Consider the following 142,958-nt stretch of genomic DNA (forward strand, 5'->3'; position numbering starts at 1 on the left):
CAGTGGAAATGCTCACTGTTGGGACTAGGAAGCTTTTTCACTTCAAAGTATTAGGAGAGTTGTTTTCAAAGGTCTGGCTCTGAGCCCAGTTACCAGAGAACCAACAGGAATCATAAAATTGTTTAGAAATCTCTCTCCATTCTCCATTGCTATAGGAAACATAAAGTATTGATGTCTCATTGCCAAGAACTCTTAAAGAAATAAAGAGCTGGACTTGTTTGCTATTGAACTGTCATGATCCAGCCACACAAGGCCTTGTATCCATCCTGTATTCTTGTATTTTGGGATGGCTGAGTTAACTGTATTCTCCCATACTCAAAGTATTCATATTATTTGTCGTATTCTGTGCTGGGAGAAGCCTGAGATTTTAGGTCAGAAAATAAGCAATGAGATCTGTGAGGATCTAGTCACTTCTGCTACTGCCCTCTAGCACTTTTAGAGAACTAAGTGCAATTCCAGGAGAAATAGCTATGTGGCAAATTAATATTTTATAAGCTCAAATAGGCAGACCAAATTTAAGGCCTGCCTGCTGATCAGATGGTGAAGATTGGAGGAATATGGAATTAAGCCAACGCATCCACTGTGCTAGAGGAAAAGCAGCATTAAGTCCTCTGCTGCCTTTGTGCAGGTTCACATGGTGACTGCTTCTGCTGGCTTCTGGTTCATGAGATGATATTTCATGCCTGGAAAATCGGTGTAAGGATAGGGTCTGGTGGAAAGGTGAAGCAGAATGCTGTCCTGTGAGGTCTGGTCAGCAGACAACAGATGGTGGCAGCATCGAGGCGGAAAATTGTGCATCTGTCTCAGAAGTTGTACAGCTTGGTCCTCCCTTACCCCCTGAAAATCCTGCTTGGGGCTCTGGGATCCCCAGCAGTGGTTCCTGAGCTGGTTTTATTTATTTATTTTTTTATTTATATTTTTATATATTTTATATTTTATTATTATTTTTTATTTTTATTTTTTCAGCTTGTGTTCATGGCGAAATGGGGTTTCTGGACAAGACAGTTTTCCTCCCCTCTCTCCCTTCCTCTGCCCTGTCTTCCCTCCTCCGGGCTTTTACAGCTTGTTGTTGCTGTTTTAATTCAGCTGAAACTGGCCAAGGTTCAAGGAGATGCTGAATTTCAATGTATTGCATTTTCAAGTGTGCTATTGGGTAAAATGTTATGTTGGTTATAGTTCCCAAGAAGGGAGGAAGGAAGGGATGGGGGCAGAGCTGTTACCCCTGTCCAAGCCCCAGGGACCTTTGGTTTGAACCCACATCTTGCCAGACACTAGGAAATGCAACCAGGGGGCACAAATCCATGGCACACCATGCTGCCAGCTCTGCTGCATGTGGGACTGCTTCCCTTTAGAAAAAAATGGTCTAAAAAAAAAATAATGAAGAGGAGTCTGGGAATGCAGCTGCTGGGCTCTGGGTCAAACACAGTACAATCCTCTGAAGCCTCTGGGGTGCTGTTTCCAGGCTCTAGATTATTATCAGTGCCTTGCCCATGGGCTGGGAGTTCAACACTGCACCTACCCTTTTATTCGTAGGTTGTCAAGAAGTGTAGGGCTTTTATTATTATTATTATTTTATTTTTTTTATAAAAAAAGTACCAAGAGCTGTGCGAAAATAGAACAAAAAAAATCATGTTTTTCCAGACTTCATATTTCTTATTCTATATATGGATCACTGAATTTGAATGCCTCCTTTAGTTTTCAGGAAGAAAAAAAAAAAAGGCAGATTTTTGCAGACTCCAAACCTGTCAGCGCTTTATAACTTTGTTTCAACTTTTTTTCTTTGGGATAATTTGAAAACACCTTGAACAGGTCAGAGCAGAATCTTCCACTGGGATTTTAAATGATAAGATTTCATATTGATCTATCTCTTTGAATTTATTATTTTTTTACTTTAATTTTTAATTTTTATCTTCATTCATGATAGGGAAGGCAAGGAAACTCCTATGCAAGCATTTACTTTCAGTTTGGTGACCTAATCCCTCAATGATGTTTTGTAGAGAGAAAAAGTGTTGCAAAACTTCTGAATTTAGCAACAGTGAGGAAGTGGGCTTTGCAGAGATGGCAAATAGCTGCCTTTTCCCATGTATATCTTTACCAGCAGTGACCCCTCACTGGATAAGGTTAATCAGAGCCCAGACTACACGTGCTCTTATGTGCTCACCAATTGCTGGATGACCACCAGTCTCCTTGCAAAACCGCAGGTGCTGTTAAACTCATCAGCTTCCTATTTATAGCCTGTCTTCTGTATCCTCCTGGGAAATAAATGAGACGTGGATCTTGTTAGACGTGCCAGCTTGCCAGTTGCTGGGACGCTGGTGGTGGTGCACAAAGGTGTTTTGGAGAATATATCAGCCCTGAATTGTATGTGTTTGCTCAGCTTTTGTAGCCAAAACCCTGAGGGTCAAAGCACTGAAAGGGGATGGAGATGTGGTTCCTGCCTGCCTCATCTTCTCCTTTATCCCCTGGGGCTTATCCCACTGGCTGCCCACGTTTGGGCTGATGGACAAGTGGATGAAGAGCCACAGGAGACTTGAGGTCTGGAAATGCTCCAAACCTGACAGCAGGGAGCAGGGCAGTAAATCCCCTTCCTTCTCTTTGGCTTTATCAGTATAGATCTTGGCCACATACCTGGGATTTCTTAAAAGAGCTTTCTAACACGAGCGTGCTTTGTGAGAAGGTCTGGCAGAGTGCTCACGCTCACGTACGCGCTGTGATGTTGTTCACAGGCACTGCTGATGGAAATCTGATGGATTGTCCAGTGGGAAACATGCACAGAGAATATCCCTGAATAAGCGGGAGGAAGGGATTTGGGGGAAGGTGGAGGGTCTCCTTTCCTGTCCAACCACCCCCAGAGCCGCTGTGCCCCCAAGCAATCACTCCCAAGCTTTATCTGCTCTCCTTGCAATGAGGTTTCATGTTCTCCATGCTCTGTGTCCGGAGACTTCCAGGGAGAACAGACCAGGCTCCCAGCTCCCCATCACTCTCCAACCCAACCCTAAACAAAGAAGAGGCAGCCCTGGGGCAGGGGAGGAATAGATCTTCTTAAATACTTTTTGCTGCCACTTAATCCCCAGAGCACAGGAAGATGTTTTCATCCTTGCAGCCTCCCTTTAGGTATATGAGGATCATCCTGTGTCCCTGCAGGCTGCATCTAGGGAACCTCTCTTGTAGGAGAAACGAGGAGGCTGTATTCATTTTCACCCAGCTCTGCCACAACTTGCCTGCCCTGTGTACGGCAGAAACGTGACAAACTTCCCCACGGAGCCGAAGGCAAACAGAGGAGCAGCCCCAGCGCCTGCCAACGGGGAGCAGCAATCGTGTTGCCCGCCCCTGGCTGCCATTTCCCTTTAAATGCCCTAAAAAGCCACCCCAGTGTTGAGTTGCTTGCTGAAATGTTAATGTGGAGGCTTGCCAAGGGCTGGCAGCCCTCCAGGGGTTTCCATGTCTACCAAGAATGTTTTGCGGTGCACCTTGGGAGAGGAACATTACTTCCTTGATTTTTTTTTTTTTTTTCCTTTCCTCTTAAAATGAGTAAATAAAGCAGCTGAAAAGTTAGAGCAGGCAGTTTTCATCACCCGGATCGGCTTTCCACCCACATGGCTGTGTGTCCCGGCTGACGGCTCAACCCATGGTAAGCCGGTGGGGCTTTTTGCTCAGGTGACGCTTGGAGGTGGGAGATGCTGCCGAGGTGGTCTTGTGGGATGCTGTGGTCCTGTTGTTAAATATTTGGCTCTGTGCTGTGATGAAGGTCAGGTGATTACAGCTTTGGAAGCAGGTTGATGTTCAGTGTCTCTCTTCAGAGTTTGGTGTTAGAGTATTTCATAGGGTTGGGAGAAGATGCATCCACATTTAAGACAGGACTGTTTAAGGAAGCTGAATTCAGAAAATCCTGCCATTTCTGCCTCTGTAAAACAGGAACATTACTAATTTTGTTGCTGCACAGAGACAAATATTCACAAAGTCATCCGGGCGTGTACGGCAGGATCAGGGCTTACTGGTGCGATTCACCACCATGCTGTTAGACAAGGTGCCTTTGTTTCCTCAGCACTGTGTATCTGCCTGTTGGACTTCTGTGGGTGATGTGCCATGAAGTTGTAGGTGGTTTCCAGCCCAGTGAGACAGGACTGTGCTATCCCCATTGAGGCACTGAAGGGAGAAGACAAATGTGGCCATCTTAGTGGTATGGAAAGGTTGCTCCAAGGCAAGGAGAAGGCCACAGAAGAAAGGCCACCTGCTCCTGGTCTGCTCTGCCTCTTGGGGTGGTTTTGTAGTGAGTCATTGCTTTTACTGCAAAGGTGGGTTGCTGATGGGTCTGGTCTGTGCTGCTGTCCCATGAGGGTTTGGGGAACCGGGAGGGATAGGAGTGGGGGAATGAGTGGGCCAAGTCTTGCTTTGCTCTTCTGATTTGCTCTTGTGCTGGCTACCCCTTGTCATCTGCTCTTATGCTGCCTGTGTCTGCAGGCAGGATAAGCCCTTCCTAACCCTCCCAAATGAGAGGGTGGCTTTGTCAGGTGGTACAGATAAAACCCAGCAGGGTGATAAGCGTGGGTCTTGGCCACGAGTCAGAAACGTCTTGTGCATTGGGAAAGAAAATGTAATTGATTTCTGCTCTACACCCTCCTTCAGTGAGGCTCTCGTGTACCCGTGTACCCTTGCTTCTCTTTCGTGTCCCCACGTGCCAGCCGCCTCTGGATATTGGGTTCCTCTGATCCACCGATGGCCTGCATGTGACAGAGCTTGCCCAGGAGTGGGAGGAAGGTCCCAGCATTGCAACTGGGCTTGTGACACTGAGCTGAGAGCATTTGGAGGAGCCCTGGTAAAAGTCACCATCCTCCTCTAAGGCCAAGCAATGGAGTCCCCAAAAGGGCTGCAGCCCCAAAGAACTCATGAAATGTGCTTGCTTACCTCACTGGCGCCACTTCTCTGCTCCAATTCAGACAAATTCCATCTTATTTTAAAAACCTGAAGGGTTATAGTCATTCTGCTACCATGGAAGAGCAATGCAACACTTTTTTAGTGCTGTACAGTTTTCTGAAAGCTCACCATCCAGCCACTGAAAGGCTCCCAGTTTCAGCTACCTTTGCCCAAAAGTAGCAGTTTAGAGCTGAAAGATGACAGCTTGGTGGTGATGCCATAGGAATGTAGGCCTCTTTTGGCCAGTTTTCCTGTTTTCTGGCTTCCTGCATGTATGTCAGCTCCTATGTAACAGGCTGACTGCCAGAGGCCAGTGTTTGTTTTCCTCTGTAGCAAAGCCTTTGGCTGGACAAGCTACTACAGAGCAACAAATAGTTTTGAATTGCAAGTCACATTTTATTCCTGTAAGTAAGTGGGCATCATGGGTTTGTTTAAGTAAGTCTTCATTGTTTCTGTGTTTGCTTTTATAGAAAAGTAACCATCAAATAGAGTTCTCGTGCCTCTCAGCCTGGCCAGCTGGCACTTTAGAAGGTAGCTGCTCTATGGACAGGAATTTCTGATCTCTTTTGTTCTGTGGAGTGAGAATTAGAATTGCTTTAATGACCGGTAAGCACATTAGTCACATAACTTCATGTGGTATGGTGTCTCAAGTGCACTTGAGCTTGTCTTGGATATGATGAGGAGCTTGGTGCAACTGCTGAGGTGCCCCTGGTCTTCCCAAAGTGTCTGCAAACCATCTGGGCATCCCAAGGTCCTGAGAGAAATGCAGCAGCCTGACTTTTTGGCCAGATACGGGCATCCTGATGGGCCCCAATGAGGCAGGTACCACAGGTCTCATGGAGGGAGGTGCGCCTTGACGTGGTAACCATCGCCACCAAGGCCATCTGGTTGTCCTGCCTTCGCAGGCTCATCTTCTACCCCGTGTGGGATGGAGGGAAATGGGATCAGTTGGTGCAGCTCGGGACCAGCTGCTGAACAGTTCCAGCACCACCTTGCTGCAGGTGGAGTTTGTCCAATGGGGTAAGGAACTGGTACAGCTTGACTAACAGGCACAAGGAGGCTAATGCATGTTATTCTTGGACACTTTTTGGTCCTTCAATCAAGATCAACGTTTATTCCATTATGCTGATTATGCTCCTTTTATTTTTTCCCCCCTTCCAGCTCTTTCTTACCCTAAAAAGAACCAAGTTGGTGAAGGCAGTTCAACTTAAACTGAAATGCGTAGATCAGGTATACTTCCAGGGATCAATTCTCTTGACTCTCCAAGCTGAGAGCCTGAGTGGGACCAACACCGTCACATTTAGTCTGAACCTGAGTCCCATCCAGCAAACAATGAGACTGGAAGTTGTAGAAAGAGTTAGCCCCATAACTCTTCATGGGGCTTTTCTACCCGAGGAAAGATCTCAGTGTGGAATATATGATTATTATTTTTTTAATGTTTGTGTCTTTTCTTCTTATGCTTGTTCTGTGCTGGTCGTGCTCCTGGCCGGTCTTGTCTTCGAGTACGTCCGTGGTCTCCTCTGATGGTCGGCTCCATCTCGAGTAAACATGAATACAGATGCCCACATGTGACTGCGTGTTACCTGAATTCCCACGCGCAAGCAAAGCACTCCTTGTGCAAGCTAGAAAACTTCTAAAAGTGTTTGATTGTTGTACTGGGTTGCTAGTGAATCGTTGCTCAGATGTAGAAAACATGTCTGTACTCATTGTCGATCCCAGTTCTGTACCTTGTTTTCTAACCACTCCTGCCTTGCATACCTCTCTCACCCTTTAGGGGAAAAAAAACTTGTGTTGACTCAGTGAAAAGAACCAGGACAAGTTTGATAATCAAGAAGGTTGTGAAAGTCCTTTTGCATGAGATATAAATAATTACACACATCTAGCTACTGTTTCCACGTGTAGTTTCTCAACAGCGTGCACAAATACCATGTTTCTGGGCTTGCAAGGCACAGGAGTGAGAGTACGTGTGTGTGTCTGAAATCCACCTCTACATCAGTCTCCTGGGTGAGTGAATTAGCAAAATGCAGCTCGTTGCTCCTTGTTGGGGTGGGTGTTGTGTCAGATCTGACTAAGGTAGAGAAGATCCAATGCGGTCCCAGCAGCTACGACTGCCCTTGTCCCTGCCAAAGCCTCAGACGGTCCCAGGGCATGCCTGCAGCAAGGCGACAGACACATCGAGTTGGTGCTGGCTGGGAATACAGGCCTGGTGCCATCTGAGGCTTGTATTACATTTTTAATCTCTCAACTCTTCTTGCTTTGATGTTGATGTTCATCTACAACTCTTAGGATGCATTGGGAAGTGGTCAAAACTGCTGATTTTTTTCTAAAAGAGCTTTTTGGAAGGAGAGGTAAACTGCTTGATGCTGAGACTTATACTAGGGGAATCTATCTTTCATTTGGGGGGAAAAATGTTTTTTCACATCTTAAAGCAGCCTTTGCCCAAGGGTAAGCAGGAGCTGAGTGCCACTGTGAGAACTGGAGGCTGCGAACTCCTTGCTGCTGCTCTGGGGCATGCTTCAGTAACCCTGTATCGGAGCTGGCAGAGTCAAGGATATTCTTGTTAACAGGGTGAGTCATAAGGCAGCTATTTCTAGCATGGTTGGTTCTTGTAACATGGGCTGGTATTGCCGTGGTGATAGAAAGATGTGCTGGCCAGCAGCGCTGACTCAGCATCGCAGCCCCAGAACTCGGGAATGTGCCCAGTTTCTGTAGAGGAACAGGGGCTATAAATAGGCTTTGCTTAAAACCAAACCAAAACGACAGTGACAACAAACCCCCTCCTCGATGGAAAATGCCACTCGTTTCAAGGAGGCATTATTTGAAGGACAGGAGAGGTTTTTTCTCAGCAGTTGTAAGCTGGGGGGAGATTTGTTGAAAAAGCCCATTTCCACGGTTAAAAACCCAAACACAAGGCACAAGGTGAACTTCTCTTAGTTTTATTGATCAAAGCCAGTTCTGTATTTTAATTGCCACAAGTGCAATTAATTATCTGTGCAAATTGCCACAGATAGCTGAATGCCAGCTTAGATAATCTTAGAGGTCTTTTCCAACCTAAATGATTCTGTAACCCTATGATCTATTTAAGGGTAGACCTGGATCTCTCGGAGATGGCACACTTGGTGCTACTGCACTGCAGCTCTCTCCCCTGATCCCTTGAGTGATGTTTGGTCTCATTCCTAGAGATGGTTTTAAGCCTGGCTTTAATCAGCACTCCCCAGAGTGATGCCTGTGAGTGCAAGAAACAAAGATTTAGAACTGTGGTCAAGCAGAGGAGCAAAATATAACGCCTGAAGCAGCTGTCGCTGCTGGCTGGAGACAAAGGAATGCTGGTGGCATCCCCAACGCTCCCACTGGAAATGATAGCACGCTCTTTGTATTTGAGGTCTGCGGCTGCTGATAGCCAGAGACAATTTCATTAATAACAATCTGGTCAGATAATGGAACTAGACCTGACGGGGAAGATTTTTAAAGGCTTCTGTGGAAAGCCACTGGTTTTATTTAATAAAAGTTGTTGGTAGAAGAGGCTGCACGGAACTCCAGGTGTGTACTCCTTTTGTCAAAATGAGAAAGCTCTGGCTTTCTATGTGTCCCTGATTTTTATTTTTATTTTTCCCCAAGCAAAAGTCTCTTAAGTCTACCTTTTATTTTTTAAAAAGGTAAAAACAGGTCTGTGGACTGTACAGATGACAGCTTGCCTTGTCCACACCCAGGAAGGATGTCTCAGAGCTGAAGCGGAGAGAGGCAAATGTCAGAGCTTGGGGCCTCTGCTGCAGTCCTATGGGGTTACGGCTGAGAACCAGCCTGCAGGTCTCAGACTGAATGTGACATTTTTGCCAGCTCTGTGCATTTCAGGGAAACTAGTTGAATGGCTAGAAACAGGATCCTCATAGGAAATGTGAGCAAAAGAAAGAGATGTCCAAAAGCAAATTGTCATACCCTTCTGTCAGCAGTTTCTAGCGTTACCAAGCTAGAGTCAAAAGCACCGAGAAAAACATGAATTCAAGATACACCTGACCAAGTTGTGAAGCTCAGCTTGACAGGTCTAAATGAACTCAATGGGTTGAACCTGAAGGTCTTAGCCATAAGGTGGGCTCTCCATCGTCCTGGCATGGAGCAGAGCTCCTGGGCTTTTCACACAGTGTTGCTGGGGTTCTGGGGGTCTCCAGTCTGTGTGCTTGGTGAGGAAAGTGCTCAGCAATGCCGTCTCTGAAACCCTCTTTGGAGGGCAGTCATGATCATAAGCACCATCAGGGAGAAATCTTCATTCATACAGGATCTGGAGGCTGGAAAATCCTCCTGGCCTCAAGCACCTGTGGAAAGACCTTGGAAAGACTTGGGGCTCAAGTGGTCTTGAATGGTGAGGTGCCCACCTGGTGGGTGAGCACTTCCTCAGGATGTGGGAAATCTGATTTCATTCCCAACCTTGGACTGGCAGAGAAAGGTCTGTCATGGTGCTGGAGCCTTGGTCACCAGCTCTCTGCTGTCTCAGCTCGTAGAGCAGGTAGGAGCCTGGTGCTGAGCTCATTGCTCACTCATCCTTTCCATTCCCTTGGCCGCATCCTTCCCTGGTATGTATCATTCCCTGCTCCATATGGGGCTTATTGCTCTGCCTGCCCCTGTTGTGCAGTCTAATTTAGACGGTGAGTTATGGGCACATCCCATCCAAAAAAGACCTGGGAGTCTGGGAAAGCAGGAAGGAAGCCAACACCATAGAAGAACCTCTCTGAACAAAAGGTGATCGAGGCACCTCTTGTCCCCTGCTCCACCCTGCGCATTCTCACACTATGAAGCCGACTTGTCCTCATCCCTCTGCCCCCAGTGAGTGCCACAAGCTTGGAGAAGTCCTTGAGGTCATGTAGCCAGGGAGGAGGCGAGCCGCTGAGTCGGAAGATGTCTGAGGGCCTGGGGAAGAATGGGGCTTTGTTCGTGCGCTGAAGCAGAAGGGGAGGGCGCAGGGCTGCGGACTTAATTTTTCCTGGTGCACAGAGTGAGTATGTGGCGGGGGCTGCAGCTTTGCCAAAACGTCTTTGACAAAACATTTGTGGGGATTTGCTAATTGTGGATCGATTGGAAAAACATAGGGGGAGTGTGCTGTAGGAGAGCTCCTATAGGTGGGCTAGTCAGGACACTCAGTTATTTTATTTATTTATTTATTTATTTATTTTTGTATATTTATTTTTTGCTTAATAAATGAAGGGGGAAATTATTGCTGCTGGCTGAGGGGTAGCAGAGGACAGGCTGCATGCACCACATGCATCACATGCAGCCTGTCACACGCTCTCAGCAGCAGGCTCTGAATGGCAGGAAACGTCCCGTTTCCCAGGGCTTCCGCCTGCCTTCTGTGGGCTCCAGCAAGTGCAGAAGTTGTGAGAGGAGAGAGACCGGCAGAACGAGGAGAAACGCAGAGAAGCTTCACTCTGCAAACAGCTATGGAAATGCATTGTAGGTGAAAAGGGATCAAAGCCGAGCACTGCCACTCCACACAGAAAATAATATATATATATACATATATATATATATATATATACACTGTTGTTTTCAATTGCAATTTCCTGTGTTTTTAACTTTTCTTTCAACACGTGCCGCAAGAGCATATCTCTCAATCTTTTTTTTTTTTTTTTTCTTCTTTAAGAAAAAGAGTGAATAACAAGTAATTGCTGTAGAAACCCCATTTACGCGGGTTTCGTAACTGTCTCTCCGGGCCCTGTGGGTGTCTCAGTTAATGAACAGGCCCAGATTTGTGTTTCGGCAGAGGAGGCGGCTGGACGTGGGAGGGAGCGGTGGGAGGGGAGAGCGGCAGCTCCGGGAGCTGTGGGTATTTCAGGACTCGAGAGCTTGGAGGAGCTGCTGCTGTAGCACTTAGCACAGGGGAGTTGTAATTGGCCGCCTTATGTGAGGTACGTTGCTCTACGCGCTGGTTATTTTTGGGTTTCGCGACCCGTGTTCGTTGGTCGGTTGTGTTCCCATTAATCCCAAGGCTCAGTTTCGCGTGTAGCATAGGAAGGGTGTGAGATCAGCTGTAGCAGGCTGAAGGGGACTGCTGACAGTGATGTCTTGTGGATAAAACTCCTGAAGCAGCGTAAAGCTTGGGAGTGTTTTCTGAAAGCAGAAATCATACCTGTGCAGGTCAACACAGGTGTGGAGTGCATTTTCCTGGAGTGCAAAATGCACGTGCATGCACACCGTGCTTCATCTGTCCACATTGGCTTAAAGGAGGTGCAACATCTTTAAGTATTTAATTCCTAGGATGATCCTGCACCATAAAATCCTCTTATTGCTCTCATCTTGCATCCTCAAGAAAGAGATGCTGGAATAGCACATGCATGTGGGGTCCCTGTCCTGCAGGCAGCTGTCCTGTCCCCTGTGTTGGGGCTCCCTCCTGATTTTAGGGAGGGATTTTCCACCTGTGTCAGGTGAGCAGGCAGCCTCCGCTGGCAATGTGAGCCTGATGAAGCAAGGCTGGAAGTAGAGCGTTCACGCTGGGTTTGCACAGCTTGCCTGGCAGAGTAAAGAAACCAATACCCAGCTAATTAGTCACGGCGAGAGAGGCTGATAAGCTCGCCTGGGTTTCTGCAAGGGAGGGAAACAGTCGAAAGCTTGCAGGTGGTTTAGGTGTTAAGTGAAAAGTCTGGGTCAAAGGCCCAATTATAGGGGAATGGTAACACACTTCAGGTTTTTTAAAAGGACCAAACAACTAGGTGTTTAGAGCCAGAAGAGGAGGAGCTGCAGTTCATGGGAGGGATTGTTGTTTTTAAGCTATAACTTGGTTTAATTTGGACCTGAACCAAAGCTGTGTCTCTTTGTCCGTGGAAATTTCCTATGGCCTGGAAGCTTCCTCAACCTTGCAGCTGCTTCCTCGACTTCATTTTTGTCATTACTGCAATGACTTCAACTCCCAATGAGCTGCAAGACAAGATTTTTGAGGATTTGTGAGGAAAATAGGCAGAATTGTCTGTCAAGACCTTGCTTTCAATTTAGTAGGGCCTTTTGGAGGCAAAATATGTAAGCACATTCTAGAGGGATAAGATCAATTTGGTTCCATAAGCAGATACTAGGGACCAGTAGGGTTTGCACCCTTTGAAGATCCTTAATTCAACAGCTGGTTGTTTGGGGAATACAAGGGGAATGGACCTCAGAAAAAGGCCAAGCTCACATTTGTTGCTCTTGCTGCCAGACGAGCTGGGCCCCTGTCCTGACCTGGCCGGGCATTGTTTACATTCTTGTTGAATTGGAAGAGGCTCATGCAAAGCACTCGGGGCTCAACAAACAGGAATTTTATTGTGAAACAGTTTTGCCAGGACTTCTGACCAGCTCTTCAGGTCATCAAAAGACCTGGGCTTTGGCACTCAAAGTGCCTCAGTGAGCTGTGGCGTCTTGGAATGATGATCAGAGGTTAGGGAGTGCTGGTGACTCTGTGCAGGTCTGTCCTGCCTTCGCTGGCTTGTAATTTGTCCTCCAAGAGCACCTGAAGGCTTTGATTAAACACTGGGAACTTCCTACTGCACTGACTCTTTGGTAAAGGCCTTGAGCTCTAGAGACAGGAGGAGGAAAAATTTGGCAGCTGCTCAGTCGGGCTTGGTGTAAATGTTCCTGGCCGGGAGACAGCTTAAGGAATCCAGAGAACAGAGAACGACTGAGTGCAGGGATGACACTAATCCAGGCAAGTCTTTTTTTTCCTCTTCCTTTGTACGGGCTTCAGCCCTGCCCTGTTTCTGGCATGTATCGGGGATGCCGTGCTAAAGGCTTTGTGTCTTCAGGCTTTCCTTGGGCTACTTGGTAGGGCAGATCTGGGAGGCCCTGAAAGTGGCATTTAATTGCGACACCTCGATACATTTTGAGTATTATGCCTCGAGCATAAGCAAATGGACTCGATGATCCTTATGGGTCCCTTCCAGCTCGGATATTCTATGAAACGTGTTTGAGATGGGAGGACAGGGCAGCCCTAGCATGAATCTGGAGCCTCCCTTGTGAATATCTGGTGAAGTCAGCCATCTCACAGGTGACTGCTGTAACAATTTTATGATGGTCCCATCTTTTAGCACAGAGGAAATGAAAGCTTCTCTCGTCCTACTTAATTTCTGGAGGTCCTGAGTGGAGGGGATGGAGCAGGGTGGTGGTGTTACTGTACATTGAGCTCCATCTCATCCATGAAGCAATTGTCCCGTCAGCTCTCCCATTGTCCCAAGGGACACTGCTGTGATATCCTTTGTGCCTCTGGGTTGTTTTAAGGGCTGTAATTCCAGCTCATGCTCTGAGTCTGACTCAGAACTGCTTTGATATAGATGCTAACATATTCTGAAAGTCAGATGTGTAGCACCTGTGTCATTTTTCTTGCTTTTTGAGGCCCATTTGCTTTGGAAAAGTAGAGTTGGCATATGGGGAGTACAAGGCCAAGTAAAAAGGAGCTCCTGTTCACAAAGCTGTGACACAAAATTGTACAAAATTTCCTATAATGTTCTTGTTCCAATGGTCAATTATTGAGTTCACTCTTTTCATGATCTCCTTTCCTTAGATGCCCCTAGACAACCTGCAGCTACGTCACATCTGGCTTGGAGTTTCATTTAGCACCTCCAAGTCATTTTGTGTTGCATATCAGTTGCAGGGTCAGAATAGCTCTGCTTCCACTTGCGAATGCTGCTTGCAGACGATAATGATAACGGGAGGTACAGGATCATAAGGGATTAAACCACTAAATAAACATCTCACCTGTATGCCTTATCATACTTGCCTCACTATTTACAGCGGTTAAGTGATATCCTCTAATTGTGGTGAGAGTGATCTAGCCTTAGCTGCCAACAAGTAAAATGTCCTGATGGAACTAACTGTTTAATTCTGTAGCTAGTGAACAGACCAGGCATGCCCACACGTCCCTTCATCTCACTTAGGCTGAATAAAATTGAACTTCTTGTGTGACTCCTATCTATGTTGATTACAGAGGGGGTCTGAGGTGGGTAGCTCAGCCCTTGGATAGCCAGCAAGGGCAGATGGGTTTTGTCTTTTTGAGGTCAACTATAGTTTTCTGTTTGTTTTTATTGGTATGGGGAGTGAGCTCTCTAAGGGAGAGACATGAACTCCCAGTTCGGGTTTGGGGAAGAAAGGGAAAAAATAAAGTTGGGTATGTTAATTTTTTATTTTATTTTATTTTATTTTTAAGGGGGTTTTGCGTTCCCTGTTTTTGGGGAAAAAAAAAAAAAAAAAAAAGAGAGAGAGAGAAGCACGCTCACTCATGGCTTCCTCTTTTTCCTGTTTTGAAGATGGGCAAAGACAAAAGTCCAGAGAGGAGAAGAAAAAACAAAACAAACAGAAAACCCTTCTGCTTGGGCTGAAAAATGAATTACTAACATTTCTGCAGAGAGTACTGATACATTGTTTGACTTAAGCTCCTGGCTGCACACTGTTATCCTAAATCTGCTGAAATTTTAACTTGGTCTGTGTTTTTACTACCTTGCATTGTTTCATCTCTTATTCCCTGAGGTCCTACCATGTAGTGGACCAACAAATGGTTTTATGGCTGGTGCATAAAATCAGCAGTATCAAGTCAGGCTACCTCACCCCGATAGAGCAGAACATCGTGTCTGGAGAAGAACAACACAAAAAACTGGAAAGGGCTGTGGTAATACTTCCTCCGTATGTGCTTACCTCCTCAGGGACTTCCTGGGCTGGAGCTGATGTCTTTGTTTTTATTAGCTTTTAATTGATTTTTCCTCCATGGACTTGTCCAGCTGCTTTTGAATGCACGTATAAGACACTCGTAGCAACAACAGACTCTTGTGGCAGTGAGTTCCACAGTTTAATTAGAGGTGGTGAGCGAGGTTGGACATCCTGCTGGTTATCCTGAGCTGGCCCCATCGCTTGAGGGCAGAGGAGGTTGTGCTGTGGTCCTAACGTATCTTGTGTGGTCTAGCTCTGTGGCAACCTGGACCACTAACTTGAGGGTCTCGTCCTTGGGGAGAGCCTTGATGGGTCTGTTCCTTTTCTTGTGTTTTCAAATGATGTCATGAACCATGCCTACCTTTTCTTATGGCTATTCTGCTCAACAGTTTTGCCTGGTTAAGAAAAGTTTGAACCAGACCCTCTAGTTCCTTCGCACTCAAGCTTCTGCTGGCATCTGCACATTCCCTGTATTCTGAGCTAAAGTCTAATCTAAATAACTACTACCTCTTTTGTTCTCCCCCCTCCTTTCAATGCTAAGGGCTGTCCTGGGACTTGGGGCTGTATTGTCTTTCTGCCCTATTTATTCCCAATTATTTCTTGTACATTGTCTGGTTTTGGTGGCTATGAGGTGGCTCCAGTAAGTTGGTTGCTAATTCATCCTGGGGCTTGACAAGACAGTCTGAACGGGAGCATTCACTCCAGAGTGTTGGTGTTGGTTAAACAAAGCTTGGAACTGTTTTTCCACACGACAAAATGGTCTTTGTGCTGGCCTGAATGCAGACTCAGCTGGAGCGTGACACGTGAGGGGAGATGTCGTTTGGAAATATAATTAGCTGCATGAGGAACTTGGTCCTTAGAGAAAAGTAGCAAAGGTTAGGATTGAAAGAGGAGCAATGTCTCAGCACGGGACACCAGAGTTTCCTCCCATGGCCCAAGGAGCTCCTGAATTTATGGACTCTGAGCTGGCGCTGCTAATGAAAGAGGATATCCCATTCTGCTTGTGGGCATGTTTATATGCTGTTACATTAAATAAAGCTGGGAAACTGATTTAGGCTAAAAACTAATCTGGCAAATAAGGATAGGTCCAAGTTCAAACAAAGTTTTCCTTCATTCTCCTTACATTAAGATGAACCCTTATGATAATCCATTTTTTCCCCTTCAAAAATATATTTTTTTTCTGCTCATGGTGACACAGGCATTGAGCTGAATGAAAGGAGGAAACATACATAGGTCTATGTTCATTTCAGTTTAAGGTCCCTGTACTTATCGCAAAGCATCACTGTGATGTGACAGAAAGCGTTGATCTGTAATAACTCAATGTGACAAACTCACTGGCAGATTTTGTGCAGAACTGTATGGTATTCTACTCTGTGATGTGCATCCTGTAGAGCTATACACTGAAAAAAAAAGTACTCTGGAAAAGTATAATGGTCATGCAAAGGAAAAGTGAGTTGTTAACAATGGGAAAGGAATTGTGTGTCCTGGGCTCCTAGAAGACAGGGTGGTTTGAAAGTCCCAGCAAGCTTTTTGCTTTCAGGTGCTTCAGGCTGCAATCTGCTGCTAAATGGAAGGGCATTTACCAGTCTAAGTTTAAGTGCTCATTGCATCCTCAGAGGGATTTAGTAGCTTTACAGACAAGTAACACCATTACCAGCATGAGAGAAAGTACAGACTGAAAGGTGATATCTGGAGAAGAGTATAGGGTTTACTCTGATGGAGAAATATCTTTAGTACCTGTTGTCTTCACTTTAGGTTGCTTTTATATGCTTCTAGACTACAGCTTGAATTACTGCAGCTTTATCCCTGGACGTGCTCTGTAGCATGATGGTACATCTTGAGCTACATGGCCATAACTTGACTGCCTCTCAAAGGACAAGAAAGGGAAAACTTGTCCTGTTTGAGGAGTGGATGTGACAAAGCATGAGACAGGCCTTATTTCTGAGGCTGTTGGTAGTAGAAAGATCAGGAACTGCAAAGACAGAGGAGATTGAAAGGGCTTCAGTGGTGCAATGTCCCTTAGGAAGGCCGATGCAGGGAAAGAGAAGAGTTCATTGGGAGGGACTACAGCAAATGTGGTCATGGCTTTTACATCCCAGGCAGGTCAGTATTACAGTGCCCTGAGTGCTCCCTAAATCTGGCATTGCTCTTGCCATGTTTCTCCTGAGAAGCCTTTGTTTTTATGGACTGTTTTTATAGACTGATAAGATTAATTTTAATGTAGAAGGGGATTCACAAGAGGAAGATGGAAAATGAACAGTCCCTGTATGAAGATCCATTTTTTTTCCTTACTGAGGAGGAGATGATTGGATTGTCTGGCTGGACGTGTTTCCAGGACACACTTTGTGCCATGTCTCACATTAAGGGGCTTTCCAGGCTTTTTTCATGGTGGAACAGCTGCTTCAGAGCAACAGACCCCACAAAGCTGAAAACGAAGCTCAGCAGTTCACCAAAATGTCTTTTTGCTTGGTTTCCTAACCGTTCCACCAATTTCCTCCAACTGGGTGTAACTTCCTGTTGTGGCTCCTCAAGAGATGTGCTTTGCTGTTGCAATGTACAGTTTTGGACAGACACTGTTGAGGACAAATGCTCTTCCAGATGATCCAGGCTGCTCAGTCTGTTGGATACTTGGGAACTGCTTATGCTCCCATTAGCTTCTCCATCGCCCTTTGTTCTGCCCCCGTCATCATGCATGGCAGACAGGCCAAGAACATGACAGGCCTCAGAGGTCCAGCGACTCCCACAGATGATGTTTCTCAAGGCCTTTCTTGTTTCTGAGTGAATACTGCTGCTTGTGTTCCTTCTCTGACTGCAGACATGACTTTCCTGTACCTTCATTTAGGCAGAGGGAACAGAAACTTTTTCTATTCTGGAAAATGTTTTCCTAGAGATCTCACCATTCCTCGTGGGAGCCTGAAGCAGGCGGGTGGCTGAGTTTTGCCTAGCAGGCCCTACAGAGACTTTTGGGGATCTCTATCCTATCTGGAGACTTTCTGACTTCTTCATGTAAAACCAGGAGCTCTCATGCTGTGCACAGCAGGCAGACCCTTCCTTAGGGACACATATCCTGCAGTTCTGGCTGAGGGGTGCACTGACTGTGTAGACCTGGAGACCCCACCAACAGCAGAGCCATGCATGAAGATCAGAATAAAACCTCCTGAATGAGCTTCACCGAAGCTCTGCTCAAGCTTGCCCTGCCCCTCCTCGAACACAGAATTACAAAAACCCAGGCAGGGGGAAGGAAGACAGTGTGATAGCCGGGTCCCAACACCCAGCACCGCTGCACTTGTTCAGTTTTCAGGCGTGCAGACATGCAGTGTGACCTCTGAATACCCCAGACCGTCCTGATTGTTTCCTTTGCACCCTGTGGCTGAGTCAACGTTGGTTTTGTTCACAAGGTGACGAGCTTAAAATCCCCTCTGTCTGACTGAGCTGGAATATGTGTGCAAGTGCTGTTTTACAGAGCTCATGGGGAAAGCCTGGAAGTGATGTCTGAGACTCGTGCTTACCTTATTGGGTGAGGGGATGTGGCAACTTAGGTCTTTTTGTGGTGCCAGAAGGGCTGTTTTGAAACCTGACTGGTGCCAGTACAGTCAGGTACACTGGGTGTCTGTACAGTGCTGCTGTTGTTGGGGTTTCTCAGCCCATGTACTGCATCACAGGGATGCTTTGGGGATGTCCCAATAAAGTCTGAGCTCAGGACTTCATGGGTGATCGGCCGTGGGATTTGCAGGTAGGCTGGGAGGAGCAGCTCATGGTTGGAAGGAGCAATGCTGCATCCAGACCAGTAGGTGTCCCAGACACCTGCTAGGACTTCCCCGGTCCTTTCAGTACAGAAATAACCAGATTAGCCTTAGGTTGGGGCAGTGACGTTCCTTTGGTGTTGCACCTGTGCTCCTCAGCCCCCTGGCCATGGGCTATCCTGGCTGGTGGAGCAAAGACGTGGGTACCTGCACCCTTGCTTTGAGACATGCAGCTTGCATTAAGCCACCTGTATGTGGTGGTTGTTTTTTTTTCTTTGCCCATTTTGATACGAGAAGAGTTTGGGAAAGTCTTTCTGAGGCTGTCATCTACCACCCATTCTTTTTGTTCAGCCCAGATTAAAATCTTTTCTTGCAGAACTAAAGGACCAGATAGAGAACAAGCTCCTCCTACAACAGTTATCTTCCCTCCCTCTCCCCCTCTTCCCCACACCAAAAAAAAAAAAAAAAAAAAAAAAGAGAGAGAGAGAAAGCAGTCAGGCATAAAAAATATGAAAACCCACCAGACAGTTACTCAGTGATCCTAATAAGTGATCCTACCACCCCCACTGCCTGCCTACTGTTCTGCTGAAGCATTTGAAAGCGCAGTGCTGTCACTTATCCAACCTGATTCTTTTTCCCTGATTAAGCAAGCTACTCACACTTAGAAATTCACAACAAGCTTGAATGCTCTCGAGTACCTTTGAGAAACAACTTTATCTTTGTGTCTACAAGACAGGGTGATTAGCGGTGGTGGAAAATAAACTTTACTATCTGCCCTGTCCTCCTGGTGCTGTGGGGTGAGGGCTGTCTGGCTGCTGCTTTGTTTTGCTTTTTTTCCTGGTTCAGTTGCTCTCTCTGGGAGGGGCGAGGAGGAGCCTGGATTCCAGCGTTTTGACCTGGTTGCATGCACAGAGCTTTCCTCTGGGACGATTCAGCAATGTTGCTGCAAAAAATAGCCTTATGGTCACGCGGAGCTTGATATATGAAAACTTGCACGCTAATAAGATTATGGAATTTTTTAATGCTTCCCATTTTTCAGACAAACAAAATTTAAGAGGCAGTATTTACGAAGGAGAAAATACTGTTGTTCATCTATGTAGTATGTAGCTGTGTTTGGACCTGAGCAACCACTTAAAACCAGGCCACTTAACTATCCAAATTGCAAAATGTCCCCTATTCTGTGGTGCTGTATCACCTCCAGCTCTGGGATGACAAGGAAAGGGAGCTCCTGAACAGGGTTTGGTGAGTTTAGAGAGCTCAAATGCTTGTGTAGCAATGAACCCAGCCTCCAAGAAGCTTAGAAAACGAGACACTCCCACCTAACTTAGTCACCCGGGGAAATTTTTATAGCCCGTGATGAGATATTCAAGGTATTTCTTCCCATGAAGTGTAAATAGTAGGCTTAGGCTTAGACGTCTGACTTCTGGACATCTCAACACGAGGAGAATGAGTCTTGTCTGCTATCTACAGGAATCAGGGTAGAGGCTTAGGATGCCTTAGAGTATCCTGCCAGCAGACAGCCTGAGTTTAACTCTTGCTGGGGACAGTGCAAATATGCTAGTTACATGTCTATTAGTAAATAAATTAGGTCTGGCTCCATAGCCAAGTGGTTACAGCATTACCTATGAGTAGCTGAGCTCTCCTCACCTCCCCAACCTGCGTGGCTACGTGCAAGCTGCCTGTTTCAAATGGTCCCTTGGCCACGTCTGAGCATTGTCTGGGACTGTGCTAGTTGGCACACCTCAGAACTGTGCCAAAGTCTGCCACCAATTTAGCAATCTTCGCAGCGTGATGCCAACACTCATTCGCTTGCTGTTTTGGGTCTAGCCTTTGAGCCTGCACTCCAGCCAGGCCAAGGATAAAAGTGGACAGACCATACGCAGTCCCTTCATTTTGCTGTTTTGCTTCACAAAGCTGAATGAGTCTGAGTTGTGTGTTATTTCTCTCGGTTAGTATCAGCTGGCTCCGCCCATAGTATTTTCACCACCTGGGCTTTTTCCAGATTAGTCTCTCATGACGTGCTATTAGCTGGCTGGTACGCACTTCCTCTGATACATTTCTTTTGGGAGGTGAGGCTAGGAAGGAGGAAGCTGCCGAAGCTACTGGAGTGTACTCACATGGGTTTGTTGATTTTTTTTTTCTTTTTTTTTCTTTTTTTTCTCAGCACTTCAGTTGAAGTGCTGCCCACTTCCACTTTAGGCAAGCTGTCCCTGTTGACACTGGAGTTGTGACATACGACCAGCAGTGCAGTGTCCTGCTCAGGAAGGAGTAACACCAGACTTCTGTTCCTCCAGAGGGCTGGATGCTTTGCAATGGCTGGCAGGGCTTTGCAGCTCCGTATGATAGCTTACGATGCCAAAAGGTGCAAGCTGAGGCATGCAGGCAGAAAACTGGTGAGAGACGGGAAGAGATGCTCTGCTTCATCTTTTGTGCGACCTCAGGGATTTCCCTTTGGGAGACTGAATCTGGCACTAAGCAAGATTAACACACACCAAGAAGTTTAGGGCCATCTCAGCCACATGGAGAAGTATCGTGGCTGATGTGAGAAGTTCTTCAGCTGGGACATCAGGGAAATGGGCTGTAGTCTCAGTGGTCTTCTGTGACACCACCTTATCTCTCTTGAGCTGTCAGGTTTCTGTTTCCTCTTCTAATATTTGTAAATGCTTTTTGAGGACAGCAATTACATCTGTGTGTGAATGCTGCTGAGAGCAGGGAAGGCTGAATGTTTGCAATGAGCACCGAAGCCATCAGTAGATGGATAGCCTTGCAGGGACTTCACGTGTGCCTTTTGTGTTGTGTCCAGGACATGTGTGCAGCTGAAGCTACTGCATCGTTGCTCCATGCGGAAGAAAACTTCTCGGCGTGCCTGGCACGGATAGATGCCCTCATCTTCAAGCCTCTGCTCCAGGCAGGTAGGTTGGAGAAGATTAGTTCTTTGCCTCTAGATCTTCCCTTGGGTCACTGGCACACCTATGAAGGGAGTTATACCTGAAACCTGATGGCTGAGGGCTTGCTGGGGGCAACCTTTCATGCAAGGCGAGGACTGTGATTCCTGTTGGTTTTAGAGGTTAATCCAATTTCTGAGCAGTATAATTTCCAAGGCTTTTTTTCCAGCATGACACACGGAAATCCAGAATGCTTCTTGCATATGTATGACCCCTGAACTGTGCCCGTTCTGCCTCTCTGCTCTTGGTCTCTGCTCATGCCCATCTTTGAAGGTGAAACTTGCGGGTGCAGGTTCTAAGCTGGCAATAAATCAGAGCAGCTTCACTGAAATAACAAATACATAAATATTCACAAGCTTGTCTGGCCAAAAGTGGTGAGACTGGATTAGGCCCCTAGGCTGTTTCCCTCCTATGCCATCTTTCCTTTTTGGTCTGTCCTCCGAGGAGACTGGGAGCAGACCTTTGGGCCAGGGGCAAAAACTCCCCCAATTTTCCTCTGATGCTCGTGTCTGAGCCCTGCAGGCTGTCGTGACCACATGCCCCACAAGAATGGAGAGGAGACGGCCTCAGAATGGATAACCCGTGCAATTACTGACAAGGGCCCAACCCTAAATAATCATCATCACCTTCCTCATTGGAATTATTTTCCTATACGAATATATGTACTTCACACTGACAAATTGGGCTGATTACTTGGTGTGGGCAATGTGGGCACAAGATTCCCTGGATTTAAGGCTTTTTGATGGCCTTTTTTTCCCTCTTTCTGCCTTAAAGAGCCTAGTGACCAGAAAGGAAAGGAGAACTTTAAGCTCTTCCTGCTCCTGAATGATCGGTTTCAAGCTCTCTGGAACCTCACAGAGGAGAATTACCGGATAGTGAAGCAAAAATGCAGCACTTCTGAGTCATTCTGCATCCAGGATATTTACATTGTCTGGAAAGGAGACCTGTTTCTAAGCCTCTACATCCAGTAAGTACAGAAGTATTCTGGAGTAAGAATAAGGTACTGAATTTATCAACTACCTCTGCCAGCCATGGTAAGTTAGTGCAAAAGGGATGCATTTAATATGCTCGGTTGTGTTCATTAGTGTTCAGTCATCAGGTCAGAGAAGGGACTGTATTCAGTATCTTTGCAGAACATCTAATAAGTAGTCTTTTTTATATTGGCTTGTATTTGATTTGGCTTTTAAGAGGTAGGATTTGTCTTGCGAGTACATATATTGTATTATTTTTTTTTAAATTCATGTTACAAATGGGAAGAAGACCAATAGGAAAACCTGTGCCTGGGGGACTTCTGAGAGCAAAGGCTGAGTTGTCACAGGAATAGGAAGGTTTACATGAGAAGGTTTAAAGGACTGATGGGGGGATGAGGAAAGAGAGATGTCACCAGACACAGTTCATATTACCTGTTTGTGACATGTTTATTTGGTTTTGGCAAGGGATATGATAGCAAATGATGGATGTAGCATGATATGAAAAACATACTGCCCCATAGCTGTTCCTACAATTAATTACATGTCTGCTCCCCATCTGTCTGCAATGCAAAGTAAATGTTTGCCAAAGCCACTGGAGTGTGTGTAACCTGTATGTTGATGTCCTACCACGACAAACAGGCTATGGGCACCTGAGGTGACGTAAAGATCAGATGATGTTTGGTCCTTCGTTCATCTCAAATACTGCCAAGCTCTGCTTAGATGGGCTGGTACCATCTGGGTAGTTTGGCACCCACACAGGACTGGGAGATGGCCATTCTGGCTCTTGGAGATAGTTGTTCATCTAGTAGTCTTGGTTTTGTATATGGGTACGCAGATGGAGGGAGGAGGAAGGACTATTTTTTGTTTTGTTTTCACTTTGACAGCATCGTTTTGGGAAGTGATGCACTACAAACTTTGCCTTTATGTGAACAGGCTTTGGCGCTGAGTATGTTCGTTTGGAGCCTGATTCAGTGAATTAGAATTGGTTTGTCTTAAAAATGCACAAAAGAGATGAAAACTTGTGTTGAGGTTTCAGCCGGTGAAAAGGAGGAGCTTATCTGAAGATCTCTTTTCCTCTCATTTTGAAATTAACTGTTTTTGTTGGATGTCCTAAAAAAAAAAAAAAAAATGCTGGTTCCTACCCATCACTGCTGACTCACTCTGTGCAAACTTAATGTCTCATCCTTCCTGCAGTGATATAGGAGTAAACAAAGCCCCTGCTTAGGGTTCTGAAAATCAGTAGTAAATACTGAAAATGTAATCAATGATAATTAGACTGAACAGAATATCTGATTTATCTGAAACCACTACTGGAAGTAAACATGGTATTTGCTGACAAAATACAGCTCGATCTCCCTCTAGTGTGAGTTCAGATACATTGACATGGACGCTTTGACTTGAATTTGCCACCGGTAATGTAGGCCTGATAGATTTACTTCGAGCAGCAGAAATTCATACATCTGAAGTTGATCTCTTACAGTCAGCCTTTGTAGATTGGCTTTCCAGGGCTTTTTGCACAACTTATGCTTGTGCTAAAAGCTGGGAAGACTTAAAGCTCCTAAGATACTGCTAGTGCAAAGTCAATGAGAAATTTAAGCCACTGAGGACAAAAAGGATGCAAGCCGAAGGTGGGAGGTGCAGTAGCTGTGTCTTTGCCTCCCTTGAAAATGTGGACCTGACACATTTTCAAATGATCTTATTCCTTCTGTCATTTAAACCTCATAGCTAACATGCATCTTTAACTCAACTCATGCTCGTGTGTGTGTGTTTTTTTTTGTCAACAGATATTTTGTCACTTTTGCCAACTATGTTGTAGTCCATGGCTTCGAACACGCCACAAAGAGCAAAAGGTCAGTGAAAAATGCGTATTTAAAAGGCTGATAGGAACACAGTGATACTGTATGGGTTAAGACACTAAACAAGCATGAGCAGCACTGCACCTTGTGATGATCTCCGTGTTGTGGTGTAGCTGACTCTCCTCTGAACTGACCAGAGCAGCTGCTGAAAGGTTTCCCCTGCTGATCTCCCTCCATCTCCTTTGTAGTAGGCACAACTCAGACATTTGGGAAAGAGGAATCCAATAAATTTGGGCGTTCAGGAAAGGAGTGGGACCTGAGAAAGGATTTTGTGGGAACCTGGCAGGGAATTTCCACTGCTGGTTCTGGATACTGTCAGAGTCTCATGGAAAACAGCAAATGAAAGCATGAGATCAGGGCATGAGAGGATTTATAATCACTATATCTGAGTCATTCAGTGCACAAACCATCGTGGAAGTTATGCCATATTCCATGCATTTGTGGGTGTGATTCGTATTTGCAAGAGCAGCTGGGCCAGAGACGGAACAAATGAAGCTTTTTTCCTTATTGTCCTATTTTGGTGTGTTTGGTGTGCAAACATTTGCACTATGTTATCTCCTGCTCTTTGAAATCTTTTAATATCTTTTCTGGGAGTGAGGTAGCTTGTAGTGCTTGGAAAGCAGAGTAGCAGCAGTTTGTAGAAGGACTGGTTGCTGAGCCTTTGTCTTAATTTGTCACCTTGCAGCGAAGCCTGGAAGCACCACAAGACAGTGCTGAAACAATTCCTCACGGACTTCACCTCTGAGACCTCCATGTCACTGGCCTTATACACTGTCCTTCACAAACCGATCCGGGACCACATCGAGCAATATATAATGCTCCTCACCAAGCTGAACGAGGTTCTCAAAGAGGTAGGGGCCTTTGTGTGATGTTACTTATCTGGCTCATGTTAACATCTTATGGAAAACTTGAGGGGCTTTGTGGTGGTGGGAGGGAATTCAAAGCAGGCTGGAAGGAAAATGTTTTCCAGTGGACAGCCAAAGTGGTGCTAACCAGCACTGGTGGAGCACAGTCCACCTGAAGGTTCCAAAGCAATGAAGAGAGGATCCTCTAGCATAGTCCGAACTACTCGTCATAGAGAGGAGCTGCAAGGGTCAACTAACTGACCTAAGGCTGCACACTTCTGCTGGCGGCAGGGATAATGTTAGAGCTGGGAGGGTTTGGAGGATTAACCTTCATTAGTCCTTCGAATTCAGAGCTGCTGAGGGTTTTGGGTAGCTGTAGCCCTGAGAGTAGATGCCCTGCATACCCATGCCTGAAGCATTGATCGAGTCCTGCCTTCCTTTATCAGGGCTCTGAAAAGGACGTAGTTACCAGCGCTGTCAAGGAATATGTGAAGCTGGAGTCCTTCATCAGCCAAGTCCTGGATGAAGCTTGTTTTACCAAGACCTTGTGGAAATCCTTGGGCTACAAATTCACAGTGAGTCACAGATACATTGTGTATATTGGCAAGGGGCTCCTTGGGAGGTCTGCTTATCCATGGAGAAAATTTCATATGGATCAGGCATCTGGGGCTTCACTTGGAAACCAGCAGGGCAATGTGGAAACCTTGAAGAAACATTATGACCGCTCACTGCTTTAGAAGTTGAACACTGTGTCCAGTTCTGCTGTCACTGCCAGCTTGTGCCAAGAGGTATCTGGCCTCTGCAGGAACTGTTGGCTTGAGTTGGATGTCCTCTTCTAACTTTGGTGTTTCCTGATGCTCTTGTTCCACAACCTTGACCTTTGTGGTGCTTTTTGCAGGATATGCTGTGTGTTCCTGAAAGGAGGCTGCTGGAGGATAGCAGAAATCTTCCCATCTCTGCCAGCACAAATCGATCAGACAGGATCTTGCTCTTTGATGATGTCCTTGTCTTAATTCAGGTGAATTTTCCAGCCTTTCAGGGGGATTGGAAGGGCAGCAGAGATAAATGACACTAAAATCAATGTTCTTGTAATGTTGAAAGTGCAGCAGGGCTTGGCTATGTTGAAAACTTTATCTTGGATCCATGCACCTGTGGTTTGCAGTGGAGAATAAGAGAAGAAAGCTTAGTGGTGTAGGAATAAAGGAATATCCACATATCTATTTTTACAGTAATTGTGTACTATCTAACCACCACAGACACCTTTTTAATAACCCAAGCCCATGCCTGTGTGTAGGTCTGTTGATTTTTGTCCTTGCTCATTCAAAGGAGTCCTGATGGGTCAAAACTCTCACACTTCAAATACTTGAGCATAGGACTAAATACCAAGTTCTGTGGCTGACTCTGCTAGTGGCGTATGTGCAGAAGCTATAGGTATTCTTGGGGCTTTTTCAGGGATTTGGGGCCAGGGTGTGGAGCAGTCAGGGAGCGTCTACAGCCACGGATGAGCACACAGCACTTGTTCAAAGTTGTTCTGCGGTATGTTAACGAAGTCCAGCTTGGCTTGATCTTACTGACTGCACCTGTAATCTAGTCTGGCTCTCCTCACACGCACCTCACTCTGCTTTCCCTTTAGTGATGTGCCAGTGCCCCAGGTGCCTAAACACATGACTGCCGTGTGAGCTGATACATCCCACAGCCTCCTTCAAACACGGGCCCTTGTGATAATGCCGGGCAGCTTGGCTGCCAGGGCCTAGGCCTCAGGAAATGGAGTAGTGATTATCTTGTTCAGCTCTACGTAGCAGGTTTCTTAGCTCTGCAGTGATCTTGCTGTGAGCAAATCCCCCCAGGCTCCCTTTGCAGTCAGGGGAGAGGAGCACGCGCTGCCTGGGTGCGGTTCTTCTGGCCTGTTTTAGGTGCCAAAACTGGGATGAGTTGAATCATGCCCTCAACTCCATTGGCCCCTGGGATGAGAGCCCAGGGTAACCGTCTGACGGGGAGATATCTACATTGTAGACATCTCTGTTCAGCCAACGGTTTCCACCCACTGCGTCTCATCTGCTGCTGTGACTGTTACTGGGGCATGTGGAGACATAACTGAACTGGGATTGAACTGGTTATCTTGGGATGCTGATGAGAGCTCTGGTGTTGGGAATCCCATCCTTCATTTTTTCCCCAAATCTGGTAGATACATCAGTGATTAGCTCATGGTGAACTCCATGGTGTCAGTACCCAACCTGGTTCAACTACATCCTTACAGACCAAGGCTGTAATGTAGGTACCCAGACTTTAGACAGTGAAGGGGCATGTAATATTTAAACACAGTCTTTAGCTATTTTTTCAACTATTTCTTATTTTTGTTGCATTCTTGATTAAAGTGGTAACTCTTTAAATGTCCTCATAGGCCACTCTGTGGCTGTGTCATTGAGTCCAGATCCTAGATAAGCAGAATTAGAGCATGCCTTGTGTCAGGGATGACTTGGGAGCATTTCCATTCAATAGAGAAGAAACTCTACTAGAGATGAATACATTCTAAAAGGTGTCTTGAAACAAAAGGTCTGTTTCTGTCAGTGGTAGAGCTGTGGATTTATGGACCGCTACTTTAAAGTGATAAACTGAGAATGTTTTTCCTTCTCCTACATTTTTTCAGTCTCTGAGATCCATCATCATAGTATGAGATAGATAGATGAACTATGAAAGAGGGAATTTACTGTGCTGCCTATCTTGCTCTGCTGTTCAATGGATTAACATAGCAAGGGCAAAGTGTAGGGGTTTACATCAACATAACATCTTCTCCCTTTTATTCCAGGGAAACAGCTTTCAGAGCTTTGATCTGAAGCTTGTGTGGGTAGATGAAAACTGCAGGGAGAAATCAACTCCAGGACTGTAAGTAAAAAATCTCCTCTTGGAGGTGTGGGGGGAAGTTTTCAACTTAATTACTTGATTGTGGAACTGAGATAATGGTTCAAAACTCTGTCTCAGTTCCTTTCTCCCTAGTGGTGTTGGTTCTGGGCTACGGGCAAATGATTGCAGCACTTCTCAGTTGGGATCACAGCAGCTTGGGCTTGCATTGCTTGTGTTTGATGACATCTTGAAATCAGTAAGAAAATGATTTGGGTAGCAGACCTAGAGAACAAAGATGACTTGACAGTTGAGTACTTCTCTAGAAGGAAAAAATTGGCTGTCAAAGTGACATTAGCTTCTGGAGAAAAAAAAAGAGAAAAAAAAAAAAAAAGAGAAAAAAAAAAAGAGTTGACTGAGAAACATTTTTTTCAGAGTCTCTGAAATGTCTTTTGTTTTGCAGGTATGGACTCCGCATTATAACCCCAGAAGAAACATTCTTTCTCTCTGCCAAAGACCCACAGATGAAGGTTAGCAGCGGTCAGGGCCTTTCTGTTTCACCTGAAAATATTGTGTGAGCAGCCTTGAAATAGGGAAATGGCATAGAAGGGATGACAGCTCCATAGTGGGAGCGAAATGTTTGATACTGAGCGGAAGCTGACATATCAGTAAGCATCAGGATTTATGCCTCCTGATCAGAAGACAGATTAGTGGGCTCTGCAGCTGCTTAAATGCAGCCAAAACCCTTTGTGTGATTTCTCCTCTCTCTCTCTCATCTTTTTTTTTGATTAGTTTCAACATAATAATAAGTAGCATAAATTTCTCTTCATGGAACCAATATCTTCCTGAGGTGGCTCAGATACTCAGCAGCAGATATTAGAGGTCAGGGTGCTGGAAGTGGAGCTGGGAACAGAACAGGTGGGCCATAACTCACCAGCTCAGAACATCACAGAATTTTTGGGAACCCCATGGCTTTTTCCTGCTTATCCTGGAGTATCTCTTGCTGTGGACAATTTGGCTTTCTCCGCTTGTACCGCTTGTACCTTCAGCTCTCCTCTTCCTCTCTTCCCAGGCTGTTTGGCAGTGGAAGCTGAACCAAGCCATCCGCCAGGCTTTGAACGGGAAGCGAGATTTCCCCTTGTGGGGTAAGACTGGAGAAGGCACCGAGCCCCCGTCCTGCCGCTTCTTCACCTACGTCTTCAGGCTGGAGAGCAAGTTCAAAAGCGCATCCTATGAGGGCGAGTGGCACTGGGGAAAGCCTCATGGCAAGTAAGGAGCCTTTTCTGCCCTCTTCCTGAGCAGAAATATGCAAGGATGGCCTGATGTCTTGACATAGTGCTGCCTGGATCCAGTGGATGCACTGGAGGATGTATAGATGGCTGTGGATATGAAGTTGTGCATCCCATGCCAAAGGTCTGGACCACAGATTGGGGGCTGGTGATCTCCTGGGATGTGCTGGCTTCTCTGGCTCCTGCCTCACTTGTTTCCATAGGGAAACCTGGTGTTGAGGACAGATTTGGGGGCAGTTGTGATATAGTTGCTTGCTTTCAGGGCTTGGTCAAAGTATGAATCCTGCCACATGATATATTGCAGATATCTTGCTAATGATAGTGGTTTATGCAGTAAATTTTAGAGGCTGTCCTTAATGTGGCAGTGATCACGTTGGAGGCACTGCACTGAATTATGCCAGTAATTAGGGCTCAGAGTTGAGCCAGTGCTTATTATCAGGATCTCTGCCTGAGGCATAAAATCTCACCGTTGTGATAAGGAAAATAAAATAAAACAAAAAACTTTGCATGTGAGAAGCGAGGCATTTTCTCCCATGCTATCAAAATGTATTTTAACAACTGAACAATTATCAGAGACTTTTTTTTTTTTTTAATTCATTAAATACAAAAGATGCTTAAATGCATTTCTTGGGTACATGAGAACTGTTCACTAAACCCAACCCAAATTTAAGAATTAGCTATGCCAAAAGGGAACAATTTATAAAAGAAAAGTTAAACAGTCCCAATCAAAATCTATTTGATAAAGGATAGAGCACAGACTATGTTTTTGTGAAGAAAATTCAAACACGACCAACTTTGTCAGACACAAAAAAAGTTGTTATGGGATTTTTATACGTCCTGAGTTTTATACAACTTTTATATGTGGTTTGTTTCTATTGAAGCAAAAAGGGTGCCAAGACTTGGTTTGAAAGAACCTTAAAATAATCACAATACCCAGAAACAAAAGCTTGACACTGAATTTTCTGTGGAAGAGCTTGTGCCTTGCTTCGGAACATCGTTAAATAGGCGTTTGGAGTAAGGTTGTGTTTGAGGCAGTCCTTCACATCATCGCCACCTTCCCCAGCAGTTATCCCAATGAAATTAGAAAATGAGATTAGAAAACCACTCTGTGCGGACACAGAGGGACAAGCACTGCTTGTTACTCTTTGACTTCTCCTATCTTCAGGTTGGAAGAAATGTGATGAAGAAGTTACCTCCGTTGCTTCAGATTAAGTGACTTGATTGAGGCATCCCAAAAAACTCATGGCAGAACTAAGTGACTTCTGGCGCTTATAATACTTGGGCTTTCAGTTGCTTGCTGTCACTCCCACCTCTAAAACTGGTCTCCTATATTACTTGATGCTAATACAGGGTTACAGAAGAGCAAATCTGGCTGTGATGGCTTGTCCAGCTCTTTGCCTTTTTGTCCCAGTACTCCTGATGCGTTGAAGTGGAGGAAAGAAACAGTCCTGCTTGAACCATTCCCATGACTGGAGCTGGTGTCCTGTTTGTTTTGCTCTACTTTGCTTCCATTCAAATTAGCAAAGCAAAAGGAAATGTATTTTAAATCCACTTAATTGGATCTGACCACTTCCCTGTATCTTAAAACCCAAAAAAGAGTCTGTCACGTGTAGGTGTTGAAAACAACCTTGGTGAAAGTCAAGACAACACGTCAGGGTTTTGGTACTGCACCAACTTGCACTGTCTTTGGTTGGGGACATGTAGCGAACTGGCTGTGTCTGGGCTGTTGCAAGAGTTAAAACAGTGAGTGGGTGTGGGTGGAGTGGGAGAGGAAGAGGGAGGAAATTCATTCACAGCTGGGAAAGGTTGTGCAATAATTTGACCAGTATAATAATAACTGTGACAGTTCCAGTCTCATCGTTGCATTGTTACCTTGTGTAATCATTTCTACAACCCCAGCACAAAACAGATGGAAAGATACAATCCCTTTAGGCCAGTACTCATCTCTTTTGTTTTCATTGTGCCTGGTAGAATGAATTAATTTCTGGGCTGTGGTGTCATTAACTTGTCTACAGGGATATGCCCTGCTGGAGCTTCAGCTGGCTTAATCATGTGCTCTGCTTCAATTAAAAAAAGAATCATGTGCACTGTCATAAATGAATGACCCAGCAACTCTACAAAATGATTTTGAGATAAAAGAATTTGGAAAAAAGATTCTTCCAGCTCATTCCAGAACATGAAAACCTTACGGTATCAAACCCTTCGATGCAATCCAAGATCCCAGAGGTGCCCAGAGAACTCTCCCTCTCCTTGTCCCCTGAGGAAACATTCTGATGTTAGCAGTCTCTAGGCTATTGATAACTTCTGTTGCAACTGTGTACATCGCTGGTGATCTTAGTTGTGTAACACTGCCTTCAAATTGCAGGGGGACAGTTAAGTGGCGTGATGGACGGAACCACGTTGGAGATTTCAAAGAAGGCTTGGAGCATGGGTAAGCCTTAAACAAAAATCCTAAGATCTTTTTTGCTTTCAAACTAAGCTAAGGAATAGTTCCTCTTAGAGGTATGGAGATGTTGGTTATCTTGCCTAGGGGCTCTATTCACTGTTAGAGCCCAATTTATTTGACCTATTCTGGTCCCTTGTATTAGGCTCAGTGAGTTGTAACTTAGTGAGTGGATTGCCAGTGACTACAAAAAAGGGAGTGTGTGCAGATGACCTGTTCAGATGCAGACATGTCCATTTGATTGGATGAATCTCACCTTTGATCTCCAAATCTAGGTGAATTCTTTCATATAAAATACCTTGGAAAATCTGTTTTGGATATCTTTTAAAAATCTCTCTTAAATCAGATTTTTTCAGAGGGAAAGAAAACATAGTATGAAATTCAAACATTATTTTCAACAAATTTGAGAAAAATCAGACTTTTAGATTTCATATTTCTAAACGATTTTCAGAATAGGTTATATTTTAAAATGTCTCAAATACTTAGTGTTGGGTTAAGAAAACATTTCATTAATGTCAGAAGTAAAACTGGCCCCAGACATTTTAATCACTTCGGCAGGCCCTTAGTTTTTAAATCTTATCCAATACAACTGAGTCTTGTTGTCGTGCTGACCTCCACCATATGCACCCTGTAGGTTTGGAATATGCCTTGTCCCTCGCCGATCTGAAGACCGGTATGACTGCTACAAATGCCACTGGTATGAGGGCAAGATGAGAGGCTATGGAATCTGTGAGTAAGTAAAACCTAAAGATGGACTCTGGTTAAAGATGGTTATAGATTCCCAACAAGCTATAACCATTGTAACTACTCTGTGTCCTTTTTGTAAGGATGTTGTTGGATATTTGTGCTTGTGGTTGAGAGTAGAAAGTGCATGGTGTGCCATCAGCCCTGGACAGGCTTGGAGAAGCACACAGCACTCTCTTAGCTGGCCATGCTGTCTGAACTAAACCTTATGTAGAGTAGTTTCCTTAATGGTGGATGGGATCATTGGTCTGGGAGTCATAACCGTTATCCTGAAGCAGACTGCTTCCCCCAGTTTGCTTCTCTTGCTCACTCAAATTCTGAGCTTAAACCCAGAGCTTAATTTAGGAAGTGGAGTGCCAGATGCTTCTGGGAACAATCATTTGCACAACTGTGTCTCAAAGTGTTGCTCTAGGAATTTAGCTGGATGGACTCTGGCCTGTAAAGCACCCTATTGTGGGCATACGGCAGTGTCTCAGCCTTACCTTCCATCCCCATTCAATTTAGAAGGCCAGAAACAGCAGCAGAAGGGGTGGGCAAAGAAAGGTGAAGGCAGATCTGTCTTCCTGCTTGATCTGACCTACTCCCACCCTGGATTAACCTGTTGTCACTGGGATCTGGTTGGCAAGAGGTCAAGCGCTGAGTAGCCTCTCAGAGGACAACTGCAAACCCTAAGTGTTGTGTGCTCAAATTATGTTGAAAGCTATCTGTTAAGTGATTAGCTTGCATCATGGATGCTCCTAATAGTGAACAACTAGACGTTCCAGAGTTATCTGTCAAATATGTGCAATATTTAGCAGGCAGAAGTGCCCAATGTACTCACTTTTCTGTCTTGCTGCTCCAATAGGAGCTATCAAATAGGCACAGAATATACAGATTTTCTCTGTATCCCTCCGTACAGATATGGGAACGATATGGTCTACAAAGGCTACTTCAAAGACAATGTGCGTCAAGGGTTTGGGATACTGGAGAACCACTCAGCTGAGCATCCATTTAAATACACGGGACAGTGGGAAAATGACAAGAAGAATGGATACGGAGTCTGGGAAGACAAAGACAGGTAAAGGTGGTGTATAGATCAGCAATGGCTGTAGGTGCCTGAGAGTTTTCCCCCTCTATTGGCACGGGGAAAGCCTCATGTTCTGACAGGGGGAATTGGGAAGGAGTAATGTGTTCAGCCTCTACTCTAAGGCCTGAACTCCTAGAGAATTGCAGAGTTGGGTTTGTGCAGTAAGTCTGGCTTTTATGCTATGTGGAGCACTATATCAGGTAAACATAGCCTCAGTAGGTGATATATCAGATTGACTAAAATGTAGTGAAATAGAAGAAAAAAAAATGTTTTCTATTGCATTCTAGAGGGGAGAGATACATAGGGACATGGCTCGATGATCACAAACATGGACAAGGCATTGTAGTCACCCAGTCGGGTGTCTGCTATCAAAGGACATTTCATGCTGACAAAATGGTGGTAAGTATCCATTTTCAGTGGACTATAGGTGTTGGTGGGACATGGAATTCCCCCACTGAGGACAAGATTAAGATTTCCCTTCATAATTAATCTCTGAGGGAAAATAGAAGGCAAGAAAACTTAAGCCTTAATATTTTACCACAATAACATTTTTGAAGAACAAAGCCTAGATGAAATCTTCCACTTCTTACCACCTTCACAAGGTACAGGTAGGAACTATGTGGGAGGCTCTTTTCTCCTTGCTAATGCTAAGACACTTTGTAAGCTTTGCTGTTCGGTTGATCATCAGGTCACAAGTATAGAACAGAACTCACGTGAAGTGCTGTGCTAGTATATGCAATGCTATGCCTGTCTTGGATATCATCAAGTCTTTACCTTGCCAATGTGAGCTTACCTATGCTCAGCTGTCTTTCCAGTTCATTGAAAATTTAGGTGTTGCTGTAGAAAGCAAAAGGGACTGGCATAGGAGAGCTGGCTGGGAAATAAAAGCATTTCTTCTCATGAAAAATACGCACTTAAAAAAACAAACAACCCCCTCCCCTCACACCGAATTAGGACAAAATGTTTAGCATGGAAACTCTGTTGGAAGGGCTTTCCATAACAGTTCCATCTGCAGGGAACCAAAATAAAGCTGTCTTTTGGTCTGCCAGCTGCCAAAGGCTCCTTTAACTTCAGAAGGCTTCCGGGTGGGAGCAATCACTTCAGTTTTCCTAGTGGAAAATTGGTATGGCCAAGAAGCTTCCCGTGGAAACCTTTTATTTTTGCCAAAAAAGGGCACTTTCCATCAAGAAAACCGTTCCAGTGGAAAATGTGTTACAACTCTAAAAGTGACCACATTTTCTGGCTGGTATGGGTATGTATAAACCTTTGGGCTCAAACCTTGGGCCAAGCCCCAGTGAGAAGAATCTTACCCCACTGGCATAAATTATTCTGTATCTGTTCTGCATTTTGGTGCTCTTCCTCTGAAATGCGTGCTACTGTAAGCAGTCTTGGGAGTTGGGAAGTAATGGAAAGAGTCATTTCATAAGTGCTTAGGAACAGCTCATTAAAGCCCCATTGACTGCAAAGCAAGGGACAAATCTAATTCTCCACGGCAGCTGTCTTCCTCTTTTCTCTTACAAAGAATGACACAATTGGCTACAGTCACCAGGAGGTCATAGGATCAGGAGGGTCATGAATTTGATCCATATCACAGCTCTAGGTGACCACTCATAGAGTAGGAAGCTGCTATTTCTTCCTTGTTCTAAGGAAATAAATGTAATATTACTGTCAGTTAAAACCACCTGACTACTGTGTATGTCTCCTCCATGCTGGGATGCCTAATGGGCTGTCTCTAAAACACCTCCTTGCTTTCCTCTTGAGTATTTCAGATGATATGTTGGGCTTTCATAAAGGTATTTGGAACCTGCAGTCCATAAATAGTCTGAGCCAGTGGCTGTTTCTAGATGAACTGGAGTAGGGAGGGGAGTTAGTGTCATGAATTCATTGCTTGTGCTTTTCAAATGAAGGGTTCTGGGATTCTGCTCTTGGAAGATGACTCGGTCTATGAAGGAAACTTCACAGAAGACCTAACCTTTGTTGGAAAGGTGAGCATGTACTTCATCTCTCCCTTCCCATATGGTTGCTTGCTTTCTAAAAGGCCAATAGATTCTTCAAAGTCCCATACCCCATCCCTCCAAAAAATAACATTTTCCTGTTATTCCCTGCCTCCTCTTGTTATCTTTTTCATTCACAGAAGGGAGGCTGCAGCTAAGAGATTTCAAGAGGCAGGAGGATGAAGGCTTTAGTTGTTTTGTTCTTTCTTTTTACACAAGGCTTTGTTGTGTTTTTTAATTTATTTTTTTTGTTGTTGTTGCTGTTGTTTGTGGGAGATATTTGGCTGCACTTCACAGCTGCAGCTAGGATGTTCCTGTATTCTTAGAACAAATGTTTTTGCCTTTGTAGTGGCTTGGGAGCACAGGAAATGATGCATGAAGAAAACAGAGCTGCAGTACCAGTGCTCTGCTAGCACAACCCACATGTTAACATAGCTGAAGGATCTTGGAAGCTTAATTTTACAATCTGGCTAGTGCACTGACATGTTCGGCATTTTTCAGTTAATCTTTAACTGAAATATCTGGTTAAAGTGCTCATCAAGTGCCCTGTTGCAGGGAAAACTAGTCCTCTGGCTTGTTACAGAAACACGTGGCAAGTTTGACGGGATGTGTGTGGTCAAATCAGACTGAGCTGATGTCAAAATAGATACTCGGTGAGGGTAGCAATTGCAAATTAGCCCTGTCATTTACTGACTTGTCATGAGAGGAAGTGCTTGTGTCATAATCTTCTTCAGCCAGAGGTGTTGGGGTGAATTTGCAGAAGCAGCTCCTAGTTTTTAGATGCAGCTCCCTCCAAAATTAATGTTTAGTTTGGTGGTTAGTTTAGAAAAATGTGCTCATTATCTCAAGACAGAATGCTTCCTGCTATGAGCAGTAAGGATTTGTCTTGCATTGGAAGCCAGACTAATTACGATATTGTTTAACTTTGGATTTGGTTTAATTAAAACCTTTTAAGTTTGAATAAAGCTACTGCCTGTCTTCTCCTGTATTTGCCCCAGAGAATTTAATGTTTTTCTTGGTAGCAGAGAGCGTTTTGAAAGCTTTTGTGGTGAATATCATATGTTTCCCTCTACCCATGAGGCCAAACTTGTTTGTGGTTTTAATAACTAGAGGAAAAATAGAGGAGAAATTACAGTTTCATGTGTTTTAATTTTATAATGTAAAAAAAAGATATTGGCTACTTGTTGTAAAATACAATGCAAGAGTCTTACTCAGTGATGTCTTCACCCTCCAAGATTCTACATGTCACTCGACAGCAGAGATGTATTGTCTCCAATGATCACTACCTTAATGATGCTATTGTTTTGGATGCTGCAAATGTGCACTTCAGTGCTGAAAGTTGTTCTTAGTCACCATTTCAGGAGCTGGCTCTGCTGAAAAGAGAATTTGAGATCTCGGTCCAGCTTGTTTCCTCTCGCTAATGAGATCTTGGCAGAATAACCCTGTATTTCTCTGTTGCAGGGAAAGCTGTCATTTGCCAATGGTTTCATCCTGGAGGGAACCTTTACTAACAAATCAGGGCAAGGTCTGCAGACACAAGGCATCCTGAATACATCGAACGAACAGCCGGATGAGAGGATAACCAAAACGTGAGCAAAACCAGCCTACTTCTTGGGTTGTGATTTGTGTTTTGACAATACCTGGAAGAGTACTGGACCAGTCCCTTCAGAGATGAAGGCAATCCTTGCCTAAAAGAGCTGGTCTGAAAACTAGTGTTTATACAAGGGGAGAAGGAAGAAAGGAGAGCCAAGCTTGTCCTTTAATCTTAATTAAAGGGAAGCAGAAACCAGATGTTCTTCTCCTGTCCTGCCACTGGCCACCCAGAGGTGCTCCCATCCTCAAGCTGGAGAGAGTTTTGGAAGCTGAATGTTTTGAGTAATTTTTTCATGTGTGTGTGCATGCCTTTCTGTGTATACACACGGGTCTGAAGCTACACAGACAAGGCTGGGTTGCTGAAATATATCACTTGCTCCTTTCTTGACCCTCTGTGCTGCTATCCAAATATTACTAATTGATATTTTAGAGAGAGGAAAGCTACCAAAAATCAAGGAATGAAGCATAGCACGTGAAGCTCAGAAGGGCTCAGGTTGGGTTGTGCTCTATGGGGAGGAAGGTGTGGAGCCAGGATCAGAGCATGCAGGCAGTGGTGCCAGTGCAGGACAGGAGCAATTGAGCTGAAGCTATCAGGCCACATCCTTCAGAACAGACTCTTATTCTTGGGCCTGAGCCCCACAGAGGGATGCTCTGGCTGCCAGCCTGGCTTTTAACCTAAATGAGGGAGTCCCTGTGGAAAAAGAGCTACCTGTCCTCTGAGGCAAATTCTTCTTGCAAAATCCAGTTCAAATTGTTCATCTGTTCTCCTCAAAGCACTTGCAGTCCAGCAGAGCTTTTATATTGCAGAAACACCTCCTATTTCTTGTGCTTTTCAGACATCAATAACTGCTGGTGGTGGTTGCTCAACTGTCTCCTTGCTATCTGTCTTTTCTGCAGGCTTTCAGTTGAATGAAATAGTCTTTCTATCTTCAGAAATATCCATAAGTGGAACAGAAAACCTGTGATCAATTCATCAGCAAAGTCTAAGACTATTGGCATTCCATGCACGGGGAATTAGTTTTTCTTGACCCAAAGTATCTCATTGCCAGGCAAATAGACTTGAGTTGCTTTTTCTGACTCACCAGCTAGGCACTACTGACTTCTCTGCTTCCATACTTCTTATGTTGATATCTGATTATGGAGAACTTCCCGTGTTTGAAAGTGAAGTCTGAAATATATATACGGAGGGGTGTATAGAAGCCTAATGCCATTCTTGTTGTGCAGTCAGCTGGGCCTCAAGGAATTCCCAGTAGAGAAGAGGTGGAAGGGAATCTACGACCAGTTCCTGGAGTTCATCCATTCCGGCTGCAAAGAAGAAACAGAAGAGTCTTTTACAGGGTTCCACATACAAACAAGCAAAGAGCTGCGGAAATCTCAGGAGTACCTCTTCTGCCACAGGTAGGAATATTGTGTGTCCTTGTGGCAACTGAGGAGCCCATCTGTGTAGAGAGGAGAGTGGTTTATGTTTGAGTAAACCATTCAACTTACATTGAGTCTGCCTTGCGTTGAAGCTATAAACCCAAGAATTATCCCATTTTTCCTGTCCATGACGCTATCTCTTTCTTGGAGGAGGATGACTTTTAAGTCTGTATGTATTATTGTGCTCTTGAGGCTGATTCCCCTGTATGAAAATTCGGGTGGGTTTCATGTGATTAAATGTAGACATCTGCATATGGGCCAGTCATTGCTGGCTCCTCTGCTAGTTAAAGCAGACCTACCTGACATTGTCAGCAGATTCAGGCTGAACTCATTTTCCCTGAAGAAAATGTCTCAAAAAGATCAGATGAGCGTGTGGAGGATGCAACTCAGGCTGGCGGTGAGGGGACCTGAGGGTGATGAGTTTTAGGTGACTGCAGCTACTATAAGGTGGTGCATTTCCATATAAAAGGGTAGAGCAGAATTCCTTTGTTCTAATAGTTTTACTGCCTCCTTGGTATCCACCTGCAAGACCAGCTGGGATTTATCCCAAAGCTTTCCTATGTGGCTTTTCATTCTCACCTCTTAATTTTCTAGGGGGACTGAGGATGTCTCCTGGAAAATAGAAGATATTCTTGAAGAGCTTGTCCACCACCAGGAACTGGAGTCACTACAGCGTTATTTAGAGAAGGTAAGGTTTAAAATCCCAGTGAGCTATGTCTGTCCATCAGACATGAACAAAGGTCACAGAAACTTGCTTTCTGTTAGCACATACAATACAGCCAATGACTTCAAAAGTCTTGTCTAAAATGTGTGAATATCTTTGTGAAGAGGAAGGCTTTCTTGCATGCCTTTTTGATATATTGTGTACAGCTATACAGGCCAGGAAAGTGCTGATAATGCTTTACTCTCGGTTCTCAAGCTGTGTCAGGGAATAACCAGCTGCTGGAAATGATTAATCAACTTCCATGCACTCAAAGTTGTTTTGCACTCAGCCTTACCCTGGAGCATCCTTTGCTCTCTCTTGCTTATCACAGCAAAGATCATCAGAGCAGCAAGTTCTACTAAGCACATTTCTTTCTGACAATGGGAGGAGAACGGGCTCTTGGCAGTTAAAATAGACCAAAATTATAGGTGATTACCTCTAGGCTTGTTCTCCTCTGCTGACAAGAGAAGGTTGGATTGCCTTTAAGTGTTCTCCTCTGCTTATGGCAAAGGCGGACTTGTAAAACTTAATTTTCCTTTATCATGCAGGCGTTGAAGTCTTCTCTGCATCCACTGGGAAAGCTGCTGAAGGCCTTGACAATAGCTTTTCAGGCAACATATTCTGGGATTGGTGCCAACAGACACTTGCTGACTATGGCACAAGAGGAAGTCAAGTACTATGCGAAAAAAATATGGGAGTTTTACCAGTAAGTAAAGAAATCTGAGGCCTTTCCAATGGGTCTGTTAAGAAGACTGTTGGGATAATTCTTTCATGTCAATGCTGCTTTATTTCACACTTTTTTTTTTTTTTTTTTTTTTGGGGGGGGGTAGACTTGATTCAAAACAGTGTTGGATAGAGGTATTTGTAGTAACTAAGTTCTTATGGACCTAGGAAGTATGTCATGTCCATTGTTCAGGAAAGTATATCAAAGCATGCAACAATGGTGATCAATATCGATAACTGAATGAAAAAGAATTTAAGCTTAGCATGCCTCAACTCACCTGGAGGCAGTGTGCAGCCTGAGTGCATTGCTGAGGCTGGGCTGGAGCGGGTAGAAACTCCAAACTGAGGTTGTTCAGCCAGGTGGTTGTGCCCATGGGTACATAAGGATGGGATCAAAGGCATGATTGGGGTCCTGTTGCTGCTTGAATATCTGTTTAGCAGGAGATATAAGAATTGCCACAGTAGGCAAAGGTGGGGAGCTCTGCCTCTAACTGCACTTGGGGAAGATATTGCCTTAAAATGAGGAGGCTGGATAAAAGCTTTTTTGTTATCAGCCTTGTGTACTTGAGGAAGGCTGCCAGCCCTGCCATGAAGAGTTCTCCCTCCTGGGGCAGTCTGAAAACACCAGCACAGCTGATGGGAATGAGTCAGACTTGATTCACTTCATCTGCTGTGTGTCTGTGTTGTGAAAGAGGGTGAAGTGTAGGGATCTGAGCTGTGTTTGTGAGCAGCACAACAGGGCTGCCAACCTAAGCATTGGTTCGTGTGAAGCTTCACATGAGCTTCTGAGCTCGGTGCTTGGAAAGCTTGCTTTGTATCTCAAGACCTTTCTGGTGTAGTGTGGGGAGCTTAGCCAGTGTCCCTCTAGCTATGTCTCCTAGACTGATGCTTCTGTGCCAAAAACAAGCAACCTCTCTTTAGCCCTTTTCAGCATTGGCTTGGAAATATCAAGACAAACCCAAGCTACTTTTTCAGAGTAGAGCATCCTCGAACGTTCATAGATAGATTAAAGAATTGGCTGGTGTGGCAGGTCCTGAAACCTCATGTTTCTTAAGTGAGAATACAAGGAGCTGGTGCTCAATGAAGACCACAGTTAGAATCTTTGGATTGATTGCCCTAATTTTCAGAAGGCATACAGATATTGTGAAGCACTCGTTCATTTCTGGCATCTGCTGCTAGTAATGGAGAATGCCCTCAAACTGTGAGGCTTGGTTTGTTGATAGAGAACAGCTCCTGGAGCCAGAGATCATTCTATGAAGCTCTATTAATCAGGGTTTCAACGTAGAACAAACTAGGATGCCTACAATACAAAACATGCCTTCAGAGAAATAAAACTTAGCTCTGCTTCTCTTCTAGGGGTTTGCTCCATCTGGCACTGGAACAGAAAGGCCAAATGCCTGCTAAGTGTGTGGATGGAGAGACAAGGTAGGTGTCACCACTGGCTGTTTAACTTCAGGCTGCTTAAACCTAGAGGTGTTTTCTAAAATGCATTAAATGCTAAAGTGATTGCATTTGTCCATTTGACACAGGTTTACATCTCACATGTTTTTTTTAAGAGTTCAGAGTTTTCAGTATTTTTGCTTGTAGCAGAGCAGCAGCTTCTTCTAATCATGTTCTGTAGCAGAATAAAGGTGTGGGGAGTTGGAGGCAGGTGGGATGCAGCCCTGTAAGATAACCCACACCAGCTGTTGGGCTGATTGTGTGCAGGACAGCAGTCCCAGCACCACCACATGCTTCACGTTAGCTGCAGGAGCCTTCCATACCATCACTGGGGAAAAAGGCGGGCTTGGAAACAGGGAGTGTGCTGCAGGAAACATGGCAGAGAAGGCAGAAGACATAATGTTCCTAGAATAGGATGTTAGGAATATTTTGGGGGGACCTAAGTCCCAACAGGACTCAGCTGTGCTTGTCTCTGCTGTAGTGACCAGAAGGCTTGCAGTGTGGTCCTGCCATTGATCTTGCCCTGCTTCTACCCTGAGCTTTTCATGCTCTACATGCTCTACCATGAAAGAGAAGATGACCTCTACTGTCAAGGGATTGTGGACCTAAGTCTGTTTCCTGACATCAAGCTGCTAGAGTTTCTGGATGTACAGAAGTAAGTGGCTTTTTTTCATCTCAGGATACACTCTGATATCAGCTGGGAAGCTGGCAGCCAGGGAAGGTTTGATGGCATTGGGGGGGAAGGAATTAGACCATGTTGGTCCCTTGTTCCATCATTAGCTGTAGCATTGAAGTCTTCCCTAGCCTGCTGGAGGAAGTCCCGTCATGGAGTGCCTGCACTGCTGTCTGGAAGGACAATGTTGACTAGTGGAAAGCTGCTATTAGCTGTGATAATTTTACTTTAGCAAAACTCTTCATTTCTAACTCACCAAATAAATGTTTTCCTCCAACTTGGAAACAATAGGATATAATTTACAGATGTGTCTCAGAAAGGAGTGTAGACCACCAAATGGTACCTGCTGCATGGGCACACAGTCTCGAGACAGGGGAAAGGCTGTGGAGAGAGACATATCTTCACCCATTCCTTCAGTGAAATCCATCTTTGGAAACGTTATGTGAAGACTAATGACTTAATGACTCAGACTCAAGAGACATGTGAGGTTTTCTAAAACTGTGTCATCTGCTGCTCAATGGTCTAAGTGGTGTAGCAAGACACCCAGTGTCCCAGTGTGATTCAGTCTAGACCCAGGGAGAAGATTTTCACCTGAAAGTGCCAAATCTCTCCATGGATTATTACAGGAGCATCTGTTGGTGAAACAAACCCTAATTTCAGGTCAATGACCGACCTATTCTTTCTCCCATAGCCATGTAATAAGAGTAGAGAACTCAGCCTCGTGCACCACCGTGACTTTTGCATCACCTTGAGCGAAGAGATATGAACAGTCAAGACTGACTTAGGGTGGAGTTAAGACATGGACATCTGCCTTCTAAACCTTTTTTTTCTGTCATCTCCTTTCAGACACCTTTGGCCTCTGAAAGATCTCACCTTGACCACGAACCAGGTAAGAGCTGGCCCTAAGAGCTACCTTTGGTGTGTTATTGGGGTGGCAAAGGGCCAACATGTTGGCCAACGATTGAGCTTCACCTGAGTGAGCCCAGAGACCCTGCACTGCACTCAGAAATCCGAAATGACATGTGATGATTAGTTATGGCCTGTAACTACTGCATATCAGTATTTCTGGGTGGGAATATTTGCTCTGCTCAGTGTCTTTTCAAAAACATCTAAGTTTGAACACACTTGGATGTCTACAGTTCCAATCTAAACAGTGCAGCACTGTCTACAAGAGCTTTATTTTGCCCTCAGTGGGCAAAAAATACACTAGTTTTATGCCCAGCACTGAGGAGCCATGGGGTGGCTCTTGAGGAGATGTTCACCCAGAGGCACAACTCTTTGTCTCCTTTTCAGAGGCGGTCCCTCATCAAAGACAAGTGTTTCCTGTCTGCCACGGAGTGCTTGCAGAAGCTGATGTAAGTCACCAGCCTTAACCTACTGACAGTCAGAGCTGATGGGGATTTTCCTTATTCTGGGAGGTGCCATAACAACACACCTGCTTACAACAGTATATGTGGTTCAGCCTGCAAGGTTGTTGAAAGAAAAACTATTTGTGACATTCATTCAGATGATACTAAAATGTATCTTTTGTAGGAATTTTCTTTCCCCACAGAAGTGTCAAGACAATATCTAAAGTGTTTAAATGCAATCCTCGCCTGGAAAATATCTCCATATAATTTTGCTGAGAAAAAAATTCCTCTGTAAAATCTGGCTTTGAAATTGAGTTTGCTCATGTGAATATGCTTCGCAAATTGGGCCTGTCTGTGACTGCCAGGTCATGATATAACCCATTGCTCTGGACACACAGATGGAGCTAGATGAGGGATATCCAGGCAGTGTGGTGTCCCAAGATATTAATGTTAGCAAAGTCAAGTTCAATTTTAGAAGCTCTGCTCGATTTTTTGGCTTAGAGGATGTGGGAAGGGAGATAAAACAGTGCAGAGAAGTGTTGAGAGCTGTATCAGGTGGAGTCCTTGGGTAGCTGTGTGTGCTAGTCCTGGTGAGAGACCCCTTGGGAAGCCACTGTGACCCCTGTCTGGGGAAGGCAGTGCAGGTGAGTGCCTTTGTAGGATGTGATGGGCATGAAAACCAATTTTATAGATATGACAACTGTATTATTCCCCTATGAGAACACTTCCTTGGTAGAGCTGCCCAAAGTGATTTGTTCCATGCTGCTTAAATTTTATTTGAGGGACTGTGACTCAGGTTAGTCCTACCTAAAATGAGAGGTTGCCATTGTGGTGCTCAGGACCTGGGGAGGCTCAAGGTCCACCTGGAGCTCATTACACCGTGGTGATACCTTCTGGCACTGCCTTGTTGACTCCCTTTTGGTGTCACCATTTAAGACAATTGACAGACTTTTTTTGTAGTGTGAAGGTCTGCTCTGAGTCTTTTATTTTTTTAAGTGCCACTGCTTTATCCCTTGACCCGTGTAGAGGTAGCATCTTTGACCCAGCTGTTTTCACACTGACAGCACCACAGTGGATCCCCGTGAAAAGCTTCTGATCCTCCAGAAGACGTACGAGGAGATTGAGAGCACCGTGTCCCGGGTGGTGGAGACAGACTACAAGCTCCCCATGGACGACCTCTTGCCCCTGCTGATGTACGTTGTGTCGCGAGCTAAGTAAGTGGCACCTTTTCACTTCCCAGTCCCATGGTTGTGTGCTACCTCAGTCAGGCACATTTCCAGGTCCAATAGTTTTAATTAGAAAAACGAGTTGTGTATTAATGTGTTTTTTTCCTGAGCTGTATGTGGGTTTCTGCATGCTATGGTCTTCCAACTGTGGCCTGATGGTGTTGGCCATGACCTAACATGGTTGGGGACTGGCTGTCTCTTATCCAAGAGGGTGGTTCAGGGTTGTCATGAGAAATGCAGTCTGACTGGCATCCCAGATTATCATAGAAAACAGGAATATGTGGTCTTTGAAGGCCAATTGTTGATGCATTCATGGATTGAGAGAGATGTGGAGGAAAAATCAGAAGACAACAGGCTTTAAATCAACTCCAGTGCAGTGCAGATGTGCAATAAAGATGTTGTGTTCACCTTGCTGCCCTTCCAGCAGACACTAGTCCTATCTGGATCTTTTTCAAGAGGTTTGCAAGAGCTGCTGAAAGGCTGGTGGATTACTTTGTGTTCTGTTTTGAGGGTGAAAAGCTTAGGGTTGATTCCTGGTTGGTGTCTCGCTTGCTCTGCCCTCATAACCTGTTGAGAAATCTCTTCAATTTTCTGTTCTCGATGAGGCACTGTGGTTCAATTTGGAGACTAGGAAGGTCTTGAATACTGACCACCTGGTAACTGGACTTCTCCTGTATGGGAATGATTGTAAATTTAAAAAAAAAAAAAAAAAAAAAAAAAGTGAAATGTTTAAACTTGGGGCTGAGTCTTGAAATCCAGAAGGGTTTTTTTTTGTTTGGTTGTTTTTTTTTTTTTTTTAATGTTATTGTTATTTATTTTTGCTACTATTGTGTGATATAGATTTGTATTGCCAGGCATCTTTCTTGTCTGTAGCTGATAGAAGAGTGGAATCAGAGAGGCTGAGCATTCTCACTGACATCCTGTCACGCAGGATGCTTCAAGGACTCAGCCTCCTGAAGATTAGGGTGATGCACAGGGAATCAGCAATGGATTTCCAGACCTGTGCCTCCTTCTCTACATAATCTGATTTCAAACATGTGCCCAGAAATGCTGGTGCCCAGGGATTTGTTCCAATTGTAGCTTTCCTTTTTTCCTAGAATCCAGCACCTGGGAGCTGAGATCCATCTGATCAGAGACTTGATGGACCCCACTAATCAAGGAGGACTGTATGACTTCTTGCTAACAGCACTGGAGGTGAGGAAATGTTTTATCAGCAACTGTTTCAAGAAGCTATAGGAAATCTTTTTTTTTGGTGGAGACACTGATGCTCACAACCCTTGTACAATTTTAGAGGGCTGCTCACATGCCTAGCACAGGTTCTTCTTTTCCTTCTAGTCAAAATACTTTTATCATTAATTTACAACATGCAGATTTAATCTTTTATCTAGCTTAGGGTGGTAATCCAGCTTCACTCTGTGTACTGGAGACCAAAATTTGGCTCCAAAGCTCCTAATTTTTTCCCTAATGGGTTGCTTTGTTCTTTGCCCAGTCTTGCTACGAGCACATACAGAGGATGAGACTCCACCAGAGAGAGAACTGCCACCTGAGCCCCAGCTCCTGAGCCCCAGGACCAGAAGGGAGCCTCCTCCCTACCACATTTTGTTGACCAAGCACTGTTGGACGAAGAAGGCATCGAGTCACTGCTGCTCCAGCTGCCTGCAGGAAGGGAAGGATGGTTATTTTTCAGAGGCTTTCTTGTTGGCTTTTCTCTTAGAGTAGCTACGACAGCAAAGCGCAGACACGCAGATGGCTGTGGGCTGGAAGCCTTCGATACACAACCTCAGCTTGTGTTGGGGAATCTCTGTGGAAAGCGGTCAAGGTTTCTTTTTGCCCTATAGATTTATTTCGCTTTCCTAAAAATGGCAATCTGCCTCTTTTCCCCCAAAACCCTTTTTTAAACTGTTCTCTCAGTTGCTGTGTTTGTTTTGCACTGGTGAACTGACATAAGGGAGAAGAGGTCGTTTTATAGAAAGTGGTCAAATGAAGCCTGGAGAGACATTTTGGTGGGACTATTTCTGGGTGGTAGAAATGTGGCACAGGCAACAGAGACGTCTCTGCACTCCTAAACAACTTGTACCCGGAGTGAGGTGGCTTTTCCTGTATCCCTAAGATATTTCTGTTCCTCTTCCTCCCTAGGCCAAACTCAGTACCTCTTCATTGCACTGTAAAGCTGCTATTGACTAACTTTCTTAAGATACTTGTGTAATTTGTATTTATACTCTGCAGACTCCTATCAGATCTCAGGGATGTGACACTTGCACCTTGAACATGCTGGTGCTGCTTTGTAATTCTGCAGGGGTTTGTGTGTGCCCAATAAAAAGGTGACAGGTCTCAAATTCTGGGGCGAAAATACACAAAAACACACGGCCTTCTGCGCTGACAAAGCTGCAAAAACACTGATTTTTTTCCAAGGTGCACAGCCTTGTGCTGACGGACCACCCACTGACACCAGTGAGGGGTACAAATCAGATTAAAATGGGGCTGGTTTTTATTCTGCCTTTAAAAAAGGCAAATGGATATTTGGTATGCTGTTGCTATCAGATGAAAATACTAATGTGTGTGTATTAGAGCAAAAGCTCTTGAACTAGATTTTAACCTGCTGTTTTTTTTTTATAGTTTGACTTTTAAATTGTTCAAGTGTGTGACTTCAGGAAAACAAAACTCAGCAGACTGTTTCTTCCTGTTTGTCATATGTATTATGCTTTAATAAATAGTACACTGGTTACAATAGTTAATATATTGGCATGAGAGTATCCTAATGTATGTTTTACAGTAACTGTATTTAAATAAATAAAGCTGTTTAATTTTTAAGAGAGATTCCAGGTTTGTATATTTATTTCAACCCTGTTGCTGTTTTCAGACTCTTGTGAGAATTTCCTTTCCTTTAACTTTAGAAAATACGTGGCTTGCTTGCTGACTTCTATGGGAATGGAATAATTTGAAGTACAAAATACTTAATATAATTGTAAGAGACTGAACCAATAAAGCCAACTTTTGTGCTACTTTTCCCTGCAGAAATGTGGATGAAGTCTGCTGGACAGCAGTGCCTAAACTGATCCTGGGTAGGCGGAGATACTGGGTTCTCAGTGTAAAAGCTAGACTTGCATTGACATGAAATGAAAAGTATTGTTCACCTAAGCAAGCCCTTTAAGCACCCATGGAATTCACTGCAATTTTATAAAGTGATTGGTGCCAATACCAGTTACACAGCATGCAGTGAGACTGGGGAATACAAAACCAAACGTGCTTTCCTACCAGCACCCTGATTATCACCTTGAAAGCATTGTTTCTTGTCTCTCTGAAACCTCACCTTATTCTTGTAAGGAAGAAAACCTCCAGCTGCCTACATTTGAGAATGTAAACAAGCATAAGTGGCAGCTGTGAACTTTTAATTTCAGAGTTGCTTAGAACTGGCACTTTTTCTGTCCAAAGAAATACCCTGCCAGAAGAATGAATCACAGAGATGTAGTCACAGCTGTTTAAAAACAACAAAAAAGTATTTTCTCCATACTGTGTTCCTCCATGCTCTAGGTATTGATTTTCTTCTCAGGTACCGTTTCCTACTCAAAATGCTTGACTTCTACTACAAAATAGCACATGCAGAATGCATGCATGTACAAACTTCACAGGATTATCTAGAAAACGTTGAGATTTTTCAGCCTATTGATGACTCCTACTATTGCACTGTCTAAACATAAGCTTATTAGTTGCTCTTACTGGTCAACTCTGTTTAAAAATTCAGGAAGTTCTTGACCAGGAATTCAAGTGAGCCCTAAAGAGGCAACTAAGGTAACAGTGTGCAGCCATTTGTGCTTCTAGGCTTTCTTGCCAACCAGTAAAAGCAAGAGGGATGCTTCACTGGAAATGTTCTTTAGCCTGAGGGTAGCATTCAGGTTGCAAATTGTGCTCTGTAACCATGCAGTAGTGCTATCTGAGTGTTAAAAGCATGGCTTTTTTTTTTTTTTTTTTTTTAGGAGATAATACGAGGCTACTTGCTAGCTTCCCTGATTAATCAAGTCTCTACTTGATGAAATACTGTGCCTTGAAATAGTGTGTAGAAATGAGAGAGTACATTCAAGCTTCTTTTGAGCTTGGGTGGATCGCATGGTTAAATTATTAGTGGTAGATTTGCTAGCAGGACATCTTCCTGGTATGTTAAAATTAGTCCTGCAGGCCCTGTAGCAGAACGAAGGCTGGTTCTACCTGAGGCTTTCAGCTTCAGAGAGACATCCCTGTATAAGAAACTAGTACAGTCAGCTCTTCCACAGCCAGGCTGCAGCTGGGGAACCAGCTCTGGCTTCAAGGGGAGCTAACTAGGGTCCTCTAACATTAAAAAGCCCAAGTCACACCTGGAGGCAGGACTGGTCTTAAAATAATTTCACTGTGACCATTCAAAGCAGAGCTTAACTGCTGGAGTCTGCAGCACAGGTTAGTTCTCAGTATGCTGTGCTTTCAGAAGCAGAGGGAATATAGTGCAGACCACTGCAGCTCCAGTGTTTAGCCCTGCCAGACTGAAGCTTGCTCCACAATTTCTGTTCCTCTACCAGCAGGGCTCAATTTATCAGACTCCACAATAATAACATGATTTTTTTTCCCCACGATCTTTTTTTTTTTTTCCTAGTTATTCTAGATATTTAACTGCTGTCAGTTTAAAAAGTACTCAGTCAGCTCGTGAATGTACTCTCTTCCCCACTCTATATTAAGGCTCTTTGTACTAAAACTGCAACAGCTGTTACACAGGGAGGAGTCATTCTTCTACAAACACCCATTTCGCAAAAGGTTCATTTTACAAAGAACTGAATAAATAGGAAGTTAGAGTAGCGCTGTATCTATTGCTGCTTTCAAGTGGTGGAGCAGTGCCTCCGGAGGTGGAGAAAGTGATGTCAGGTCTAGTTTCTTGAAATCTTCATTAGCACTCAATGATGTTAACACCTTCACAGTCCTCTTTAAATCAAACACTGCATGGAGCATGCCCAAGGTGGAAATGGCAGCTTTTGGAGTGTTTTTTGCTGAAGCTTCGTCATCCAGGCCATTTTCCAAGATAGAAATCCTGTTCTCTGCAATAACTTTGAGGAAGTTGTAGAACTCCTTGTAGTCTATACCTGTACAAGATTTCATGATCAGCTACGGGGAAAAACAAAACAAAAACCAGCACTGAAATGGAAGGAACTCTTTTCTTTACAGTAAGAATTACAGGCTTATCTACCCAGAATCATGAGTAACTTTTTTTTTGTGGTTTCCTGATGGCACTAAAATTTCTTAACTGATTTGAAACTTCATTAGCCCCCCAAAAAAACAACACACAGTACTAGCTACTAAATGGCTGTGATTTTTGAAACTGTTATTGGAGGGTATCAATCGAGCAGTATTATCAACCTCCAGAAATAAACTTTACACCTGCTTCACACTTAAGATTTTGGGTACATACAAGATACAACACTGCTCACTAATTTTGCCTTCTGAAAGCATCATATCTGCAAACACAGAAGCCTCCTGCCACCTTCAGTTTAATTTTACTTGTTCTGGATTCACTGTTCGATTATGAATGATATTCAAACCAGTTTTCCTGTGTGACAGTCTCTAAGTTCTGCTGTTTAAATGAAAAAGCACTTATGTTACGAAAGAGAAAGTAAATACTACATAAAGGATTGATCCCAATGCTAACCCCATAGCTGAAGAACAGTTGAAGCATTAGTTTTTCAGACAACATCCTAACCTCCTTAACACAGCAAGTATGCACTGACACAAGCCTTTCCCTATCTTCCTAAAGTAATACTTAACTTCCTGAGAAAGGAAGTCGTCACAAGTTCCTACTTCCTTAAGAATCATGTACTAATTCCAGGTAGGAGCTTAAGGACCTGCGTGTCTTAGAGCTCTAATAAGGTAGCACCATAAAACCCCAAAATATGTGACCCTTGAGTCAGCCAGCCAGAAACGTGTTGTTATACCTGACATTGTAAGTGCCAATCACCCATAGGGTCCTTCCACTCATTGATTTCCCGCTGGACAGCTGCTAATTCATCCTGCAGGAAGCACCACATTATAGCTACGTTGCAGCCGTTCACCCAGTTGTGGTTAATGGAGATGGTATCCTCCTGAAGGAAGAGGTTAAATCGTTATTAATCTCTACCTAAACTTTTTCTAAAAAAGTTTCTCTCTCTAAACTTTTTTGTAGTCCAGTTAGACTTTTAGCATCCACAAAATGCCGTGGCAATAAAAGTTTGATCCAATTCAAGCCTACTGTTTATCTCTCTGTGTCATTAAAAGGTTGGCATCAGTTATCTTACCAGGTTGTAAACTTGATGGTGCCATCCACTGGGGATGAAGACTATCTCCCCTGCTTCCTGCACGATTTCTACAGGGGGTTGGCTTTGGTTGTAGCGAGGGTAAACACTCTTGTCCTGAAGACCAGGTGCAGTGACATCGAAGGGCAAGTTGCCGTGGCGATCTTTCAGGTAGTCCTCCTGACCTGGTGGGTAGAGCAGCCATTTCTTCCTCCCACATATATTGGCTGACCAGCTATAGGAACGGAAGACATCAGCGTGGAATGGAGTCCTGTGGGGCAAATCAGAGGCTTGAGTAAAGACAGTAACTAAAATATGTACAAGGAATTCATGTCTACATGAGTCAAGCACACAGAAGGCAACTTTTACTATGCAAACCTGATCCCAACCTGTCAGCCTCTTCATTTACTTCTATTTTAGTATTCAGAGACCATTGTATCTGCACAGTATTGCAGCATTTTATATCCTCTGTGTTTCTTTATCAGTTAATTGTTAATCTGTCCTATAAGTTCTTCAACAGCAGGAGATTGTGTGACGTGAACTGCTGAGAATACTCTAAATGCAAATTTATCACCAAGGCTCAACTTAATTTGCCACCTGCAAAATATCTGACCAACCCATCAGTGCCCCTCTGAGGCTTCTGTTGGCTCTGCAAATCACAAGAGGTTGATGGTCCCCTATGTCTTTTCTTCTCTAAAACCTTTCATAAACCTGCTGACACTCCTTACAGATTCTGTGTAAACTATTCAGGACTTTTTACAGGGCAAAAGGACCTCAGCTGACTGCATCAGGAATCTTCACATCCAGAAAAAAATCAGCTGCTCAAGAAACAAGATTGCTGGATTCACTGCTGCACTGCCTGAAAGTGCACGATATCCTGAAATACGATGTGATAATCCCTGTAAGTCTTAAAAATCCCCCATAAATCTTAAAAAAATATATGTAAAAATGACAGAAGCCAAGCTGTCTTACCATGAACCTTTAGGTCCCATGTAGACAAACCGGTAGTCATCCACAGCTATGGCATCCCAGTACTCATTCAGCCAGTCAGATGAGAAATACACGGGTGTTGTATAAACATCTTGCTCTGGGAAAGCTCTTAAAAAGATAAAGTGTGGGACATGGGTCTCAGAAAAATACAGTGTTATTCCTTCTACCTCTGTTCCCCAAGCCTAGAAGCAGAGACCAATCTAGCAGGCCATTAACACCTTGCTTCCATCTCCTTTGTACCATTTACAACTCCAAGTTGCATTCAAAATGCATGCAACTGTGTTTTTCTGTCTTACAGGAAAGCTGTGAAGCTTGACTATTATTTTGGAGACTCCTCCTCATCATGGCAAAGACGGTTCCTAATAAACACTTTCATTTTAGCTGAGATGCCATCAAAGCCAGTTATCCAAGAGGATGACAGATTGGGGGTGTAAGGGTTAGGAGGGAAGCCAGGCTGTGGGATTCGACAAATGTGTGGCCTCTTCCCACAGTATATACTGCCCCTTTCCTATCGAGGCCACAAGTGCAGACTTTCTGCAGCAAACCACAGGACTGATGTCTGTGAAAGCAAACAAAGGCAGAGGTAGAGACTGACTAATTTCCTGTGTTATAAGTCACTGGTACATTCAAAAGTGAAAACAAGAACTGAAAACAAGAAGGCTGGATTAGAAGCTGGATACATTTAAGGAAGAAGAGGTTTGGGTGAAAAGACATACAAGTCCCAGCCAGATGTGGTTGAATAGACAATTCAAGCACCTCCCAAGCAGCAGGCTGAAGAAGGAAAGCCTGCACAGGTTGAAGTCTACTTTAATGACTGGGAAAGTTAGTAAAGAAAATGGATACTAAAGGATCATAGCTCATATGAAAAAGGAGAGAATGCTCACTGAATTAAGCACCATTAGGAATGTCTCCCTTCTTTTTAGAAATAACAGTCAAATGAAAGCCAAATGTTATCGTCACCTGGTTTCCACAGTCATGCAAAACACAGATGAAAAAGCAAGTGCTCAAGACTGGAAGCCTCTTCAGGACACAGTGAGCTGTTTAAGAATCTCACTGCACGTTGTACACCATGAACAGGACTGATATTTCAGTGGGCAGGTGCTAACAAACAGCACTGGCAACATTTAAACTCTCAAGCATGAAAAGGACAAGTGTTAAGGCTTCACAGCAGCTCCCTGCTGTGCATGGCACGTAGGGGGTTGTACGGTGGTCTCTTACCTGCTCAGGTGCCAGTCCTTCAGGTAAAGGCACCCTCGGGATGAGCGGTAGTCATTTTTAATGTACTCTTTCCAGTAATTTATGTACTCCTTGAAGGGGAGCTGCTCCTTTGGGTTCGAATTGTACTCCTTGACATCACAGTTGGCAACAGGTACTATAGCGTCTCCTGAAATATAAAGTCTTTGAGCTCACGTGGGAACAGAGTAACTGGTGCTGAAACTGAACTCCTTTAACCCTATCCACTGCAGCCGCCTCTAATGTCTGGGCACTACCATGCTAAGAACAGTCCAAATCCATAAAGCAACGATCACGTGCCCAGCTCTCACTCCTGACACTGCCATTCTAGGCAAACAAACATGCTTCAAAACAGAAATTATTTACTTAATATGGCCTGCAGTTCCTTTTTAACAAACTACATTGGGAATTGATACTTATTAAATACACTATTAATTTACAGTCTAAAGTTTAGCTCTGAGATTTTTCACTGCAAATATTTTCTCCTTGCCTATCCCTACTCATTAAGTGTCAGGCTGCTCTTGTGGTTATAGTCAAGCAGGTATATAAAATGGTACGGTTAAATTATACAGCACTTTTTATTTTGCTTCATTAAGGACACAAATTCAAGATTGGAAATCTGACTGCAATGAAAAGTATGAATACGTATAGAAAACAGATGCATTAACTTAGTAAAAAGTCTGGAGAATTGCTTCAGTTTGGCTAGTGGTTCAATTTCTAGACAAATAAAACAAAGTATGGTGCCATTTAGCATATGTTTCAATTAGGTATTAAAAACACCATGACTTACCAAACTTCTGCAGCAGGTAATCAAAATCAGGCTTTCCATCCCACGTAACCCAGTTTCTCCTGCTGCCCCAGCCATCAGTGAATTTTGCTGAGAAAACACAGGGATGGTTGGGAATCAGGTAATCGCGGAAGAAGTCTGAGTACGTGAACGATTCTACTTTATCAATAAAGTCAACGTGTCCCGCGGGGAGGCAGAATGCGCTCTGAGACGAGCTGCTGTAGTCACGGAAAAAGGCGGTGGAGCAGGCAAATGTTGCCCTGTCCATGCAGGCTGGAGGCCCTTCCTGGCTTGGCCAAGGCAGCACGGACCAGATGCTCCCCCGTTACATGCCTCGATCCTCGAAGTCTGTGAAAACTCACAGGAAAATATGAACGCTGAGAGGTAAATCGGGGTGTTGTGCAAGGGCACACCAGGCTAATTAGGACCTTCCATGCTTTGTAACGTGTAACGCTGGGGGGTTCCTGATGTTATGTGGCAAAGATGCTGTTTTCCTGTCACGTTCTTGCCTGGGCAACCCCACTCTCTGGGGGCAGTCGGCGAGGGCTGGCTCCGTCCTAAAAGAGCAGAATTAATTTCAGCGGGGGTCCCTTGTACACAATTTATTGTGTGGGGGGCAGCAAACTACCCCCAAACACTCAGGACCACAGCAGACAGCTGCAGACTGTTGGAGGGGGGGGCTCCTTTGTGAAAAGGGAGGATCCGAAATGCGGCAACCCCCCCCCCACCCTCCTCAGCCCCTCCTCAGCGGGCCGGGGAGCTCCCAGAGGCGAAAGGAAGCGAAGAGACGGCGGGGAGCGGGGAATAAAAGCGGGGTGGCCGCGCCCAGGGCGGGGAGAACCGGCACGGTACGGAAAAAGGCTTCGGGAGAGAGGATACCGAGGGGACTGAGGGACAGCAGGGCGCTAAAGGGGAGCAGGGAGCCGGGGGAGAGCTGGGGGATGAGGGAGAGGCGCGGCCGCCATCTTGGCGCCGCCATTTGGAGCCCCCCCCCCAGCTCCACAGGGAGCACCCGGACGCCATAGGGCGACGCACACATCGCCCCCCTGTAAGGTTCGCGGCCCGTCCGTGAGGCGGATGGGTCCTGATGGAGCCGAGGAGACACCGGGAGGCCGCTGCTACTCACCGGTGCCTCCCTCGGGGCTTCGCGGCGGGGCTTCACGGCGGAGGGAGGCGGAACCTCCCCGCGCCGCCTCCCGGAACGCCCGCGTTCGGGCAGTGGCGCCGGGGGGGAGCGTGAGGAGGGGGCGCTGCGCTCAGCCAATGGGAGCGGGCGGAAGGCGCAGGCGCGGAGCGGCGCTGCGGGGCCGGGAGGGAGGGAGGTGGGTGCGGGGCGGGGAGGGGGTGCTGCGGGGGGCTCCCGGGGGGCTGGGGGAGATTTGGGGATATTTCGCGGAAATCTGGGGAAGGAGGCGGTTGGGAGGGGGGATGCAGGCTGGGGAGAGGGTAAAGGTTGCAGGGGGTTGGTGGTGGGGTGGAGGTGAGGGACCGGAGCTGTTCTTGGGAGGTGTTTTGGGGTGCTTGGAGGGGGCAGAGGTGGTCCTGGCGCTATGGGGGGGGGGGGCTGAGCAAGGCTGAGGTAACGGCAGGGGAGGAGGTGGGGTGCTGTGGGGTCAGGGATGGGCTGCAGGGGGGTTAGGGACAGCAGGGGGTGCTTGGGGGGGGATAGGGGTAGGAGGTGATGGCATTGGGTTTGGGGTGAGGAGGGGAAAAGGGGGATTTATGCTGGGGGTTATTTGGAAAGGGGGGGATGCCAGCATGGGGTGAGCCTTTGGGGTGGCAGTGGGGAAGGGGAAGGGACAAATTTGGGGCAGGGCAGAGGAGGGTTTGCCATGCATGGGGCGGGGACCCCAGGGGGAGCCAGGCTTGGGAAGTGGAGGTGTGGTTGTGTTTTGGGTTGGAGAGGGCAAGGGAGGGTTGGGATTGAAGGGAAAGCTGGTGGATGTTAATCTGGGGGGTGTAGGGGCTGGTGTGCATTAAAGGGAGTGAACTGAGGCCATCCTGGAGTTAAATAGATGTGGGAGGGTTTGGGGGGCGGGGGGGCTTGGGGCTTCTTCAGAGATCCCCTTTGTATTAGAAGTGGTGTGCAATCAGAATGTCTTTCTGGATGGAAGGATGGAAGTATTGATGTGGATGAGCCTCTCGGTGCAGATGCCCCTTCTCAGTAGGGGTCTGTTGGTCTCTTGAGGCAGGAGGAGATGAATCTCAGGTAGCACAGAGCTGCCACCAATCTTTGCCTGTTGCATTTCTTGGAGGGTCACTTGGAAGCACTGTGTCTTGTGGCATCACTTGGAGAATCAGTTAGGAGTCTGGTGGGTCAGGAGCCGCTGCTGGATGCATCTTATAAATGTTTTTCTTATGAGGGTTGTTGGGCTCACAGGGCTGTTAGAACTCATGGTTTGCCAGGTGGTGCCATGTGGGAATAAACCATCAAAGATGCTGACCCTATGGAAGCTTCCTCCAGGAAAGAAGACAGAGAAGAAGTGATGTGTGTTAGAAACAAGTGCAGTAATGTTCTGCAGGTAATCTGCAAGTGCAGGTGAGGGGAATCTGAGTTTTGTAGGCTCTGAGGCAGCCACCTTGTGGAGGGGTGAGTTGGCAGTGCTGTCTCACAACGTATATAGCATCTCCTCGCACCTGGGCAATTAGTAATGCTTACGTTTCATTAGGTGTTCTCAAAGCACCTCACAAGAGAGGGTGAGTCACTGTCTTTATGAAACCAGCCACTGAGACGTGTTGGTTAAAGAATGTGCCCGATGTTGTGGTGACACTGTCAGAAATATAATCCACGTTTCTTTGCTGCTAAGCCTGGTTCTCGCTGGCTGTTGTGCTGCTGCGTCAAGGAGACAAATGTTGTGTTGTCTCCTCCCAAAAAAGCTGGTTGGCAGAGTAGAGCAGAACATGAATTGTTTGTTGATGTTGGGGAGCCCAGGCTGGGTGAGACTGCTTGTGTTATCTGTATTGTGGACCAAAATGTGGGCAAAATGAAGGAATTAATTGAGAAATCACTTTAGGTGGCTCCTCCTATTCCACTGCACACACAGCAAGCAGTTCAAGCGCAATAACCCTTATGAACCTGTTCCTGAATGTATTTATGAGTAATTTAAAGCCATTTGTTTGTTTTCTGCCATCTGAGTCATTTTCATGGTAATATAAGTGACTTGCTTACCTCTGTTCATTGTTACTTTTCTGGGTGGGAACACTGGAACGTGTATTTTATTCCACCTGAGGCTTTTTTTCATTGTGTTTCCAGAACCATGAATACCATGTCTTGTCGCTAAGGAGTTTCTAGACCTATTTTAGAAAGAATAGAAATGGGGAGCAGCATAATGCTGAATTTCACATTTAGAAAATGGGGGGAAAATAAATCTTGATTTTGAAGGACAGTAGCGGAGCTATTTAGGGTTCAGCAGTGAATTCACAGTTCACATCAGAGATGAAGCTGGTGTATTTAACAGTGCTCTTCAGTGCACAGCTCAAGTATATTGAGGTGTCCTCTGTGTAGGTGCTGTACAAGCTAATCAGAGGGAAGTTAAGCTAATAAGAGGGAAGCTAAGCAGAGGACAAGTGTTCCTCATAAAAGGGAGGATGCTACTAGTAGAGACCGAAGAGAAGTTTCCCTAATATAGGTTCAGGACAGTGGAGCTACAAAAACAGTAGGATAACAATATATTTTTTCAGTCGTTCAGAAAACATGATCACAGGCTACTACCCATCAGATAAACAGAAGACACAGTGTGGATGTCACAGGTAAAGCACAGATTTGATGCCTTTTTCCAGCTAAATTCAGGTGCCCGTGACCATTTCCTTGTGTTCAACACTTGAGGGATTTTACTGGTGTTAAAAGCAGGCTCCTTGAAGCTTTGTGTTAAATTATAGTGTGCTGTTGAAAGCTCTTAAACAGTAGCTGCATTCTGTACCATTGATGTCTGTGTTTTTGTTACTGAATAAAAGCATTCTTACATTGCGTAAGTGAAGTGCATGTTTAAATGTTTTTGTCTTGGGGGTGCAGGTTGTGCAGATCCAGTGCTAGTTAAACCATTATATCAGGGGGAAAACATGCTGGAACAGTGAAGGGGCTTGATTACCAAATGGGTTCTTGCTTGGGCATTTTGCCCTCGGGCTAAGAAAGAAGCTGACTGTCAGGCCAAGCCCGTGAGCTCTCAGGTGAGTCAAAAGCCATATGACCCAGGGCATGCACACACATAACTCCACGGGTCAAGTGACTGCTTCGTTTCTTCCCCTGGGCTGAGACAGCTTTTTTACTCTTAGATCCAGGGGTAATCATACCTCCTCTGTTGATTATAGGCTGCTGGTTTTTTTGGTGTTATCTGGTAACGGGCATAGCAGGATTTTTGCTTCAGCTTCATTTTTATTTTCACCTGCTCTCCTGGACGTTGAAGAGAAATACACAGGGGGAAAAAAAATCTATGTAGGAATGGACGGTTCTGTACAGATAGCAGCTCCCGTGAAGCTGCCCGAGAGTTCTGTGTCTACAGATAGAGGTAAGGAGCCTGTGGTATGGGTAAAGAGGCTCTTAGTATGGCACGGTTGTGGGACTGCATCGGTTGCTGATATTTCTACATCTATTTCTGGTAATGAGCAGGCTCGAGAGAAATGCTGTCTGTACAGGGCGGTTTGGGAACCCTTAGCCTGTGAAAATTGGCTCTAGGCTGAGATTTTACAGAAGTTTAAGGGTTGCTTGCTTGTTTACCATCTCTCCTTGCCTCCATAGTATGTTTGTGCGTTATTTTAGGTGACTGGTACTGGTAGCAAGGTCTGGGAGTTGTTTTTCAGATGACATTTTGTTCCTCTGTGCTTGTCCCAGCATTGAGCAACCTGTGTTCGCTTCCAGGTTTCCCTTGTGATCCTCTGCAGAACTTGTAATCTTTCAGTGTCACCGTTTCAGCATTATTTATAAAATAACACCTCAGGGAAACAGCTTGTGAGCAGCATGCTGCTACTTAGGAGATTTTCCTGAAAAAAGGTGTAAGTAGCAAACAGTTGCACGCTGCTGGGGTAGGTAGGGGTGGTGTCAGGGTTGGTCCTGAACATGATGCACTCTTGATTGCTGCTGATTTTTTGTTTGTTTTCCCCTGGGTCTGATAGGAGCTCCTTCAGTACCTTTGCAGTATGTGTAGGGTATGAGGAGTTGTAATACAAGATGTTTGTTTTGATTTATTTTTTGTTTGCTATCGTGTCCCTGTTCCTGGAAGTTCTGAGAGAGAGCACTCCAATAATCTGTGTGACTATATATGCATTTCAAATACTCCGTATACACGTCTTAAAACATGCTAAATGGATGGCAATTTAAAACCTTTGAGTGTGTAATGTGAGCAAGGGAGATGATAATATCTCTGAAAGTGTTTTTGTAGAAGGAAAACATCAGTGTTGAAACCTAGGCAGCTTCAAGCAGTTAAACGCTCTAGATTTGTAGTTCCTAAATCTCTGGATTTGTAGTTCCTAATTAACAAAGCTCCATGATTTAGTTTTATCTGGTGCTGATTTCAATACTAATGTAGCTTAAGTTTTTTCCAGTTCAGTTTATGGCTGTTCTGGAGCCCTGCTCCTGATGCGTGGTTCTTTGTAGTCACGTTTGGCTGATCATTCAGGTATTTTTCTTTTCTGTTTCTTTGTGAATGACTTTAATGTTTAATGTTGTTGCTCTGTGTTGCAGAAAGAATGATCTTTAAATAGAAATTATGATCATTGGCTGCTCACAAAACCCAGTCTTGGAGGGAAAGAAAAGCTCTTTACGAGATCTGTTCAATCAAACCTCACTGCATTAGAGGAGTTACTTTCCTTTCCTAGATGGAAGGATTTAAGGGCAGAGCTTTTAGTTTTTCCTCCAAATTACAGAGTTATTCAGTAAATGATCGATATAAAACTGAATTTCCTAAAGCTTGTCACTGCTTTCTGGCTGTAGCTACTTTTCTAAATCAATTTTCTGCGGACTTGATCTCACTGTTTGGCTCACGTCACAGTGAGAAGCCTTGTAATTTGCTAGGATTGTAGCTTTATTAGTCCTGAACAGATCGAGCATTTTCGTTGTAAATTTGTCTGAATTCTGCATAGTGTTTTTTTTTCCATATGCCTTGGTGAAACTCATTGCAATGGAAATAAGGTTTGAAAAGGAAAGAGTTTGTGGAATACGGTGTGCAGTGAGTAAACCCTACCTCAGTAATAGCAAAATCTTGAACTGGGCTTAGAGTGAGGAAGCTCTCCTTAAGGGTTATTAAGGAGGCAGCAATCTGAAAATGTGAGCAGATTTCAAGTGTGTGCTGTGGGAGCTCATAGCAGTACTACCTGAGAAAAAAGTCTGTTAGTTTTTGGTTGCATTAGGATTCCTTCCCCCTTTTTAAGGGGATTAGATCATAACAAAATCAGAAGGTGTAATGAGTCTCAATATCAATTTGACAGGGCTTTTGTGGTAGAGATCTAAATTTCATTCATTGTGCCATACAGGTAGCTGAACACCTTGTGATAATGCTCCGGCACTCATCTGTAAATTATGCTGTAATACATCAAAGGTCTTGGAGATGATGAGTAAACGAGTAATTAAATCACTAATTATGTAGCGGCTGCTCACAAGGAGTTAAGTTGTGGAAGGTAATTGGTCTGTAATGCTCCTGCTGAACACTCACACTACAGAGGAGGTACTGTGGGACACAGACTGGCCCTTTGGGTGTAAGAAATGGCTTTGGGAGTGGGATTTGCCTTTGGATTTGCCTTGCTTGTTGGATTTGCCTTTCCAAACTTGAGATTGTTCTGGAGTAAGCAGGTCAGGCCTTGGGAATGTGATGGCTCCGTGTGTTTCTGCTGGAATCCCAGATGCTGGTGAGCAAACTGTGTGCTTGGATACCTTATATTCCAATACCTATGTGGCATCTTTTTCATCCCAGCTCCCCTTTGGGTCTGTCAGGGCTTTCCCAGCAGCATCACTGGGTATTTCTGCTCGTTAATGATCATGACGTCTGGTCAGTGGTGATTTGTGGTTTCACATGTGCTGTTGAATCTGCGGGATGGACATTCTGGGTGTTTTTTATATACCTGGATGTCCCTATCTTGAAGGGGAAGGAGCAGTGGTTTCATGGGTGTGTGTGGTTTGGATATGTGCTGGTGGCCTTGTGTTTTGGTACCTTCTGGACTTTCTTAACCAACGGGCAGTTGAAGTAGGTGCTGTTGTATATCGTGTACTAAACCATGATGAGAGCCTTGTAAGAAGGGGAGGCAGCGCTGCTGTGGAGGGGACAGCAGTACTGACAGCCCTGTTCAGGCAGGATGAGTTTTTCTGAGGGAAACACTCAAATGGTAACCAAATCTTGTAAAGTACCTGCAGGTGTTTTCAAATCCTTCTTGTGTGCGTATCTAGAAGGATACAGTGAAAATACTGCCTGTTGTTAAGGATTCTTGCTTATATTTATTTTTTTCTCTCTCACTCTAGTTTCTCCTGGCTTTGAAAGCGTTGCTCTTGTGGAGGAGGCTCTGAACGGCGAGCTGATGAACGAAGACATAAATATCCATAGCTGGCCTTGTTCCTACTACTTGGACACCAACAAACAATGGGTCTCTGGCAGGCTCTCGCTGACTCCTGTCGCGATCAAATTCACAGCTGACAAGACTGGGGAGCTGTTGGTCAACTTCCACCTTTCCAGCATCAGCGAGATCAAGAAGGAGTCTTCAAATTTAATCTTCAGCTCTCTGACCATCCTGGAGAAGAACACCAAGCACTGGTTCAGTTCCCTGCAGCCGAGCAGGAATGTGGTGTTCAACATCCTCGAGCACTTCTGGAGGGAGCAGTTGCTGTCCAGCCAAGGTGCTGCGGGGGCAGAAGCAGCAGCTTTGCAGACAACGAAGGGGAAGGAGCTGACGGGATTATTGACGGGGTCACAGAAACGGCTGGAGGACACTGCCAAAGTGCTGCATTACCAGGGCGAGCAGTTCGATAACATCATGAGGGGGCTCAACAAGATCGAAGGGGATATGGATGTGGCAGACAGGTACGGTACTGTGACATCTGAGCTAAGCAGTAGTTGTGGGATTGTGTGCCTAGAACTCATAAGAGATCCACAGAAAAGTCTTCAGGAAACTGAACTGTTGAATTGCAGTGAAAGTTCAAGGCCATGATGGTCGCAATGGATCTTGTTCATTCTTGTTCTTGTTGCGCAGGAGGGATAGATACAGAAACATAATTTTTTTTTCTCCCTGAGGAAATTTTTTTGTGTGTATGTGCTTGTCCTCTGTCCTTAGATAACTTTTCAAGCCCTTCTGAGTTCCACCTACAATTGACAGAAATGGTAGAGATGCCCAGAAGATGAACAACCTGGAAGTTTTGAGGAAATACACAACCAGTTAGGGGAAGGATACAAATTAATGCCTTGCTAAAAGACGTGTTATGGAATTCCCATTTTTATTAATGCCCTAAAACAACGTGCATAAATGAAAAATATTCAAAGTTTGGTTCATTTTGCCAGTCGTGGACCAGCCTGCTTCGCTGCTTCACAGCAAACACAACCACAGCTCTGCTTTTCTGTCTCTTTTCAAAGGAAATACTGAATGCAGCAGGTGAGCTGCTGACTCGGAAACAGTTTTTTAGAGTTATCAGAAGACAACCCCAAAATATTCTTTATTTTAGGTAGCTTTTTACAACTACTTCTATTCATACAAGTCAGCTTCTGAGGCTGCTTTTAACATACAAAACCGTGTGTGGTTCAGGGCTTTGTTATTTGCCCATTTCACAAGAATTTGCTGCCCAGCAGTGAGGATTGGGTCTGTGCTGCAGATATATTCAGGAAAACAGCTGGAGAAGCAGTGCCTTCTTCTGTGCATTGTAAAATTGTACTGCTTTTAACATTGTGTAGAATACTTTATTTCTTTAGGTCTAGGTGGTCAAAAATAGGTTTTTGAGGGGCCAAAGGGACTGTGCTTTGTAACACCGAATAAATTGCAGAGTGTGCTGATAAGAGACCTGGAGAGTCAGGGTGGGTAGGACAACAGCAGGCTGTTTGTGGCTATCTCAATTAGACACACAGGGACTGATTTTTGAGAGCACTGGCTTAAATGATTCATTTAGACAGCAGAAGTTGATCTGGAAAGCGTTTGAGATGTGTATCTTTAGCTGTCTCAGAACTCATTGTGGATGGTAAGTGGTTGGCATCACAATCAGGGTGTTATTTTGACTTTAATGATTCCTATTCAGAGTGAATTGCTCTCCTTTTTTTATTTTGTATGTTGCAAATTGGAGTCAATAGCAGTCCAAAAGAGCCAGGTTAAGAGCGGCAGTGTTATGTTTGAAGATAGGTAGCTACAAGTGTCTTTGTGGAAGCTCTTGACACCTGCAGAAAGAAACAAACACAATAAAGCTCAGACTAGTTCTTGTTGGAAGAAGCATCTGTTTTTAGAAGGCTATCATGTCTGAAAGAAAGTGTGGATTTCACAGTGATTGTGGTGATGCTCTCTGTGCCCTTTAATGAAAAGCCAAGATAACAGAAAGCTTCAGCAGTAGCTTTTAAAGTTCTGCAGCAATAAACAATGAGCAGGAAAATAAATACCTGCTCATTGTTCTTGGAAGAGGGTTTTGTTTGGGGTTAGGATGCACTGGGAGGTATTATTTGTCCTGGTGGATCTGAAGAGCTAGATGCTTTGATTTTTAAATGAAAAAAAATAAAGACCTTGACCAAATGTTAGCTGAGATTTTATTTTATTTGTAGTATGCAGAGTTTATTAGCCAGACTGCTCACAGACTGAAACACGTCCCAGGAGCTGCTAGGCAAACTGTTTTGCTTGCTGTCTGCTTTTCAAGGGGTTCTAGCTCCTGTTTCTAACGCAGTTTGTGCACAGTTTTTTTTCCTAATGATGTAGAAGATGGAGAGGAGCACTGACAAAGCCCGTTTAATTGTTGCATGTTGGTTAATCCAGCCTATTAACATAGTTAAATATGCTGATGTCTCATCTCCAATTCTTGCTTACTTTAGAAACTTGCTGAGAAATAATTACATGGATAATGTACTTCAGGACCGTTTGGCGTGTGCAGCAGGTCTTGTACAGGCAGACTGGTGAGCAGAGGGACCAAACTTTGGTGTGTTAATTCAGGGTTGTGAGCGACAGCAGCGTGGTGGTGGTGTCTCTTCTAAAAAGAACCAGGCTCCTCTATCTATTTTCATACGTTTAAAGGTTTTTGATTAACTTTATCTTGCCTGTACATGTGGGCTTTTTTAGATTATGAATTCTGTTCTTGTATATGCCTGGGTATATACAGCTGCTTTCAGTGGAACTATGTGCAGATAAGCAGGGCTGAGTCTGACATGCTAGCAGATGTTCGAAACCCCAAAATAAACAAAAAATCAGATTTACTGGCTCCTTTTAAATATATTGCTATCAGAGGGCAAGGTGCTCTGGTTGCAAACTTGCATTTGTGTGTGAGGACTGATGGTATAGTTTGTTGATACAGAGGGGTGACTCCTCCGTGGAAGGGCAGAGAACTTGGCTGGAGCTTTTGTTAGGGCTGCACAACCGAAAAATCTCGACTGTAAATCAGACGTTGCACAGCCAGGATGTCAGCCCCTTGGGAAAGAGGGGAGGGTGAAGGGAGAAAAGTGTTTAAAAATTAGGGCTAGAAACCTGTCAGGAATAAGCTACCACAGTGTAAACAGAGCTTTAGGTTTGTCACATTGCAGCTGCTTTTCAGTAAGTGAAGGCACATGCATTTCATGATGAAGTGAACCCGTACTGTGTTAGGGATTTAATGACTTTTCACACGTTAAGACACAGGCATGAGCTGTCGTTGCCCTGAAGTACATTGCCGTAACTCTTTTGTACTCCAAGAGGACAGAAAACCCACTTTGTGGGAGTGATACCAGGTCAGTTGTTGCTCTTTAGGTACAACAGGTGAGTTGAAGCGTGGCTCTTAATTTGGAAGATGCTGTGTGCTAGCAGAGCTTAGAGGTTTTTTCACTTCTTCTCTATGCTGAACTTCAGTTGAACCTTATAATTTCAGGATTCAGCCCTAAATCTGTGATACCGTTGTCCATTCAGAATCTGTTATTGTAGAGCTTGGTTATGTCTCGTTTGGTTTGTCTTCTTTCTTTTTTTTAAAGGAGTGTCACAGCGGTGTCAGAGGGCAGCAGAGGCTCCCAGACTCATTACTCATCTCGCTTGCTATCTCCTAAATATCTGAGGTCCGGCTGTAGCAGGGAGTGTGCTCTTGGAACAATTCATCCTGCCTCCGTTGTCTGTGAATTTGGTGGTTTATTCCCCGTGTGACTTTTTTCTGCTTTTCCCAGCAGCTGGCTTTCTTTAAGAAGGTCTGTTCTGAAGCCGGTGCGTGGCTTTGATGGCTCGTAAACAAAGCGTTCGGTTAGAGCTTCCTTTTTCAGATTAGACTGTGTTTACAGCCAAATTAAACAGGATTTTAAAATCGCAAAGTCTTCTGCAGAAATACGCTGATTCTCTCCTGGAAAATAAATCATTACAAAAAGTATCTTGAGAGCAGCCCTGCTGCGACGCATATTTTATCAGGCAGTACCTTTCTAGAGTGAACTTGAAGCAAATTAAATACAGCTGGCTCTCCAGAATAGTAGGGAAGCAAAAATACTTTGTATTTAGGTTTGATAAGGCTGGCTTTTCTAGGCTTCGTGTTGGTAAATAGTCTTCTGTAACATCAATAAGGTGAGAGTGTTTCATTCAGTGCCTTATTACACACAGTTGGCCTCATTAGAAGGTGAGGGGCAGGAGCTGAGTGTTGTAGATGCTGACTCTAACTTTTGCTGAGATGTGGAGAGGGATGCTGACAAGTAGGCAGCACAGCATGTGGGAAATCAAAGCGAATTCACCACCTTTCCACTCATTCCCAATCATTTTCAGCGGAAAGACTACGTGTGAGGCTTACACCCGGTGAGATCTGTGATGTTGGTCCTTGAGAGAGGACCCCAAAAAAGGCGAGAGGCTCTGTGGATAGAAAATACAACGGGAGGATCATATCCAGCATCTCCTTGACTCTTGCTTCTAGCTGTACACAAACCACAGGCGTTTTTCTTCTTACCTGCAGCTGTTGACCATGCTGGGCATGTCTGTGTGAACCATCCTGTTTTAACTGCAATGGGAATGAGGGCAAAGCAAAAGGTGGCCTCAGCCTGTGGGGCTGAGCTAGGGAGGAGCAGAAAAAGGCAGCAGTAGCGATGCTCAAGAGTGGAAACGCTGAGCTACAAGGCAGTGGTAGCTGAAGAACAAAGGGTGGTAAATTGGCATGAGTAAACCCCCTGAGAAGTCAGATTGCTTGCATCCGAATGGTGAGGTTCTGGGACCAACATGTTAGCAAATGAAAGAAAGATGATTTTTTAAATGGTTGGATCCTGGTGAGCTGTGTAAAGGATTGAGAAGCAGCAGGGGGCTGGAATCACTATTAAATCTTTAATCTGCTGTAACTTGCTTTGAGCTGGTGGAGCAGCACGACCTTCTGATGGGTTCTCTCCCTTCTAACTCTCTCTTCTCTCCACTAGGTTGTTGACGGAGCTCGAGTCTCCTTCTTGGTGGCCATTTAGCAGCAAGCTCTGGAAAACACCATTGGAAGCCAAGCCAAAGGAAACTGCCACAGTTTCCGATTCAAAGAACCAGGAAGGAATCATAATTAGAATTCCAGTTATTATCACCCACAGAACAGACTCGAATGTCAAGCCAGGAAAACTCACGCTCTTCACTTCTGGCCTGGAAATCAGTGACTGCAATGCTCAGGTCATTCACCGGTTTGAGTCAAAGGACGTGGACGATATCAAAGTTCACACGCCGTATGAAATCAGCGTCCGTCAGAGGTTTATTGGCAAGCCTGACACCTCATACAGGCTCCTCTCTGCAAAGATGCCAGAAGCAATCCCCGTCTTGGAGATGCAGTTCAGCAAGAAGATACAGTTTTTGGAGGATGCCCTAGGATTTGTTGGTGCCAGGAAGTCTCCTCAGGTAGATTTGGGCACCTCCATTTGGCAAGCAGGTATGTGACGCTGAAAACAAGCTATCCATAAGCAGAAATGTCTTTTCCCAAAGTTTCCAAGTGGGTTTTGACTTCAGAATAGGATATGGTGTTTGTAAGGAGAGTTTTCTCCTGTGTTTTACCCTGTGTCCTTTTTTCCAGTGGTCACCAGTACAGAACTGTACCACTCTGTGGAAGGGCCATCAGGAATTCACTCTCATCTGACTGCACGCTTCCGAGTCCTCCCTCACTGCTCTTTTTCCTTTGGCAGCTTTTAGCTGGAAGCATCTCATGTAAAACCCATCGTTCAGTTAAGCGTAGAAAGCTTAAAACAGACGTGCAGTTCAGCAAGCTTTTAAATAACGCATTGAGGTAACCGTCAGGTTAACTTTCACTTAATGAAAAATGGAATTTTTATTCGAGACCTTCAGGTGCTTGGATTTAGGAGATTTTTAGATTTCAGATGAGGTGAGTGCATAGTTTAGTGGTTTTGAAAAACACCACAGGGACTGAAAGCCCTTCACAACAATAGGAATGAAAATCCTTACAGCTCCTAATGCTTTTAAAATTCTGGGCAGGGCTGTGGTTTTTGTTCATTTTTGTAATCCAAACCTGGATTCACTTGGAGAGCTGTCTATTAGGAATTTATTTCCATTAACGTGCCTAAATCCTTTTTTTTTTCCCCTAATTGTCAGTGACCAAAGAGGAAATCAGTGGATGGATTTATTCCCAGTATGTTAAAGAGTAGAAAAATGATACAGTAAAACAATAGATGGAGCTCATTCTATGCACAAAGCTGAAACTGGATTTCAGGAGGGAGGATAATGTTTTCTTCTCGTCGAGTTTCAAGGGCCATAGCTTGGAAAAGCTTGTTAATTTTTAAGGAAGTCAGTCTCTGGGCATCTGGCACTAAAATGTCAGCACAACAACTTAGAGGAAAAACAACCTGCTGGTTTCTTCAGCACGGAGTTATTCCAGCAAATTGGTGTTCAGTTCCTGATGGTCTTAAGGCTGGTTACATAAAATAATTGGTTATACAGCCCTACTGTGCTTAATTTCCCCGCTGCTCTGCTCTGTTTGCATCTGAGTCAGTGACTCAAGGATATTGCTCTCCTACCCCCACCTGCATGTGGACTGTTTAATTTGGAAACGTCAGGAAAGAAAACTGGAGGCTATGGAAATCCTGACTTCTGCAGCTCCACCAAAACCCTTGTTTGTTCCTCCCCTGGAGACTGCTGCTGCCTGTGTGCTGTCGCAAGATGGCAGTCAAGGACTGGCTTTTACCCTCTGCTTTTTTTTTTGTTTGTTTTCTGTGGCTGCTTACAGGGTGAAAATACTGATTTTTTTTCTAACTTTTCTTTTTGCTCGAAGCTTGGGGGGAGAAAAGGCTCTGTCTTATGCATGCCTGCCTCTGTGCACACGTAAAATGTGTGTTCTCAGATAGCTCCTGTTGATTCAGAGCCTTGCAGGAGATGTGTCCTTGCAGCAGAGCTACCTCTGGCTCACCAAACTGGCTCAAAACTTTCTCTGCTCTTGGCAGCACAGAGACGTGGACATTTCCACGACTGTCGTAGTCTCATCTGGATCCTGGCTGTTTATACGAGTCCTGCCTTCAAGTTGTGTGTATTGCCCATTTATATAAAAAAAGTGCAACAAAACTCTTGTTCCCAAGAGTTCAGGCTTGATTTCACATAGAAGGGGAATTTGCAAGGCGTTTTATACACACTAGATTATCTCAGACTATTTTTAGTTGCTTTGCATGTGTTTTCTGACTTTCTTTATTTTTGGACCAAGCTGCGTGGAGTGTTTAAATGCCGAAGACAGGGCAGCAAGGTTTGTTTTTTAACAGAGGCTCTTCTGTGCTGGATTAAGTCCAGCACTTTCCTAGCCAATAACGGCTGATAACAGCTCCCCTAGATTAAAAGGTGCAAGAAATCCTACAGTGTGTTAGCAGCATAACAACCTCGGGCAGTGCTGTCTTAATCCTATAGCTGGAGATTGGTATTCGCAGCTTTTTATCCCTTCCAAGGCTGCAGATTTTGCCCTGCACTTTGTTCAGAGGTTTTGTAGTTTCTCATCCTCCCGTGGAGGCAGCGGGTCCTGCAGTCCAACTGGGCGTAACGAAGCTAAACAGAATTGTGTTTTAAATGTTTCTGCCTCTTATTAAATTCTTTTTTGCTAGAAAATTGCTGAGAAATGCCAGATCCCCTGCCCCTGTCTAGTTCTGTCTGTGTACTTGTGTTGTGTCCCCCTCCCATTCTCATCCTCAGGGAGATGAATGGGGGTGAAACGGACAGATTCCATGGTTTTAATTAAATAATTAGTGTACAATGACACTTGGCTGATAAGAAACATGAAGAATCTTGTCTGGCTGTTTGCCTTCATGGGAATGTTTGTCACCCACTCCCCATTTTCCCATTTGAGGGGTACCACGGCAGGAATTCACCCTAAGCAGCGTTTTGCAGTGCCTGGATCTCAGCCCTTTGCTGTACCACTAGTGCAGTGAATGCCTTGCTTGTCTTAAACCCCGATGGTGTCTGAGTCCAGCGACTCTCAGCCTGATAACCGAATAATTCCGGGGATTACCAGTTTGCAGTAACTACTTAAGAGGGATTTCAGGTTTGCTGCTTTGGGTTCAGCTTTGTCTCCGTTTTCACGGAGAGGCAACGCTGCCCCAAGCAGATGAGGGTTTGCTGCCAGCCAGCTGGGCACCAGCCCTTCGATGTGGCAATGAGCTCTGGCCTCTGATGTGCTTTCTGTCCCCAAGAACTGCCATCAGTGTCCTGCCCTGGCTGCTGGCAGGTGGCAGCAGTAGCATTTGCCTCCTTCCTTCTCGGTGCCTCCTGAAGTGGGAGCGCTTTGGAGAGGTTTGCAGCGCCTCGAGGAGCTGAGATGTGTGTCTTGGGTTTTTAGCACCCAGCTGCAGCAGAAATAACAACCTTGCCTTGCAGCAGGGTAGTATCAGATACTGCAATAGGAGCTGCTGCTTTAAATAAAGGGCAGGGGGCAGGTAACATATACCAGGGATTGTGCTTGGCTGGGGTCACCCTGCCGTTTTGGGGGTTCGCTGACTTGATTCTTGTGGTTTGTCTGCGATCAATCACTTTTAAGGTCTTTAATTAAAAAAGATTAAAGGGAAGAAGCAGTAAGGGGAGATTCCTCGTTTATCTGACTGGGAGGACCTTGCTGCTTGCTGTCAGTGCAGATGCAAACCCACACCCCACGTGAGCCCATTCCCCAGGTGCTGCCTTGAAAAGTTTCTCAGCAGTGTGGTCACCTCCAGTTTGGCACTGCACAAAACGGCTCAAACCCTTTCTAGCAGGATTTCAAGGCTCAACCTGGCTTTTCTGAGCGCTCTTTTTCTCTTACAAAGTGCTGTGTAGCAAAGTGTAGGTCAACCTCTTCGATCCCAGTGCTCCTCCTTGCTGCTACAGGAGATGGCAGTCTTTGACCATGGGAATTTCTCTTGCAGCCACGGGACTCTTAGGAGGAGTGGTGCAGCCCAGCTCGCCGGCGGGAGGCAGAGAAGGGACAGACAACGACCAGGTTCAGCTGCAGAAACATGAGAAGGTTTCCCAGGAAGAGGCGAAAGAGCTTAAACAGGTATAAGCTGAGAATTTCCACAAGAGTTGTTTCTCTCCATCCTTGTCCTCGCTGACATGCGTGTTCTTACTTCATCAGAAATGTAGTCACTGTCCTTAAAAACAATAAAACAAAACCAAACACCTCTGGCTAAACTTAAAAGAAAAAAGCCCGTCAAGCCTTTGCTTAAAATACACTGATAACTTTCCATTTTTTTTTTTTTTTTGAACTATTTTGGACAAATTGGGGATTATTAGCAACATATATTAAATAATAGGGCTATAATCTGGGGATATCCTAACATTTCACCTGCTTTACCTGGAGAGTAAGAAGCTTAACAATTAGATATTTTTTTTTATATATATTTTTCCGTGTTTCCCCTATTCTGTTTTCCTCCTTTTAGTAAGAAGCAGTGGTTCTGTTTCTATTTCACCCACAAGCCTGAGCAGTGTTTTATAAATGCCTGGAGAGAACCTGTAGTTAAGAAACAAGTGTGCAGTCCAGCAGAGAAGGGGAAATAAGTTGGAGCTTCTGCTAGAATCTGCTTTAAAGTAATCTAGTGTGATATTATGCCTCTAAATGGCTCTTTAAGGAATTTCTTTCGTAACTGATGTTCAGAACCTGTTTTGTGTGGAATTCCTCTTTGTAGGACATGCTTGATCTGAAACATGAACTAACTGAAAAAGCAAAGGAACGTGGTGTTAGGTTTTTGGTTTCAGCAGGTTTACTTGTGATCACAGACACATCACAAGTGGTCGAAGGTTAAACTTTATTCTTAATTATTTTTTTCCTTAACATCTAATTCTCGTTGATATTCCATCTGTAGTTTGATCATAGCATCATGTGAAGTCTCTGTGAAGTCTGTTGCCTCTTAGCCAAGCCTGCAACTTTCCAGACCCCTTCTTTTATGTTGTAGTTGGGAATTAGACCACAGCACGTTGTCAGCTGAGTGCATTTGAGAGTCACAAGCACATAGCAGTGAATTAAGTGACTCGAAAATAAAACTCCTTGCACGAAAAGTATATTTATGAACAGTAACCAAAAATATATTTGGGTAAGTGAGGGTTTAACGTCAGAAAAATGGGATTTCTGCAGAAATTCCATGCTGGATGGTGGACTAGAAGCAGTGTTAGATAGCCAGTGTTACTTAAAACAAAACACTTCAGGATTGACTAGAGCCCAAGAGACAATTCTGGTATTTATTTATACCTCACCAAGCCAAGAATTTTTTAAACCAGTTAATGATTTGGGGTAAACTTGTGGGTTGGGAAGGGTGGGGAGAGATTCTGAATGCCAAATTAACAGCCTATGAGTTGGCCTGATTTTTTTCCAGTAATTACTGAGCACCTGTTCCCTGAGAATCAGACCTTTTTAATCATCATTGCAGTCATTAATAATTTTAGAGTACATGCACTAATATGTATTAAACTGCTGTTTCTTTTCCTTACTAGAAATAACCATGTAAATGTACCATTGTAGACTGAAACTTGGTTATATTTTGGTTAAGGAAGCAAGGTCTTTTGAGTGAAACATCTAATTTGCACCTTTTCAAAATCAGAATGGGCTTTTAACACTTTAAAAGATGAGAAGGGAGAGCAGTTAAAGAGCTTATCACCATGATCTGTCATTTTATCAAAAAAAATCAGCACTTTCTGAAGCAGCGTTGACCTTTTGGAGGATCTTAGGGAGGAGTATTTTTTAATCGTAGTTGTACAAATATCATCAATCTGTCATTCATGCATACATTGCTGTGTACAGCTATTAAGTATTCAGAAGGGCTTGTTGTTCCTCTCTTAAATGTCAGCTTTTCACCACTATAAATCTTGATTTGCAGCCAGACCCAAAAAAGCTGAATGCTGCATTAAGGGTTATCGGTCGCGTAATACTTTTGAAAAGCCACAGTTTGTTATATGTTATAATAATAACAACAACAACAAAAAAAGGCTTTCTAGGAATTGCTTCCCCGGAGCCAGTTGGGAACAGCTGAACAGCAAACAGCCGTGGTCAGTTCTTGATAATATCAAAGCAGTTGGCTGCGACTAGAGAATCAGAGGAAACGTAGGACAGGGGAGCTCAGCATCCTCCAACAAGTGATGTGAACAGGGAGCGAAGCCTCTCATCCCATACAGGCTGGTGTTTTTCTCCAGCTGTTCCCAGGAGTTCTCCAAACACTGCTTTTTCTCACTGCTCTGGAGCTCAAATAACTCTGTAGGGAGGTTTAGAGGAGAAGAAAGTGGAAGGATGTGGGATCAAAGGGGTGGGTGCCTGCTGGTAAACGTGGATTTGAAAGGTGCTGAGGCTGGGAATGTGTTCTAGTGAGGTTCAGGGGCAGCATCGTGATAAATAAATACCACAAAGGCCTTCAGGTGTTGTACCACCTGCAGTCAGAGGAGCAGAGGTCTTGAAACTACATCTGAGCAACACATTTAATGGTTATCTAAGTTCATATCAAGGCTTTATTTTAAGTTAAATTTGCCACACCAAATCTAGCTGTAGCTGGAAGCAGGTGAAGTCCATCAGTAAAGCAGGGCACAGAAATGGGAACTTTGTCATGTTTCCAACTGTGTGGCCTTACAAAGTCAGTTGTGATTTAGGTTATAGGGTGCTCCTTGCTGAGGTGTAGCCTGCTGCTTAGACCCTTTTTTTTCTCCCCAAAAACATGGCTTATCAATAAACAGGATGCATCATCATCTCAGCCTGCAGCAGGGGCTTGTCTTTGTTGCAGCCGCTTCCAGCTCAGTTCCTGTGCTGAGTATGAGCAGGATGATGATTAATTACTTATGGAAAGCATTTAGAGATCAAAGGGGGGAAATATTATAAATGCAAAGCATTAATGTGCACTGAAAACCATGCCACTTGTGGCATCACTCCTTGTGAATGAACTAAGGCTGTTGGAAGTCCTTGTGTTTGACTGCAGTGTTTTTCTGAGCAGTTTCATTTCTCGAGGACTGTTTATGACCTTTTATTCCCTGATTGTCAGTAGTGTGAACATTTGTTTAAAAAAGAGAAAAACAAAACCCACCCAATGACCAAAACAAAAGCACAAAACCCCCAAAGCTCGGCTCTGTTCCCCTCATTACTACTTATAAGACAAGTAGAACTTGTAAGCTGGGGGAGTTTGTGATGAGCAGATTAAGTGTTGACTCCTCTCTTCTCCTTTAAAAGAAAAGCACTTGCTGTGATGATAATAGCTGTTTTGCAAGAGGAATTGTTGAATTATACCAAATTCCTTCTGTTAAAGCTGGATGCCCTGAACAGCCTGCAGTTGTGACTTCGTGCCTGAGTAAAAGACGTCGCCAGGACACGGTGAAGGGCTGTTTCTGTTAAAAGCAGAGCTCACGCTGCCACAAACTCCATCCCTAACTGTGCTATAAGAGGTGGAGGAAGAAGCCTATGGAGTTCCTGTGGTCTCTGGCTGAGCCTCTGCCTACCGCCTCGCTGCGGCTGACATAATGGCACTGGGTGTGGGAGGGGGTGGGATAATATTAGCTTAAGGGCTGTGGTCGAGGAGGGGGAGTAGTTCTGCTCGCTGGATTTGAAATTGTTTTGCCAAACCAGTGCTTTCTAATTTCCTCACGGGCTCCTGCCAAAGAGCCGTTGCCCTGATATTTACTGTGTCTGCACATCACACATGCCATGAAGACAGAGATAGCGTTAAAGTCGTTAATTCCACAACATCTGGGGGGAAAAAAAACACATCCCGGTGCTTCCCCCATGTCTCCTCAGGTCTAGAAGGTTCCATTTCCATCTCTTGCTACATTCAGTGTTTATTTACCCTTTTATCGTGCCATCATCTCAGGAAATCACAACCGTTAGGTCAGAGAAAAAGCGTTTTGTTGAGGAACCGTTCGCTCCAAGTGCTAAATACCAAATTTGCTCATAGCATGGCCTTGTTCCACGGCCAATAGCAAGCACCGGGCGGCTGATCTTAACAGACATGTGTAATGATTGTGCCCTGGATTTTGTTTTTTGAAGGCGCAATGTGGGGAAAGAAGTGCGGTCCTCACAGCTCATGCTCTGTATTTGCTTGTGTGTAACTTAAATGTTTTGTGATAGCAAAATAAATGGTGGTAATAAAGCCTGGGAAACTGAGTTTGTCACAGCTGCTTGGGCTTTTTTTTTTTTTTTCTAGACAAGGCTGCTGGTGTGCTAGTGCCACCAACATTTTTTCCTCTAAATTTTTAAAAAATTATGCATCAGCACAAGAAGAAATAATGGGAAAAGCAGGTAACAATAAATAAGGAAGTAGCGACCCTTTCATGCTGTAAAATAAGCATGAAAGAATAAGCATTATCTAGGAGCTGATGCTGTAAAATCTCTCTACTGTCATGCCCTTCAGAGAGAGGAGACCCCTTGTCCTGGCAGACTTACCCATTCCAGCATTTGCATCTCCCAGTTTTGTGCTACAAGAGACCACCTTTTCCTAGAGCAGCCAGAAGCACTTTTGCTGTGGCTGGTGTAGAGCTTGGTTATTCACACACCAAATGCAGCCCTCGACCAGGCAGTAAAAACATGTAAGCTTTGCAGAGCTACAGGCAAGCACTGATGACAGCAAACAGAAGCTACCCAAACAGGAGGAGTGCTAAAGCAATGTAAACCTTTACATTTTTGTTGGTGAAGTTAATGCCACAAGTGTAACTTACCCTAAACCTCCTCTAGAGGCTTATGCTGTGGTGGTGTAAGGTGGTGCTGCTCCCTGCTGGCCCACAGCCTGTCTACAGGTGGACGACCCTTTTATCGTTTCAGTGCTGATCACTCAGTCCCTAATGTGGGTTTGAGTTTATCAGGGGACTATGATTTGGGATTTCCTAGGTACTGTCCCCTTTCTCACTCTCCTGAAATATGTTCAGCACCCAGATGAAGCAACGCCTTAAATCATCCACCTCAGAGCCTGTTTGCACCACAGTTCAGAATACTGCAAAGGACAGTTTGTTGTTTCCTAAGAACAGGTAAATTTGTCCTGGAAGGCTGCATCCACGAGCCTTTTCTAGTTATATGTGCTCTGCTCTAGCATTCAGACCTCATCTCCTTTGCACAGGCCAACTGAAGGAAATTATTGGAGGATTTCAGGGAGTTCAAGCTACAATTGGCAATATTTTCTGCATTTTCACACTTTCCTTATTTTATTTTTACCACTGGATACTCGGTATATGGAGGTGCTAGATCATATTTCACAAGCTTTAGATTAAAAATTGCATTATTACAATGGCATCTCAGGACCCAAACCAAAGTCAGGTCTCCATTGTAAGACCTCTGGGGTACAATTTCTGCTTTACTGGGCTTGGTGCCTTGGGTCTAGGTCTTCAGGTGATCTGGTGAAGGGGTAAATAATAGGGTTAAGTACTGAGGAGGTTCATGGGGCTTGGGGTCCTCTGCTGTTGTTCCAGCTGTGTCTGCACTGCACTTGTTTCCAGCTGAGCTGGGCATCTCAGATCCTACTACAGCCAAAGGAGGGAGAACTGGGCATTACTCTAACCTCTCCTTAAGCAGATAGATTAATGAAACAGAGCAGAGGAGTCACAATCTCAGTTGTAATACATTACCAGGTCCCTGCAGTCTGTACAAGAATTTTGGGATTATATAGCGTGGATGGACACCTGTTGTCCCAGCGAAGCCTAAATCTGCTGTGGTTGAACATTTGACACATTTCTGTTTTACAGCCTTATTTGTTAAGGTCCTGAAGAGACAAGGAACACAAGTGCAGCACTTTAAAGGGGAAAAAGCTGGGGAATATTCAGGAACTTGCCTGAAGTTGGTCAGAAAATCTTGGGCATAGCCAGGGCACTAAATCAGACTTTCCAAATCATAATCTGGTGGCATAAATTCCAGGCTGTGTTAGCGTGAGGCTGACCAGTGCCTGGCAAAATGTGCCTTTAAAATGGGTCTTTGATGGGCTCATACCTGCTCTGTGTAACAGATAAAGGGTTTCACATGGAGATTTCGTGTCTTGGTTCATGGTCCAAAGTGTGGGCTGGCACGGAAGGTGCTGCAGCTCTGAGCAGCTGGCAGGACTGGAGCAGTGATAAATGGACATCTCACCAACATTTTGCCTTGCAAAAGCAGTGACCAGCTTTGGCCATGTTTCAGATTCCAGTAACTCTTCCCAGCAAGCTCTGTGGGCTCTGCTGGAAAAGCACCTTACCCGTTTCCTTTTCTCTTCTCAACAATTGTGTCTTTTTCTGTATTTTCAACGTGAAGTCAGCTCGAACAAATGCAAAGTTTATCAAAAGTCATCTGGTTTGCGACTAAAAAGAAACTTTTTCATGGCAAACCTGGGCCCTTTGTGGCACAATGTTGACTCAGAAATGAATGGAGTGCCTCTTAGAGAGGTGGGAAGGGGCAGCGTCCCTTCCTGCACCCTGTTGTGGCAGCCCCCCCTTGCTGTGTAGGTGTCTTGGAGGAAGCTACGTGCACTTATCTTCTGCACTTATCTTCTGCACTCAACAGATTTCACAAAATAAGGTGGTGTGGGTGAGGACGTTGCTTAGGACTGCTGAACCTGCCACTCTGCAAATGATGAAGGGTATGCTGGAGGAGCAAAATCTCTCCTTCTTAAAGCAGCACAGAGATTTAAAGTATTTTTTCGAGTGGAGATTGCAACCTGTAGTCCTTTCTGTCGGCTGAGCATCGGAGCTGGCTCTGCTCTGAGTCAGGGAAGTGGACCAGGAGGACCCCAGAGCTCTCTTCCAGTCTTTGTTATGCTGTGACACAGTGAAAGCAAGGCTGCTGTCCATGTTGCTTGGTAGGATTCATTCCTTGTAGCACTTTCTTTTATGTATTTATATATATGCTTGCAGAAGCAGCTTGAAGGGAGGACTTAGAGCTCTTCCCAATTCCAAGCAGTAAACGCACTTCCTCAGGAGAGGCAGGACCTTATCTCAGCCCTGTTTCCTGGCTCACGCACAGGATGGATCTGATCACGTCATTTTTCTTTCTGGTGCGTATCCCACACGCATCTGTTACCTCCAGTTGGGGGAATTCAGTGACAAGTAACACTTCAGCAACAAGTTTCACCGTTACAGCGAAAGAACCCGAAGTGTTTCATTTGGGACAGAAACAGTGTTTTCTTCACTTGTAGTTTTGGTAAGAACAGAAATAGGTAGATTAGGCTTGATCCATGGTTTGCTTTGTATTTCTGCTTTGGCAGCCAAATTGCAAAAGCAGTTATTCACACAGCCGTATTTCTGGCCACTTGTGATTTATGGAAGGAGCCGAGAGATATTTTACAAGATAAATCTCACTACTGTGGCTGACGTCCAGCTCCAGTCAAAGAAGTCTGTCTGCATAAAATTCCCCTGCCGTTCCCGTTAGATACAGTGCTCCTCGCTGCTTTTCTCTGACCCAGCTGCAAACGGTGGGATTGCAGTGGAGTTCAGTCCCACACGTGGAAATGGGGCTGATGATGTTTCATAGCAGCTTTCTGTGGACTGATACGTATTGTAGGAGAATAAACTGTTCTGTGATATATATTGTAGAAGAAAAACTGTTCTGTGATTCTACGAAAACCAAGAAAACCGTTTGCCTCTTGTTATGCAAAAAAAAGTAAAATGAACGGGTGCATAGAGGACAATTTCTTTTCCCTATTTTAGCAAAAAAACATGTATTTCTGTGAACTCCACAGACTCTAGTTCTGGTATCTTCAGTGTCATTATATAGATGCTTATGCATCACAGCAACTGATGGTGTAGACTGCTAGTGCTGGGAGAATTTGTTGGTCCTTGAGTGATAATTGAGATTATTACTGCAGTTGATGGGATGAACTGCTCACGTTGACTGGGCAGTGTGAAGATATCCTCATGGACCCCTGTGTGGATGCTAAAGGAAGCAGATCATGTAGGCCAGCAGAGACAGCCCCTTTATGATCTGAAGGAACTGCGAGGCTGCGTTTCCAGCTGTTATAACATGATGTAGCTCTGCTTTCCAGATCTTCCCCTGATGCATTTGAAGGAAGGCAGCGGAGACTTGCCTGCTTAGCAGGTGCTCTCAGTTCCTGCTACCAGGATTAAGGGAGTAGCCACAAGAGGGAAGAAAAGGCAGTGATATAACTCATGCCTTAGATCGCTGCAATACAAAAAAAAAACACCTTTCTCCAGCCTATTTGAAAAGTTCTGGCAGTCAGGGGAAGTCCCTAGTGACTGGGAAAAGGGAAACATCACTTCAATTTTTAAAAGGGGCAGAAAGGAGAACCTGGGGAACCACAGACCAGCGAGCCTCGTCTCTGTGCCTGGGAAGATCATGGAACAGCTCCTCCTGGAAGCAATGTTAAAGCATATGGAAGACAAGGAGGTGACTTTATACAGCCTGCAAGGCTTGACCAAGGGCAAATCCTGCCTGACCAATTCTGTGGTGGAGTGACTGCATCAGCAGACAAGGGAAAAGCAACAGATACCATCTACCTGGGCTTGTGTTAGACCTTTGACACGGTCCAAAACATCTTTATCTTGACCATGGTCTTTGTTTGGCCATTCAGTGGATAAGGATTTGGCTGGATGGACACACCTGGGTCAGGGCGATCCCAAACATCAGTACATAGGGGGATGGATGGATTGGGAGCAGCTCTGTGGAGGAGGGCTTGGAAGTGCTGGTGGATGAAAGATTGGGTATGAGCTGGCAGGGCATGTTCGCAGTCCAGAAAGCCAACAAGAAAGAAAGGCTGCATCAAAAGAAGTGCAGCTGGCAGGCTGGGGGTGGTTATTATAAGGGTGGTGGGGCCCTGGCTGTCCCCAGGAGCTGTGGGTGCCCCATCCCTGGCAGTGCCCAAGGCCAGGCTGGATGGGGCTGTGGCAGCCTGGGCTAGTGGGAGGTTGGACTTCAAAGGTCCCTGTAGTTAAACAATTTTTTTATGTTCTTTTACCTGGTTTCTGCCTAATCTTGCTACACCTTTCCCCGTGTGATTCATTTCTGGCATTGTAACAGCTGTGCTCTGTGTCCACATCATGCTCTCGGGGTGTGCAGCATCTTAGGACAAGCTCCTGCTTTAGAAGGAGACCTGCCAAGGAGATAATAACAGAACAGCCAGGAAGCTGACCTTTACACTGATTTTTGTTTCTGATTTTCCCATAAAACCCTAACTTTTCAGGTTTGGTTCTTCTGGTCTTCAGTGCATTGTTACACATCTCACTTCAGCTTAGCAGAGCAAGAACTCTATCTTTTAATCCGGGATGCCTCCAGCATGCTTCAGGGCATGACTTCAAATTATGTGGTCCTTTAGAGAAAAGAAATAACCAATTGCCTTTTGTCTATTACACTTCTCAAAAAAATGGCTGGTCGTTCGCTCAAAGCTCTCGGCCTTTTCTCCCAACAGATACTGCAGAAGCTGAAGAGCCTCGCCTTGGAGACAGAAGCAGAGCTGGAGAGGCAGGACGAAGCTCTCGATTCCATCACTACCTCTGTGGACCGAGCGACGCTGAACATCGACAAGCAGAACCGCAGGATGAAGAAACTAACGTAGCACCCCCGGGAGCTGGTGGGGACAGTACCACGAGGAAGAGGGGAGCAGGGGATTGTGTTTTTAAAGACTGTTACTTTACAGACTTTGTGTGGGAGCTGTTTGCAATACGGTCTGGAATACAGTCCTGTTGATGTTGAGTTTCAGATAGTTCTGAAAATGTTTCCAGACTTCGGATGATGTTTGAGGGCTGCTTTAGGATTAAAAAGGCCAAGCCTTTTAATTGTGGTTAAACAATTATAGTGGCTTCTTTACTACAGAAAATCTGTAAATAGAAGGGGATGCGATTTCATCAAAATGAACTTTTACGCGTTTTTTTTTTATGTTGTTGCTTTTGAAAGTTTTTTTTTATTGTAACAAAGAAGTGAAATGAGCTGCATGTGAGACTACTTTAGGTGATTACAGCCTATTAATTCTCTCTCAAGGTCTTTCTTGAAAATAGTTAATAGCTGAACTAAGGGCCAGATGTCCAACTGCAAGTCACAGAGGCTTTTTTTTTTTTTGCAAGTTAATGCTGAGGTGAGTAAATGATGGTGATAAAACCTTGTGTTCACTGAACAAGTAGTTTTAATGGGTTTCGATCACGTTTTTAGTGTACCCAGGAATTTTATAAGAATAGTGAAGGCTTAGTGGCCACAGCTGTCTGTTGTGCTGTGTCCTGGGAAGTCAGCAAAGTTTAGGTAATGTCCATATATTGGTAAAGACATCAACTTAAGGAACAGTTCTCATTTTTCCCTCCCGTTGGATAAATGTTTTCCTAATTTAAGTCACTTATAAAAAATAAGTGTCCCCAAAAAGGGATTCCTGATCTTTGATGATCATCTGCACCTTTTTATTTGTTTTTATTCTTCCCCTGTTCCCTTCCTCACACAATTAGGGAAAGAATTGATTCTGGAGTGAAGGAAGCGATTTTCTTCATGGATGAATTTATTCAGTACATCTCTTGGAGTGCACTGTGTGCACCTCTCACTTGCACACAGTGGTTTTATATTTTTGGCAATAGCATTGTCCTCAGAGCATCATGAACACGGTGTTTGTTTAGTGTGGTGCCAAACTACCTGGTGGGAGCTGGGCTGCCACATCCCTGATGGAGGGTGGTGGAAGGTCTCTTGCACCCCTGCTTCTCTGTACATTCATTTTCCAGGGATCTCCCAGATGTTTGACTCTCCAAATGGGAACTTCATGTGTTGTGGAGAGTGTCATCTGTTTTTTGTGCATCTACTCCAGGTTAATAGGTTGAGGGGCCTATGGCTGGAGCCATGTGACATTTGCAATGGTAGGACATCTGCCTGTCTTGTGGTTATTATTTCTTTGCATTAACTGGTAATGAAACATTTCAAGACTTCTTGTAGCCCTGTCTATTTAAAATAAAAGGGAATATTGCCAATTGTTCTCTAACAGGTTTTGTTTACAGTTAGCTCCGTTGAGACTACAGGACAGTGGAGACCTTTTCCCTTCCTAACTTGGCAGATACAAGGTAGGAGGGATTCTAGGTAATCCAAACAATAGAATCATAGAATCATCTAGATTGGAAGAGACCTCTAGGATCATCTAGTCCAAAAGACAGACTTGCTGTTCACTGCACATTTCATCAAGTCTTACTGTTGACCAGCTGCTTTGTTCAAAGTAGCTGTTGTAATTCATTTTTTTTATGGTTTTGTATTAAAAAAAAATCTTGTATTGCTTTCAAATACAACCCATAACCCTGTTGGTGCAATATTTTTAACTCGTAAAGCTTTGAACTATCTATTCACTGATAGCTGATGTGAAATTTTCCTGTTTAAGAGTAACACAGCCTTTTAAAGAAATATATGGTAGATTACAGTGTGTTGTTTTCAAGACCTTACTCTACCTTGCTTTATATTACTTCAAATTAGTTTGTTAGTACTTGAGGAAATTGTACTTCTGCACTGCAAGTCCTTCATTTTCAGTCCAAGTTGTTACTGGCATGCACTTTACTTATTTGCTGAATATGGTCAATATATACATACACACTATGTACTGTGAAATAAAATACTGTCTGTTCTCATTCTTGTTTGTTTCTGATACCCAAATCACTGTTGTTTTACTGTGAAAGGATCATATGTTTACACAACTATATCATGAAGTTACAAACGTACTTTTCACAAAATGTGTGTTAACTGAACCTGGTGCTGACTGGGAGTGGGTCTCTACACTGAATTAGTCCGGATCAGGACTGCCAAAAGTAAATGCTAATTACACATCGTTGAGTGTATCATTCTTTGTGCCATATTTTTATTGTTGTAGTTTCTATCTCTAACTCTTGCATCTGATTCAGTACTCTGTGTTAGTCTGTGTCCGTGCTAAAACAAAGTTGTAATGTGGTTTGTAAGAAGCGCCCCATTCTAGAGCTGTACTGCCTAGCCGAATTTCACATGCCTGGAGGACTTCCATTCTGTAGTTTCTTATTAAATACCTTGTAATAGTGGTCTTCTCTCTTGAATTCATTTGGCTGAGAAGTGATGACAAATGCTCTGTCCTCTCCTTTGTCATACCGTGAAACAGAACTCTGTAAAACTTCGCACAGGATTGTATTTTAGGACAGGATGTTTTCTTTTTATTAAAAAAAAAATAAAATAAAAAGCAAAATATTATCAATGTACTTATCAGCCATCAGCAGCTGGACAATGAATTGGGTGAACGTGAGCACAGTGCACGTGGTGGTTGGTGCTCTGTCATGGGGACTGGTGCCCAGGAGCTGCTCCAGCTCTTAGTGTCTTAGTGGGCTGGGAACTGCCTGGATACATCCCAATGTGAGGATTCCCAAATAGAGGATTTTCTCCAGTCAAAACTTCTCTTACTATGGTGATTTTGTTTGTTATAGCCAAAAGTGCTTAGAAAATCCTGAGTTCCAAACCTAAGTGATGTTTTCCAAAAAGCATCACAGATCTGGACCAGCACTATGTGGGGAAGATGCAGCAGGTAGCATGCAAAACAAGATTGTTTTCCTCAATTCCTCTTTGAGGCAACTGTTACCTACATGAGGCTTAAAAACATACTTTTCAGATAATTTAGGCCTTTTACATAAACAATTTATAAGGTCTTTGCATGTCTTTTACTATAATGTGAGAAGTGGGGGCTCTGTCATGAAGGGACATAATATAAGACCAATATAAGGGGAGATTCTAATCTTAAAGGTTTTACTTGTGAAGGCTTTTCAGCTCACACAGAGCAGAACTAGATCATGCTGTATCATAGGGTCAGGTTTTAATCTGGTGTCTGTTTGTGTCAGTGATGATTGGGCCTGAAATAACCAGAGCTTAAATGTATTTCTGCATGGGAGCTCTGCAGTAACAAGCATGGTGCCCTGCAGTCCTCAAACGGGTGCTGTAAGCAGCTTTTTCAGGCAACTAATTGAACTAAAACCTTGTAGTAGCTGTCTGTGTTTCCAAAGCCTGTGCTTTGAGACAACTGGTTTGCTCCTCATACAAGGAAATGGAGCAAAAGGGCTTGAAGGCAGCGTTTGGGAGAGAAAGGGGCTGCATTTAGCTATTAGGGTGGTGGGCAGTGGTATCTCTGCTTTGCCCACCAGCCTGTGGCAGCAGCACGACATCCTCTCGTTCATCCCAGCCCAGTGAGCCCGAGCAGTCGCCGGGTGAGCATTTTGCCTCGTCAAGGTAAATCCAGCGCCTGGGGCCAGCTGCGTGGGAGCCAGCGTGCACCGATGGCAAAACAAGCGCCCTGGCTTCAAGCTGCCTCCTGTTTGAAGTGGAACCGTGTTTGCTTAATGGTTTAAAAGTTCAGCCTGGCTTCTGTCAAGTGGTTTAATTTTAAGCCCACGGATTTTAACCCTTTTATGTTTTGGCAGCAGAGGGGTTAAAGTATTCAACACCAAAATTAAGAAGCTGGAGTTCAGGCGTGATTGTGATTTTTTTTGATCGTTTCCTAAGACTTTAATTACATCCTGGATCATTCAGGCTGAGGGGAAAAAGGGCTGAAAACAGCCAACTGGATGATGGTATCGTAAACTATCGCCTTACAGCAGGCAGCACGCTAGCTTCTCAAGAAAATCCCACAGAGCAAGAGCTGCTCTGACTTTTCTGGTGACTGAGCATCGAACCACAAGGATGCTCGTGGGGGTGAGACAGTAAGGAGCAGGGAGGGCAGTTGGGCTCTTGCCTCTGAGAAGGACGTTGTAGGTTTGGGTGTAGACTCTGCTCTCAGTGGCTGAGAATTCATCAGGAGCTGGCAGCAAAGGCTGAACGTCGGAGGACTGGGTTATGTCAGCCTGGAGAAGGGAAATGGCACTTGAGATTTCTGGAGAAGGAAATCTGTGCTGGGTGGGATGAGGCTGCTTCGGAAAGGAGGAAAATTGAGGTGGGAGATCTGCCCTCAGTCTGACGAGGTTTTGTTTTTGGCAGTGCAGTTGGCTGGCAGTAGTCTTAATTCAGATCCTGTCTTTCAGAGTTCATGCTCGCTGCTTTGGGTAAGCACCCTTTGTATCAGCTGAAAAAAGAGGGTCCTTCCCCTTGGTATTCGAGTTGCTTACCTATAACATGCCAATATCACCGTTTCTCATCTCTTTACCATCCTAAAAAAGCTAAGAATCTTAAGCCATCGACAGGTTTGTTAAGGATCAGCCTGCAAGGAAGACTAAGACACAAATTTTACTGAAGACTGAAGCACAAGGAGGATTAAAACCATCTTGTAATACATGGTGAGGCTCTTGAAGCTTCTCATCATGTAATATTTATCATAGGCTTGTAAAACACTTACTGCTTAACATTTTGCTTCTAGTTCAGACAATGAGCGTGTTTTTTTTCTGTGAGCTTCAGCGCATAACCAGGCTCTTTTCAGTCGTGCCTGTGCCAGGACAAGAAGCAGTGGGCACAACCTGGAGCAGAGGAGGTTCTGTTAAACACCAGGCAGCTCCTGACTGTGGTTTCAGAGACTTTGCAGCCAGGGTTCATGTGAAACTGCCACGGTCTGGACACTCATGGCCATACCAATATTTTCAGCTGTCATCTTCACAGGACTACAGCAAATCAATGCCAACCAGATGCCACCAGGAAGCTTCATCTTCGTCTTTAGTAATATCCCATCCAGTAGACCACAAAGAGGGCTGGTTTCATTCTGTTCCTTGGTTGTGCTAGACTGACGTGAAGTGGAATTGATCTCTGGCTACTTGGCAATGAGAGCTCTGTCAGAATGCAAAACAAAGAGTTTGTATTTATAGTCCTTGTACCTCAAAACTTTCATGGCTGCTAGAAGTGGCATTGTGATGAGAAGGTTTTTTTTTTCTTCTTTTTTTTTTCTTCTTTTTTTTTTTTCTTCTTTTTTTTTTTTTTTCTTCTTCTCCATAAAGATCAAATATTCAGCTCGACAACTGAATCCAGTTCAGTTTTTAGCTATTTTATAAATTTTTTAAATTTATAAAATTTTATAAATTTATAAATTTTATAAATTCCAGTCTTCCAGTGAACTGCTACACTGGGGGTGGAAATAAATGACAAGCAGACCCCAGGTTTGATGCCACATTTTGCTGTCCTCAGCTTCCCTTTCCTCCTGGTGGTAAAGCAAGCCAAGGACCTATCCCCTTGGTGTTACCCCATGACCTTTCAACAGGTCAGATGCTCCTATTGTCTTATTTTATTATTATTATTATTATCCTGTGATAAATGAAGACATTTATGGTTCTTGACGTCTGCTTTTGATGGGATGAACAATTACAGGCAACTACCTTGGAGCTGCAGACCTGCCCCAGCTTGTTTTCTATGGAAGTTTAGGGTAGGGTAGCGTAGGGTAAGGTAAGGTAGGGTAGGGTAGGGTAGGGTAGGGTAGGGTAGGGTAGGGTAGGGTAGGGTAGGGTAGGGTAGTTCATGCTCCTGCCATAGTCACATGCTACATGTTTGTACACTCAAACCTCCAGTACCATCTATGTTATTACCAGTTTAAACATGACAGGGGCACAAATTTATTCAAATCTTTTCTGGAGTATAGGAGTCATTGTGGATCTGGATTTTTTTTCCCTCTTTTGTTTAATATTCAAGCTCCGTTTCCCAGTCAGTGGGATATTGCACTATCCCACACCTGATTTTGTTGAGAAGTAGCTGGTCTCTTTCATACCTATAGACAGTTTACAGCAAATACAGTCTTTACTGTTCTTATTATTTTCATCTCCTTTCCTCTCCCTTATCATTCAGACAGTGGCTTCATGCAATGGGCATTTTATAGAGAGCATCTCCCATCCAGCACTTTTACTTTGTTGAGCTAATCTTCATAAACAGTGTGATGAAGAGGAAAACTGTTTGCTCCCAGGAGAGGGAGGAACTTCTGTGTGCAAATTTGATAATTAACAGAAATTTATATTCAGTCACAGTATGATCAGGAACTTGTTGTGTGATCTTTCATGTGTATTGAAATGTTCTGTGCCTTGGTTCTCATGCAGTCAACTGGGTGTTACAGTTCATACTTTGCCTGTCTGTAAGTTACTTAATGGTAAACCTTTGGGACATAAAATCACCTGCTCATTTGTAAACACCCAGCACAGTCTTTGGTTGTCACTGTCCTATGAACAGCATTAATCTCAGGTGACCTATTAAGAAGTTGTTGGAGGAAGTCATTGCCCAAGTCTCAGTGCAGCACCTTATCCACAATTCCACTTTTTTATCCTTGACAATCTTGCACCAAAAATCAAGGATTGTTATTTTCCATTGTGACTTTTTTAAGGCTTTATATACATGTGTAGCATATCCTTGAATAAGGCGGGGAAAATCAAAACAAAGTCCTTAAAAATTGCCCATTCTCTTTGCTCAGGACCCCCCAGCTCATGATGCAGCAATTTTTCTGGGCATTGCTCTGCTCCATGTAGTATTTGGTATTGAAGGAAAGATCTTATATGAAAAGATGTCTTGTGAAATGAGTATTGAAGAACAACACAATACTTATGTGACCAAGGAGTAGTGATAATATTTATCTTCAAACTACTCTCCTGTGTGAGGTAGCTTTGACCGTTCAGAGGTCCAATGATCCTGTTGGGTTTTGTGCATATGCAGTTGTGGAAAAGCTGAGATTTTATTTCACTGGACTCTCAGGAGGTATTTCATAGAGGCAGAATTTCCCCTTGGACACTAGATGTTCCCATTGCACTGGGATTCCGGCAGGAAAGGATCACTTTATGGTACTGCTCATCTGTCCTTCAAGGCTGGTAGGTAGCCAGGATTTCTCCTGTTTGGTCTTAGAAATGTAAACAAGGTGTGTGGATGGTCATCGTGTGTCCTTGCTGTAATTGCTGGGGAAAGTGTCATGGAGACTGGCACTAAAAGGCTGCCCTGCCTCACTCAGATGCCAGGACTGCTGCGCACCACTTCCACATCTGCCCCTTAAAAATCCTGTGTGGTATCCCACTCCCATTCCCATCCCACCTCAGTGTGGGGAGCCGTGATGCTCAACAGTCTCCTTGCCTTCCTTGTTCTCATCTCTCTGATTTCCCTTCAGCCTTCTCCAGATAGAACCAGAAAATAAGAGTCACAGAATTGTTTAGGTTGGAAAAGCCCTTTGAGGTCATGAAGTCCAATCATCAACCTGACCTACCAAGTCCCATCGCTAAACCATGTCCCTCTGTGTCACATCCACACATCTCTTAAATGCCTCCGGGGATGGGGGCACCACCATTTCCCTGGGCAGCCCATTCCAATGCTTGATCACCCCCTCCATGAAAAAATTCTTCCTAATATCCTATCTAAACCTCTCTGGGTGAAACTTGAGTCTGTTTCTTCATATCCTATCAGCTGTCACCTGAGAAAAGAGACCAATGCCCTCCCAGCTGGTGGTAGTAAAGAGTGATGAGGTCTCCCCACAGGCTCCTTTTCTCCAGACTAAATAACCCCAGTTCCCTCAGCTGCTCCTCACAACTCTCATTTTCCAGCCCCTTCGCCAGCTTTGTTGCCCTTCCCTGCACATGCTTGAGTAACTCAGTACCCTTCTGGTAGTGAAGGGCCCAAAACTGAACGCACCACGTGGGGTGCAGTGTGACCAGTGCCACGTACGGGGGACGATCACCTCCCTGGTCCTGCTGGCCACGCTATTCCTGATGCAGGCCAGGATGCCACTGGCCTTTTTGGCCACCTGGGCACACTGCTGGCTCACAGACAGCACCCCAGGGCCTTCCCCAAGCCTGTACTGCATGGGGTTGTTGTGTCCCAAGAGCAGGGCCCGGCCCTTGGCCTTGCTGAGTGCCATACAATGGGCCCCTGCCCAGAGCCCTCTGCAGGGCCTTCATCCCCTGGATCCTACCAGATCCCACCCAACTTGGTGTCACCTGCAAACTTTCTGAGGTTGCACTTAATCGCTTCATGCAGGTCACTGACAGAAATATTAAATAAAACAGGCCCAGCACTGAGCCCTGTGGAGCACCGCTGGCAACACCCTCAGACATCAGCAAGGATCTTTGGAGGGACACACATGTTTATAAAAGCAGGTCAATTTTCTGTGTAGAAATTCCCCATTTTCTTTCATTTCTTCAGCTATCCAAGTGGTTCTTGCTTTTTTGGTGTAAAGGTGAATTTGCACTGAAACACTTCAGTTTAACTGGTAGCATCTTTTATCATTAAAGGCCTTTTTTTTTTTTAATGCTTTGGGGTCAAATCCTGCACATGGATTTGCATGAGCAGACCCTGGTTGCCTCTCTTCCTTAGACTGTGAGGAGCTGCTCTGTGTCTCTGAAACAAATGAATCCAACCCCATGTTCAGATGAATGGATTAAAAACAAAACAAAACAAAACAAAACAAAACAAAACAAAACAAAACAAAATAAAATAAAATAAAATAAAATAAAATAAAATAAAACAAAACCAGTCTTTGACACCAGGGCCAGAGCCTGCCCTTTCCTGGACAGATAAGCTCTGGAAGGTTGTGGAGAGCTCAGGTATTTTGTTCAATGGGAGTCACATTCCTATATAAGTACACAGACCTATTACTATTATGCAGTCATAAAAATATAAATTAAAGCAGTATGCTGTTTGAATAAAGCATGAAAGAGGTCAGCTCCCAATACAGGCTGTTGCAGAAATAATCTTTAGCAAGAACAGAGATTTTTTAAAATATTATAAACCAGGGACTTCTACAACATCCAGCTGTAAAGTTTTGCAGGCTGTATGAACACTGTGTTCTCAAATCCAGCAACTTTATCTCAAATACCATGTAATTTGAATTTTTCCTTTACAGTATCACAGAATCACGCATGCAACGGCTGAGGTTGGAAGGGACCTCTGGAGATCACCGAGTCACTGGGGTCACCTCGTGCACGCAGCACTGCAACCATGTCCCAGGTCCAAATACCAGATCCTAATTTCTGATGATTAAATGAGAATCTGAATTTTTAATCCATGTACAATTACAGAGGTTGCAGAGACCCTTTGCCTTCAGAACATTACCAACTTCTTTAAGACCATAAAAGCAAGTCGGGGCATTGATACCTGTTAATTAATTAATCATTTTATTTATTTATTTTCTGCCATTTCTATATAATTCTGAGACCAGTTCAAAGTTAGGAAGCTCATGGTCCTGTGCTCCTTCTGTAATGAACAGATGGAGAGAATGTCCTTCAGAGAACCTGGAGCAAATAAGTAGCTTCTTTAAAGCTTAGAGGACTTTCTGCCAGCAAGGCTTGCCCACTCCTTGCTCTTTGGGGCCAGCCCTGACATTTGCAGCTGGAGGAGTTGTACATGCCCTGTGTTTCGGTGGTAAAACCTCCTGCTGAGGGGAACAGCAGGGACTGCAAGTCTAGGCTGCGTGTGGGCACTTCGGTGCCCAGTCCCCCCTGCAGAGCATCTCAGCAGTGAAATCTGGCTGTGTTCCAGCTTGCACTTTGTTAACCTAAAAGAATTAAGTGCAATGGGTGACCTGGGAGCATGTTACCGCTGCTCAGCAATCCCTCTCGCTTCAGCATGACACTTAATCAGGCGTTTGAGTCCCAGTGCACTTTAAGCATACCCTAAATCTTAAGCACATGTTTAAGTGTTTTGCTGACTAAGGGTGAGATTTAATAACAATGCCTGGCTTTTATATAGCATTTTCCCTAAATGTCACATCATGGGGTTTTCAGATATAATTTCATAAGTTGTAGATGGGGAAACAAAGGCACAGGATGGTACAATATCTTGTGCAGCAGTGTACAGGGGTTTAGTGGCCAAACGCAAAAATGAATTCCTTGCTTCCACCCAACTGCTTTAGTCACCATGGTAGGTGGGCTGACAAATCCTAACAACATTTAGGGCAGGGATGCAAAAACTTTTTTTCAGAAGGATCCTGGGACATTTTGCCTGCTTAATGCCAGCCACCTAATACTGCTTTGAGATGAGCTACCAGATCTGCTGAGAAAGGATGACTTTTAATTTGTGTATTTATTCTGCCAGGTCACTTTTTTAAGCCCAGCCTGATCCCAAAGGCCACCATTGATGGCGTTTTTACATTCTGGTTACGTGAGCAGGGCAACGAGTCCTTCCCAAACTCTCCCTCCCCACCACCTCCCACATCCAGGAGAAGTAGAGCTGGAAACCTGAGCTCCCCACCTGAGGTCAGGGCTCCTTTGGGTGCCATACATCTGCATAAGAGATTGCCCCAGGTTTGGAATTAAATAGGAGAAAAGAGAGAAGGGAAAAAATGACGGAGTGCGTGAAAGAAATTACCTGGCGACCCAGCACAGCGGTGTTGAAGGACTTGTCCTGCAGAGCTGTTCTCTGCATAAGTACACACTGTGTAAGACTGAGAGACCTGGACTTGCCCTTCTTTCTTGATTTCTGCATTTGGAAATGTTTCTGGAGGACTTCAGAGATTTAGGTTCTATTTGCAGCCTTTCTGGGCAATGCATGGCCATCACTGCACACCTCAGCTTCCCTGCACATCACATTTAGCTATTCTTAGTGACTTTCAGAATTGGCTTTAAGGCCCATGGTTGACATGGGACATGATAGGATCTCCGTATTATGATTTACTGTCGTATTTATATTCTTAGCTTGCTGGTGTTAACCAAAGGCTATGTTCTCTTTTGCATCAAGCTCTCTCCCTCTCATAACTGCAGTTGCCCCAGTAAGTGATTTTCTAGCCTGCATATCTACAGAAACACAAACCGCTGTGGTTTCTGCTCAGGAAATGAGAGCATTCCATCATCCTCCATGCTAGCTGGGAAATGCAGGCTGGTCAGCTGGGGCAGCATCCCCAGGCGCCTCCTCAGCCCGGGCTGATGGCAGGGCCTGAAACAGCATCCACACAGGCTGCAGTGGAAAAGCCACTTAATGAAGTTTACAGCGTCCTTTGGACGGGCAGCTCAAGCACTCTGCAGCAAATGAAGGGGTTTTGACTTTCTGCCCGTAGCAGGTGGAAAGAATTTGCACTCAGATGTTAGTAACAGATGCCATTCTCCCTTATGATTTTCTTTGCATGCTCAGGAAGGTGTTTTCGGCTAATGTTTGGTATGTTGTCCCCCCGGGAGTCCGGTTACTTTTATTATAATAGGATTTTAATTTTAGCTTCTAATATGAAATTATGCTGGTCTCCAGGTACATGAGAAAATAATTTCCATACCAGCTCTCTTCCATGGCTTCATAACCGTGGGCTGCAGCTGGGCGGGATGGGGGAGACGGGAGGCCAAGAGCAAAGAACAGGGATCCAAGGGTGACAAAGTGCAAAAGGTGAAAGGAATGGCTGATGGCACTTCAGCATCGCTTTCTGAAACCTCCATCCCCAGGGGCATTAATTCCTGCTCTTAGTAAAAATGCTCTGTCTATCCCCTGGCCAAAGGTTTGCTCTGTGCTGGGCTATGCAGTAAGGGGAAAGATCCTCAGTGTTGCAAATGGCTGGACCATGGACCTAGGGTCCTCCCACCTCGATGCAGGCACTTAATCAAGAGAGCTCTGTGGTGGCTGTGGTCACTTTAGGGTTCCTGTGTAGTCAATGGATAGAGATTAGGACCTCCAGAGGGGAATTCTGGCTGTCCTGCAGAGGGAAGGGTTGGCTTCTGAACATGACTCTCTCCCTACAAACTGCAAACAGCCTACCTAAACCTAGATCTCAGGTGGGATAATGAGATCCTTGGCATCTAAATAGTGTGGGATCAGGCTTTTGCACTAAAGCAGAGTTGCTCAGAGTCACTGATAGATGTTGCAAAGGTCTCCTAAGGGAGCCAGATCTAATCGACCTTCAGCGCAGGTGGTGTTTCAAGGACTTGGCCTTAAAGTCAAAAGGGAGCCCAGAATTCTGAAAAATTAATATTTCAGGCTGATGTAATATGCTCAGAGTAATTCCCAGCTATTATTGCAAATGCAATATACATTTACACTCACTTTTAAATTTCTCGCTCTTGTTAAAAAAATAAAAATCTATGGATTTACTGAAATATTAAAACCACATCAAATGGGTCGAAGCTCACCATTACTATTGTTTGTACTGGCCAAAAAATCACTTCTGATGCCTTGAATGAGTCCGGGAAAGCTGCAAAGGATTGTATACACTCAGCTTGATCAGAATAAACATTAAAATAGAGCAAGTCGTGGAAAGAATGACAGAGGCCTCAGCAGGACACAAAAACAGCCAATTCAGTTTCTTTAACATTACTAATACACAACTATCCCTATCATTTTATTTAGTTTTATCTTGATAGTCAGGTATGTGACCTGAAATTAAAATGTACAGCTGTGGCATCAGAACATGTCATATAAGTAAAAATAAAAATCCCTAATTTGAATGATTTTCCAAAAACGTGGTGGCATTTGAGTTTTAGTACTCTTGTCAGTGGTTTCAGGATCTCTGTCACCCAAAGCTGACATGTTCAACAGTGATGAAACACAACTCCATATTTCTTATAGTATTTTAAGAAGTACTTTCATAACACTGGTTGTTTGGGGTTTTTCTTTTAAGGAAAATAGATATATTTCAGTAACAGTTTTCAGATGGGGGGATTTGAAACAAAAAGTAGTGATTCAGAAAATGTGTCCTGTGGTCTCATACTGTAGCCTGCATACTCTGTAATTTCAAAGTTCCTAGGCCTGTAGGTCCATGTGGTTCATGGACACCTGCAGCTCTGTAGACTATTTTGCTCCTGTCTTTCAGACATTGCTGGACATTGAGGGTCTTCAGGCATCATCTTGGAGGTTGTATCCTCATCATATTTTAGCCAGGTAAACTTTGGAGCCAAATCTATATTTGCCCAGGTTCTTCCAGGTAACCTGGACTAACTCCAGATTTATTATATGTACTAAGGTCTGTCTCCTCATATCCCCTTCTATTTTATTTTATTTTATTTTATTTTATTTTATTTTATTTTATTTTATTTTATTTTATTTTATTTTATTTTATTTTAAATTCTCAAAGAAACAAGGGTTATTATCTCCCCCTGTGGCATTCTCCAGATGCCACTCCTATCAACCACAGATCTCTGTGGCTGTGTTTGACCTGCATTCTTTATGCATCCCATGAATTTTGATGTATTTAAAGTAACTTGGCTTGACGTGAGCTGGAGCATGCAGCTGAGCCAGAATGTTTCAATCATCTTTGTGGTTTGGAGCTGGCTGGTTTAATGTTATAACTGAGGGCGCAATATGGAATCCATTGAAAAGCCCATAATAATGTTGGAGCTAAACAGATGAGAATATCATTATTTTTGTCTGAATAGCCAAAAAAATAAAAATAAAATAAAAAAAATTAAAAAAAAGGCAAACTCTAACCTAACCTAGCTCAGCTTGAATCAAGGGGAGGCCACTCCCCAGGCGGTCTGGCATCCTGTTCAGCAGGGGGCAGGAGGTGCTGGAGGAGGTGGGCTGGATAAATGTTGGTACCTCTTTGGCACCTATGGTCCTGTGCTCCTGTGCATCACCTGCTGCCCCCACACAGACCTGTTGTCCCAAGCAGTTCCTGCAGAGGGAAGCTGCCTGTACACGGCAGCTGGGCTGCAAACCCACCTGCTTCCTCCCTTTGCTCCTTTCAACATCACTTTTGGCCCAGCTGAAGCCACAAAAACGCTCTGACTGTCCTTCAGCAGCTGGTTCGCTGTGCCAGTCTGCTCTGCTTCCCTAATCTGCTTATCTGCAACCCAACCAGCCTGCGTCTTGGGGGGCCATTTGATGAGAGGGTTCAAGGCACTGAATTTATGCTGCCCATAAAATAGTTGGTCTTCTTCTGCAGCTCTCAGGCACTGGGGTGGAGCCAGCTGAGGAGCTGACCTGGCTACAACCTCAGCAAGTGGAAAAAAAAATAAAAAAGAATATCTTCCTTCCCCATCAAGATCCTGCACATCCTGCGGCCACCTGAGCGTTAGTGCTAGCATGGAGAAGTTGCTAGCATTGAGAGGGAGTGAAGAAGCATCCCCATAGGCTTAGACCACTTAAACCATCATGAAACCTGAGGTTTCAGGTCACACCTCATCTGGCCATGGTGGGAACACAGGCTGCCTCCTCCCTGCATCCCCAGCCACGCGCTCCCTCTCTCCGCCTTGCGCTGGAGCTCATTGCACTGCCCCAAGGAGAATGGGATCGAAGAACTGATCCCATGTGAACCTCCTCATTTTTCTACCCCAGCCACCCATTATGCTGATTTACCATGTGGCAGCACAAGTGTTGTGAGGGTGTCAAAACCACACAGCTGGAAAACGAGAAAGGGGATTGTCGCTGCCCACAGGAGCCAGCAATTTACACCAGATTTGGAGTAACATTGACCCACACCCCACCTTGCAGGCATGTGGACTGGAAATGTGTATCAGCTGGCTTGAGCAGTGATGGAGCAAGGCAGCTTGACAGCACAGATCTCACAGTGAGCAGCAAAGTCAGGCCATGGAGCTAACACATAGAGCTAGCATGGAGCTAACAGTGGGTCCAGTTGCCATCAGCATATCCCCCGTGGCTAGCTGCTCCAGACATGCTATGCTGACCCAAGTTATGTGTTTCCTAACCTGGGTCATTGCATGCATGGCATCAGCACAAAACAAGCTGAGACCCGTGGGACAGAGCTTGGTCTTCCTCTCAGTCGCTTCTCTCCCAACTTCCAGAGGCCAGACAAGACAAGAAATGAGCCGGTGCCCAGTTAGTCCACCCAAATGTTTTCTATTTGGGCCAGTTCACTTATAATATTTCAGTGTTTAGTGCCACAGGGCTGTGGTAGTTTAGTCTCAGAGCAAAAGGTGCTGAAAGCATCGTCTTGCTCTGGTGGAGGGTGGCCTCCACGCATCAGCCCATATTTTACTGGGTGGGAGTCCTTTACGCTGCTCCTCAGTGCTGAGCTCACTGGGAATGCAGCTTGGCATCACAACCCTACTTTGGGTATCTGTTCACATCAGGTTCACATTTTATCCCCAAATGGACTGTCCATGCCCTGCAATAAGATGCTCGTCCCACAAGCTGTCTGGGGCCACCCAGGACAATTCATCCAGCTTTCACCTCAACTTCAACAACCCTATTTCTCAGGAGCATTGTAACAAACTGTGGGCTGGATGGATCCTTCTGGAGGTGGGAGCATTTTGTGTTCAGCTTGCATCGGGCTTGCTGATGCCACAGTCCCTCCTTCAGGTTTCCAGCTACGTGGACCAGCACAAGAGAATGGCCTGTGAAGCCCTTGGGAAAGTTGATGGCTGCGAGCAGCCACCACTTCACCCAACCCAGACCTGCTGCTTCCCCATTTGCCCTTGGTGAACAGAAACAGCTGAGTGAATCGTTGTGGCAGTGCCAGCTGCAGCAAAATAACCATTTCTAGAGGCCCCTTGCGATGGGTCCCCCCTTACCTGGGGACAAGTGCAATGCATTTGCATTTCTGTGCCCAACTGGCACAGAAATTGGGAAGCATTGGCTCCACCACCAAAACAAATCAAGAAAAGATACAAACCAAAGGACTCCCAGAACAGCCAGCGATGTGACTTTTAGTGGCAGAAACATTCTTTACCCTTTCACTGTTTAGCTTTCTGGGCTTTCCCAAAAGAACGAAGACAGACCCACAGGCAGGAAGACAGGAGTGAACTGGCAGCCCTCCTCAAAGCTGCAGCAAAACCAGAGCTGGAAGGGTGTGCTAAGAGATTTGCTGTGATGCAGCAGGCATCGCATACGAGACTTTCCACGTCAGCTCTGGATCCCACGAATAACAGTGCAGCTCATGGCTGGGATTCCCTATACCAGGACAAGGCTCAACAGGCCTGTGTTGTATTTCAGATTTTCCTCGTCATGGGTAATGACAGACAAATAATTTGGCTTCGCCAGAAATTGGACTGGGCTCTACATTTCTCTGTGCTTCAATTTCCTCATCTGCAAACTGGGGATAATATTACTTCATTATGGCGTGGGGATCATATAGCATTATTACATCTGTAAATCGCTCGCTGATCCATCTGTTCTCAGTACATTACAGGCAACCATATGGCTGTTGGTTGCGTTCGCCTCAGCCCCTCGTCTCCCATTCATCTCAGCCAACACTACAGAAATCATCACTCAGGGGTCCCTTTAGAGCTGATGAGGAAGAATAGGAACTTTCAGGGCATGATTCATCTGACCTTGTTTATATGGTTGCTACTGGATGAAGTGAAGTCCACAACTCATCATGTAAATCCCACCCTTGGTATTGCCATGGGACAGAGCTAGAGCAGATCACAGGCACTGATGACCTGGGTAAAGCTGGAGCAAGGAGACACACACACTTTTCTGTCTGTGTATGGAGATAGTTTTCATTTTTTCCTTAAAAACTTCTCCAGTTCAAGAAAATATATGATTTTACACATACTGACAATGCTTTTCATCAGGACAATATTGATTAGAGACATGTTTGCTCAAATTTTATCTCTGGTTGCCTCTCTTGATCGAAATTAATGTAGAACTGAGTAGGCCAAAAGTGGTATTTTTGATGAAAATTGTTGAGATAAATTAATATTCTTTTCATATTTTTATATTTTTCCCCCTCATTTTGTTGAATTTGTTTTTATATTTTCAGTAGAAATTTTAAAAATAATTTTCTTTCCAAGAAATAACTCTTTTATTATAGTGGCAGAAGTTTGATGCTGACTCTCTAGTGTTATTTCTTTCCAGACTAAAGAAGAAAAGGCAACGTTGAGTGGAAAAAGATTTATTATTTTCAATGTTTCAACAGAAAACACACACACACACACAAAATAAAATAAAATTTCATTGAAAATAGTTTTCCACAAAATTAATACTTTAGTTTCAGAAAATACTTTCTGAATGACCTGAACACGACTGAGTAGGGTGGTACTGTAAAATATGTAAAGACACACGAAGACATGTAAAGTTAGATCTGTAACTATGATCTTTCTTCTAGGTCTTAGGCTGTGACAGAGTAATTATTTCTCACCATTGACTATACATTGGCTCTTGTAACCATTTCTGCCTTCAAAGATCACTCCCACCTTCTGCCTAATTGGGGCATAACTGGCAGGACTTAAATTTTGTGTTTTGACAAAGATACATTTAATAAAACTGTGCATAAAAACATTTTCTAAATTATCAGGAAATAGTTCATTGACATGCATGGTCTCAATCCTTAATACTGACATAGAGAAAAACAGCCAAAGAAAGAGAGCTGATTGGGATGGAGACACGTACTCAGAGGAATTGTTGTGCGTACTGAGAGAATGGTGTCCTATTGATTTATCCAATATTTTGATATTGGTTCCGATCTACCTCTACGTTGGCATCTCCATAAATAAGCTGAATAGTGCCTGTGCAGCACCTTGTGTGAAAGGACAAATATCTATACCTGTGTGTCTAGCCAGCCCCTACACACAATTTTCACCAACCTTCTTCTTCTTTTAATTTTGTTGTTGTTGTTTTTTAAGTAATTTGGCCCAAGATATTTCCTTACAAGTGTGAATAGAAATATATTTTTTTCTATGATTTACATGCATTTAAAAAGAGGTGAAAACAAAACAAAACAAACAACCAAAGAGAGAGGAAAAAATCACCCCATTCTCAATGGGTGTTTATTAGCTCAGGTTGTCTCTGCCATTTGCTTTTATGACAAGGTGAAAAATGATGGATTTCAGAAGCATTGTGCTTTTCCTCCTGCCTCCCCTTCAGCCCAGTGCCCCCCTCTACTTGGACTCCTTTCCCTCATGGCTCTGAAATAATAACCCGTGGGCATTTGCTGCAATAAAGCACAAAGACCTTGTTCCAAACGAGTCCAACTGCAAGAGAGAAGCCAAAACCAACTCAAAATGAGATTTTTCTCACTCTGTGAATTTGCTATACTTGGAACTAGCAAATAATAAATTGAACAGCATGTGGAAAACATGCAGCCCTAAGGATATAGGAGAATGGCTGGCATTGGGTGGGGCCATACGACTTTTCCTCCATGGGTTTCAACATAATGCGGCTCCCAGCCCTGTCTGCTTCCTCTCCCTTTGGGTTGCATTTCACAAGCCTGACTTACCCTGAGAAGTGCTTATCCACCTTGGGAGGAGTGGAAAGGCTTTGGAGAAGTGGTGTAGGGGCTAATCAAGAGAAGATACATGTGTCTACCGAATTCAGGACTCTATAAGCCACGGTGGAAGAAAAGTTTTCCCAGAAGGCAGGTCAACTTCCCTGTGCCAGGACCTGAACTGGACTGTCCCCTGAGGAGACAATAGTTCTGAGACTAATGCTACATTTGGGACACTGAATTGTCCTTTGGTTTAGCAACAAACCCTTCAAAACAAGCAGGGCAAAGGAAATCTGGGGCTCCTTTGTGTCGTTTCAACACCTGTCAGGGCAGATCTCTCAAACTGGTGTGGGATTCACCAGCTCTGCATTGACTGTCTGCAGAATTAAATATCTGCAGCCAACGACTGGAGTGTGCTTCATTTCATCTACTGAATGCAGGTCTGAGTCCCTTCTGTGACCCACATGTAGTGGGTTTACGTGGCAAGGTTTTGGTAGCAGGGAGCCATAGGGGTGGTTTCTGTGAGAAAGATCTAGAAGCTGCCCCATGTTTGGGAAGGGCCCCATTGTTTTCCAGATCTGAGCCAATAAGCGATGTTGTTTTGCACCTCTGTGAGAGCATATTTAAGACAGGGAAAAAACGCTGCGCCACACAGCAGCCGGGAGTGAGAAACAGCCTTGCAGGTGCCAAGGTCAGTGTAGAAGGAGGGGGAGAGGTGCTCCAGGCGCCGGAGCAGAAGTCCCCTGCGGCCTGTGGTGAGGACCATGGTGAAGCAGGATGTCCCCCTGCAGCCCATGGAGTACCACGGTGGAGCAGGGTTCCACGCTGCTGCCCGTGGAGGAGACCACGGTGGAGCAGGTGGCCCTGCACCAACGGAGGCTGCCGCCTGTGGAAGACACCATCCACACAAGTGCACTGCCATGTGCAGACTTCAGCATAAGCCTTAGAGTCATCCACTGTGGGAGGATTTGCAAGATTAGAACCTTAATTTAGACTGGAAGTCTTGTTCACAGTCCATTTAGGAGGAATTCTGCTTTTAAGGATGTGCTAATCGGGTAGAGTTGGGTCAGGTGATTTTCTACCCAAGAAAAGGTGATTTTCTACCCCTCTTCTTCTTTTTTTTCCCTCTCTTTGTGTTGTACCACTACAGACCCCAGAATGGCAGGCAATTTGTGGTGGCTGCTCTCCTCATCTCTCACTTAGACCTGTGGTTGTCTCAGGGATGGACAAGTAGGATACTTGCAGAATGTTTTGGTCTCTCATTGCCCTCTGGCCAAATGCAATTCTCAGGCCTGCAGACACTCCTGGTATACTTCAGCTCTTGCCACAACTGCTTCTCTCCCTCTTACTGCTTTAAAGTGCAGCAGCAATGCAAATAACAATACTGTTCGGTAGTATGTATAGCAATGTTGTAGCAGTGATTGCCTTGAGCTGCGTATGGCTTACAAAGCAAAACAAGGAGAAAGATTCAGAAAAATCATGGCTTCTTGTTTATTCTTGCCCCTATGTTTATCCCTGAACTACATAACAACTCTTTAGGCAATGAGAAATTGCCATAACTGCATCAGATCTGTTGTAAAAAGGGGCAAGCAATGTGTTCAGAACAATCTGTTCACCTGAACACCTAAACAGTCAGTAGGATGGGCTGATGTCTATCTAAGGAAAAATGCTCCTAATTTAAAATACATTTTCATCAAAATAGCAATGCTATATAGAAAAGGACAGCTTTGGTATTTCTCTTAAATGTATTTTCTGTTGGAGAAAATTGAAAGGAATATACATTTTTAAACTTTTTTTTCTTTTTTGACTTAAAACTGCAAACTGATGATATTTTCAGTCAAAATCTTACTTAGAAGGGAAATGTTTTATTTGATTAGGTGTTTTGAAGCAATATATTTTGGTTTCAACAAACCAAAAATATTACTTTTCCATTGCTCAAAAAATTTCACTTTTTTATCAGTTTGACATTCAGGAGTTAAAGCTTTTCTCAGAGTATTTTTCTGCAGTTTTCAGTAGATGTTTTGTATTTCCTTTCTCAGATTAAGAAAAAAAGAAAAGTCAAAATGTTGGAATTTCCAAACAGCTCCTGCCACTCTGCACCCAGCGTCTTGTTGTTTGAGGACCCAATCCAGAACTGCTCTGCCCAGGCACTTCCTAGAGATTATGGATGCCTAAATCAGGGCTCTGCATCCTACCCTGAGCCAAGATGTCCAAACCTTAGGCATTATGATGCATTGACGCATGAAGGACATGCTCATGTAAATGTAGCCAGAATGGTTTGACAACCTGCCAGATAGGAAATAGACCAGCTGAGCATGCTTAAATCTGCTTCAATGCAAAGTTAGTTGACTTAGTTCGAGCTGTCAGGCATGGTGGTTTGCACCAATAACTGGACGGGTATATAATTCACAAATAGATGAAATAGCTTTTAAAACTGGTGCAGCTAGATTTGCAAGAGTTCTGTGACTATCTCCTAAATCCGTTCGCAGTTCTGAAATCCCACGTACTCTTCTGGTTGGTGAAGAACTGATTGTAGTTTTTTGGAAGCAGGTTTGTAATTGCAGATTATTGTTCCTCTTGAAATCAGAGAGGTTTTACCATAGGAAAACAGGCTTTTATTGCTCAACAAAAGTAAGTCTTCCAACTGAACACAAAACATAGACAAATGTACTGCTTGCAGACAGTGAAAATGTCCAATCCTACAAAAACAAATTGTTTCAAAAAAAGCTCCTAAGCCAAAATCATTCCAGTCATGTAACTCCATCACTCCAAAGATCTGCACCCCACAAAATTGCCCAATAAAGAAACTCAAGCAATTTGCAGAAGCAACTTGGGAGGTTTAGGCACTGATTGATTGTAAACACCTGCTAATATTTTTTAGTAGTTTTCATTCTATTAATATTCTTTTCTCTTTCTCCATCTTTACTTATTTTTTTTTCTTCCTTTCTGGCAGCCTCAAAATAGTGATTGAAAAAATAAACACTAGGAAAGTGAGAGAATCTTGAGTAGGCTGCGGAACATGTTAAAAGCTGCAAAGTAGCCATTTGCTGCATGTAAGAATTTTATTGGTCCCATATAATTCTGATACACTTTTTAAGTCTCACCCACCAGAACCCCTAGCTATTAACAGCAGCTTCCCTGCATGGACATCCAGCAACTAAGAACTTCCTGCAGATGAAGTTGTTTTGAAGAAAAGTCTGCTACAATGTTCTAAGGAGACAATCCCATCAACACCACTAATCTTTGGATCCACTTCTAAAAAGTGCTGAAATATTCATCATATCATTCCTTGGGATCACAGGCCAGAACAGTTTCCTTCATGTAGTCCAATCCCATCCTATACATGTGTTTAATAGAAACCTTTCCGTAAGTTGGTCCTATTCCAGTCCAAAAATCTTGTGTGTAAGCTTGTTTGTCATCATTCTTATTTATCATCCATATCCTTTTTGGCCCCAGAGGGCAGGGATGCATATTCTGTCAGCACTGCATGATTTCAAGTGGGCTGAGCTCCAGACCAGCCTTCCCATCCCTCTTTAGACCACCTCCACTAGGGTAGACCTCATTTCCACTCTGCTACAGATTTCATTCTGCTGGATGGTGTCCTCAGGCTTTTGATCAGCTATCTAAATTTCTTTCTGTCTCTCCTATATGAGAATTCGCTAGGTCATCAAACTCTACATAATATTATTATTTAGGTTTGGGGGTATTATGCTGTGATGTTTGAGTATTGCCAGGACAAAAGCCCTTCCTCCCTGGTACACCATTCTGTCAGTGTGTGGCTGCCCTAGTTTTATTTTGTTCCTGGCCACTTGCTGCCTTGTGAGCTCCAGGAGAAGACGTCTGCTCAAGCTCCTGTTTGGCAGCACCTTATCAAACTCTGATGTAGAGCATTGACGCTTTTTGCCTTGTACTTTATCCCTTTCAAAATCAGGCTGCAGCACCCAGAGCTTAATTCTTGCCTGATCCTTCCAAGAGAAAATAATGAATGAATTTAATGTAACCAAGAATTAAACATGACCTGGTTTGCCCTACCTAGCAAGAGTGAGGATCTCATGTAGGTTCTTCTGCAGCTGAAAGCTGTGCACATTGCATGGGGTTTCCTTCTTGGCTTCTGTCAGCTGGCCTTCATTAGTGGCTCATTCCAAGCACATCATTACTCCCAGCTATAAAGTACATATTCATTTCATGATGATAGACTTTCTACCTGCCAAACCTGTGACTCTTCCTCTAAAGATGAGATCCATTTCTGTTCACACATAGCCCTAAGTTCCCAATAACAAAAGGTAAACTCCAGTAGCACTTCCTAAATGAGAGGTATCCAGTCCTGATATACAGGAGCTGTTTAACTACCTGCTACACCTCTTCCATATTTTGTTGCATTTTCTAAAGTCTCTCAGACAGCCCGTGCCAAACGTTAGACCCAGATGTGACTTTGTGCACAAAACCATCATCTACAAGCCACACTCAAAATATTTTTCATGGTAGCAGATTGGACCATCTCCTCTCATTGTGCTGGTATGTTCAAGACAGTAACAATTTCCTAGTGATCCCGTTTTGTGGCTGGACTGCACACAATTTTAGTCTCCTTTTATCATGATTTTCTCCAAATTTCTCATTGTGGCTCTGTAATTAACTCATGGAGACTCTCCTCCCCATTTTAACCAGCTTTTGGCTAACACCTTACTTTACATCATTCACTTGTCCCAACGAGATCTGAAATCAAGACGGGATATAAGGATATATATGCAATTCCTTGGCTGGCCAAAGCCTAATTCTAATGAATTAATTCTGGATCTCTTTGGCAAACTTCACATCAGGCTGCAATGACTGTAGTTTCTTTCAAGAAATAGGATATCCAGGAGATGCTGTTGGGGAAAATGACACACGGGCTGTTCCACTGCATTGACATATCAGTAAATAGCTTTGCTGTGCATTGCTGTCTCTTTGATTCAATCACTAGAGAGTTGTGGCTGTGGTACATTTGTTTTTTTCCAGTACCCTGTACCACTGGCTATAGTCACACTGGCTTCCTCTGTACAGTAGCAGACAGAGGAGTTCACAGAATCACAGAATACCCGAAGCTGGAAGGGACCCATAAGGATCATCAAGTCCAACACCCCAAAATCAATCCTATGTCTGACAGTGTTGTCCAAATGCTTCTTGAACTCTGGTGTAGAAGTGCCCACATCCCTTGGTGCCATGACCACTTCCCTACTCAAGCAACTCGAGTTGCTTGAGTGTATTCCTGGCTTGGTTGCCACAGAGTATGATGGAAGGGCCACCATGCATCTGAATTTTATTCAAACACCATAAAATGGGTAGGACTGGAAGCTCCTATTTATCCCTTGTAAATCTTCAGCTAATTGACTGACAAAATAAAAATCTGTGTGGTCATCTAGACCTTTGATTAGCTCCTCACAGGCTCATTTTGCCCTTTCTTCTACAGTATGCTAGTCCCAACCACTCCAGGGGACTCTGGGCTAGGCAGATGGCTATTCTGACCCGAGCTGGCCAGTCCCAAGTCCATCAGGCTGTGCAATGCAGTTTGAAAAAAGTTTTAAAGGTTGAGATTCAAAGTTCAGGACCAAATCCAATATGTCACTAACATTTAGCACTGCTTAAAGGCAGAATTTTGATACTACTCCCAATCTCCCTATCTGTTAAGGTTACTAAGGAAAAGATGAAATATTTGGATTTTTTTTTTCTTTTCTTTTGGTGACCCTTATCTGCTACACTGATAACAGAGATCGGCTGTGGTTTCATATTTAACAAGGAAATTCCCTTCCATTTCATTCATCTGTGGTCTTTTGAAACTTACCACTTCATTCTACATAGCTTTAAATCTCTTTGTTTTCTGTTCTTGACCTTGAGCTGTCATTCCGCTTAACTATGTTCAGGAAAGAATAAAGAAGGTCACCATGGGATTTTTGGCAGAGCTCAGGAAGAAAAAAAATAACTGATTTTTTAAGAGTCCTTTGCATGAGTCAGAATTTCATCTTAAAGAACATAATTGCTCCATTGCTCAATTGTGGCTTGGGGTCTTATTAGCAGAGAAAAAAATGTGCTTCTTCACTAGTCAGCTCTCCTCCAGACTGCAGCGGCCGTGCCAACTTCGCGGGGATACATCTGCAAGGGGGAACGTTAATTCCATGGTGCCTGTTAGCTATTAACACCCTGCTCTGATTGTGTACCGTGCTGGATGCTGCAAAGCTGCACTTATGTCTTCATGGTGGGGGCAGGAGAGGGAAATGAGGGACAGACACGACTGAGAAGATTGCCTGGAACAAGCGGAACCAGCACACTGCTCAAACAGGAGTGCTCTCAGTGCTCAGTGGGTACCAAACAAACTGCTGGTCCAAACAAAAGCCCCTTGAATGATTAGGTTTGGTCCCACTGAGAAGCAAAACATGAAAACCAATGGTCAAATGCTGCATCCCTTCATTACTCTTCCATGGCTTATAATGCTTTCTAAGCAAATTATATGCTGTGAGAGGTATCAGTTTTGCTCTAGTTTTGGTAACTGCAGTGGTGTCTTACTGTGGCCTCAAATAATGCATGCCCACATTACTCTCTGGGGGTAATATATTTCCTGTAGGCCCTAAGCTGAGACCTGGATGGCTGGGAGCAGCACTACATGTCCAGAAGTTGTCTTGGATTTGCTTTCTTAGAGTGCTTCATTTGCCCTCCTCCTGACCCTTTCCTTTCCCAGATTACAATTTTTGTACAGCTCAGAACACATCATGACATCAGCTTGGGTCAAAACCAACAGACCTTTTTGGTGTGAAATGGAAAAAAATAACAAATGAAAGAAGAAAAAAGAGCAAGTGTTGAAAAAAAAAAAATATTTGAACATTTACAAAGTGAAATGTTTTGACTAAGAGGCTGGAGACAGGAAGAAACTTGCACGGTATATGCAAAAACAAGCCCCAAATTACCTTATCTACACCCCAAATCATCAGGTCACTCGGCTGAGATGCAGCAGCACTACATGTCAGTTTGTCCATCCTTCAGGGCAGGGGAGAGGGTATACTGGAGGCAGAGGTTCATGTCGCAGAGGATCTACCCCAGTACGTGCTTGAATTCTTCATCTTTTGACTGAGTTGAACTTTCTTTCTCTCTCCCAGTGGATATTTAAACATGACACAAAGCGTACTAGTTTTTATAAGAGAGAACCCACACTCAGGAGATAAGATGTTGTTCCTTGGTAGCAAAATAACAGGATTTTAGATTAATCAAAGGAGTTCTCCACAGCCAAAGCAAATATTTCAGCCACCCAGCTATAAGAGGCTTCATGCTGGCAATCCCTCTTCTGCTTCGTTAGGGTTGCACACCCAGGCTCTCAATTCATTTTCTTATGCTTTGGGGTCATTGCAGAAACCCTGTAGAGCTGCTGTTCCAGGAGACCACTGTACTCTCCCAAGTCATCTCTGCCTTGAGATCATCTACCTCCCAGATATCCCAGAGCATCACGAGATCCTGAGATGTGCTGTTGGTAACTGCACTTAGCCCACGGAGCCCAAGTTGTAGTTCAATGTCTAAGAAAAACCTTTTGCATCCATGGCTGCACCACTAGCTATATGAAGCAACTCAGTTCAAGGCAAATGTTTTGTTTCACTGAAATAATTTTTATTTTATTTTTCTGAAAACTAGAACAAGATCACCAGAATTAAAATGATCTTTTCAGTCAGCACACAACGGAATTGGGATATGTGGCTTATAAAGGTGTTCCCTGACCCACAGAAAAAGCAGTCTTCATAAAGAAGGTAGAACTGGTAAGCCTGTTTTATAGACGGGGCGAAGAGAATGTTTTTATCATTGTGTTTGTGGATCTTCATGATCTGGAATGAGGCAGTATAAATAGTAAGTGATATAAGTCTGATATCCAGCAAAAAAATCTGTATTAGAGCAACATTTCCTAATCTCCATATTCTCATCCCAGCACTTTGATCATAAAAGCATCTTCCCTTTTATTCATGTCTAATTCTGACAGATTTTTACTACTGTATGTTTAGTAACCTGAGTAAATCACACTTTTACAGAGGTGAAAATGCTTTTCAGTAATTCCTATGACCATAAACTCTGTCCTAGGGGAAAATACATTGTTCTGAAGTGAAGCAGCTAACGTGGTTTTATTTATGTCACCTTTGTTAACAGGACCCTCATTATTCTGTAGCATGCTACGTTAATGTGAGTGATTGATTTTAGACCTTATGGATGGAAGCTCTCCCTTCCCCTCCCCCTGTACAAACAGCTCTGTTTCCAGACATGCAAGGATGCCAAGTTCACTCCCTTCTGTAGACAGCTGGACTTGCCAATTTTGCTGTCATTGCGCTTTCTGGTCCCAAAGGTCATGGTTTTCAAACAGGGGCGGGCGAGCAGATCTGGATGATGGAAAAGCCAAGACAACTCGTCACTCCGGCCTGGAGTCAACCAGATGGAATATTTCTGGAGGTGTAGAAGTGGCTGGGTCATCTCCCTACCAATTCTTACCCACCTTTGAGGGCCGGGAAGAATGGTCAGCCTTGCAGAGAGGGGTGGGATGGGGCTGCATCACCATAGCAGCATCCACCTCTTGGTCCACATCTGCCCCAGAGACTGGTCTCACCAGATACCTCACCAAGACAGAGGGGTGAGGGGGCACATCTCTGTGTTCCTCTGAAATGAGAGCTGGAGGTCAGCTGGGTATCTAAGAGCATCTGCAGTGGCTCTGCACACTCATGATTTCCTGGCTGAGTTGTACCAGGGATGTCTACGTTGTCTTGGCTGGGAGCTCAGACACCCAGCACTCACAAATGCCTTCATGGAGGCACCTAGATTTATGCATTTTGTTGTGTGAGCTGGATCCCAGCCCTCCTGACACCATCTGCTATAACGGGGGGTGGCCAAGTCTCCCTCTGTACCTCCTGTGCTTCTTTTCCTTACAGGGTTTCTTTATTTTAAAATGAAGGAACCAGAAAAAAAAAAAAAAAAAAAAAAAAAAGCAGAAAATGGCACAGGAAGACATTTCAAGTAGGCAACGCAGTATGGATGCTGCATACTGCCGCTTGGGGCAGACTTCCAGGCTCAAAGCCCAGCTGTGTAAGCTGAGGTTAGTAGTAGGTCCTTTGCAACCCCTTGTAGCACATGCTCATCTCTTTCTAGGTGTATCCACTCACCCCTTTGCATCCTCATCCTTCAGCTCAGTAGTGGGGCCAAAGCTGATATCCAACTAATTTTTTATTTTATTTTTTTTTTCTCAGCTGGGGCAGACACAAATCTGTTCTCAATGCTCAAAATTCCCATGGCATCTCCTGTGCAAGGAGCCTACAGACCTGTGAGCCCTCAGCTTCAGCACTGGATAAGAGCATGTGTATTCAGGCTCCCAAGGCTGATGTGTTTAGGAGACATGGAAAACCTCACTTTAACAGAGATTTGTAGGAAAACTCATGCCTATCACCAACATTTGAAGTCTAGGCTGGAGAGCAGAGCACTGTGAACCCTGCTGCTCCCGGGAGGAAATGGAGAGGGAGAAAAGAGGAGGGAGGAGTGTTCAGTTCTTTTTCTTATCTCTCTAGTCTCCCACTTTCTCTTATCTCCAGGCCCTGTTTGTTTTTCCTAGGTGCATGCAGGTAGCTCCCGCAGCTTGTCATTTTTCCCACTGGGCCATGCATGGAAAATGTAAGCACTCTGCAAAAAGGAAGCAAGAGAGGAGCTTATCTCCGCCTTGTAAAAGCTTTTTTCAACAGTTCAATGTACCTGCATGGTGTGATTGATCGAGGACTCCATCCGGCTCTCAGCGATGCTTTTCCTTTGGTTTCAGAGGTCCTGAAGGAGGTCTCAGCTCCCCTGCTGAGGCAGGACCAGGGCTACAATTAAGGCAGCTCAAGGCAAGGGCAAGTTTTGACTTTTTTCCAGTTCAAAAAGTTGGATGTGATGAAAGCTCATGGTCATAGGAAGCAGATCAGCAACTGTCAGAGCTGTTTGAAGGGGCAAGTCCACACTGTAGAGGTCACTCCAACTGGAAAAATAAATTAGTAAATCCAGTGCAAGTACATTATGTGGATACTTTTAGCTTATTATTATTATTATTATTATTATTATTAGATTAATTTGGTCTCTTCAACAAATTTCCAGGAAATCACAACTAAGGTGGTCACTACTTGACTGTTTTCCCTTTTTTTTTAAAAAAAAAAAAAAAATTATTTTTTATTTTATTTTTGTAGGGACATTTTTGACCCAGATAAACCTTCTACTTGAAAAACTCCAAAGCAACTGAAGAAATGACAGTGAAACTTGATACGATTTGTTTTTCCTTCCTCCCTTCCATTCTTCCTTCATGCCACTTCCACTATTATGAAAACTATTATTATTATTATTTTTTTTTTTTCCTGTTTTTCCTTACTGAAATCTCATCAGTCCTTGTAGTATTCTAGTTTGAAATGTGCTGGCTAACCTGGGCATTGGCCTAGCTTACAGGAAGGAAGGTGTTCGTCCTGATGGAGCCAAAGGATGCATTCTGCTTCTCAAGACGTGACTGAGGCCAAACCCTGGGGATCCGAACCCCTGTCTCAGCACGGACTGGATATGCAGGGTGGGAATGAAAATCCTGAGTGGATGCAGTAAGGTGTCCTCTGGGTGGAGCAGGGACACCCTAAGCCCACCTTGCAGCTTTTGTCATGCCACATATTGCATCCATGCGGCCAGGAGGGGCCGCATCTGAGCTGAGATCAGCTACAGAGAGAAACACTATTCCCAGCAAAAGTGCAAGCGGTAGAAAGACTGAGACCCACAGAAGAGCAACATTTATCTGGCTTTTCAGGGTCATTGGATAAGCTGACAAGCTGTGTGCTTTTCTGAGTGCTTTACTCCAATTTCCCCTCTCCCTCCTCAGCCCAAGGGGCGCTTCCACGTCACTGCCTCTCCCCTGGGCCGTAATGAGTGATGATGAAAAGCCAGCAGTATCTCTGTGCCAGGGCTACCTTCCGTTTGCACACAAGCAAGGCTGCTATGAAGAGCCACATCCTCACCCCAGCAACCATTTGCTCTGTCCTCCTCACCAGATTAACCTTTCCATGCCACAGGCAAGTGCTTTCCCCTTGAGCTCTGATGTCCCTCCTTTCTCCAGATGCCAAGCTGTCACCTAGCCAGCATTACCAGTGCTGGGCAGCAGTTGTACACCATGGAAAGGAGACACAACCTTCACTGGGCTCTTCTCTAGGGCACAGACACCTCTGGGATTCCAGGTGTAGGTATTTTGCTCTGTGCTCACTCCACCCCTTTAACAGAGACAGGAAAATGCAAAGGGCTGCTGAGTGCTGCAGTTTAGGGCTGCTCAAAGTGATGCCAGGTGGGAAGGGGGTCCTAAAGCCCAGCTGGTCCCCATGTTCCTGGCTGGATGGGTTGTCAATAGCTTTAGTAGGTTCATGAAATCTCAATGCTTTAGATCAAATGGGCTGTCCTCAGGGAAAGATTCTCATCACCTGGTAATTGTTGTGCTCTGATATTGGCCTGGTAGAAATGAGCTAAAGGACTCTGTTTCAAGAACAATTTTTTCCTCTTCTTCTACATATACCCACCAGTGAAATTCTCCTAATGCAATGCACTTGTTGGCTTGTATTTACATTTATAGGAGAAAAGAAAAAGAGGAGTAGGTAGAAGGCTTGAATGGAAGAGGGTAGAAAGTAAGGTCTAGGCAGCACTGGTCCTTCTGGATGAAGTCTGCTGAGTGGGTGAGCAGGACCTGGGCAATAGGAGGCATGAGATGCAGCATCCTTGATAAAGACAAAATGCAATGGGGTCATTTGGGGCTGGTTGAAGGTAGTGAAGAGCAGGCTCCTTTAAGAGGAGGCTCTTTAGAAGGACAGGAAGATGGGTCAGGGTGAGGAACCAGAATAAAGAAAGAGGTTGGCTGAAGTAGTGAGATACTGCAGCTCACTTCCAGGCACCTGTGTGAGAGTAAATCTCGGAAAAAGACAGTGCCACGCCTCTATTTGTTCCCATATCCTACAGTCATTCTCTTTTGTCCTTTTGAAAAGACTATTGGGAGTGGGCTCTTTTATTCTCCTTTGTGGTGTCTTGAGGATGGTCATTGAGAGCACTATCTACAGGTTTCTTGGGTCTCGAAAGTCTCAATTTCTTTTGAATTTTCCTGAAATGGAAGAATCTCTTTACTTTTACTGTAAAATAACGGACTAGTGCTGTGTTAACAAAAATGGGGCCAGGGATCATCGTCTGGCTCTGAGACCCATGACACCTTTTGCATTCTCTCCCACACAGGATGGCCACATCCATGTGGATTATTAGGAATGACTCCTGGCTCAGGGTAGCATGTCTTTGGAGAATGCTGGTTGGCAGGGGCAGAAGAGAGAGCTGGGACACTGAAACACAAAGGCCAAATGCTCTCAGTCTCGTAGCTGCCAACATCATGAGGCTCAGCCCATGCTGGAGGCAAGTGCATTTAATTAAGAGACACATCAAGTGTTTTCCTGGTCGCTCTCTGAGGACAAGGACCAGGTTTCAGGTGTTCCCTAAACTCCATTTCTCTTTGGGACCCAGGAAGGAGCACACTCAAACACAGAACAGGAGGAAAAATCAGCCAGTTCTCAGCTTCCCCAGTGCCAAGCAGTTTGGCACTAAGCAGCTTTTTGCTGTGTGGTGTCTGGCAGTGCTGGGTCTTATTTTCAACAAGCCCTGTTAAAGGATTATAAGAGCCTAGTTAAAATAATGCCCTTCGAGCTTATTCATTATTGGAAAGAAAACAAGAAAAAAACAGAAAGGGTTCTATCTTCCCCGGTGTTATTGCTTGTAGTGCTTTGAAAGAAGAAAAAAAGAGCAAAACTGGCAAGTATGGGAGAAATATATAAACACACACACACTTGTCTACAAATATAAAGCAACTTTTGTTTCATTTCTGGTTTATAGCTCTCCAAAATAAATCAACAGCTTCCCCCTCTCCTCCCTTCTCCCCCCCCCCCCCATTTTTAATCTAATTACTGCTGATATTTTGCCATTGCATTAAAAGTTTTACCTTTAAGAAATAATCAATTAAAAAAGAAAAGAAAAGGAAGAAATTCCAAAAGGTGGTTGCTATATTTACCCTTTTAATAGAGTTTATTAAACCTTCATTGTAAAGCCAAGGAGTTTCACGTCAGCCGGAACAACAACAACAAAAAGTTAAATTGTAAATATTGTTTGCCACAAGTGGTCATGTTTTCCAAATAAAACAGCCTTGCGTGGAAGGCTGGATGGCTCAATGGAGAGCTAATGGGGTAGGGAACCTTTCCCCTCCACGCTGCCAAGATGAACCTCGTCCAAACTGGGACAACAGCAAACATGGAAGGTCCAAATTCAGCTGTTCACAGACCCCAGACCCTGCTGAGGTCTCCTGTACTTTGCAGGAAGGTAAGATGCACTCTGTTCCTTTTGCAGGTGGTGAAACTGAGGATCTTGAGTGAAGGGAACTTAGCAGGTTCTCCAGGAAGCCACCTCAAGGCAGCACAGATTAAAGGACCTGGGCCACATCGAGAGCTTCAGTTTTGTTCCATCACCCTTCATCTCCAGAGCAGGGTAGTGTCATGCCAGGCTTCCTATCTGCTATAAATCAGCAGCCACGTATCTGCTGTATTGGGCATCCAATGGAAAGGGTATTACGGTGTTAATGTGGTGAATGCAGGAGCAATGATGGGTTTGGAGGAGTGCTATGCTGAGCATGAAGAAGGCTCCTCTAAGCAAGGAGCCTGCTAGAGGATTTATCATCAGCATATGCGATTCCAAGATCTCCCTTCTTCCCCAGGACCCACAGTCAGGTAGCTGGCAAATGTAAATATCACACTGATCAACGGCTTCTGGTATATGGAGTCTGAGCTTGGAAGACAGGAGCAGGGAGCACAAGGGATGGCTCGGTGAGAGATTCATGCCTGGTGGGGTGGGAGGAAATAGGAGACAGAGCCAGCGACTGGCATTTCACTTATCAGCTACTGGAATAATTTATCCTCCCTCAAAGCCATGTCTGACCATAAAAATTGCCACACTGGAACAACCCCAAGACCCACCTCACCTAGGACATCAGCTGACTCCTTTAGGGAGGAATATAGTAACAGGGGAGGTATGCAGGGCCCTTTTCCAGAATAATGTCTCAGCTCCCAGTAAGTCATGGCCAGAGGTAATATCTTTAAGAGCTGTAGGTAAATCTATTTTTTGAATCATGGTGGCTATAGGCATCCATGGATTCTTGTGGCAAGGAGCTTCAAAGTTTGTTCAAGTACTGGATGTGCCACATGCTGATTTAATTTGATACTCTCTAGTTCTGGCATTGGAGGAAACTGGTAACAGTCACTTTTTGCTCCTCATAATTTTATAGCCTGCTGTCATCTCTCTTCGATCCATCCTGAATAGTCCTATTCTTTTTAATGGTTCCTCACAAGAACAACATTCCTTCCTTTTGGTTTCCCGTGCTGCTTTTATCTCAAAGTATATTTTAATCTAGTTTATTGAGTTTTTCAGATCTTGTTTAGCTTTATGACCTGCAGTGAACAGAAATACTTGGCAGAAATGTGTTGGTCTGAGGCCGATAGGGAAGGAGATGCTTCCTTCAGCACAGAGGCCTGTTCCAGTATGTGTGCATCACACAGTCACACCTGCCATGGTGTATATTCTCAACAATTTCAGCAGCTCACTGTAATCATATCAAGAGAAGAGGCACAAAAGTTCACCCTTTAATTCATTTATGGTTACTATATTATTCCCCCTTTTTGCTGTGCACAAGCCTGAATCCACTGGAGGCAGGCATTCTGCCATGACAATTGCAGTGAAGCTCCTGGCTCTGAGGACATGGTATGGAAAGAAATTTGTGCTATTAAACTCTTCTGCCTCCATAAGAGGGCAGCACCATCCCAACTGCCTTTTGGGTTCAGCCCCTGTAACATTCAAATTCCTAAAGGGCATCCAGAAATGGCTTGGGAAGATGAGAGCTGACCAAGAGTAAAACTGTGCCACGGATTGTTCTAACAGTTTGCTAATATTTACATGGAGTTGAGTGCTTGGGAACAGTTTTTGGAACAACCAATTTATGAAAATTGGTGCAACCATCCAGCCTTGCAACTGGAGAGGGAAAAGACAAGCTCTCATTTCTGCATGTCTTCAGTTCCATCAAGTTTCATTTGGTTGCTATGAGAAGCACAACTCTCCTTTTATCAGTATTCCCCAGATCAGTGAATGGGCAAAAGTCTAACTATGCCCCAAATCTCTGATATATCTCTGACATATAATCTGATGCATTCAAACAGTGAAGATTTTAATCTGCTCATCACTTATACCTCATTTATTTCTCCAACTTTGTGGCTTTATATTGGTTTTCTTTCCATGTAGAGGATAGCTTCCAACTTTTATGGGTAGGTGTACAAGTTGAATTTCCCTTGGGCTCTAGAAAATTCATTCATTTTCATTCTTATCGCGTATCTTCCTGAATTCCTGAGACCACACTTTCTGTCTCCTTACCTCATTACAATATGCTAAATCAGAGTTCCTAATCCAAAGAACATGTACTGAAGTGTGAACATCTCTGTTTCTCTTCCCTTTTGCCCAACATGGGGCAGTGGTGGGAAGATGTAGGACATAGCATGGAAAGAGATGGAGGCTCATTGTTACAAAGAATGGAGTTCACCAGGCATATGCAGACCACATCTGAAACAGCAGTTTGATCCTTTTTATTGTGCAGAGTGGAAGAAAGCAGTCCTTTTGCCAAGCAGTATACAGCACTGTTAAATTTATAATCAACAGCATATTGTTTACCAAAAGACCCTTCATTTGCTTGCAGTTAAAGGAGAAAAAAATCTGCAGGCCAAACAAACTGTTGTATAAGGGAAGGACAATATTTTTGAAATTAGAGTCTTTGGCGTAGTGTCAAATCCCTGCTTTTCACATTCAACAAATATCCAGAGTTAATCCATCCACAAGTAGGGCTGAAAAATGAGCAAGCTCCTGAGATCTTGAACTCCAAAGACATCAGGGTAGCTGTGTCCAGTAATCTTGAGTTAGCAGCTTCACTGCCTGGTAGAAACATGGTTGTCACCAGGGATTGGACCAATTCCAAACCCCTCTGCAGTCAGCTCAAAGGGGTGCATTAGGTCCATTATTTCCAGGATTTTTTTTTTTTTTTTTTTTTTTTTTTCCCATTAACATCCTTAGAGTGAAAAGCTGGGAAGGATGTTTCTGAAATCAGAAATCAGTCTGAAAAAACTCCTGAAGTCTAGCCTTGTCAAGAATAAAAATAATAAAAGTAAATAAATTTTTTTTTAAAAGCAAAGATGGGACAAAAGCAGAAGGAATTTGATTTTTGAAACGTGGCAAAGGAAAAAGCGTATAGAAAGTGGAAAATGCTTATAAAAGTCTCAGTTTCAGTGGACATGTGGGTGGTGTGACGTGGATGGCTCTGTAGTCTTTTTCAGACAGCAAAATTTATATTCAAGGTTTTCCCTTGATCCTTGTTCCAACAAAGCATTTCGAAGCATGTGCGTAGCTTTGCGAGAGCATCGACATTCCCATAGAAATCAGTGGTACCATGTGTTCCAAGATAAGCATGTGTTTAAGTACTTCAAACACTCAGGCTTCAAAGCAGATCAGAGACAACAAAGAAAGCAAGCAATAAACACAATTGCTCACTCCTGAAAAGAAATATTTTTTGTCTTTTTGTTCTTTTTTATTTTCTGAGAAAATCTCAACTCTCGGAGTCTGGCGATTTGGGGAAAACCTCAGATTTCATTGGAAGCCAAGAGCCTATTCCTAGCTCGTGTAATTGCCAAGAAAGTCTCAAAAAGGCCACCATCAAAGTCCCTAGTCTTGACTTTCTCTTGAGGAAAATGTTACAGTTTTAGAGACAATCTTGTGACTTTTTAACCTGGGAGGGGTAAACAAATGGGAGAGGTGGAAGAGAGAACAGGACCTCATTTTTTTAGCAGCATGGACCTGCCAGTCTCAGATATTTGGTCTAATAGCTAAATTATGTCAGTCGTTGTCATAATGCTTAGGATTAAAGTATTTTTTAGGGATGTATATTGATCTTTTGGGATAAATGCAAAATAAAACCATTCAATTTCTTTACAGAAGAAAGTATGTGAAGTTATGACAGCCCAAATCACAGGCTTCTTGTTAAAACAGAAATTTAACAGCCATGGTAGGGTTAAACTGCCTACAGCCATGGTAGGGTTTGTTTGGGTCTAGTATAAACGCAGAAAACAAATGGACTTGAGAAAAAATGCTATTTATTTATTTGTTTTTCTACCTAGAGACTATTTTGAACTATGAGAAAAGAACCTTTTTGTGGTTGTGTTCTGGGAAATGGCATATTAGTTGCAGTTGCTGTAAATTGAGAGATCTCATCCTTACAGTACCTGATGTTCACAGGATGCTCCAATTCCTAAATATTGAATAATTTCTCAGTACAAAAAATGCCGGTGTTGGCACTGGCAGTGGGTTCTAGTATCCAGGAAGAAAAACTGTGGCTTCTTCTTCAAGGAGGACATAATGGTGTGGCTCACGGAACGTGAAATCATCCAAAAGTTTATAAAAGACTTAAAACAGCAGGACAAAGAACCTCAAGTTTTGCAGAAAGAAAAACAATAACAACGGGAGCCAGCTAAGAACTAAGAAAAGAAAAAAATGTGTCTGTAGTCTGCAGATTAAGGGAGTTTGAAAATAATGTTAATTAAAAATAATAATAATAATAACAAAAACAAAAGCATTTCTGCTAATGTCTGGGATTATTCAGAAAACCAACCAGCAAGAGAAGACACTCTTTTTCCCCTTACAAAAGATGTAAAGTTTGCCAAGATGACCATCTGTGTCTAGTGTGTCTATGAAAAAGCATTCACCAAGTTTGGAAAGAGGCATCTATATAAACTGGAAAAAAGTTAGATGGAAAGGTTTCATCCAAAGGTTTGGAGGAACAAAGGTTAATTGCAATGTCTTATTTAGGCTTGATCATAGGAATCAGTCCTGAGGGAACACTGGCAATCCAATATTTAATAGACATGAAAGAGCAGATAAGTATCAATATTGGCTTAAATCTGGCAAATTTCGGAACAGGAAAGGAAATCATGCAGCCACAAAACTGAACCTCCTGATTTATCACTAGTTGAGATAGCCACTGGGGAACGTGTACAACTCCAAAAGTGGGAAAAACTGAGTCTGAAAGTTAGACGGCTGCAATACGAGATAGCCTGGTGAGGTGGTGAGCTCATAATCAGTCTGGGGCTGCAGATGGCTAATAACCTTGTGTTCGGTGCCCAGAAAAGCTGTGGAAATTCCTTTCAGAGATGTGGTCCATTTGAAGCCAATGATTTGTAGGCAATCACTTTGCAGTACATAAGTGTTCTTACTGCCAGAAGCAGAAACTGTTACACCAGGCCTGCGCAGGGATGGTTGTCCAGGAAAACTGGGAAATGCTGAGGTCTGCTTTGGGACCTCAGATTTTGGATTTTTAACTGTTAAAATCCTGCCTCTGACCTGGTAAATGGCACTGGTTGTGTGAGCACACCTTTAGGTTCTTCCCATAAGTGAATCAAGGCCAGTTATATGAAGGAACCTGATGTGTTTGAACTGAAACAAGTGAGGAAATTATGGTATGAGTGCCTAAACTATCAGTTTCAAGAACCAAAAGGAGTTTTTCAGCCAGGATAACTGGTGGAGGTGAACTGGAAGTGTCTGCTAACAACTCCTGTTGTGCATCCATAACCCTGAGATCCTGATTCATACCACTATTTCCTTCCTTAAAACGTTTAATTTAATATTAGGTAAATATGAATTCAATATTAGGTAAAATGAACCTAGGGCTAATTAATTTTCATAACCCACCACCTTCTGGAGAACATGAGCAGCCCCAATCTACAATGAAAGGTACTGAGGCACAAAGAAATAGTGTGACTTGATCCAGCTCATACTGGGACTTGTTGCATGTAGAGGTCATCCCAGCCTTGGGTGTCTCACCTGTGGTACCTACCATATGAACACCTGGTCTTCCCTCCTTTCTGAAACACTCAGACGTATACAGAAAGGAAAGAAAATAGCTGTGGTTGAGCTCAGGGATTTTAGATACAAAACCCCAAGTTCTGTTCCAAGAGGCGTAAATCCCAGGAAAGTTTTGCAGTTCCTTTAGGTTCATACCAAAGCTATTCAGACCAGAATTTGACTCCCCAGGGCACTTTTCAGCCTTCTTGTTACTGCTTATAATTTCCACTTGAAAATGAATAGTCTCACCCATTTCAGGAGGCTCAGGTCGCACAGGTCCTGCAGCAAGGATCCCCCTCCTCTCCTCCTGATGCCACAAAGAGATTAAAGCAAGGCTGCCGGCTGAATGCACCGGCATCACTGCTGCCCGTAATGGGGAGATTTACAGCTCTCATTACATACCAGAGGAGTTAAAGGCCATGCACCTCATCAGGACCTGTTCCCAGTTTATGGCTGCCGCCCACCAGCCCCACTAATGATCCCAGATAATCGCTCCTTGAACGTTCCCAGTCACCTTGACTTACTGCTCTCTCCCCGTGAGTCATGCTATGAGTCTACAACATGGTATGTGGAAAAAAAAAAAAGTTTTCTTGCATCTGGCTTTAATTACCTTCATTTTTAATTAAGTTCTGTGGTTTTAATATCAATAGCCCTGGCCTGGAAAGAGTTGCTTTGCTCGTATGTTTGTTCTCCAGACAGGCAAATGTTGCAGGTCACTTATCCCATCCCGTCCCCTGTAACCTCTGAGGGTTTTACCAAATACTGTCGAATTTAACCAGCCCTCCCAGAGGGCACAGATCATATGGATCAGGCTGGGCAGTTCAGCATTTTCTTATTCACCTTGAATCAACTGCAAAGTCCTCTCTTTCTCTGGCTTTTGATTTCATTGCTCCTGAAGCCAAAAATATCAATATCAAAAAAGCTAACGGTCTTGTTGGATTTGAGAGATGAGAGATGAGGGGGACTTTGGGTGTAATAAGTAAGCTCCTGAAGGCAGGACCATATTTTGACTTGTATGTATATATACATGTATATACACACCACTAGTACCTTGTCCCATGGCAAAGAATCAGTCAGCATAAATAAAAAGATGGGGAAATTAAAACCTGATAAAAGGAAATGCTTTTTCACACACTGTGAAAGCAGACCATGGAGAGCACTAAGACAGGAATGTAACAAGACTCAAAGTCTGGATTTTCACCTGGCTAGGAAAAAAAAAAAAGGCAGTTCATCACTACTATGAATGGATAAAAGGCTTTATTAAACCTTAAATTTGAGACAATCTGTATCTATGAGAGACCTGGGACAAGCCTTAGCAGGTCACAGATTTTTTTTTTTCCAGCCTTCTCTGTAAGAGCTGGCACAGCTCACAGTATGAGGGAGAGTATGCCAGCACCAGACTTGTGTCCCTGCATAGTTTGTTTTCAACAGGGACAATAAAACAGAGTAGACATGCTAAAGCTGTGCTCTTAAAGTATAAAGAATCGTCTGAGCTATGGCTGAGGATTTACACAGTACCTTGAATGTTATGGTAACATTATTTTTCATTATACTGGAGTGCAAAGATGAGGAGGTTCTGCAAGCTCAAGGGACAATCTCATTTTCAGATACCCTTCTGGTGGCCATGCCTCTTCAGAGAGGTCTGCAAAGGGACTGTATCCTAAAATGTACGTTTCAAGGCTGAGATAGATAATAATTGCCCTGACCCTCTGCACACCCTCCCTCCACCCATTAGCCCAGGATCTGGATATAAGCTCAGATTGTGGCTCCTGGTCAGCCTGATCTGTGGTGGATGTCCCAAATCAGGTTGGTGAAGGCAAATAACAGTCCTTGGTGTACCTTGACAACATTCACACAAGAAAAGCAGCATATTTCTATTGCACTGCTGCTCAGGTGGCCTGGAAGCTGGCACACGTTGGGAGGGTTGTGGTTTAACCCAGCAGGCAGCTAAACACCACACAGCTGTTCACTTCACCCTCTGCAGTGAGATGGGGGAGAGAATTGGAAAGTGCAAGACCTTGTGGGTTGAGATAAGGACAGCTTAATAAGACAGAAAGAAAGACAGAAAGACAGAAAGACAGACAGACAGACAGACAGACAGACAGAAAGAAAGAAAGAAAGAAAGAAAGAAAGAAAGAAAGAAAGAAAGAAAGAAAGAAAGAAAGAAAGAAAGAAAGAAAGAAAGAAAGAAAGAAAAACATAATAGGAACAACAACAAAAGAATAAACAAAGCAAGCGATGTACGGCGCAACTGCTCACCACTTACTGACCAATACCCAGCTAGTCCCCGAGGAACAGCAGCTCCCCCAGTCAAATTTTCTTCAGTTTTATTGTTCATCATGTTGTTATATGGTATGGGGCATCCCTTTGGCCAGTTGGGGTTACCTGCCCTGGCTGTGTCCCCTCCCAGCTTCTTGTGTACCCCCAGCCTCCCCACTGGTAGGGCAGCATGAGGAGCTGAAATGTCCTCATTATCCTCATCCTAAATCCAAAGCACAGCACTGTGCCAGCCACTAGGAGAAAAATTAACTCTATCCCAGCCAAAACCAGGACAGGGAGCTACAGAAAGCAACATGGGACACATGGCCCAGCTGGCCAGCTTGGTCCAGGCATCTTCAGCAGGACTGGCACCACTGAGGCTGACGCACAGCTCTGTAATTTGAGGGATGCCAAATGTTGGTGCTGCTGGTACCCAACTACGGCAAAGTGCTCCAACAAGACTGTGCTGAGGGAAACAAGGCACCACGCAAGGGATTGTCATTAGCTTATCATGTTTTTATTTCATTTAACAGGTTGCTTGTTGGTGCTATACCTTGAAGCTACAGTCAAGATGGGATCCTAACTGTCTAAAATCCTCTATAAATGCCTGAACAGGTTGCTGCCTTGTTTCACTTGGAGAAGAAAAGCACAGGCTTAAGGTACCAGGGATTAAATAAAAGCCATGATCACATCACTCCACCCAAATGAAAGAGCAGGCGCCTGTTAATGGGGTTACACTATTTCAAGGGCCTGTGTTCACACCTCTGGGCAATGTAGATGCTGTTAGTACAGGGGGCTCTCAAAAGCCACAGGTAATGAAGTGCCAACATGCTAAAGGGACTGATCATTTTAATGGAAAATTAGCTACAGTTTTGGGACTATGACCAATGTGGAGCACCAGGAAGAGGGCTGAAATATTTCAGAAGAAGAAAAAAAGAGATGCTGGGGTATGATGCAGAGAGGAATGGCTTGATAAAACCTCTCTGAACTCACAAATAAATGTAATGAGGGGGAGAATATAAAATTAGTGTAAGCCCACAACGCTCTGGAGCTCAGACAGCAAGCAGAAGACATCTCTGAGAAAATATGTCTAGAAAATTATTGAAAACTTTCAGCAGCCAATGCCAAGAACTCGCTGCCCAAAAGGCCCAGGGGAAATTCCAGGGCACAACGGCTGCTTTCGGGTTCCCCGGGCGGATGGCAGCGGTCCGTTTTCCCAGCAGAGGTCAGCCTTTCCCAAGGATTTGCCAGGGGTCGCCCACCGCCTCCAAGGGAAGGCACCACACCGAGCAGTGCCGGGCTGGCTGAGAGCAGGGGACAACGAAGGAAGAGCTCATTGCAATGCGAACTCACCTGGGTGAGGTGACAAACTGACCCAATGTTCCCAAGATGTGGGAATTAGCACTGCCTTGCAGCAAGCTTGGGGAAGAGATGGGAAAAAAACATGCTCAGAAAAATGCTCAACAGTCATGATTTCTTTCAGCAAAATCTACTCTCTCATGTATGCACGATGAAAATCCTCTCCCCTCCGTTAATGCTCTGGCATAGATCTCAAAAAGACTTAATATGACAGCAAGGATGGGTCTTAAGAAACTACAACAAAGCCATCCGTGCTCCCTATGTAGCGGTTGCAGTTACTAGGTCTGAATTAAGCATCGACCCCAGGGAAATGTCTGAGTTCCCTGGTCCTCCAGCTGTAAAAACAGAGGGCCCTTCCACCTGCACCATCAGGTAACACCTTTACCCTGTCCATTCATGGGCTCCTGGCCCTCCTGAGGGTCAAAACTTTCACTGCAGGCTGTGGCAAGTCCCTCAGAGTAGGTCCTTCCTTCTGGGTTCGTATTTTTATAGCCCATGACTGCCGTGATAAACTTCTTAACAAACCAATACAGTGATGATTGCCTAAACTTGAGAGATCCTAAAGCATTTCTCACCAGGATCATCCATCCTCTTTTCCATCAGTGTCTTATGAAACTGTTAGCTTGAAAGTACTGCAAGGTCACTTTGATGCTAACTATTTCAACACTGGATGTTCTGGTGGATGTAATGTCTATAAAGGTGAGCATGAAACACATGTGACAGGTCTACGGACTTAATGCAAGGAGGGAGGTATAAAAAGAATGTCCAATAAAAGAAACAAAGAAAAGTACAAAGAATAAGGAAATAGGAGACACACAGGGCTACTTTAGTCTGCTGCAAGACCAGACTTTCTTGCCACATGGAGAACTGAGCTATAAATCACTAGGTAAATAATAGTTAAGAGCCATACTCTAAAAGATATTTAAGTCCTTAAATGCTAGTACTAAATATTTCACCTCATAAAGGCTAATGCTTTCTCCTTGATCTCCAAATCTCCCATTGGCTCTTGACTACTTATAGAATACAGCCCTTATTTGTACCCAAAGCAATTTCAAATGCAGGATCATGCCTGCTTCCTTCTATGGGTTGGCATTGCTGGGCAGACCGACACTCACGTCACAGCATGAGCTTGTCAAAATCTTTCAGATCAGGTCAAAATGTTCCATTAGGATATTTACAAAAAAAGAGGGGAAACGTTCCTTTAATCATGATGCTGTTCTCTTTTCTTCACATGTCAAAATGGCAGTCAAGAAAAGAAAATGTTCTGAAACTTGTTTCCATTATTTTTAGTCCCTTGTTATGCAGGCACATTTCGTTACAGTCAGAAGGATTATCTTTGTTTTCAAAGCTTTACATTTGGTTATCAGGACTGCATGAACCAAGGTGGTAGCTATGCAATTTATGACTATGGTCCGATCATGTCTTCATCTTCCATTTCTCTGTGTGTATCGTATTACTGTCTTAAGTATATCTTGCCTGTGTGCAGCCATGAAGATCAGGCTCCCACCATAATATTTATCTGGGTAAATGCAGACAACTTGTTTGAGCAGGAGGGGTTGGATCAGGTGACCTCCAGAGTTGCCTTCCAATCTACACCATTGTGTGATTCTGTGGCATCTGCATCTGCACTGATAGCCTGGTTCCTTCCAAATTGATGGAATTCTAGGATGAACTATAGCCCATGGATGTGGCCCATCCTAAAATAGGAGCAGGAGCTGTATGAAAAGAGAAGGGCTCATTACTCATTGCTCACTTATCTTTGTTGGTTATGAAGGGAATCTAGGAATCTACAGTGAGTAGCTCATCTATAGGCACATGAATTTAAAGGTAGGTAAGAATCCTTTCCCAAATATGCATCAAAGCTCCACCATTAGCAGAAAGTCTAGACTGAACACTCTAGTGGTTGGACTGGCATTGGTGCAATATCCTGGAAAAAAAATTATTAATACGGAAATTATCTGGGACACAAAATGATGCAGCTCCCTGAATTGTCCCAGATTTGTTTATTAAAGAGGTATTGTCATCTTACTTCCATTTCAGAGTGAAAGAGAGATGAATTTTTCACATTAAAATTCATACCTAACCACTCTGTGGTGTGCATCTTTTGACTAAAAGGTTGAGTTTTCAGCCTGGACCTACTTTTCCAATTAAAATTTTCATAATCTGAATTAGATATACCTCCCATATCTTCTCTAAACTATTTATTTATTTATTTATTTATTTTAAACTGGAAAAAAAGTTGCTTAGCTCGTTTCTATTATCTTTGTGCAATGGAAGGTACCAAGGGTTCTTTTCTCTATCAGTCTGAAAATGACATTTTATTTACCTGTGTGATACCCTATTCTGAGTTGAATTGCTTGGTAATAGTCTGACAGAAATCACAAACTCAACATTGCATATTTCAGATTGTGAGCAACAAAATTTAACGAGTGAGATTAATCTCATCACATTTTAGATATCTATTGTTTCAAGGTCTGCGTCTGAGCTAGTTACCCCAGGTTCTCATTATAGTCAGTGGAAAGAGTTAGTACTTGTACAGTGAAAATAATTAATTTGAACCATTTTTAGTAATCCATTTTTGAATGAGATGAAATTCTCCCCTCAATATCTCTCCCTTTACTCCCTTTAGGAATATTTCCCAGGTGACATCATCTAAACTGTAGAAAACTGTATCTGATCAGAGAAACTCCATTCAGCAGCAGGTGTATAAAGAAGAGAGATTGAAGGGTGGGAAGAAATTCTTTATATAAAAATAAACCCGAGAAATATCTTTAAACTTTGACATTAGTGAAAATACATGTACAATGACGGGGGAGATAGTTCCGTAAGGGAAGAGCTAGCCTGGGAACTAGCTGTAATATACCCTAATTGTTCACACTGCTTCCAAAGGTTTTCAGGCTATTTTCCAGTAAATTAAGTAGTGGTAAAGACCATGACTAACAATGCTGATCAATGCTATAAAACAAGGAAGTAAGTTTCAGGCCCAGCTGGGAAAGTGAGAAAACTTGGATAGTAAGACTGAAGGAAAAACAGTATAAATTAGTGGTGTGTTACTCTGGAGCTCTGTGTTGAAGTCCTAACTTTCTCTAAGACTTTCTGTGTGCTCCTTGGCACATGGATTCATCATTTAGTTTCTCCTCATCTGCAAAAAAAAATATATATAATAGTCCTTTTTTTTTTTTTTTTTTTTTTTTTTTTTTTTTTTTTTTTTTCCCAAGAACAAGAGCATACATACCTTTTGGACTCACCAGCTTGGTTGAATGGTTGAAGGGCCATGTAATGCTTTTCAGCTGCTTCCACTGAACATGTGCCCTCCATCAGAGTCCCTTTAAGCCCCTAATTCCTTCTGGAGTCACAGCCCAGAACTGCAACACAATTCTGTTGGTCATCTGCAGAAGGGTAGAGAAATTGTGTCATACAAATGCAACTTTCAAATGTGGTAGAAATGAATAAGCCCGGTGTGTACAGTACAAGCACTCTGTTTTCTCTGTATGAAGAGCAGCACCCTATTGCATTTAGGACCAGTAAGACATTATATAAATGGTAATCCTTGAAGATCTGCTTGGAGATCAGCTTTATGACTTGGATGGGGATGTATCATATAGGCTGATGACTCAAACTTAATTCACTCTTTATCTATCACCCACTGCATGAGCACGCAAACCTGTTTCCTCCATGGTACAGGCTCTAATGCTTGTGCTGCCTGTTGCTCCCTCTCATACAAAAGAGATTTGTATCAATCCAGCATACAGAGGATTGTAGCTTTATTGACAGTTACTGTTGGTAAAAATGACATCATTTTGTGAATGTATGGCCACAAACTTTACCTACAGGGAAATCCATTGAAAGATGTAGGTGCAATGGCAGCTGGTGAAGGTTATGCCAAGCAGTTACTACAAAGCTTGCAAAAAGCAGTGAGTGGTGAATTCAAGCTGTTTCTAGCAGCAGTAATCCTCATGGTCAAGAATAGAGATTCATATAGGACAAGGTTTGTCTCACCTCCTTTTAAAGTGTACAGTTGAATTATTCATGCTGGGCCTCCAGGGGAGAGAAAAGTTTAGGGAGTGATGTGTTTGACTTATTTAAGATATCAGCTTTGGAATGAAGAACTTCATTTAGGTAACACTGTTGTCTAATGCAGTGGGGGATTTCTCTCTAGAGCCATAAATGGGAGCTGAAGGAGCAGAAAAACTCAGCAATAAGTTTCAGGAGTGCTTTAAAAATATCTTTTTTTTTGGATAAAATATATTTTTAGACACATAACAGCAAAATATATTTTTATTTCTGAATTGAAAATAAAGAATTGTTTTGGTCTCAGACTAAACTTTTGTTTTTGTTGTTGTTTGATTCTAAGTTCACAGGAAGAGATTCATTCTGCAAAATATAAGGATTTATTTAGCTAAAAACCCTCAGCATTCTATCACAAACTATCTGGAAAAAACATTTGTGATCACCCTTAGTTTTTAAATGTGATGGAGAAAATGTGCCAGGTTTTAGTCAGTTGCTTAAATAACCTACTCAGACACAGTCAGTAAAAGACCCAACCACTTCTGGCTCACAGCTGAGTGTCTCTTACTACTGCAGAACATTTTCATTTGTCACCTCTGCAGGTGACAAATTCAGGAAGCAGTGGTGCAGGAGTGAACACAATAGTGTTCAGCCAGATTTCTGAAGACAAGCAGATTTTTTCTCAGACAAGCAGATCCTCTCACATGCAGCTTTTTTCTCTAGTCAAATTGAAACCAAGGTGGTTTGCTTCTCCTCTATCCTCCTCTATCTTGGCTCTCCATGTCACCAGATAGGCATCAGCACCTAGATTTCAAGAAGAGGAAGAGGGTCCTGGTCTTAAAGTTGTCTTCTGCTAAGTCTATGTCAGGGGCCAAATGGCTCTTTTCAGTATTCCCACAAAAGGCTACACCAGTATTACCATGCATGTGATGACCCCTGGATCCTCATCTTTTCCTCCCCTTGACTTTGTCCTTGCCACAGCTTGTGCCTCACCTTTCCATGGCAGCTGGCACCTTGCTCCTCTCCAGATGTTGACTCTGTAGTAAGACTTTTAGCTTTTCCTTTCTTGCCCCCTCTTGCCCCTTATTTGTATTTTTCATCTTCCCAGCACAAGGAACACGTTTCTCTTTCCCGTTTCTCCTCCTTGCTGAAGAAAGGCATCAATTAGAAATTTAAATACTATAAGTCACTGCCCCTTGTCCCCTTCCCCCTTCCTGCTCGCCCTTCCCCCACCAACCCAACTCTCGGAGCATAAATCATTTTCTGTGGTCTGTAGCTCAGCTGGAAAAACTAACAAAACGGGTCTATAATGTCACCAGCATCTAATTTGGTGGATTTATGGGGTCTGGCCTTAAGCACTTGCTGCTTTACAGCGTGTGAGTTCACTCCTGCAGGAACTCCCTCCAGAGTGCAGCTCTTTATCCTTGACTGTGGCTGTCCACGGTCTCTGGAGCTTTGCACAGGACAGATCCTACTCCCTTGGAAAATGGGAACTCTCCTTTCTGTCCCACCCCTTGCCCTTGCTTGACAGACCTGAAAGAGGACTGCAAAATATTTCTGCAGCCAAGAAAGGCTTAGCAGTGGTGATGTACTGGTTGCAGCAGGCCAGAGTGGTAATAAAACCAAGGCAGACCTGTTGAGGTTCATGTACTGAGCAGGAAAGTCACACAGCTGGCTCTCTGCTGGTGCTCCCTCACACACAGATTGATCCTTTCCATCTCAAAATGTTTCTTTTCTTTTTATTTATTTATTTATTGGTGACTGGCAGTGTCAGATAAAAGGGATTCACCAAGCATCTTGCTGAGGACATGCTTCTTTATGGAGCCCTGCTGGAAGGTGCCATTCTCTGCTGCATAGCTTGGCCCAGGCAAAGCAAGCACAAGGTGTGGAGCCAAGTGGTGGCAAACATCCCTCAGCTGAAATTCTTCTGGCTGCAGTAATTTTGTGACCACCTTCCAGGAGCAGCCTGTCCCCTGGAAGACCTAGAGTTGGTGAGCATTAGCTCTTACAGTCCATTAACACTCTGGCATTTGCCCCAGTAGAACTAGCTTAAAGTTAATTCGAGCCAAATCGTGCATCCAAGGCAGCTGCTGTTCAATGACAAGCCTACGTCTAGGACACTCATTATGTTATCAAACACAAATGCCAAGTACTCAGGACACAGATCCACTGCCCTCAAAGCTAAACTCCACCTGAAAACAGTAGGCATGCTGCTTTAACTTTGGTTAGGTCCATGATCAGCTCAGAGCTGGCACTGGTCCTGGGATAACAGTCCTCAAGACCCAGAACACTGATGCACTGGTGCAGAGCAGGGACCTGGATTGGCTTGGTGTGGAGCAAGACATCAGAAGTGCCGATATGTGGAGCACAGACAACTGGACAGCTTAGAAAGAGCTCAGCTCAAAGTGGCAAAGCCAGTGATGGAGCACTGAGAATTAAATTTGCTGGTTGCAAGCTGGCTCCGTTTGGGTGGAAGCTCTGGAGGAGTGTTTGCATGATGCTGTACAATGCTAGAAATGTAGGACTGGCTCTGGCAGCAAGAGAACCACCCTCTCAATGCTTTGAGGTGACCTTGCTGACCTGAGACTGGTTCTTCATAGTCAGCTCCGGTGTCCACATCTGTGTGTGTATGTATACATTTATAATGTGATTCTGTGTGATTCTGTGTGTGCGTGTGTATTTATATCCCAGGTATAAAACCTAAGATGATCCAGACACCAGAGTGTGAACTGAAGCAGTGTTGGCTCTCTTTTCTGTGCTTTCTGTGCTTATATATTTGCAATCTGGACATATATCTGTTTTCCAGGATAAACATACTTTCGGACAGAAGTATGTGCTGCAGCGCGGGTCAGGAAAGGGATGACAGCTCTGATTTACATGCCATTTCCCTTGCCTTAGCATATTAAGCAGGTTTATTCTCTGTCCACCACCCCTCCTCCCTGGGACATTCACATCTCATGGAAACCACTGATGCTTTGTGGAAAGCTGAGAGAAGGCCCTCTTTGAGGGGCAATATCTGTCAAACTATGCCCGGTGTGTTTCTACCCTGACTCCTTGCATATATAGTTGCAGGGATGTCTGATTCAGCCTCTTGCTTTAGACACTGATAAGGTGTGGGTTTAATTTACAGCTCTTCCCATCAAATAATGGGGATGCAGGTTCACATGGAGCCTTGATCCTTTGAATCTCATTGTCTTCCCCCCCTACCTCAGGAACCTGTGAAATTTCCCAGCTGCATGAGAAAGTCAGTCCTGCAACCCTTAAAGGATAGAGAAACTGAGGAACAGCTTTCGAAAGGGAACCTGTCCAAAATTGCACCACACACATTTGGGAGAGCCAGTAAGAAACGCCAGATCTGTGGACTCCCACTGATTTACGTACATGTGCAAGCCACAAAGACCATCCAGGCTCACTTTCTGAAACCCACAAAATGCCCACAGCTCCTGCTGCTGTGCCAACATCATTCTGAATAATTTTATTGAAGCTATTTGCCTTTCTTATCAAGATATTTCCCAAGAAGAAGATGGTCTTAGGGTGAGGGTACTGATTTAAATTAAGGACGAAAAGGTCTTCAGAAAATATTATTTCTTTCTGCAACAAGTTTTGGTTGAGCTCAGAAAGTTCTTGTCAACATTAATTTTTGTTTAATGTGAAACATTTTTGTTTTCCACTCCTTGAAAAATCTCACCAGAAAGTTTAATTCTTTAATTCTATTTGTTTTTATGACAAGTACAAATTAACATTTCTTCTACTTATTTTGGCCATTTTTTTCCATCCACTTCTCTTCCAACCAAAAACACTTAGTGTTGGAATTTTATGCAAAAATTTCCATTGACAGATAAACATATTTTTTCTTTCTGTCCAAAATATTAGTAACCCAGTACAAATAGCTTTATTACTTGGTTTCTCACCAGACCCGTTCTCACCACAGAGCCTTTGCTCATGGAAATGAACCCATTAGAGGAAAGGACACCACAATTTTTGCAATAATGAAGGGTCATCCCTTGAGCCCCACAATTTCTGCCTTCATCAGGTTTTAATATGTCAAAAGAGATACCACCATTTCTTTTTTTTCATGTGATATGGGCAGCAAATGGTTCAATATGTGGCTGGTAATACTGATGTAATTTAAACAGCTGTCTCTACAGAAGCCAAGCCCTTACTATTAAATAACCTTTCTGTCATTCCTTAGCAGCTCTGGAAAGCTTTTTAGAGTTGTAAGGAGCAAAATTATTGCAACAGTTAGGTCTAGATAATACACTGTCATTAACATCTCTTGTCTCAGGGTCTCAGACTGTTTAACAAAGCTGAATTCTGCCAAATACTGCTTTAAAGTTATTACTTTTGACTACATGGAAAAATGGAATTGCAAGCATGGAATGGGATTCAGCTTGTTTAGGGTCAGTTGTCTAGGATGTCCAAGCTAAATCAGAACTCTTTATAGCCAAGGGAGAGACATGGACACCTCCAGGAGATGATTTGCCTCACCTATATTAAGACAAGATTCATCAAAACTCTGGACATGTCTTTTTGACCCCGTAGATTGTAGAAGAAGCCAAGAGGACTGACATAGACCGTCTGCCTGACCTCAGCTGGCTCAAGGTGGTATGATACATCAAATCCAAGATGTAAGGCAAATAAGGTCTGTGCTGAACACATTACCTCAGCTCATTTAATTGCCTATTTCGTCGTTGTATTTTTTATTTTTCCTTATCCTGCTTCTGTATGAAGGAGGATGCAGCAGGTTGGTCCTTCAATAGTGTCCAGTCGTTGTCTTTGGGGTTGACATGGAGTCGCATAGAGCATTGTCCACCAGCAATAAAACCCAGTTTAATCGACTATGCAGAACTACACTTGCTGAGGGTCATGGCATTCATTTGTCAGATACGAACCCCTCAAATAGGTGTCTTCTGTCACTGCCAAGCCCACTGTGTGTTCAGGGATGAACTCTCTCTTTCAGGCCCTTTTTTATGGCTCTTTGATGATCAGGAAGGAAAGACTTCAGAAGTGAAATTGTCTCAACAAATCCCTCTGAGACATCCTACTCCCTTAGCAGTCCTTGCAGCAGCAGATCCCCGGCATGCATTTTCCTGTCAACACCCTCGGAGAGAAATCCGAGCCCTGGTGTTTAAAGCCAGATGCTCAGCTTCCTTCCCTGCCTGCACACATGCCAATCTGTTAGGCTGGCCTCCTGCCTGTTCCCAGGTGGTGTGCCAGGATCAACAAGGCCTAGATACCAAGGAAAGAGAAGTGGCCTGGGAGAGCCTCTTGAAGCCCTCGTGCTGACATCCCCTCTGAAAGAGAATCCTCACAGTGACAGCTCGGAGCAAATGGCTGCCCCGTCTTCCATGGTAAGGGACATGAGCGCTTTGCTGACTGCATGTCTGACCTGCTTTGCTATTTTTGTACCTAGCAAGGGCCCAAGTTCCTGCAGGGGAAGGCCAGGCTCTTGGCCATATTTGGGAAAACAAGGGACTGGGAGCAAACACCATGCTTCTGGACTGTGTTATGGTCAAATGATTACCTTCAACCCATACAATGATGTGCATGGCTGAGACACTGATCTGGGACTGATCTCAGACAAGTTTCTGATGGGCTTCTCCAACAAGTGGCCCATAGAAACAACCATTGGGACACTTCCCATTAGAGACTTCCAGACACAACTAACCCAAAACACTGACTTTTGCAGACGCTACAGAGAGAAATTCAGAAGAATAGAGGCTCATATATCCCAGCAGCCTGTCTCTAAGAGTCATCAGCAGGAAACATCTAGGAAAAGTTGACTACAGGTATCTTATTCCTGGTTCATGCTTCCAAAATGAAAGATTTAGGGACTTACTGATATGATCTTGAAGGTCTTTTCCAACCTTAATGATTCTATGATTCTATGATTATTATATTGGCTAGTACTGGTGGACTCACCTTTCAGGTCTTTGTCTATATGTCTTAGAGTTTTTAGTTTTCTGGCCTTCACAAAGCCCTATATTTACAGGTGTCACAGGTTTTACAGAGCTGTAGGTAGCCATGAATAAGATGAATAAAGAATAACCTGTTTTCAAGACAATTTTCAAATGATACCACAGAGAATGGTTCATGCTAATAGTAGGAGTCCCAATACGCTAGAATAGATCTTTGTGACTCATATCTAGAGGTTATACTGCTTGAAGTCATATTTGCTTTGGGAGAGACAATGCAAAGGAGGTTAAATTCAGGTGAAGATAATTGTATTGTATGTTTATTCATGATAATTTCTGATTTAAATATAAAAAGCTTGATTTAGCAGCTTCATCTTTCTGTGCAGGACACTTCTCACTTAACCAGCCAAGTTACACAGGTTTTCTCCAAGTTGTCTGGTCCTTCCCTGTGCTTAGCAGAGAATAGACACTTCCAGGATGCAAGCATTATCACCAGGCTCAAAAACATCTCAGAAGATGGAATGAACCATCTGTCCTCATCTGAACTGACCTCAAAGGTGTTCAGGAAGCAGTGCCTGGGACATATTTTTCTTGAGATATCCAGGACAGTTGACATGGAGAAGTCCTGGAGATGCTGGAGATGTTTTTATTTTTTTCTCCAGTGATCACAAAGGGAGCCCTGGGTGATCAGTTCAGCCACATTGTAGACAACCATATCACGAATCTCACCCTCTTGTATTTCACTTCTGCATCAGCAGGAAGGCACTCCCAGTGAGACACAATCCCTGCCTATAACAGGCAAGCCTGTGTTGTTCAAATCAAAACTCTCTCTTACCTGCTATGTACATATACTGGGACAATACTGCAAGTTTACTGGAAATACTAACTTCTGCTCACCTTCTTTCAGTGAATCCAAGACTTCTTTCTATTGAACTAGTTCTGGATTTCTGATCAGCATTTTAGGCTTCTGTTTCTCATCAACTGCGCATCACAAATCTGACCAGATAGTTGGCTTCCTTTTTAAAACATTTCCAAGTGAAAACAAAATCTGAAGCTTAATTATACAGTAGTAAATTACCCATTGAAAATTTCTTTTCATGAAAAACAGAGCAATTTCATCCCCCACTGCCACCACCTCCACCCTTGGAATAAATCCTGAAAAGTATAAATAGTGAGAAGCCAAAGAATTAGGGGGGATGCTAAACAGTGGGACTCTTGTTCTGTAACACTGAAGTGTGAGAACTGAGGAGGGTGAGTCTGTCTGGGTGAATCATGAGCTGACCATGTTTTGCTTACAGTCCGTTCCTTAATGTATAGTCTCATTGCCTCCAAATGTTAGACTGTTCCCCTGTAGACAATCCAGCAAGGGCAGAATTCAAAGTCTTGTAATTTGTCATGAAAAAAAAAAAGTGATATAAGATAAAGTGGTATAAAATAAATTAAGCATCTGTTAGATATACTAATTTGAGGGTGAACTTTTAATTAATATTATTTCATAATAGTGACGTAGGCCAGGGGAGGGTCACCTGTGTCATTAGTTGTGCCTATACCAGTTAAAAGCCTGCAGCGCTGTTCTCTGGCACTAAGGCTGGCTGGGTTAAGATAGGCTGCATCCATAGCATTAAAATACCTTAGCTCTGAAATAAGGATGGCCTCATGTGAGCAGTCATTGTGAAGCAGTCCTTATCTTGCACTAAATTTTAGGCTTAATATAAAATTAATCTTATCTTAGTGTTTTATTATGGTGTTGGGCCCACACAACAGGTAGTTTAACTCATGGCTAGCAGAGAAGTAGATTTCCAGCCAATTGGTATGAAAAATTGCCCTAGAATATTAGAAATGACTTCTGGATCTTCATAAAATTCACATGTGATTCAACCACTAAAGTATGTTAATTTATTGAAAATACTTATTATAGGATTCATTCTACCTAACTCCAGCCCTTAAAAGGTGTGTGTCTTGAAGAACCAGGCATTTAACCTTCCTCCATAGTTGACAGAGAAAGAAGAACCCCTAGATGACAATTTGTTCCTCAATTTGTATAAAACACACCAGCCTCACTTGTGTTTATGTCAAATAGTGAAGTGTGTTGATGGTTTTTTTGAGCTTATTTAGAATAGAGCTACCAGAGAAGAGGAACATGAATAAATACAAGGAAGCTAAACAATAAATTAGTGATTTTAAGTTCTCACATACGTGGACAGTGGATTTATCATCTTCGAATGTCAGAGTCTCCATCTTAGTAAGTAATCCCAGGCTGTTTTTAGAGCTGATGAACACTAGTTAGCTCAGCCATAGAAATGGAAGAAATCTCTGGAGATCTTTATCTGCCCCTCAGAACAGGAATAGACAAGAGTAGCCATCAATCAGTAATGTATCTGGACAGATCTAAGTCAAGAACAAAAATTAACATGGAGAAATCACAAGAAGACGCAATTGATGTGTGATAGTGTGGAATCAGAGGTAGTCACTTTATATAAGGGACAACAAAAATCAAGAGTTCAAGGCTAAAAAGCCACACAAACTTGCACATCAATACACCTTGCTCATTCATTTAGTTACTTCTTAAATTGAGCTGAGCTCTTTTCCCCAACCACTCTCACAGAGAGACTATTCCTGAGAGTCCCTCTTTGCCAATTAGAAAACAGAAGCATAAGAAATAAAAACAACAAAGCCTGTGAAGCACTGTGGCAGTACATCTTAACCAAAGTATTTCCATTACGTATCTCCCTTACTTTTAGGTTAAATTACATATTTTTAATTAATTTCTTTTTTCCACAGGAAGTAGTCACTTTTCACAAGCCATGACTCCAGACTCCAGAAGCCCAGTTTCCCGCTAGGAGTTGGTTTTGATGGAGCATTGTGCCAAAGCCACGTTGACAAAACCACAGGCAGAATGTGGCTTGCTTATGCAAAGATACAATACGTGCAAGAAACAGCAAAGAGAAAAGGAAAGAAACACCAGGAGGTGGGGGACAAAGAGAGGCAACACATCTGACTTGAAGTTTTGTCTAGCCTTTGCTGTCTGCACGGCTTTGCTTCACAAAGCTGAAATGTCTGCCCTCCCTCCTTCCCCAGCAGCACAACACGGCCCCGAACAGGCTTTCTGTCTTTCTCCTTTCATGTTGACGAGAAGGGCAGGTCAGTGTTAGCAATCCCTCTGCAGCTCTGGTTTGATGCCTTGCTGAAGGGTGATAACATTTCACTGCTGAAAGGCAGAGGGGTGATTAGCGGGGATATAATGAAGGTAAGTGTGCAGGTAGGAATGTTTCAGAGCAGTCGGTCACCAATGTCCTCAAAGCCTCTATTGTTGCTCATAGCAGGGCTAACAATTTGTCCCTCTGAAGCACGCAGATATGGATCTATTGCCATCTCTCCGGAGAGCCATCCGACGGAGCTGCCTGAGGAATGATAGGGATCAGCCTCGGTGGCTCCTTCAGCCTGCTGGAATGGCTTCAGAAGGCGGCTGATGTCAGAAGTGGTGTGGAGCCTCCCTGCATCCCCACAGGGGCATCTTGTCAGCTATGGGCTCCAAACAGGGCTCCTGGGGTTAGGTTATACAGGTACTGGGTACAGATGCTGAGCTTCAAGTGATTTTGGATTCTCAGCAATCCCTCCAGGTAGAGGTTTTCCATTCTGAGATCTTTTATCTTCACTAGGGTAAACCACAGTGTAGATGAGAACTCTGAAGGTTTAATTCACTATGTAATTGTTCAGGTTTACACTGCCTGGCTTCCTCTTACTTGGGCAGAATGAAACCACAGCTAAAAGAGAGAGCCAGAATGGTCTTTGTGCTGCTCCTTTCAGTCCAGCAGAGTATTCAATAAGCCTTGAGAGTTCTGCCTGTGTACACCAGGACAGTGACATCCATGGGGCTCTTAGACATGTTAAATAACTAGATGCCTCACACACAGAGCCTTATTTCTAAAGCAGAGTGTGAGCTTGAAGCCTAAACCCCAACTCTCTTGGGACCAGCTACCTAAGTGGCTCAGGGGCCAGACACCTACATGGTACCCCAGTGCTACAGGCACTGGGTTGTGTGAACTGGCCTTGAGCATTTAGAGGCTTTGACAGCAAAGATCAGCATAGTTACCGTGTTTATTTTCACCAGTTCAGGATCAGTCCTTAATGTTTCTTAAAAACATTAAGTGAAATTTTGGCCACCTGGTAGACAGTGAAGGCACCACCATGGGGTTTCATGTGATTTATCATCTCTTTTCCAAGGCAAGCAACTTAAAAAAATATAAAAGAGGAAAAAAAAAAGGAAAAAGGACCCATCAAAGTGGTAAGACTTGAGTTTAAAAACCAGAGAAAACAGATTGAATGACTAGCTTTACAACATGTCCCACTTCAGAAAGTGAAGGCGGATGTGGTTTGTCTTTGTTTTATTCTCATCACTCAGTGATGTCGGTTTGTCCCTGCTCAGAAAAGGGTGATAGTAACTCCACTTGATGCTCCAGTTTAGGGGGACAGAAAACTCTTCTGGTACTGTATGAACTTCCTTTGAGTTGTGTTTTTTTTTTTTTTTTCCTCAGTGAGAATTTATGACTGGTGATTCAGAAAGTGAACCGGTGTTTATTTTCCTTTTCCTATGATACTCCACATTGCCTATGTTCCAGGAAACATGACATAGCTGTTATTGCTAGAAATGAGCTTTTTGCCAGTGGTTTACATTCAAAACTGGCTTCTGAAGGAAGGAATTCCTGGCAGCTCTCCTCAAACTGTATAGTTTTGTCCCTTGCAGTATCCCTGGACAATTTTTTTTCCAGATTTGCAAATCCAAACAGAAGATAGTTAAGAATTGCTTCTTGGGGCTGGGGATTGTGTATCTATTTTACCTTCTCTCCTCACTTTGATTAATCTCTGAAACAGCTTAATGCATTCTGCAGTGATTGCATTCTGCAAGATCCAGAAGAATTAGCAACCATTTATGGCCATATGCTGCACCCTCAGTGGGCAAAATGACATTGCTTCAGCAGCAGCCATGTGGGTACATTCTGCCTCTGCAAGAGGATACAGCTCCAGTAATATCAACACCATTAGATCAACAAGAGATACGAGTCAGTTTTATGATTGTGCTACCCAGCAACTAATAGCTTTAGGGAAAAATCTGGCTTAAATGGGAAATTATAATTAGTGCACTTGAAAGGACCAATTGTGTTAAGAAACATGAATTCTGTTTGCATGTTGGTAGTACAGCAAGAGCAAAGGACACAAGAAGACTTCCCTCACTACAGGAAGATTTGTTAAAAGGCATCTTGTGAAGCTCTGAGTAGAAACAAAGATGAAAATCAAAGGACAGAAGGAAACAAGGATATTCAATTATTTTTTTTACATTCTGTTTTGCATTTCTGTGCATCATCGTGGACAAATACAGTTAATTAGAAGAAGAATTTTTCCATGTACCAACTGAGGTGGACAATGTTTTCTCAATGTTCCCCTCCCCCCCACCCCCCCCAGTTCTCAGCAAAATTTTGAAATTCACTGGCCTAGAACAGCAATTCACTAAACACCATTTGATTTTGCTGGTTTTGGCTGGCATCAGTCTGCCCCGTGGTGTCTATCTGGGTCTTAAGGAAATTACAAGTGGTTAACAAATAAAAGCCTAATTGTGCCAGATGTGGGACATTTTGGCAGCATTCGAGTTCCAGCAGTCTGATTACAACTCCTTTATTCATTCATTTCAGGGAACAAAACCTTGTAACAAAGTCTTCTTGGAAACAGCACCAAAATTGATGCTTTTAATTAAAAAAACAAAGAAAAAGAACGAATGAACAGAGTAATTACAATTGAGGCTTTTTGGTCTGACTTTTCCTACTGGAAAGTTGGAAAAGGTTATTGAAACGAACACTTTTTTGCCTGTGTCTAAACATTTTTATTACAAAGAATAAATGTATTTCCTGGACTACAAAAAGAAAAATACAAGGCAAAGCAGCTTTGCTTTCAGTGGTAATATTCTAAGCCATTTAAAGCAAACAGACGCGGTTCTCTGATCTATTTGGAGAAGGTTAACAAACCATGTAGCTGTGACCACAGCCTCTAGTCTTAAAACATTTTGTGTCCCCCCAGGCCAAAACTTATACCCACCTCAGACTTCCCATTTAGAAGTACACCCAGAGCACTGCATAACTTTGACACTTTGTGCTGAGCATTTACAGGTGAGCAGTGACCTTTACTTATTTTGTTTTTATTTTTATTTTTATTTTGGCAGATTTTTAGACCCTTACTGTCTCTTTAAAGCTCAGCTGCTGAAGGCTGAATCAATACATTCCAGTTTTACCTGAACAAAATCTTTGTATGTAAGAAGTGGAAATGATGTCAAAAGAAACTTGTGTGATAGTCCTAAATTGAGCAAGGCTGATGGGGGTGACATTTCTGATGGGTCCAGAAAACCTCTGTTTTAAGAAAGAGTTGTCCTCTTATGGATGGGAAAAATAAGGCACAAAATAAATTGTACATCTCTCTCCTCTCTGCTTCAGGAACAACCGCCTGCTTTCCAGACTGTCCTCACTTGTGAAAGCTTTGCTGCTCTTGAGCTTAGCTTCTTCCCTGTTACTATTATGCATTGACGTACTTCTTATGAGCAATTTTATCAATTTTCAGTCTTGCCTTAGTTTCCCTGCAAATATCAAAGCACCTTGGTGTCCTCAAAAGCCAGACTCTTTACACATGGTGTCCAACTAACCCTTCTCAGTGCCTGCTGCAGTCTGAGTCCCAACACTAGACTTGCAGAACTTTTGTTAGTCAAACTTACAGAGTTGGAAAAATAAGTAACAAATAAATAAATAAATAAGTAAATAAGCCAACAAAAACAAACAAACAAACAAACAAAAACAAAAACAAACAAAAACAAACAAACAAAAAACAAGCAAACTTTTGCCATCAGATTAGGCACCTAGAAGGAATGACCACAAAATAGGCCAGGGAGAGAGCAACTACAGAGTTCACATGGTGGACTGGGATGCAGTCCTTGCTTTAATGAGCACTTAATTATTCTACCTATGAGGTATGCGTTTGATAGCAGATAATGAGAAAAGACTCTTAGGAGACACAAGACCACCCTGTGAGAGATGGGGACCCCAGCTTCTGCCCCAGACAAGCAAAGAGCATGTGAACACTGGTTTTCTTCATTTTGTCAAACAGTTTGGCACAAGACTCTAAAACTGGCATTGTTACAGTTTCTTTTAATGCTGCTCTGTGAAAGATTAGGTGTGTTTGCACTTAAAAGATGAAGTTGTGCTAAGTCTGTGTACCCTGTAGTGCTTTCTGAACACTTTAGCACCCATAATTCAAGGACCTGTAGGACCTTGGCCCTACAGGGATTAGATGGGATTTGGAGAATTTACCTTCTTGACATAGGCTTATAAAAGGTATGTCTGGATTATACGTTAAACAAACACAGATATCCTTTGGCTTGGATGTTAGCTGGCATACAACGGCTCAAATTCATGCTAGCTAACTCATTGTCTTCCAAAACAAGGTATCTGGCATCTAACAGCAACTGGCTTGTCACAGGTCCTGCTTTGCATTCTTTAGTTGCTAAAATGGCAGGATCATTCCTTACCAGATATGGGGACTGTTCTTTGACATAGATCCTCGACTATGCTCAAGAGCTGTTTGGGAGTGCTGGATGGCCCTCACCAAAAACATGCCAGGGAGCTTGTAGACGTTAGCATGTCAGTGACAGTGGTAATTTAATAGCACAGATGTTGCTAGGTGGCTCTTAGGCTGCTTGGAAAAGCCAGGTCCAGACTCAGCCCTTACCATGCCCAGCATTAAAACACGTAGAAGGAAAATTCCCAGTCCCTAAGCTTAGACATCTAACTCAAGTTTTTGAGAAGACAACTCTATTAGTCATTTCTCCGTGGGAAATGGGTGGGGAAAGAGTGCCACTTTTGGCACAAGAGCCATGTCTCTAGGGCACACACCCAAGAAATAGAGAAACCTGGATTCAGGTCTCTGATCAGCTTGAGAAGTTTCAACCTTTGAACGCCTCCATATCAGGAAGGTACCTAGCTGCAGAGCTGAAGGTTAAGGGGTAGGAGATGTGCCTTTCATTTGGTGTGAAAGTGGGCTTCTGGGATGAAGGGATGAGCAGAAATCTGTGTCCTAGAGGACGAAAAGAAGATTTCTCTGGGAGTGGGTGATATGCACTCAAAATACCCAGGATACTGGTGGTTATGGCTCCGATGCGAAGATGAAGCTGTCTTATTGAGGGAGTCGTCAATGTCTAAGCTTGTAAAAAACACCAGGCAGAATTAAGTCTGATGAAGTAGCTGCAAATCCTAATAAAATCCTTATAATAGCACTTACGAACATTATTAAAAGAGAAGCCATTCAGTGCAGTGATTCTGACGCGATCTGCAGTGCTGCAGTTACCATCTCTGAATAAAAGTTGATCCGCTGTTTTCTGCAGCACCGTGGAGATCAGTGATGATGAATAATATATATATATATATATATATATATACATATATATTATTCATCATATAATATATATAATATATATATATATATATATATTATTCATCATATATATATATATATATATATATATATATATATATATATATATATTTACATCACTAGGCGGCCCAAAGGCCATTTGCCATCTGGCTTTTATTTAATAAACAAAGTGAATCAAATTAGATCAACAGAATAGTCAAGGACTCATTTGACTTTCAGATGGGGTTAAATACACACATCCCTCAACATCCTGAGGAGAAGTATTTTCAACACAAATAGACACTGGAGAAGGCTTTCAATGGCAGCTTTCAATATTTATTTCAGTGGAGAATTGCAGGGAAAAGGAAAAATAGGCCTCGAATAAATCATGTTCAAGATAACACAATTATAAGCACAGGCAAGTTGAAGTGGGCATCTGTTATTGTATAATTGTATAATACCTGATGAGAGACATACAGAAATATAATTACTCTAACTTGCCAGATTTTAAGGCAAGAAAATAGCTGTAGAACATCTCATCTAATTTATTCTAGATCACAAATCTTATAATTTCACTCAGTGGTCTCTGCATCGGACCCCATAACTTGTGTTTTTCTCATCTCTATCTTCCAGAAAGACACCTCTATGTGCAGATTAATCTATGCGTTTACTTTTAGCAACCAGATTCATTCAACCAAAGCACAAATAGGACTCATCTCATTTGATTTTCACCTGTACTTTAAAATCATGTTGGCAGGCACCAGTGGTAATCTTAAATAGTAATTCCTTATTGGTTGGATCCCGTATCATATCTTTGTTAAGACTTCCTGAATTATGGAATCACACAGAATCATCTAGGTTGGAAGAGACCTCAAAGATCACCTAGTCCAACCTCTGACCTAACACTAACAAGTCCTCCACTAAACCACTAATAAAATTAATGTCAGATGAATTAGTGCATAGTTATTCCAGTTATTCCACTTTTCCACTGTGAGCAAGAAAACCAGGTTTAATATACAAACCCAAGACTACCCTTTCAGGGTCCAGTCTAAGGCTTTCCCTGTTGCAATATCCTTTCTGCAACCGAGGCCAACAGCAGTTATTAGGCAAGAGTGTAAGAATAGAACAAATATATTGTTAATCTTATCTAGAATATTTTCTGTATTCTTCTTCTCTGTGACACGCACTAGTCATCCCCACACTTTTCCTCAGCACAAGCATCAGCCAGTCTGGTTTTCCAGGGTTCAGGCCCAGGCAAAAAGGCAGGAGGGCAGGAGTCTATTTATGACCCCTGAAATCAGTTGCACATGTCTGGGGAATGGCTTGCTTTGCTTAGGAAACTGCCAAAGCATTAGTCCTGCAGCCAGCCAGCTCTCCAGGGAGCTATCTAGGCCTACTGACTTGCAAATGCATAACCCTAGGAGATAATATTAAACACAATTTTTCATTACAGGTGGGGTGGAAAGTTGTTTCTCATGATACGAATCCAGCTTCCTGTGCCTTGCGAACTACAGAGCACAAATATGTATTGAATGCCCCACCATCATTCCTCAAAGCTTGATCATCTACGTCTGGAAATGGGCATTTATTTTTATTACAATGTCTGTCTTTTCTAAAAATATTCAAAACAAATTCCTAGGGTCCTGACAGCTGTGGAATGTAGCTTCTCTCATCATATTTCTCCATTTAATGCCTTCAAAATTATTGGCCCCCTGCCTTCTTCCCCTTCCCTCATTAGATTTTAACCTGGATTCTGCTGGAAGCCGGGCTGATATGATCGTGTTGATTTTTCCATCTGCCTGTCTGCCTTTCCCCGTTGCTTGTTGTACTTGCTGTCCATACCAGACAGAGGCGTAAAGCACTGCAAGGAATTACGTACCTACAAGGCTTATGAACATTGATGACTGATTAGAGGAGTGAGGAACAAGATGTAGGCAGTTATATTTCAGTCCCTTATTTTTTCTGAGATGAAAGCTGATCAATCAACAAGGATGGTCCATCTTGCTCAGCAGCTGGAGCAGCACATGATGAGGAAAAGAGGAGATGGACAGTGTGTTGCAGCAGGGAAGGGAAGAGATTCTACATGCAAGGGAGGACCTAGGACACCACGGCGAGGTGGGGACAGAGGTAGAACCCAAACCTGTGAAACTCTGCTTCATTAGCTCCACTGATAATGCTGCAGTGCTGCTATAAACAAAAATTATCTTGTTCATGTGTTTTAATTCTCACAACGTTCATTTCCTCCATAAGTCATCTGTGTTTTTATGAAAACACATAATTTTGACTGGGAATTATAACTATTTAATACACTCATTTTAACAACTCCCAGTTCTGAATTGCGTTTTTTTCAGTCTCTGTTTTTCTTGTGGTCCATATCACTGTCAGCTTCTCTTAGCACAGACAAATTTATTCTTTCAGGCAGTTGAATCATTGATGAATATAAATTTGCTAATCAGATCTCCTTCATTCACACTGGTTTTCCTCACTCTAATAATAATATCATATAGATATTATAAAGCTTTATTATTATTATTATTATTCAAAGAAATATTATAGTTAGAAAAGATAGGAACAACATCTAATCTGTATTATCTTCTCTTTGACTACTTGGTATAACCAAAAGAAGGAACTGCATTTTGGGGCACACAGTCTTTTCTGGGAGAGGTTAAGATTACTGAGATTGTATGGTCAAGAATATTGACTTGTATGGGAAAACTGCAGCAAAACAAAGGGAAGTGACAATCTCCCAGTAGACTGGGGAGGTCAGATAAAGTCTCCTGTATGTCTTCAGCTAGAATGTCACACTTTGCTACCTTCCTTCCTTGCAGACAAGAGACCGCTTGCACAAGTTGCTTACTGGCAGACATGATCAAAAAGGGTAGAATTTCTTGCTCATAAGAAAAGTATAGTGCGCAAATAATTGGAACAATTCACACCATCTTCTTAAATGGGGTGCAAGTCCCTGCCATAATTGATTTATTTTTGCTGTATATTAGGTAATATGAACATTTTTTCTTGCTGCCTATAAAACACAAATGTTTCCCAATTAAACAGGGATAGGACTGAGTAAGCACAGCACTATCATCATCCCTCCACAACTAATTTCCTAACAGGAGCTTCACTGAAATGTAGCACAGGCAAGTAGTGTCCCTGTGAAGGCTGGAGGGGAGTGTTTTCAGGACAGTGTCTGGGAAGGCAGGAAAGACACAGCATGCTCAGGAAGGGGCTTCTCCCATGAAGAAATGGAGAAAAGCTGCTGGGCTCCAAAATGACTTTGACTTCCTGGTGTCTCTGAGTTTTCACTTGGAAGTCTGGGAGCCCTCATTAGTTTATGGTTATGAATATTTTAGCTCATTGCTGGATTTCAAGTGCCCATTTACATAAGTTTGACACTTGCCCATGACTACATGAGGTCAACCGACATGAATCACCTCCCAACCTGCCGTGGAGACTGACATGGGGAAGGGTGGGGTTCCTGGGCTTGTTTTCACCCCAGCAGCTGAAGACATGAATGGGCGGAGCAAGGACACACCCTGCAGAATTAAACCTGGAGATGATAAAGAATCCATGGACAGCATGGATTTCAGATCAAGATACCAGGGGATACTGAAGAGCCAGGGTCCTTTACGTAGGGACTTGAGAAGGTTGCATTTGTCCGATGGTGTCTGAAAGATGCGGGGACTAACTCCAGTCATTGTAGGGCTGGTATCTTCACCAGCTCAGGTGAATTGCTGATTTCTCTATCCTGACTGCTAAATAACAAAAGTTTGCCAATAATATTGAAAATCACTGTTGGCAGATTTTGAAGAGTAGAACACCAAGATGTAATAGTCTTTCCCCCAAATCAGAGCTTGGATGTCCTTCCATTGGTGTGATATTTCCTTTGGATAAGGTGTCAGCTCTTCTCATTTAGTCCAG

The 142,958-nt window shown here is 43.7% G+C and overlaps 3 protein-coding genes across 15 annotated transcripts; 2 read left to right on the forward strand and 1 right to left on the reverse strand.

Annotated features, from left to right (window-relative positions):
- Positions 1-20,620: 20,620 nt before the first annotated feature.
- ALS2CL (ALS2 C-terminal like) lies at positions 20,621-46,693 on the forward strand (the record flags this gene model as incomplete). The annotated part of the gene is made up of 26 exons (XM_084306760.1): positions 20,621-20,701; positions 21,112-21,220; positions 22,028-22,220; positions 24,009-24,074; positions 24,766-24,931; positions 25,372-25,500; positions 25,824-25,943; positions 27,732-27,808; positions 28,227-28,293; positions 28,836-29,032; positions 31,418-31,483; positions 32,130-32,228; positions 33,138-33,296; positions 33,593-33,704; positions 35,213-35,290; positions 36,761-36,888; positions 38,117-38,290; positions 38,906-38,999; positions 39,563-39,720; positions 41,094-41,162; positions 41,659-41,832; positions 42,697-42,739; positions 43,144-43,205; positions 44,264-44,413; positions 45,523-45,619; positions 45,915-46,693. 26 exons carry the CDS (start codon positions 20,621-20,623, stop codon positions 45,984-45,986), a joined length of 2,940 nt encoding a protein of 979 aa, XP_084162886.1. The 3' UTR covers positions 45,987-46,693.
- Positions 46,694-47,109: 416 nt separating this feature from the next.
- On the reverse strand, positions 47,110-54,967 carry JMJD4 (jumonji domain containing 4). 3 transcript variants are annotated; one of them, XM_084282110.1, is made up of 7 exons: positions 54,846-54,967; positions 53,723-54,276; positions 52,918-53,083; positions 51,682-51,807; positions 50,713-50,980; positions 50,374-50,520; positions 47,110-49,549 (listed from the first exon to the last, which is right to left on the reverse strand). In XM_084282110.1, the coding sequence occupies exons 2-7, from the start codon at positions 53,985-53,987 to the stop codon at positions 49,238-49,240; spliced, it is 1,284 nt and encodes a 427-aa protein (XP_084138236.1). In that variant the 5' UTR covers positions 53,988-54,276; positions 54,846-54,967; the 3' UTR covers positions 47,110-49,237. The 3 variants fall into 3 exon arrangements, with proteins under 3 accessions (XP_084138236.1, XP_084138237.1, XP_084138238.1); XM_084282111.1 differs by lacking the exon at positions 54,846-54,967 and adding an exon at positions 54,599-54,713; XM_084282112.1 differs by lacking the exon at positions 54,846-54,967 and having other exon boundaries at positions 53,723-54,422.
- Positions 54,516-82,159, forward strand: SNAP47 (synaptosome associated protein 47). Of its 11 annotated transcripts, none has more exons than XM_084282106.1 (8): positions 55,793-56,031; positions 56,109-56,241; positions 57,401-57,469; positions 58,575-58,708; positions 61,164-61,719; positions 66,217-66,701; positions 70,153-70,283; positions 79,567-82,159. In XM_084282106.1, the coding sequence occupies exons 5-8, from the start codon at positions 61,220-61,222 to the stop codon at positions 79,711-79,713; spliced, it is 1,263 nt and encodes a 420-aa protein (XP_084138232.1). In that variant the 5' UTR covers positions 55,793-56,031; positions 56,109-56,241; positions 57,401-57,469; positions 58,575-58,708; positions 61,164-61,219; the 3' UTR covers positions 79,714-82,159. The 11 variants fall into 11 exon arrangements, with proteins under 11 accessions (XP_084138226.1, XP_084138232.1, XP_084138230.1 ...); XM_084282104.1 differs by having other exon boundaries at positions 56,126-56,241; XM_084282105.1 differs by lacking the exon at positions 58,575-58,708 and having other exon boundaries at positions 56,126-56,241.
- The last annotated feature ends 60,799 nt before the right edge of the window (positions 82,160-142,958 follow it).

This window comes from Netta rufina, assembly GCF_964035555.1.
Source record: "Netta rufina genome assembly, chromosome: 2".
Lineage (NCBI taxonomy): Eukaryota > Metazoa > Chordata > Aves > Anseriformes > Anatidae > Netta > Netta rufina.

Excerpts from the sequence above, each read along its gene's own strand:
- JMJD4 (XM_084282110.1), bottom strand. The coding sequence starts at position 53,987 with ATGGACAGGGCAACATTTGCCTGCTCCACCGCCTTTTTCCGTGACTAC. Across the intron at positions 50,981-51,681 it reads ATGGGACCTAAAGGTTCATG|GACTCCATTCCACGCTGATG; the intron begins GTAAGACAGCTT and ends TTTGCCCCACAG. Across the intron at positions 50,521-50,712 it reads ACCATCAAGTTTACAACCTG|GAGGATACCATCTCCATTAA; the intron begins GTAAGATAACTG and ends CTCTTCCTTCAG.
- SNAP47 (XM_084282098.1), top strand. The coding sequence starts at position 61,001 with ATGAGTTTTTCTGAGGGAAACACTCAAATGGTAACCAAATCTTGTAAA. Across the intron at positions 61,080-61,163 it reads TGTTTTCAAATCCTTCTTGT|TTTCTCCTGGCTTTGAAAGC; the intron begins GTGCGTATCTAG and ends CTCTCACTCTAG. Across the intron at positions 66,702-70,152 it reads CACCTCCATTTGGCAAGCAG|CCACGGGACTCTTAGGAGGA; the intron begins GTATGTGACGCT and ends TTTCTCTTGCAG.